Source organism: Enhydra lutris, unplaced genomic scaffold (genome assembly GCF_002288905.1).
Source record: "Enhydra lutris kenyoni isolate GAN:26980312 unplaced genomic scaffold, ASM228890v2 scaffoldscaffold21, whole genome shotgun sequence".
In the NCBI taxonomy this organism is placed as follows: Eukaryota; Metazoa; Chordata; class Mammalia; order Carnivora; family Mustelidae; genus Enhydra; species Enhydra lutris.
In genome coordinates, this window is record NW_019154105.1 from 12,211,540 (window position 1) to 12,344,529 (window position 132,990).

Consider the following 132,990-nt stretch of genomic DNA (forward strand, 5'->3'; position numbering starts at 1 on the left):
TTGCCTAGCTCTGCCCCAATTCCCTTTGGTGAAAACTTGACCCAGGACTCTCTGTTCCACTGTTGTCTTCCGGGTCTCAAGTTGTTCCCTGAGTCATCGCTTGTCTTATCACAGTGGCACTATTGGGATAACACAGCTCTTGTCCTAGATACTGGGGTTCAGGTTTTGGAAATGTTGTTCCTATACCTAATTTCTTAGCATCCAAATTTCAATTGCTGAGCATCTAATTTCAGGGTCTTCACAGATGAAAGGTCTATCTACATTGGTCTCCCTAAGTTTCTCTCATGGGAGCTGCCGCTCTGCTCTGAGAGCCTGGACTGAGGCTGCAACTTGCTTCCTGTGGAGTATCCTCCCTAATCTCAACAGCGTCTTCCAAAATGCTGAGAATTGACTATTGCCCTGGGATTGTCCCCATCTGGGAACTTCAGTTACCTCATTTTGTGAATTTTTTTGGTAGAATTTCCCAAACTGATACCTCAGAGGGAGTGTCTGGGCTGAATCTCCACTTTGCCCTTCAGACCCCATATCCCTTCTGTGTACCATCCCACACATATGGCTATCAACTCGGGCTCTTTGATAAATGCTTCCAGGGAACATCTGTTTCTCAGCTCCAGCTCTGCTTTAGATGTAGTTAACTATACCTCCATGTGCAGCAAGGTCTTTTGCCTGCAGGTACTTTCGACATGTGCCAACTTGTATGCCACACCCAAGCTCCCGGATTCAAGCTTGGTTTGAGCCCCCTGGGCCTAACTTGTTCTGGAGAAGAGTTCTGACACATGATAGACCCCCTGAGCCATAACCAAGAGAGGTATGATAAAATCAGGCGACAGTATTTTCCCTTCACAGGTGAATTTGCAGATAGAATAGTGCCTCAAGCATGTATCTTCTCTCTTCCCTAGCTCCAGCAGGGGATTCTTCTAATGCCAACTGCAAACCTCTGGGAGTGAGATACACAAATATACAAAAAAAAAAAAGTATATATATATATACATATGATTTTGGAGACAGTTTTTTGATAGGTTTATTATAATATGTATTATAAATTATTTCAGAGTATGAAATTTATTTTTAAGTTCCTTAGAAATATGTTTAGTGGTAGTTAATCTTGAATTCCTAAGAGTATTGTGAACTAGTTCCAGTTTTCTAGAATACTCTTGACAACAAGGAAGTAAAGCCAATCATGGATGTATTTGCCTTATTTATTTTGATTATTAAGTTAATGTGACACAAACTTTTGATTATATGGTTTACTTTTGAAAAATAAAAAAAGTGTCTGTCTGAACTAGTCTTTAATCTGGGTGATAGATTGGCTGCACTAACTGCCTTCCCTAGTAGGATAGGATAATTCCTATTTTCCCTAATTTTCCATTGTGGAAATAGTTTCTGTAACTGGACTTTATTCAAAAAAATTGGGTAAGTTTTAACTATGCCCCAGGTATTTTTCTAGGCATTGTAGATAGAGTAGAGAAACAAATAGAATTTAGATTTTCCTTTACGTTTCTTATAGGTTGTTGCATCTGATCCAAATGCCAACATACTGTTTACTCTCATCAACTCATGTTTCACACCACATGGTAGCACTCCTACTAGAATTCCAGTTTTAGAAGTACATGATATCCTTTAAAATCATTTTTAAAAACTGCCACCAAATTAATTTTCCTAAAATAATGTTTTTATCATTATTTTTCCGATTCAACAATCATCTATATAACTTTCAAACAAACAAATTGCAATAATCTCATTGTATTTTTCTCTTGCCAAAGCAATACTGTAAGGATAGTAATAGCAAATATCTATGATGAAATTACTCCCACATCCATGGCCCCTCACTAATTAATTCAAAAACTATTTTCCAAGAAATCAAAATGTGTCTTAAAAAACTGTTTCACATCAGGGCATTCGAAGCAAGTACTAAGCACTTGTTCAGAGTAGGTGCCATTATTGATAAAAGGAAAAGAGCCACAAAACTCCCAAGGGAAAGGCATTTTAAACATGGATTTTCCTTTCGTGAAATGCTTAAACTTTGGAAAACCAAGCAAATCAGATTTTAGTTTCTCATCTGTAAAATAATGTAATTGGTTCATGTTTCCTCCTTATTCTAAAACTCTATGGCTATACTTGCCTCCTTCTTCCATAACCAAACTGTTTTAATCAGCGCCTGAATGTTCTTTGTGTTTCCTGTACCAGCATTTCTGTTCACATCAGGACTTTTTCCTTCCAACCTCATTCTCACAAACACCCAGAATTCCATATTTCCACTTCTTTAGAGTAAAAGCCCAAATCCGATTTCACTTCAGCCAAGAGTTCTCTTACCACCCTTTCACAAAGAAACTTCTTCAATCCCAGTCTTTGGTATTTGTCCCCTGGATAGTTTATCTGAAAGTTACTAACTAAAGTGGTATTATCCTAAAGCACCATTATTTCTTTGGAGCGACGTACCTACCAACAAATTAAGCTTTGTTCATTGAAGAAAAGGACGGGCTTTTACCTAGAGTGCTTCCACAATGCTTGGCTCCATGTTCTGATGAAATGATGACATTTAGAGTCACTTGAATTCATCTAATAAAGTTCATTTGTAAACCTCTTTTTTGCAAATTCACAAACTATTTCAATACACATCAAATGACGTGAATTAAATAAACAGCATATATGTATTGCATTAAAGATCAAGGCACTTTTCGATGCTAGATTAAATTATAGCCTCAGACTCCTTCTTAACACAACACTATATTGATATATTAATTCACTGAGGTTGGTATATGTGATCATCAGTTTTATATGTCAAGTTGTCTAGGCTATGCTACCCAGCTATTTCACCAAACTTGGGTATAGGTGTTGTTGTACAGGCATTTTGTAGACATGGTTAATATCTACGATTAGTTGACTTTATATAGGAACTTATCGTTGATAATCTGTGTGGGCTTGATCCAATCAGTAGGAACTGAGATATCCTGAGGAAGAAGAAATTCAGAAATTCCATTTAAGGAATGCAGTATCAGCTCCTGTCTTAAGGTCTAAAGGTCTGCCTTACAGATTGCAGACTTGCCTAACTAGGTCCTACAATCATACAAACCAACTCTTTGCAATAAATCTCTTAATATATACATATATGTGTATGTGCAAGTATGTATATACACACCTATGTGTATAACATACATATGTAATGTATGTATGTTTTCTCTGTGTGTGTATATATATCCCAATTGGTCCTGATTTATGTGACAAAAATGAAACATCAAAAATCACTAAAAGAATAAAAAATGTTAACAATTTATTGGATGACAACTCTTTAGGTCTTCCTTCCTTGTTATTTGTTCCAAGCAAAGAACTGAAGTCCATCTGATGTTGAAAGAATTTTCTTCCAAAGAACTACAATACTTTGTCTTAATTTCTAAGAAGGATGAAAGATCTCTATGCTGAAAACCATAATATACTGATGAAAAAAAAGTCAAAGAGAACACAAATACATGGAAAGGCTTCCCATGTTCCTGGATTTTAAGAATTAATATTGTTAAAATGTAAATACTACCAAAAGCCATCTATAGATTCAATGCAATCTCTATCAAGATCTCTGTCATGATTCCAAAGGTATTTTTTACAGAAGTAGAAAAAAAATGCTCAAAGATTTATACGGAATGACAAAAAATCCCAAACAGCCAAAGCAACCCTGAGAAAGAAGAACAAAGCAGGGGATATCACTCTTTAATTTCAGGCTATACTATAAAGCCATAGTCATCAAAACAGTATGATACTGGCATAGAAACAGACAAATAGACCAAAGGAACAGAATTGCAAGCCCAGAAATAAACCCAAGCATATAACTTGGGTTATAAACCCAAGCATACAACTAATACTTGAGAAAGGAGCCAAGTACATTCACTGGAGAAAAGATGTCTTTTCAATAAGTGGTGCTGGGATAGATATTCATATGTGAAAGAATGAAACCAGACCTATGTTTTACAACACTCATGAAATTAACTTGAAGTGAATTAAATCTTAAATGTAAGACATGAGATCATGAAACTCTTAGAAGAGAACATAGGAACAATTCTCCTTGCCATGGGTCTTGGTAATGAATTTTTGGAGATGACACCTAAGGCACAAGCAATAAAATAAAAATAAATAAGTGGGAATACATAAAACTAAAAAGCTTCTGCACAACAAAAGAAACCATCAATAAAGTGAACAGACAACCTACAGAATAAGAAAAAATATTTGTTAGCCATATATCTGGTAAAGGATTAATATCCAAAATACATAAAAAACTCATACAACTCAACAGCAGAATAACAACAACAATAAAGAAATAAAAAAATAACCCAAATAACAGATGGGCAAAGCACCTGAATAGACATTTCTCCAAAGAAGGTATATGAAAGGCCAAGAAAATTTACTCAACATCATTAGTCCTTAAGGAAATGGAAATTAACTTAATGGAAATTAATATAAGAATGAGATATCACCTCATGTCTGTTAGCATAGCCATCATCAAAAAGATAAGAGATAACAAATGCTGTTGTAGATGTGGAGAAAAGGGAAACTCTGTGCACTCTTCGTGGGACTGTAAATTGGTACAGCCACTATGGAAAACAGTAAGGGAAATCCTCAAAAAATTAAAAACAGAAGTATTATATATGATCCAACAATTCCACTTCTGGTAATATATCCAAAGGTAACAAAAACACTTACTTGATAAGATACCTGTACTCCACATTCTAAGCAGCATTATTTACAATACCCAAAATATGGGGACAACCTAAGGGTCCATTGCTTATGTATATAAAGTAAACATTTTTTTACAATATTTACAATAGGCAAGACGTGGAAAAACCTAGGTGTCCATCAACAGATGACTGCATAATGAAAACGTGATACACACACACACACACACACACACACACACACACTGTATAGTCATAAAATATAAGGAAATTTTACCTTTTGCAAAAACATGGATAGAATTTGAAGGCATTATGCTCAGTGAAATAAGTCAGACAGAGGAAGGCAAATACTGTATGATCTCACTTATATGAGGAATCCAAGGGAAAAAAACAAACAAACTCATAGCAAAAGAAATGAAATTCAAGGTTACCAGAGGCAGAGGATGGTGGGAGAGGGAATTATAGAAAGGTGCTTATAGGTACAAACTTATAGTTATAAGATAACTAAGTACTAGAGATATAATGTGCAACATGATAACTATAGCTAACACTACTTATTATAAATAGGAAAGTATATCCTAAGAATTTTCATCAGAGGAGAATTTTTTTCCCTTTCTTCTTTTTATTTTCCTTTCTTCTTTCCTTTCTAATGTATATATATGAGAATATGGATCTTAGCTGGACCCACTGGGCTCATTTACATGATATGTAAATCAAACTAGCAAGCTGTATGCCTTAAACTTATGCAGGGATATATATCAATTATTGCTTAATAAAACTGGAAGAAGATAAAGTGAGAAAACTGAAACTTAAATTTAAGATTCAATCTAAGTCTGTTTTACCCCAAAATGTCATCCTTAGCAATTCTGAAAATACATAGAATTATATATAAATAAGCTCTTTTGGATATTAGATATAGATTGACTCTCAAAATACTATCATAAACATATTCATGTAAAGATGCTCAAGCTGACAATGTAAACATTCCAAGCTCTATCCCCTTTCAGACCTACTGTTGCAGAGACACTGCCTGCAAACCTGTGAAAGATTAGATTTGTGAGAATGTCTTCCCCTTATAAGCTATGGTATAATTGGTATTTGTTTATCATTTTTAAAAAGATGGCACAGTTCAAGCTCATCTAAATTAATGTATGTTTTGAGTGTTGATTTAAAAACTCGCTAATTAGAAAGGAATGTTTCTGGTACAATGCATAGTGTCCAAATACATGACTAATAACATACTTTTTGTAATGCAGCCTATTCATAAGATGAGGACTGACTGTACCCTGTCCTGTTCTCTCCTATTCAGGGAGGAAGAGAACATACTGTCATAAATCTTGTTGAGAAACTTCTAATGCAAATTTGAATAGGGGAGGAAAAGGACAAAATATTTCCTTGTAACTTGTATCCCTTATATCTCCTCTCTGTCTCTAGTCCTATGAACAGGAGTATCAAAATTCTTGAGTATATTGAAAACATTTATAAAGAAAGTAAAAATTCTTGTGGTTCTCTTTAGAGATTCTAAGATAACCTAGACAGTGAGCTCAGACTATGCATTTTATTTAAATACCAAAGGTAATTCAGGGGCTATATTACCTATTGCATTTTCCAAGTGATAAAGACAAGCTATTGTTTTCCAAGTAACTACCAGATGGATAGATGATAGAAAAGCAGAAGGATGATAAATGATAGATAGATAAATAGATAATAGATGATATAGATAGATAATAGATTAGGTTATAGATGGATAGATAGATAATAGATGGGTCATACATACAGATAGATGATAGAGATAGATAATGGTAGATGGATGATACATAGAAATACATAGATATAGATAGATGACAGATGATAGGAAGATAGATGATAGATAGATGACAGATAGATGATAGATAGATGTAACAGCTATCAAGACACTCTTGTACTGACTGGATTTATATTTGGAAATGTAAAAAAATTAAGTAAATAAAACTTAAAACTGGTGATTTAATATAATTTGAAAGGAACAAGTTTAGTGAATTTTTTTTGAAGTTTAGTGGATTATACAGCTCTACCACAGGCTTTTAGCCAAATGTATACTACATTTCAAAATAAAACAAATTAGTAATTTTTCCAGTACAATTTGCTCAATGTGTGACCTATACACTAGCTTAAAAAACTGGTGCAAATTCCATTTCATTAACATTTTTGTTTATTTCCTGTGTGTTATTCTTTCCATTGGATAAAAGCTAAATTTCTAAATAGATCGGTATATGTGCTTGAAGCACACTGGGCTTCTACAACAAAACCGAAACACAAGGAAAATAAACCAGTAAAAGGCAAGAATGCATAACAAAGTCAATAAAGTAAAATTCAATGCAACCTACTGGTGAAGGCATAATGTTCAGTGCTATAGATATTTTATGGCAATATGGGAATTTTTGAATGTCAGCACAGTATTACACTTTGTGAAGCATAATATACACTCAGAAGAGTGTGCAAAACTTAAGTATTCCAAGAAATATAACCAAATAAACACATCTGGGTAACCAGATCCATATCTCAAGAAACAGAACAGTATCAACACACCAGAGCCTTCCCCTCCATTGTGCCTCTTTGTGGTCAATATTCCCCACAATGAAAACCACAACCTTGACTTCCAATACCATAGGTTATGTTTGCTTTTTTTGAAATTTATGTTATTAGAATTATACAGATGGATTTTTTGTTTTCTAACTTTTCCCCTCAACACTTATAATTGTGTGATTTACTGATGTTGCTTATACTATTAGTTTTGTTTCATTTTCATTACTATACATATTTTTTGGTGGGAATATACAAATATTTATTTGCTCTTGAAGAGCATTGAGAGAATTTCCAGTTTGTTCTTTATGCATGCTACTACTATGAACGTTCTTGTATACATATTTTTGGTACATTTTCCTTGAGCTCAACCTAAAGGTTCAATTACTAGATATGATATGTATAGCTTTAAGACATACTACAAAAAGAGTTCTAAGTATACCCACCAATTCCTGGGCTTATCTATTTTGTTATTTATAAAAATAATTTCATTCAGACAGAATGTAGGCCAACCATGGCTAAAAATTAAGGTCTGTAGAAGTTCAGATGCATAAATTTTCAGCTCTGAAATGCTATATAAGAAAATAACTAAAATATGTAAACACCGATTCACATGACAATTATGACAATTTATGAATATGTTTTCATCTGCCAAAGATATGTGGAAATAATTAGTTCCTTAACTGATCTAACAGAGAATATATTGAGAGCATCTGAGGCCTGAATTATTTTCTTAACTAAAAGAAAACTTGGAGACTGCAGACAGAAGAGGAAAACAACTTATATACTGAGCAAACCTCTATCTACCTCACCTTCAATAAATTAATGACTCTCTTTTCTTCCTTCTATTTCTTTCTTTTATAATAATAGTTCATAATTAGTCTCAGGGCTCAGAATTAGAGGAAAGTCTGAAGATGTAGAAATACAATCTTCAAAGTAAATAATTCTTCTTCAAAGAAATCTAGTAAAAGATTTTTAAAATTGTCACCATCTATTTTAAACCTTGTCATCTGTCTCCAATAACTGACCACAGACTGTATCCAACATTTTCTCACTTTATTATTTTTGTTACTATTACTTTCAGTCTCTCAAATCTTAGACTCATTTTGTCTGTGCCCCTTTTAATTGATAATTAATCTAATGGACTCCAAGAATAACAACAAAAAAATAATTTGAGGAATGTCATATAGTACTTACACTTTATGTCTCAGGTCTATGGGAACTCTTTTGCTAGATGATCTCTAAAGACCTATTTGGCCCTTTATTTTATTTCAATAGAGTGCATTAACTATAGCCTTTTCTTTAGATACTTTTCTCTAACTATGTAGTTAGAATTAGATTTTAGGTTCAAAAAGTATCCTTTCAAGGATTTAACAGTACTAGGAACCAAGAAATAGTTGAACTGCCAAACTCCTCCCAACTGTGTGATTCCCAAACAATAGTGCTTCTCATGGTTTCCAGCTAAGCACCAGGAAACACCATCTCAGTCTGGGCCATGCCATCTTTAGGGATGGCCAAAATCTCAAAATGATAAAAAATTAGTTGCTGGGGCAGGTGAGTGAATGGATAAGCATTGCCTAGTGATAGTGAGCACACTTCTGAGATTTCCTCAAAGTGAGGGGAGCTTGATTGTTTTAATTTTGAGTTGCTATTTTCTCCTTTATTCACTCTGTTCCTGGAGAGGTGAAATATTTTATCTAACCGGGAAGTTTGAGAGAATGGCTGGCATGTTTTCTCATTGCTACTCTCTTCTCCTGGGAGTGAGCCTGTACTCTTTCTTAAGAGATAAATTCTGTCAAACTTTGTGGTTTAGTAATTCTCTTTGACTAAGACCTAACATCATATTTTCCAGCTTGGCCTCTGTCAATAATAATGGCAATAATTTAGCTTTGCCTTTAGTCATTTGTTTTATTTCTTAATATTGTACAGAAGCTGGGCCAAGAAGAGTAGTCTTAGCTGGTCTGTAAAGAACCCACTTGAGTTTGGACTGAGAACATTGAGAAATAAGATAACAAAATTTTAGATAAAGCGTACATGAGGAAAGGCTTTTGGAATGAAAAGGGCATTTGTTTCTGCTCCTTAATCTCTGGTATAAAGGGAGAGATTTTTGACTTGGTGCTTTAGTAAGGGTTGTATTGGGCCAGTTTTGACCCCTGCAGCTTTGGTGAGAAGCTTTGTATCAATCAGTACAAATGGCCTTAAAGATCAGTACAGTGGCCTTAGAGGTAATTTCAGCTTACATATGATTTAACCTTAAGTGAGTGGTTCTTTTTAAACAGGTCTTGGGCAATGGTGGTATAGTCAGTGAGAACAGTCTTGGTAAGAGCCGGAAGAAGACCCAAGCCAAAGGCAGCAACTGAGTGGCATGGAGGTCTGCGAGACAGAGTTTGCAGATGCCAGCAGAACTTTTTGCTGTGTCTTAGTAGAGTCAAAGACCCAGTTATAGGCACAGGTACACAAAAGCATCAAAGATAGGGCCTTAACAAAGTATGGCCCTGAGGTCCTTCAGCAGGCCCTGCTTTTCCTCGACTGGAACAGCTGAGACAAGCATGTCATACAGAGAAAAGATCCCTTTAGGCTTTTTAATCATTGGCTGGCAGAATGGTATTGGCTGCTTCTTAACTGCAAAGGAATTGAATTCCTTGTTATAGAAATCAGGTTCTAGAAAGAAGATATTCTAAAAATCAGGTTTTAGCAGGATCTAGACAATGGTAGAACCACTAAATCAAATTTATTCTGTGCTAGAGCCACAGAGGAGCAGTAGAAAAGCTAACTTTGGACCCATCTGGTGCTGAACACAAATTAAAAAGTCTACTCTTCTCCCATGACATGATTTTAAGTTGGCTATTGACTTATTTAACAAGGAGAAGCTTAGCTGGATTCTCTGATGTACTCACCACTCTCTAATCTTGTGTGAAAAATCAACATCTTTCTGGGAATTTGTTCACAGCTTAATTTAAATTTGCAGGGCATGGTGTGATGGTTAGTCTTATGTGTCAACTTGGCCAGAGGTTTGGTCAAACACTAGTCTAAATGGTGCTGTGAAGGTATTTTGTGATGTGATCAATGTTTCTAATCAGTTGACTTCATAATGGAGATTATGTTTACAATGTGGGTGGGCCTTTCCAATCAGTTAAAAACATTAAGAACAAAAGCCAGGTTTCCCCCCCAAATGATTTTTTTTTCTTTTGAGAGCGAGAGAGGGGGGAATGGGAGGGGCAGAGGGAGAGAGAGAATCTTAAGTAGGTTCCATGCTCACCATGGAGCCCTATGCAGGGCTCCATCTCACTATCCTGAGATCATGACCTGAGCCAAAATCAAGAGTCAGAAGTTTAACCTACTGAGCCATCCAGGGGTCCCTCTAAAAAAAAAAAAAAAAATTCAGCCTCAAAACTACACAGATACCTTGCCCTAGCATTCGACCTGCCACCTACAGATTTCAGACTCGGGACTATAACATGAACTCTTGCCTCATCTGCCAGCCTATGGATTTTGGACTAGCCATTCCCCAAAATCATGTGAATAAATTTCTTAAAATAAATTTCTTTAGGGGTGCCTGGATGGCTCAGTCAGAAGGTCATGTGACTTTTGATATCAGGGTCATGTGTTCAAGCTGCACATAAGGTGCAGAGATTACTAGAAAATAAATATATAAGCTTAAAAAATCTCTTTACATCCCACATACCCAGTCACCCATACTCCTATCCACATATATGGATATATAGGGATATATGTGTGTATATGTTGTAAGGGCCTATTTAGCCAGAGTGGCCCCACCTCGGTTGAACAGCCATTTTGTTGTTTATGCTGTAAAACTTAAATTGACCCTGCCCCCCACCACCGCCCCAGGGGAACTTACTTAAAAACAAGTCCGGAAAACCAGTCCCAGGTAACAAAGCCCAAATACAAGGGTGGGTCAGGTCAGGTGGAGATAACAGCCCGAATGTAGGGATGAGTTGGGTCAGATGGAGACATCCAATCAGTAGAGCATGCATACTGTCTCCCTAGCTACCAAGGAGTGTGGGGCCTGCCTTTTGGGTACCAATTCTGACTAAGATGATAGGCTAGTTCAAATGTCTACTATAGAGTAAATTGTAATTCAATTGGTCACTTATGTATGACCTAGCATGACTGTGCAGCTTTCTCTGTGTGTTACAATCTCATTGGCCACCTGTGTGTGGCCAGGCTCAACCACATGGTCTTTGCTCTATAAAAGTTAGTCTGTGAGGCAAGGAGGGGTCGCCCTCTCTGTAAGGAGTGGCCTCGACTGGTCTGTTTGATGGTCGGTTTGATTCTTGATGCTTGGCGCAAAATAAAGCTTTGCTTGACCTTTGTTTTGTATCAGTCTCGCTCCTTTGACCATGGACCCATTACTGGGGGACCCAACATTGGGGGCTTGTCCGCGATCAAATGTCAAGAACTGAGCCAGCATCAGAATTTCTGGGAAAAGCCTCTGGAGGTAAGATCTCCAGATTTTATTCTGTGAGATCTGGTCTGTCTGGTTGCAGAGCTCCAGGGTATGGCCCACCAGGAGAAGCTGGATGCAGCCATGCTCCCCAGGGCTGGAGTGGATGCAAGGACGCCCCATCCCTCTTCTGGTAGATCGTCTAGGGGGTTTGAGTCCCCCTAGGTGGTAAGGGGGCCGAGAAAACCCCACCAGCGGGTGGTTGCAGGAGACCGAGAAAATCTCCATCAGCCCCTGGGTCTGGTTGTCATTGTCTTGTCTTTTGTTGCCTGTTGTGTTGGTCATCCCTGGGGGAATGAGAAAATCCCCACGGGCAAGCGTCTCTAGGGAACTGAGAAAACCCCCACCAGAGGCAGGCTCTGGGTAAGGGCCACTGGGTCTGCGGTTGTTTTGTCCTGTCTTTTTGTTGTCTGTTGCATTGTTTGTTGTGTTTGAAGAAATGAGGTAAGCAGAGAGTAAGGGGACTCTGACTTTCATCTCTCTGTTCCTCCTAACAGATGTGGGGCTTCTCCCTTACTCATTTCTTGTGTTAATGGCTGGCTATAACTGGAGCCAACTGGGGTTAGTCTAACTGAGGCAGAGACTTTAAGGAATATTCCCAAGCAGCTGCCAAAACTCCCTTCATTTGGGGGAAATTCCTTGCTGTCTCTGGCCCGATGGGAACTGCTTAGCCCCCCCCCCCCGCCCCTTGCTGGCGGGAAAGCATGGCGTCTGCTCCTCTCTTGGAGCTGGTGAACTCTAGAACTGGGAACCCTTCCTCTGCCTTCTGGTGGCACTTTCTTCTGTTCTTCACTGTCAGGAAACAAGAAGAGCCGCCCCGGGACCTAACACCCCCCACTCCAGATCTTCCCACCCAGGGCTCCGGTAAACATTTGAAGTGGAGTGGGCCCAGGTGGAACGTAAATCAGTATTTGAACTAAGTAGGCTGTTGGGTTAATTAGGATGAACATGTCTTTTGAGTTAACAGCAGTAAATGTGAAACTTCAAAGTTTACTTAAGATCAAATAAGCTCGTGTTATGTTAAAATCTGTTAATAAAGAGATGACTAAACTGATGGTTAATTGTCTGTCTCAAAGTTTTAATGGGTAATTTTTTTTTAAATTTATTTGTTTGACAGAGACAGAGAGATCACAAGTAGGCAGAGAGGCAGGCAGAGAGAGGAGGAAGCAGGCTTACTGCTGAGCAGAGAGCCTGATGCGGGGCTTGATCCCAGGACCCTGAGATCATGACCTGAGCTGAAAGCAGAGGCCTGACCCACTGAGCCACCCAGGTGCCCCTAATGGGTAATTGTTAAAGTAGCTTTCAAAGTCTTTGGTGACCTGAAACTTCAAACCAAATGGGATAAAATGCTAGAGCGTTGGTTGCTGGAACCAGGTTTGTGCTTTTGAAATCTGTTGGTAAACATGTTTTGTGCTTAACTGATTAATAAATTTGCCTTCTAAGAATTCTGTTCCAACAGTTCACAATTGGTTAATATTTAGTCTTCACTAGAGGTTAAAGTATTTCTAAGAGTACAAAATTCTGCTAAGTGTAACTAAGACTGATGGAAATAAGGGAAGCAACTCTGTATGTAGGAAAGTAGAAGATATGTAGAAAAGAGATAAAGAATGGGAATACATTTTGTTAAAAGTAAGAAAAGGTAATTTTGCCCTAAATGAAATGGTTGTTTGGAAGAAAATGACTTGGGACAAAACCCACTATCTTAAAATTATAGAAGGTTTGTGAAGGAAAATCTTCAGGAAAAAAATTTAGGTATGGTCAGGACAAACTAAAAAAAAGAGAAAAAGACCAGATGCCTGAACCTGTTTGAATAAGAAAGAAAGAAAAACAGCCCCAAGGTGATTTAGCACTCTCCTGGGGTGGCTCTCTATATATTATACTTCCACATGAAAGGGCCATTTGGCCTTGAGAGACTGCGAAAGCACCCCGATACCATCCCCCATTGTACCACCGGTGTGGGACAGGAGATGGGTCTCGGAGGGCAAACGGAGCACCTGCCCTAGGGTTTAGGTTCACCTTGCTGATTTCAGCAGACCCACGGCTGGGCTCTCCTGGACAGCCATGGCTCACCTCCGCCCTGCTGGACCAATAATAGGAGGCCAGGGACAACTGACTGGATCCACCCATTGAACCAGGAAAGCCCTGGGGCCACTGTCTGAGCCAGACCCATTCGTGAAGAATGGAAGGGGAGACGGATCACTTCCATTAGCCAGGGATACCCAGAGTGGGGGTGGGTGACCAACCTGTTTAAATTTGAAGAGTGCCTGACTGTGAATCTGTCTGTATGGCTCCACCTCTTTGGCTACGGGAGTCTGAGTGGGCTGCACCCTGAGTCTCGACCAGTCACCTACTCCACAGAGTAGCCTGGTCTGGGGCTTATACGGATAGACCTTAGCTAAGACGCTCCTAAGTTCCCACAAGGGACGCAAGCAGGACAGCATCTGAAAGATCCCCCTCCTTTTTGTCTGTGACATCATTCACAATGGGAGGAAAACCCAGTAAACCCACTATCTTAAGACTGCATGCTTAAGAATAAAAAGGAAAGAGACTGCTATAAAAAAGCTGGTTTTCTCTCTGTTTAAAAGGGCAAAGTTTTCTTAGGTTAATTGATCTGCTGAAAAAACGTAAATGGTTTTCTCTTTGCCTGCCTAGAGTTGTAAATGAGATCTCTTTGACTCAAAAGGCTTTTCCCTGATATGCTAAGTTACTCAGGAAGTACTGCTAAACCAATGATAAACCTTGGGTTACATTTGGGTAAATGCTGTAACTACTCTAGAGGTTCTATACATTTCCTAAAGTTTTAATGTTTTGATAAGGATCATCATTTGACATTTAATCATATCTATTCTGAGTTTTTGTCATTTGTAATTGTTTTAATTCTCTTGTAACATGAATTCCGCCCTAAAGGAAATTCATATGGGAGACTTTCAGGACAAATACAGGTCTTTGACATGTTAAAATCCTGGAACTGAAATGGGTAAGAATTTACAGAAGTAAAGGCTGCATTCGGACTAAACCAGAATTAGCAATATGGGACTAGATGAACTGAAGGAAATTGTAATGTTGTGTCTCTTAATGTTTCATCTTATTTTAAGCAATTACTGGTTCTGTAATGTTTGCTCCTCTAGACTAGGGAAACTTTTTCTTAAGTTATCTGTAACTTACAGAGATTTAAAGTACTCATTTGTAAACGAATCAAGGCATTCAACTTTTCTCTCTATCTGAACCCTCTGAAACCAAAAGGTCTCAGCAAGTATCCTTTCCTCCATGGCAATCAGTCATTTGCATAAGTTCAATAAGAATCTGTTCTCTTTGTAACAAGACACCATTGGAAACTGGTATTTTACCAAGACTTTGACTGGAATGTCATATTTGAAAAGACTCAGATATGACCAGACAGCTTAAAGGAACTAAGGTTGACTTCATAAAACCTGGAGCCATAAAGCCCTTTGGAACTGTTGGCCTGATACCTTGCTTACAGAGTTCCCAGCAGCCTCCCCAGGTGAGTAAAGAATGTCACTTCCTGGCAGGATACTTTGGGAACCTCTGGAAGAGGAATTCGCCCAAATCGACAGGTATTCCAGGCATGTCTGATGGCAAATACGTGGCTTGGCTTCTGGCCAGGAGAGGCTACTAAAAGTTCAACCTAGAGATTTCTTATAAGAAGTTTTCCAGCAAAGCAGATTCTAAAAGATCTATATGATCACTTACTGTTCTTGCTGAGCTTATGTAAATAATTAGGCCAAGTTTGTTAAAACTGGACTTATTTTTCAAATAAATTAGTCCTGATTTGGCTATCTCTGGAAATGAGGGTTATTTCAGAGAGAAAAATTATGTTTTAATAACACACCTTTATGTATGTTAAATTCTAGATTTGGTTGTCTTTAAATGTTTGTTTACCTAAGCTAGATAACTTGAGGTAAACTTCAGAGAAGTTGCACAATAGCTCATTTAGACGATCGTGCTTTTGCCAGTCAGTCAGCCCCAGATATAAGGAGGAAACTTCAGAAAATTGAAGGATTTGAAGGGAAGAATCTAGCTGGGTTAGTGGGAATAGTGGAAATAGCCACTGAGGACTGAGTCATGCTTGCGGGGGACGAGAGCTCTCTTACAGACTCCGCAGGAGAAAGGGTAGTGGGTGTCAGAAAAGAAAACACAGCTTTGTCAGAGCCATGCCACTTATTTAGGCTTTGATCTCCGCAAGGGAATTTCTTGGGACAGTGGGCTACTGCAGGCTTTGGATACCGCGGTTCGAGAAGATGGCATGACCTCTCCATGAACTGGCTAAGTGAGGACTCACCATGATAGAATGGACAGCTGAGGCAGAAGGAGCATTTCAGGAATTACAAACAGGCTTACTGAGTGCCCCAGCATTGGCCATCCCAGATGTTACCAAGCCCTTCCACTTGTATGTGGATGAAGAGGCAGTGGTGGCTGAAGGAGTTTTGACTCAGACTCTGGGGCCCTGGCAAAGGCCAGTAGCCTATCTTAGCAAGAAACTATATCCAGCAGCGGCTGGGTTTCCCCCCTGCCTCCGCATAATTGCTGCCACGGCCCTCCTGGTCAAGGATGCAAGTAAATTGACTTTGGGTAAAAACCTCATCTTGACCGCCACTCACACTATCGAGGGCCTTCTCCGGACTCCACCCAACTGATGGATAACGAACACCCGACTGACAGGGTATCAGGCCCTTCTCCTCAATGAACTGAAAGTGACTTTCTGGCCCCTGGTGGTGCTAAATCCAGCCACGTTGCTACCAGAGTTGCTGGCTGACCATCCACATAACTGTGGGGAGGTCCTAACCCAGGTCACAGGAATAAGGCTGGATCTCAGAGACACTCCCCTCCCGGATGCGGAGATAACTCTGTTCAGAGACGGGAGTAGCTACATGGTCAATGGAAAGAGGTATACAGGGACTGCGGTGGTTTCTCCTGAGCAGGAACTCTAGGCGACAGCCCTGCCACATGGAACCTCAGCGCAAAAAGTGGAGTTGATTGCACTCACCAAGGCACTACAGATGGCCAAGGGTAAGACTGCCAACATCTATACAGATGGTAGGCTAGATAGAGGCTTTTTCTGCCAAACATGAGATGGCAGGAGTGGTAGCCAAAAAGCTACTAGAGGTTTGGGTTACCTCTAGTGATCAGGTCAGACAAGGGCCCTGCATTTGTGAGTTCAGTCTCGCAGGCATTGGCCAAGGCCGTGGACACTAGTTGGAAGCTACATAGTGCCTACCAGCCCCAGAGCTCCAGGCAAGTAGAGAGAATGAACCGGACTCTTAAAGGGACCTTGACAAAGCTAATTCTGGAGACTGGCTGTGTGTGGATGGATGGATCTCCTTCCCTTCGTTCTCCTCAGGGCACAATGTACACCATACTTAAACAAGGTGACCCCATTTGAAATAATGTTCGGGAACCCCCCCCCCACCCCCACAACCTCAGCTACAAGAGGTTGCCCTAGCAGGAATGACTGATCAGTCCTTACTTCAGTCACTGCAGGCATTACAGTCCGTCTTAAAAAGAACCCAGACAGGGATCCGAACTGCCCACACTGAGACCGAGATGGAGGTGGAACCACATCCTTACCAACCTGGAGACTTGGTCTGGATATGCCACCGCCAAGTGGGAGGCTTGGAGCCTCACTGGAAGGGACCATTTGCTGTCATCCTGACCACCCCCACAACAATAAAAGTAGAAGGCAATCAGTAGAAGGCATGAGCCAAGGATGAGGGTGCCCCCCAGAGATGGATGCCACTGTTGGTGGACCCTGCCAATCGTGGACTAAAGCTAAGACTCAAAACAATGAGTTCATTGAGTTCACTGTTGCTATTGTTAAAATATAGGTGGGAAACATAGACAATTAGGGCTTGACATACTATTTCTAGGAAAAGGGGGGCTCTGCGTAGTCCTAGGAGAGGAATGCTGTTTCTGGGTAAATCACACTGGAGTCATTAAAAACAGGCTGGCAGCCATGAAAGGACACTAGAAGAGTCAAGGATTTGACTAATCTCCAAAGAAAAGGGAGGAATGTAAGGGCCTATTTAGCCAGAGTGGCCCCACCTCGGTTGAACAGCCATTTTGTTGTTTATGCTGTAAAACTTAAATTGCCCCTGCCCCCACCAGGGGAACTTACTTAAAAACAAGTCTGGGGAACCAGTCCCAGGTAACAAAGCCCAAATACAAGGGTGGGTCAGGTCAGGTGGCGATAACAGCCCAAATGCAGGGATGAGTTGGGTCAGGTGGAGACATCCAATCAGTAGAGCACGCATACTGTCTCCCTAGCTACCAAGGAGTGTGGGCCCTGCCTTTTGGGCGCCAATTCTGATCAACGTGATAGGCTAGTTCAAATGTCTACTATGGTAAATTGTAATTCAATTGGTCGCTTATGTGTGACCTAGCATGACTGTGCAGCTTTCTCTGTGTGTTACAATCTCATTGGCCACCTGTGTGTGGCCAGGCTCAACCACTTGGTCTTTGCTCTATAAAAGTTAGTCTGTGAGGCAGGGAGGGGTTGCCCTCTCTGTAAGAAGCTGCCCCGACTGGTCTGTTTGACGGTCAGTTTGATTCTCAATGCTTGGCGTGAAATAAAGCTTTGCTTGACCTTTGCTTTGTATCAGTCTCGCTCCTTTGACCATGGTCCCATTATTGGGGGACCCAACAATGTGTATATGTATGAATATAAACACATACATACATACATATATTGGTTCTTGTTTCTCTGGAGAATCCTGAAAAATTCACATGGTATCTGGGTAACTATCAAAGTAATTGACACCCTGGAAAGGTTAAAACAAGGAATAATTTCTCCTTTCCTTGAATACCAACGAGTTTCTTTTATGATCTTGATGAATACTAAATATTAGTGTTCAGAAGCCCACTTTTGCCTGGAATAGTTGCTTTAGGGAATAGTTTTTTTTCTAAATGTAGTATAGGCAGTGATGGGATTCTGATATTATTTTGTGTGCTACTAACTCTTTGAACTTCTAAATGAAGTTCACATCAGAAACTTTCCTTAGATTTTCTGAGACCTTGAAGAAACTAGGTCATTCTAACAACAAAATTTAGGTTACAACTACTGAAAGAGCCCGAGGATCTACAAAATTACTAAGAATCCATCTGGATGTGACTCTTGAGAATTACAAATTGAGAGAAATTTGGACTTTGGATTATGGACTTCTATCAAAAGGCAAATAAAAAATTTAGTTAGTTTCTTTGGGCTTGGAGTTGCAATGGGATTTAATGTTTAGCCTTCAACTTCCCTTAGAAATTTGACAAAAGAATGAGAACATAGTCAAATTAGGGTTACCTTTATGCTATTAGCATTTTTAGCATTTTTTTTTTGCATTTTATCCTAATTATATCATTTAATTTTATTGCAGAATCTCTGATTGCCTGATGGTAATTGGTTGGACTGGACTGGGCTAGACTAATTCGGTTGAGAAATAGAATATAGGGTAAATTATAGAAAGGCTTTTCAGTTGACTTACTCAATGTGCTGTTTGGGTAATTTCATAGGTTTCTAAAGGTAAAATCTAACTTCCCATCAGCAGTTCCAAAGGATAGACTGGTATTGGAAGAATGGTTTTGCACAGGAGGCACCAGGGATAATTGTGATTTAAACTGCCAATCTCATTCAAGAGGAATGACCTTAACCTTAGTAGATCATAGTTTAATGATTAAGCAAAGGAAAAAAGAGAACAAATATTGAAAGAATGATTAATCCAAAGGAAAAAAAAGAGAACAAATACTGAAAGAGTCTGAGTAGGGAGTGATTCCTCTTCTTTGTGTTTTTTTCCTGTGGAAGGAATTCTGATAGTTAACTCAAAGTCTCTTTTTTCTACCTTACTAATTTGGAAGCTGGGGTTAAGTCATATATCTGTAGTAAATTGGGGGAAAGTAACTGGGCAGGTTCTGTTCAGGTGTACTCTTCTACCTTCTGACAGCTATTCTGGCCACCAAGATATTCTGTTCTGCTCTTCCAGGTATGTCATGGTACAATTATGCCAGGTACAACTATTAAACAATGGTCCTCACATTCTTTTTTTTTTTTTTTTTTAAAGATTTTATTATTTATTTGACAGAGAGAGAGATCACAAGTAGGCAGAGAGGCAGGCAGAGAGAGAGAGGGGGAAGCAGACTCCCCACCAAGCGGAGAGCCGGATGTGGGGCTTGATCCCAGGACCCTGGGATCATGATCTGAGCTGAAGGCAGAGGATTTAACCCACTGAGCCACCCAGGCGCCCCATGGTCCTCACATTCTTTACTGATTTTTTCCCTATATGGAACTTTAAGCCACATTTCAAATCCATGTGACTTTTCAGAGCAAATGAGCTAGCTAAATAGTTCTCTCAATACCACTTAATTGATCAGATCACCCTTCCCTCATTGATTTAACAATCTCATCTTTTTCACGTCACATATTGTACACATACACATTTCTGGATAGATAGAAGGAAATGTAAAGGAAAGTCACAGTCTTAAGTATGAAAGTTTCTATATACATGTATGTATCATATAATTATTATGTTGTCCTTTCTTGTTGAAACACAGAGCACATTTTTTAACCTCTTGTATTTCTTACCACTCTGAATTATGCATTGATACATAAGTAATTTGTTTTAATTGTCTATAAATGACTATCTCTTATCTATTTCTATTTTTTCCCCCAGTTCCTAGCACAGTAAAGTCACAAGCTAAGCATCCACTAAAGGGTTGTGGAATACATTTATTTAAACTGCAAAGTTTTTTACAAATATAAATTGGAAAAGTGATTATGGTACTATTCATATATTTTGTTGATTCTAGAATATAAGACAATTGTCTTGTTGTTTTGTTAAACATTGAGATAAATATATTTCCAAATTTTTGTTGATAAGAGTCATAAATGGGTTGGCTTATAACTTCTAAGTTGGAAGCTTTGTCTCCTGGGTTTTATTGGTAGAGGTTTTGAGAAAAGATGACATTGGCAAATACCCCCCCAAAATCTTTCTGCTATAATGAACCTCTAATACATGGTTATACAGATAGTGAGTTTAGACTTACCTGCAAGTTGCATAGTTATGTTTGTAGCGGCATTAAAGATTTAAATATGCTTACTCAATAGCAAAAGAAAGTCTAAGCCCAAGCTTTGGCTCATAGATGGTGCACCAGAGTATGAGGGGTGGAGTAATTCTTTGTGCTGCATGGGAACTATCATTTGGATTTCCCTGTATCCCTGTCATTCAGAATTTCACACCACAAAGTCAGATACAACTAAAAAACTTCTTCTTCTTAGTTTTACCCAAATACTGATCGTGTCAGGAATCATGGCCTTTAGATGGGCACTGTCAATAATTACAGTGATTACAATGACAATCAGAGGAGATGTGCCTCCATGACTGCGGAAGAAAGAGAGGAAATCAGAAACTACAACAGGAGCCTGGGACCAGAAAAATCCTGGAGGAGTGTAAGGGCAACTTGCAAAGCAGATGAATGAATAGAGAAGAAATAGTGTTCTCATAATGTGTTTAATACTTTCTTTACCCCTATGTTATTGTGGCATAAAATAGGCATAATCTGTATTTATAAGCATAATCTATATTTATATTTCATTGTGTGATTTTCACGTGAATCAAAATGCTTATCAACTTTTAATATATTGGGAAGCAGCAGACCCTCCCTAGTTCATAGGAGATATGTAGTTATTTAAACAAATTGGTGTTCCTCTCATTACATTGAAGAATTATATATAAAATGTTTAATTTTTAGGTATAAAAAGCCTTTTTGTCTAATTTTTGCATCCTTAATATAATAATTCACTTTTTAAAATGGGACTAATTATTGTCTGCAATGAAGAGGAAAACTTGACTTTCATGTCTGGAATTTTACTTTTGAAGTATTTTGTTTAGCCAGCAGAATTCTTGGTGTTGTCATTAGTGCTGGGGTTTTGTTTCTTTGATCTTTACTTTTTGAGGAATTTGAATATCTGTAGTTGGAGCATATAGTCTCCAGTTCAGCACAAGCCCCATTACTCCCTCTTGTTGCTTTACACATTTATGTGACTTGCCTAATCCCCAAAAATCATTTTGGCTTTTTGCTTGTCTAGAAATGTCTCATCTAGATTTTTCTCTAAGAAAACAAAATTAAATACGATTAATTTGGTATAAATGTACCTAAGAACACATTAAAAAAAATAAGAAGAAGAAGAAGAAGAAAAAGAAAGAAAGAAAGAAAACAAAAAAGAAAAAGAAAAGAAAGATGACAAACACAGGCATGCTTGGAACTGGGAGGCATTTCTGAATTGCCTTAGGCAAAATCTTGTTTTGTAGCTGGGTTGAATCTGCCCCATTCAATTACCAAGGTGTGTTTGGTTGAAAGCATTTCTCCTGTGAAATTTTCCAGATAGTGAGAACGTCCTGACATAAGTAATAATGAGATATTTTGTGATGTGATTGCCAAAAAACAATGGTAGAGCAGCCAACTTTTAATACTCCCCCATCCTCTGAAGAGTAAGTGAAACCTCTAAAATAAACACATGTCAGATTTTATGTTTTGTGACTTACTTTTAGAGACAAAAGAACCTGGGATTCTGAATGCCAATATGATGAGTTTCTGAAGTGAAAATATAATGAAACACTACAGAGGTATGAATGATTTTCAAACTGAATTAATGCATATTGTCTCTTTTTGACTTGATAATCAAATGCCATGTGAAATGATTAACAAAGTCATGATACAGATGAATAAGGGCTGTTTGTAAAAATTCTAAATGGAAGAAAATTTCTTCTTTTTTCTTTCCTTTTCAAATTTTTTTTGTCCCACAGTATTAGTGCTAGTTCCTTCCTGTCCCTTCCATCTCACTAAACATACATTTGACTCTATAATCTAGTTATAAATAGCTGAATTATTTATTACAATAGTTGACATATATTCATACATATTCAGAACACATACATACACTGAGGCAATTGTTGTCTATTACCTATTCTTATGTAACAAACTATTAAAAATGTACTGGTGGAAAACAGAACTATATTATCCTCAAAGTTGCTGTGGATCAGGGATGCAGACAAAAATAGAGAGAGTATGGCTTCTTTCTGCTCTGTGATGTTAGGGCATTAACTGGGAAGACTCAGATCTCAAGTAGCTGGGTGCTGAAATTTTCTTAGGGCATTTTTAATCTCAGGTTGGGAGCCTAGGTTGTGTTGACTTGAAGACTAAACTCAACTTGTAAGGGAAACCAGGGAGCTACATGTTCTTCCCTTGTAGCGTGGGCTTCCTCAACAGCATGGCAGCCTCATTGTAGCTTTGATGAAGTTCTAGAACACAGGTGAGGTTTTGTGGGGTGAGGTTCAGAGCCAATGACCAAGAAAGAATTCTTGAGACATCCTTGGTGCAAAATGGTGGTTTATTAAAGCACGGGGACAGGACCCATGAACAGGAAGAGCTGCTGCCCCAGGGATGTGAGGAGTGGTCTATTATATACTGGTAAGTTGGGGAGGGGGTTAGGGATGGCGTAAGTCTCTAAGGAATTTTGGAAGCAAGGTTTCTAGGACCTTGAGGGTCTAGCTATTGTCTGGGGAAAAGGCTATTCATTATCAGTAATAAAACCTTCTCATGGGGTGCCTGGGTGGCTCAGTGGTTTAAAGCCTCTGTCTTCAGCTCAGGTCATGATCTCAGGGTCCTGGGATCGAGCCCCGCATCGGGCTTTCTGCTCGGCGGTGAGCCTGCTTCCTCCTCTCTCCCTCTCTGCCTGCTTTTCTGCCTACTTGTGATCACTGTCAGTCAAATAAATAAATAAAATCTCTAAAAAAAAAAACCTTCTCATGAGACCCTTTATATGTATATCAGTGGGCCATATGCTTGGGAATGATTGTCGACACCATCTTGGAGGTTTAGAGATAAAGTTTCCAAAGGACTTGTTAAAGTAGACTTACAGGATCCTGAATGGGGGTAGGGGGTTGGTCAGGCTAAGATTGTCCTTTGCCCTTAGCAAAGCCTTAAGGTGGGGATAGTTGAGTCCCTAAAGGAGAGTCACTCTGCCTGTGTTAAGGGCTTGTCAGTAGGTAAGGAAGTTTAATAAATTTTCCTCTGCCTCTGTTTCCCATATCAGCTTGACTTCTTACATGATAGTGCAGAACTCTAAGAGCAAGTGTTCTGGCAAACAAGGTAGCAGTTATATAGCATTTTATGGTTTGGCATGAAAAGTAAAAGTGTCAGGTGCCTGGGTGGGTCAGTTGGTTAAATGTCTGCCTTCAGCTCAGGGCATGATCCTAGGGTCCTGGGATTGAGCTCCACATCTGGCTGTCTGCTGAGCAGGATGCCTGTTCTTCCCTCTCTTGGTACCCCTGCTTATGCACTCCCTCTCTCTCTCTCTATGTGTCAAATAAATAAATAAATAAATCTTTTTTAAAAAGTTAAATAGTCTAATTTCCAATGTCTCTTTTTGGTTAAATAGTCACAAGCCTACCCATACTCAAGGGGAGGTAAAGAATACCACTCTTACTGAAATGAATATTAAAAGTTTACATCTACGTTTTCTAAAACCACTACAATAGTGTTAAAGATAAATATTGAAACAAAATTTCCTATTATAGGTGAAATCTTGATCTCCCTTTATTTCATTCATTGGGAAAAAAATCCTTAGATTTTAAAAATTATGATGGTTTTTTTCTATTGATTTTAAGTAAAAGAAGAACAACTGACTCTTTAGGAAGGATTATTGATTATTCCCCTGTATTTTCTATTCAGTATTGAAATCACAGCAAACAGTGCTGTGAGCTCTCCTTATGAATAAAAATTTACAGGTAAGTGGTAAGGCAGATGATTTTTGCTGTGAGGGAAGGAAGAGCAAAGTTCTGCTCTATTAGACTGAGATTTCACGGCGCAACAGTTCTTTTCCTTTCATCTTCTCATATATTTCATCTTCTCATATATTTCATCCTCCAGAATCTTCATCCTTTTAGTCAGTCATACATTAGTTGGAAGAAATATATTCTTGGCCATTACTTGCTCACAAGCTTTATTTAGAGAGCCATACTCTTGGCCTTTCTCTGGTTGCACCTTTCTTTCTCTATGTAGCAAGGAGTCTGGGGAGACAAGAACTCCGTCCCGCCTTCCAGACCATGTCTTAGGAGTCTTAAATCCTGGAATTCCCTGACCATATAGTCCTCACTTACTCTCAGATCTATAAAAGTTCTTCCCAGGTCAGTCCTCCCCAGGGCAGACCTCTGTCGCAGGTATGTACACCCCAGGCTTAAAAGATGCCCAAGTGGTAACTTTTTGCTAAGAGGGAGTGTTGTGAACAGAGCTTGAACTTGTGGCTTAGTTGGTCCAAATACATTTATATGAGACCTTTTGGGTGGTAAATGGAGCTAGATGGAGCTGTGGGCCAGGGATACCACTTGTGCTCTTGTTCTGGCCTCACAAATGTTAGCAGTAGGCCAGTTTCAGGCTTTTATTTTATCTTTTTTTTTTTTTTTTGGTAAAAAATCAGAAATAGTAATTTATAAAATGGCTCTTCCTTCCTACTTTGTCTTCACATTGGTGTATTAATTTATTTTCCTGACTTATAAGTTGGTAGAGATGGAAATGTTAATATATTTCAGCCTGTGTTGTTGTTTGTCCAAATAAAAAGTACAGGGTATACAGTCACCAATAGAAACATCACCATGCTTGGCACTTCCAAGTTAGAACTCTGAGCACACATTCCAGAGAGTTACTGTTGCACAGTGATTAAGACATATAGAATCATTTGTTATGTACAGTATTTCATGAAGATAATCATTCCTAGGAAAAGTGTTTTGTTTAGTCTGGGTGAGAACTATAGAACAGAGAAGACCAGAAAATATGCTCTAAAATACATGATTTACAAATGAATTTCTTGGCTACAATTGATTTATACATGGTCACTTACACTGAAATAGATAGCAAAACAAGTTTACCACTTAAAATTTTTCTGATTAAAATAATACGATTTAACTTGAATTCATCTATATATACAAACTTTTCAGAAGTCTACAGTATAAAACTGGAGAAATGGTGGTATTCAGGTTAAGTCAGCCAGTTTAAGTCTGGTTCCAGATGCTTCTGAGCTCCATGGGGGTCTCTGAGTCAGAATCCTAAAGGCTGAATATTTAAGGCTTTCAACATTTTTGTTGTCAATGATTACTTGTTTTTATAAAATTGTTGACTTATATTTGTGTAATCCTAAATCATATACTTCTTCCAAAATGCTAAAGCTAAATTTGAGATTTAAAAGCTTAGTGATAAAATCCAGTGCCCCCTTGATTAAACGTGAAGAAAGAAGAATGGTATCTTCATACCTGGAAGTTTGCTGATCTGTTGGACACTTAGTTACTTTTCAGAACAATGTTCACTTGAAAAAAGAAAGGGCTTTCTCCTTATCTACACTGAAAGCAATGAAGAGAAGTATACATGTCCATTGTTGTTACATGGGGTATGATGTAAATTTTCACTTTTATAATGATTTTATTTTTTACTATTCTCTTCAGGAATCTGAAGCTTATTTGAGGGCATGGGGCTAGAGATCTAACTAAGGACTGCAAAAATAAGTTCTCCTCAACAGTCCTCTGAGGATCCTCAGTAAACTGGTGTGTCCCTAATGGATAAGAAGTCTTACTCAAAGTATTGACAAACAGCCCCAATATGTACGATCATTTTACATCAACATGAAGCCCTCACAAAATTGAACCTTGGTATACTTGCTATAAAATTCATGCAAATATAGTTGCCACATGTCCAAGTTGATTAAATATATTGCTTAAAGTACCTTTCCCACCTTGGTATACTTGCTATAAAATTCATGCAAATATAGTTGCCATATGTCCAAGTTGATTAAATATATTGCTTAATGTACCTTTCCCTCCATACTGAATAACATGAGTTAAAACATTTTAACAAAAAAGAATATGAGGAGTGGGGGCTTAAAAAATAAAATGGAGAGTAGAGCACAAGAAAACAGCAAAAGAGATGTAAAATGGTTTTCCAGAAGATTTTACCTGCCACAAGAGTGGCAGGTAGGGAAATAGAGGAAAACAGCTGCGGGCATGGTCAGGGCCTTAACTTAAAATAAGACCAGTTACCATGGTAGTGTGTTTTTTTCTTTAATCTTGTTTGGGCACAAAGTAGGTGGAATGTCAAATTTAATCAGTGTTGGAATTTTGCAAAACAAGTAAGATGAAGGGTGAGAGAAGCAACAAAGATGAATGAATAAAAGGAGAGGGGGTTGGGGGCACCTGGGTGGCTCAGTTGGTTAAGTGTCTGCCTTCATCTGCTTTCTGCTCAGGTCAAGATCCCAGGGTCCTGAGATGAGCCCTGCCTTGGGCTCTCAGCTCAGTAACAAATCTGCTTCTCCCTCTTCCTCTATGATCGCTCTCACTTTCTCAAATAAATAAATAAAATCTAAAAAAAAACCCCAACAAAACAAACAAGGGGGAGATTAGAATGAGCTATCAGGAAGTGCTTACTAACTGAAGTCTTTAGGATATGCTTATTAAAATCTTAAGTGTAACAATTATAACTAGCTTGGATTACTTTCTATATGCCAAGCACTGCACAGACCTTGTATCATTTCATTTAATCTTAAAAAAAAAAAAAAACCTTTTTAAATAGGTCCATTATTAGGTCCATTTTACAAATGGAGAGATAAGCAATTAAACACTAAATCAGATAGCTCATTCACTTAGTGATTAAATATAACATAGTCATAAAAACCTATAAGGAATTGAACTAGGATAAAATTAAAACTGTAAAATTTTAAAACAAGAAAAAAAACTAGTAACATTTTGGGGATTGGAAAAACAAATCTGTAAGAAATATAGAAAATAAGAAATACATGTAGTAGTTCTTAGAGTTCAAAACAAAAATAGAGCAAAACATTTTTGGAACCAGTTAGCCAGTGATTATTGAGAGTGATACAAGAAAATGGGCAGCCTGACCAGCATAAGTAAGTTGTCATGAAAGAACACTTTAAGGGATTTAGTCTCTGCAAGCAGGAAGGCCACATGAAAATACACCAACAAGAAGGTCTTCTCTTCCTTAAGTAATACTGAAAGAACCCACAGAACAAGATCCTACTTAAACAGATTTGATGGGGAAAACAAAACAAAATAGGAGATTTTAAAATATAACAAAAAAATTCTTAGAAATGTGACAAAGAACAATTAAAGAAATCATAGTTTCCTAATTTAAAAATTCAACAGCGGAACAGAAATAGACATCCATGAAAATCAAATTACCTTAAAAGTTAAATGAAAGAACTCTCCTGTAAATAAAAATACCAAAGGAAAATATAAGTTACAAGATAAGGTATTGGAGAGATGGAGAAGAGATAAAGAGCACTCTGTAAGGAAAAATAAGGGAGTCACAGAGGCATAAGAAACATATAAAACAAAATCAATAATCAAAAAATCATTTTAAAGATATTTTACTGTGTTGAAAATGAATTGAAATTTCAGATGAAATATTACAGTGAATTTAAGGTGGATTTAGGAAACAAAAACTCACACTGGAAAGATTTCAAAATTTGAAGAAAAAAACCTTACGTGCTGTCAGAATAAATTGGTTGCTTTGATTCCAAAGGGAGGAAAATGAAACCACTTATGGATTTTTCATCTGTAACACTGGAAACTATAATGTTTACAGTTCAAAAAAAAAAAAAAAAAGTATTTGTGCCCTAAGAATCTTAGCCCTTGCCAAAATACTATTCATGTAGTAAGATCAAAGTAAAATATTTGGGGAACATTTAATGGTTCAAATAGTGTTCCATTCATTTACATTTTGAGAAAATTATTAGAAGTAGGTATAATCAAAAATAACCCAACCAGTATAAAGATCTCAAAATAAGAGAGGATGAAATGAGCAGTGCTGAGCAGAAACTAATGAAATGAATGATAAAGCATGCGTGTTAATGTGCTTGGAAAGGATTCTTTTTTTTTTTTTTCATTTTTTTAAAACTTTCTTTTCAGCGTAACAGAATTCATTGTTTTTGCACCACACCCAGTGCTCCATGCAATATGTGCCCTCCTTAATACCCACCATCTGGCTCCCCCAACCTCCCATACCCCACCCCTTCAAAACCCTCAGATTGTTTTTCAGAGTCCATAGTCTCTCATGGTTCACCTCCCCTTCCAATTTCCCTCAACTCCCTTCTCCTCTCCATCTCCCTATGTCCTCCATGCTATTTGTTATGCTCCACAAATAAGTGAAACCATATGATAATTGACTCTCTCTGCTTGACTTATTTCACTCAGCATAATCTCTTCCAGTCCCGTCCATGTAGCTACAAAAGTTGGGTATTCATCCTTTCCGATGGAGGCATAATACTCCATAGTGTATATGGACCACATCTTCCTCATCCGCTGGTCCGTTGAAGGGCATCTTGGTTCTTTCCACAGTTTGGCGACCGTGGCCATTGCTGCTATAAACATTGGGGTACAGATGGCCCTTCTTTTCACTACATCTGTATCTTTGGGGTAAATACCCAGTAGTGCAATTGCAGGGTCATAGGGAAGCTCTATTTTTAATTTCTTGAGGAATCTCCACACTGTTCTCCAAAGTGGCTGCACCAACTTGCATTCCCACCAACAGTGTAAGAGGGTTCCCCTTTCTCCACATCCTCTCCAACACACGTTTTTTCCTGTCTTGCTAATTTTGGCCATTCATGTTCATCATGAAAATGTTCATCATCACTAGCCATCAGGGAGATTCAAATTAAAACCACATTGAGAAACCACCTTACACCAGTTAGAATGGAAAGGATTCTTAAAATAGAAAAGATAAATGTAATGTATTAATCAAAATATCTGTAACACATATAAATGTTAAAAGACTATTACTCAAAATATAAAAATTGACAAAACAAATCTTAAAAAGTATGAAAAATATGACTAGGAAATTTTGGGGAAGGAGATATCCAAATGTTTATTTAACTCACTTTAGTATAATTTCAGCGATCTTTGAACATGCTGGGATAAACAATCCATTGATTTTGCCTCTCATCACTGTTGATCAGGTCCTCTCACATCCTTATTATTTACCTAGCAGAGGTTTCATGGACCATTATATTAATCACTCTGTTGTTCTGATCATATACTCATTAGCTCATCTAACCTCTCCACATATTGCTCTGGCAAAACCCCAATCTTGGCAGCAGAAGGGGGCTGGAAAAATCCACACAATTACGGTGTATAATACAATTTATATTCATAATCATGATTAAAGAGTTGACACTTCTACAGTATTCTGGTTTCAATCACTTCTCCACTCTTCTAAAAACTATTTCATACTTCCTGTGGTATTCTCAGACGTCCAAAATCACCTCTCATTTCATGACAATCAGAAGAGAATGTCCACAAACTCCAGTCAACAAGTGTAGGCACAACTCTTCATGTTCTCCCTACTTTTCCCTGTGGATATATTGTCCCTGTGGTCATACGATGCCATCCCTTTCAGAATTTCATTAGTTCCCATGCTCACTTACTGTCTTGCCTCTTCAAAAGTGTCACTACACCAGTATTTCCCTCTTTCTTTCACAATCATTCCCTCATTCCATGAATGTTATTTCTTCCATGTTAAAACAAACAAACAAACAAAAATCTCTTTCCCCTATATTGGTCTCCAATAATCACTTCATTTCTCTTCTCCCTTTAGAACAGATCTTGGAAGGTGTTGACCACCATCACTAACTCTTTGAATATACTCAGTGAGGCTTTCACCTTCACCACTTCATTAGACTACTCCTGCCAAGTTCACCAAAAGCCTTCATATTGCTAAATTATGTGGCAAATCTTAATTGGCTAATTATCAGCATTGAACACAGTTAATTGTTATTTTCTTTTTGAAAGCTGCCATTTCACTTTTGGAACACAACAGTTACACCTCAGAGATATTGCAGGTTTGATTCCAGACCACTGCAATAAAGCCAATGTCCCAATAAAGCCAGTCAAATGAATTTTTTAGTTTTTCGGTGCATATTATATGTATACTATACATACATTATATTGTTGTCTATTAAGGTTTCAGTAGAATTATGTCTAAAAAACAATGTACGTATCTTAATTTAAAAATACTTTATTGCCAAGAAAATGCTAACTATCATCTGAGCATTCAGTGAGCGGTCTTTTTGCTGGTGGAAGGTCTTGCCTCAAGGTTGACTGCTGACTGATCAGTGTGGTGGCTGCTGAAGACTGAGGTGGCAGTGGTAATTTATTAAAATAAGATGGCAGTCAAGTTTTCCTCAGTGATTGACTCTTGCTTTCACTTGAACACGTAGAGGCCATTGTAGGATTTTTAATTGGCCTACTTTAAATATTGTTGTGTCTTAGGGAACACGGGGGCTTAAGAAGTTGGAGAGTCATGGTGGAAGAGCTGGTTGATGGAGTCCTCAGAACTCATATGAAATTTATCAGTTAAGTTCATTGTCTTGTGTGAGCGTGGTTTGTGGCACCCCAACACAGTTAGAATAGTAACATCATAGATCACTGATCACAGATCGCAATAGTAAATAAAACAATCATGAAAAAGTTTGAAATATTGCAAGAATGATCAAAATATGGCACAGAACAGATGCTACTGGAAAAGTGGTGTTAATAGACTTGAGGATACCACTATAAAATGGTACCCAACAAAGTCCTTTAATTTGTAAAAAGAAAAAAAAAAAAGCTGTATCTGCAAAGCACAATAAAGCAAAATACAATACAAGAAGGTATGCCTGTTTTCCCAGTTGGTTCTTTTACCTCACTGGTTGCTCCCTCTCCGTCTCCTTTGCTGATTTCCCCTCATCTCAACAACCTCTAAATACTGGAGTCTTCCAGAACTCAGTTTTAGGATTGCTTCTCTATCAACTCTTAACCCTGTAGATGAGCTCATCTGATTTCATTGCTTTAAAAATCATCTGCAAACTGATGACTTCTGAGTTTACATTTCATTCTGGACTTTTTCTTCGAACTTAAAACTTCTTTCTCCAAAAGTATATCTAGTATGTCTACCTGAGTGTTTAATAAGCATGTCAAATATAATGTGTCCCAAACTCAACTTTTGAGTTCAACCTCCAAACCTGCATCCACCTCATCCTGCCTCATTTCAGTAAATGTCAACTCTGTCATGAGAGTTGGTTCAAGTAAAATTACCTTAGAATCGTTCCCAGCTTTTCCCCAAGATTTGCAGCACTGCCTTCAAAATATATCCCAAATCTGATCTCTTCTCCCCACATCTCCCACTAATACTTTTCTCCAAACTTCTGGTACTAATGGCTTTCATTATAGCAACAATTCCCTAAGTGGTCTCTATGCTTCAACCCTGCACTCTACACTCAGCCCTCAGCCCTCCACCCAAAAGCTGAAAGCTCTCAGAAAGTCATGAATCCAATATTGCCACCCTCCAGCTTAAAATCTTCCTATAACCCTGCATGCATCACTCAGAGTAGAAACTAATGTTGTAATGGCCTTCAGCGATCCATGTATCTTTCCTTTGATCTCTCTGATCTCCTTGACTCTCCTCTCCAGTCTTGTCTGACCTCTTAAGATTCTCAGAGCATTTTAAGCATTATCCTGTTCAGGTTAGAGCTCTTCTCTGTAGTAGTAATCTGCTTGCCTCAGACGTCCTGATGACTCAGTCCCTCGGTTGTTCCAAATATTATTTTATTAGAGGGCCTCTCTGAACACCCTATAAATCTAAGAGCTCACTCTCCAGGCCTTTTTCCTTAACCAAGCTTAATTTTTCCCACACCACCTATCATCATCTAATGTATGTTAATTTCATTATTTGTTTAGAGTCTGTCTTTCCCCCAAACAATATAAATTCCAAGAGAGTAGGAACTTTATCTGCTTATATTCTACTACATGCTCAGCATGTAGAAAAATAAGTAGCAGGCACTAAAGAATATTAACTAAATAAACAAATGGACACAGAAAAAGATGCTCAAGCACACTAATAGAAAACTGCTCAGGAAGAGAGTACAAGATCGTTTCACCTAATATCTTTATAATGACAAATTATTGTGGCATCTATTTCTGAAGATAGAATACAACTATAACAGGCTTTTTTCAAAAAAGTTTATTATGATTAAAAATTTAAAATATGCCATATTTTTAACTCACCTATGTCATTATAGGGAAATCTCTTTGTAAGAAATAGAAGCAAGAGTAACATTTGCATTGTTTGCATTGGTAACAAAAATTGTATTTTTGTCCACCGGTATGGATTTGGTACAAAACTGTAGTAAGCCTAAACTATAGAATAGGTCAATTATATTGACTTTGAGAAAGCTCATGATGTATAGCAAATGAAAAAAGCAAATTGTAGAGCACTAAGAGCCACCTGTCAAAAAGGTGAGATCTGTTGGGGCGCCTGGCTTTCTCAGATGGTAGAGCATTGAATTCTTGATCTTGGCGTTGTGAATTTGAGCCCTACATTGTGTGTAGGCATTACTTTTCTAAAAAGTGAGGTTTGTTATTTACTGCATCGAGAAACTGGTTGGGTTTGTTTTAAGTGAATCGGGAAAGGGGTCAGGAAGCAGGGGTTTATCCTGCAGTGGGCCGGTTAGAAAATGGAAGTGATTCTGTGATGAATATTTTGACATTTAATTTAGGTGGTGGGAGGGGTGGAGTGAGGCTAGAGCTGTCATTGATAGAGAACTACCAGTCACCCATGTTAGCTGAGAGAGAAGGATATTTAATTTTTTCCTCCACGGTATTCTTGTTTTTGTCTGGGCTTAGATTACAGAGTGATCACAGTTTTGTCTCCCTTATCTAGTCACAGACAGACCCCATCTGATTTTGGTATTCTGTGAAATCTTGTGTGTTCAATAGGAAACATGGCCAAGGTGATAGTGGACAGACCAGCTGGCAGTTGTCCAAGCTACTTTCTCAAGATTAATGGGCATAATGTGATATCTTTTTAATAAAAACATGTCATAGACAGCAAAAGATCAACATATATATATATATATGATTTGTAACACTGCATGCATCACTCAGAGTAGAAACTAATGTTGTAATGGCCTTCAGCGATCCATGTATACATATATATATATATATATATATATATATATATATATATATATAGACAGCATCCGCACATATACATGTCCCTACACACATACATATTAGAGTTGTGTGGGTATGTAACTGTAGGAGTGTGTAAATAGTCAGGAAAAATACACGACAAATGATCAACATTAGCCATGGTGATGCAGGAGTACAGAAAGCTTGAGAAGAAGAAAAAGTTATCAAATTTTTCATTAAATAACTTTGAAATCCTTCACTGATTGCCATGATCACATCTGTGTGATAGGAGTAAATCTGCAACTGGAAAGCTAATAAAATTTGAAGACAAAGGGAAAGAACAATTCAGAGGCCTAGAGAATGAGAAATACGTAATTGGTGGTAATGAGCCATAATTCCAAAGCTTTCAGTTGCTAGGAAATTCTTAATTTCTCTGACCTTGATTTCTTCATCTACAAAATAAAGATCTCAGAAATTTGTGACAATTCAGCAAAAAACTGTAAAGCACCTTCGAAACTATAATCTACAATTGTGTATCACTTGGCAACTGCAACTATTAGGCCTTAGCTTAAACCTGGATCCCACTCGGGGCTTCTTTTCCTGTGTCTTGTCCTTCTAGCTTTAGGATCTGCTGCCACCACGTGGGCAGTAGTGGATAATGTTGACCAGGCGACCAGTCTGATTTATTCGAATTTTCCCAAGTTTGTTCATGGGATAAAAATAAAGTTCATTGAGATGTATTTGTGTATATACTAGATTTGTTGTGTTTATATAAACATAGAACACAAATATTCTTGTATATAACACAAATACATGATATCAAAAAATGTGTGTATGCCTGTATATGTTCATAGATACAAAAAACCAATATGAACATACACAACATATTTAATAGAAAATTTCACAGCTGTCCCCTCATTACTAGTTTCCTTGCTATCTAGCAAGAAAGGTCTTTTTAGATTAGGGGGCCACAGCAATTTATAAGTTAAAATAACAAGCATATTAAAAGCTTAAGCAGATTTCATTAGCAACATAAAGGACTAACTGACATGTTAGATAAAATAATTTAAAGCAGTAAAATGATATAAATTATTACTTATTATTAGCTATTAACATTTCTAAAGATGCCTTCATTACAATTTAATAAATACCTAAGATTGTCTAATGTAATTTTTGAGACTTTTGAAATAAAATTGAGTTTCAAAATACAGTTAGAAAATAGTTTCATTTCACCAATAGAATTTCACTCCCTAGTTCCATGAGATATCTAAAAGTCCAACAACAGTATTGAGAACAAAGCAATTATAAACAAGGTGTCATCGTCCTAACATTATTCTGTTTCAATATGCTTTTTGGAAATCATTCACATTTGCAATTTTATTTATTTATTTATTTATTTATTTATTTTTAAAGATTTTATTTACTTATTTATTTAACAGATAACAAGTAGGCGGAGAGAGAGAGTGGGGGGAAGCAGACTCCCTGCTGAGCAGAGAGCCCGATGAGGGGCTCGATCCAAGGACTCTGGGATCATGACCTGAGCCGAAGGCAGAGGCTTTAACCCACTGAGCCACCCAGGCGCCCCAACAAATTTGCAATTTTAGTAAAAGAGAACGTTTTCCAGGCCTTAGAAATTTGTTATTTCAAAACTGTTCAATTAGGAGTCTAAATAGATTCAAATTGCAGAAAAACTGGTTTGGATATTCTCATAAATAAATTTAATATACATCTTACCTAATCTTCACAATTCTATGACACTATACTATTTCACATGTAAGGGAACTAAAGCTCTCATGTTAAAACCTTGTCCAAGAATGTGTGTGTGTGTGTGTGTGTGTGTGTAGGAATAGTAGTAGTAGCAGTAAAGCTAAAATTTGAATATTTGTGAACTGACTACATATATTGTTCTTTCTATTACATTGTGGTATGGCCAGAATTAAATGCAAGATTCTGTATTCATACTGGACAGCTACGTAGATAGAAAAATGGGTCTGCGGGGTAGTGTGTTTGTATGGGTGTTTGAGGGACAGGGAATATGCATTGAATTTGACTGAAGTGATTATGGTTCTCTTGAAAATATTTTGGGGCAGGAAAATGAGAGCAGAAATTCAGGAAGTCAGATTAATCAATCTGCTAGCAGATTCCACTGTAAAGGGAAGCTCAAAGGACATTGTCACAGAACAGACTGATAAAGATCGATAATTTGCCCAACATTCTAAGTGGTAGTTCTGAAGTGTACACCAATGTAACCACCCTTCATTTCAGAACCAGAACACTTCTGGTAATTTAGAAAACCCTTTCATCACCAGTCACTTCCTCCTCTTTTTCTTTCAGAGGTTACTATTAGCCTCACTTTTGATAATAAATCTTTTTGTTTTCATAATTTTATGAGATAAAAATTAATCACTACACCTATATGGCTTAATTTTGCTTGTTTTAACATCTTTAAGAACTATTTAGAAGAGTCTGCTTTTTGTAGATATCCTTTATCAGGTTAAAGAAATTCCCTTGAATCTTAGTAGTCTACATTTTTTTTCAAATCATGAATAGATGATGAATTTTACTAATGGCTTTTTCTACATCTATAAAACTTCCCCTACTATTTCTCCTCCTTTAGCCTGTTAATGTTGTGGATTTTATTAATTGATTTTTAAGTGTTAAATTTGTGTTCTTGGAATAATCCTGACTTGTACTTGAAGATTTACACATAATTGAAAAAGTTTTGCTAATGTTTGTGTTCTTAATTGCCTTATCAATGTGATTTTCCTGTCATTTCTCTTTTTTGTACTATACGTAATGTTTTGGTATCATGATTACCTACCCTCAGAAGGGAAATTTAAAATGACCCGTTCTTTGAGTATTTGGTAACACTTGCTCAGAAATCTGGCCTGGAACTGGAATGTTTTTGGAATTTATTTAATTACTGATTGAATTTTTTATATGGTTCTCGGGACAAATTCATTTACTCTTCCTTATTATATCAGTTTTGATTAATTTATTTCTTCATTTTTAAACTTTCTTATTAAATTCATCAATGCATAAAATTAATCAGTATTTCCATTTTTCTCTGGAACAATAAATTATCCTATGGCACTTGAACTCCATTTGCCCTTCATGACTCACATGCCATTAGTTATTAAATATTTCATTTCTTTCTTTTTTATGTTTTTCAACTTCATGAGGGTTTTTCTAATATTTTATTCAATTAATGGTTAGTTCTAACCATATGTTAACAATTTTCTTTGCTCTACATATAAAACACATGTATGCATATATGTACACATATAACAAAAGTAACAATATTTATATAAAGATTTTAAAAATATAAAATAACACTATATGTTATTTAATAAGAAGAACAAAAATAATAGTAGTACAAAGAAATTCAAGAGAATGCAAAGAACTGAATTCATGGTTATATGGGACAAATAAGAAGAAATGAGATTTTGCTGTCTTCTTGATAAATTAACACTTTTAATTATAAAGTGAACCTCTTAATCCCTAATAATATTCTTTACTCTGAAAATTTACTTTATCTAATATTAAGATAGCCACTCCAGCTTTTACTATATTAACATAATCATGGTTCATGTATTCAACATTTTTCTTTGTAAAGTGGGTGTGTGTTGATAGCATACAGCTTAATCTTCCTTTTTAAAAAATCCAATCTGACAATATCTAATTTATAATTAGGAGGAGTGAATGATTCATGTTTAATGTCATTATAGATGATTAATTATATATTAGATTACAGATAATTGGTCACATTAAATGTGATTATCTATATGTTGAATTCAAATTTGCCATCTTGCTATTTATATTCTTTTTATTTTATCTCTTCTTTCTTTTTCCTTCTTATTTCATTTGGACTAATAGAGTATTCTTTATGATTCTGTGTTATCATTTTTATTGGCTTATTAGCTATTTCAATTTTGTTTTGAGTGGCCACTCTGAAGTGTATAAGAAGTATCATCTTTAGTATAATAACTTTAAGCAGTATACTTCCTGTACCCCTTCACAGAGTTTGTACTATTTTGTAATACAATTTATTTCTACATGCCAAATTTCACCATACTTTGTTATTATTTTAATTTTAAATAGTCATTTAACTTTTAGATATATTAAATAAAATAAGAAAAAAAGTCTTTCATATTCACCCATGTATTTACCATTTCTGGTATTCTTCATTCATTTGTATAGAAACAAATTTCCAGTGGGGATAATTTTCCCTATTGAACATTTCTTAATTCTTGTAGCTATGAAAAAAAGCCTTTAATTAGTCCTTATTTTAAAAAGTGAAAAAAATGTATTTGCTATAAAATATGTTTTTCTAGTTTTTATTTTTATTTCATTTATTATATATTATATAATTGATAGATAATATATCTATAATTAATATATAATTATATCATATAATTAATATATTAATAGAATTAATATATTAATAGAATTAATATTATACAATCAATAAATATATTTATATATCACATATATTATATAACATATAATTAATAATCATATATAATCATACATAAAATAAAATAGAATTGATATGATTGTATTATATTAATATAATACTAATATTTTATTATAACAATATAATTAACTCCTAATTAATTAATAATAAAATAATCAATTTTATGATAAAATAATTCACAAAATATTGATAGAGCATTAATTATATACCAATATATTATATAAAATTATTATATGATTGATTATTAATATAGTAATATATAAAACTCTTAAAATACAGAAGTTTTAATTTCTTTTACTTCTTTATAGACGTCACTCTACTGTTTTTTAACTTGTATTGCTTATAATAAGAAATGTGTTTTAATTCTTTTCTTTGTTCCTTTGTTAGATAATTTTTTTTAATCTTTCCTGATTTTGAGATTTTTTTTAGTCACTAATGGTCAACATATTAATTATGAGGCATTATAGGTGATTTTTTTTCTTTTTTTAAAAATTTGATTAATTGACCTCTTGGATCTATGTGTGTATGTGATTTTTCAAACTTGAAAAAAGTTGGCAATATTTATTTCTATATCCACTCCTTCCTTCAGGACCATAATTCCATAATTATCTGTATGGCAGGCTGCTGTGTTTTCTTTTTCTTTTTTTTTTTTTAATGGAGAATAGTTAATTTTATTTGCATTTCATTTTGTATACTTTCTATTACTATGTCTTCACATTCATTTTTTTTCTATACTGTGTCCAATCTTCTATTAATCCATTCAATTTATTTTTATTTTTCTTAAATATTTTATTTATTTATTTTAAAGAGAGATAATAGGGAGAGCACAAGTGGGAAGAAGGGTAGAGGGAGAGAGAGAATCTCAAGCTGACTCCACACCAAGCCATGGAGCCTGACAGGGAGCTGGATCCTACAACACTGAGATCATGACGAACCAAAGTCAAGAGTTGACTGCTCAACTGACTGAGCCACCCAGGTGCCCCCCATCCAATGCATTTTTCATTTTAGATGTTGTATTTTTCATCTCTAGAACTTTAATATGTGTCTCTTTAGCTTTTTTACTCTCTCTTCACTCGCTTATGTTTATATTTTTGGCCATGTGCTAGTTTTAGTAGTTGTTTTAAAGTCCTTGTCAACTAATTCTATCATCTGTCTGCACTATGACTTTATCTACAGAATGGGAGATTATACAGTATATGCTATAAGTCATATATTTATACTTGGTTAAATGTCTTATAACTTTTTATTGCGAATTTACCTTGTTAGGTGATGGAATTTTATTTTCATTATTTGGTATTTTTTTTAGATATACAGGGTTTTTGTTCTAGAAGAGAAGAGAGACATTGGGAATTTGAGCCATTAGAAGCTTGCTATGAAGTTAATTAATTCATCTTCAGAACATATTTATTTTAGAGTAAAATTTACCCCACCACTGAGGTAGCACACTTTTAAGGACTCTTCTTGAAGTGTTTGCAGGTCTTTCCAGTCTGGTGGAGGAAATAGGGACTACTGCCATACCACCCACTGTTTCTCCAGTTCTTCCCCAGTCTCAGGAGGCTTGTCACTTGCATGTGAAGATCGGTATTCAGCCAAAGACATGAGAGGACGCTGATTTTTATTATTATTTGAATTTTAAGAGGCTCTTCAGAGGCAATGTGTCTCATATTTATCATAAAAATAATTTCATTGAATGTTTAATTTGTTCCAGTAATTCTGTTTATTGTCCTTCATTTTGTCTTAATATCATGCTACACTATGTCATTGAAACTTCTGTCATATTTTATCATGACTCTCAAGTATCTTTTGCCTAAATTTTTAACAATTCAAATAAAATTAGTTTTTATGAAAAAAATCTTTCAATTCTAGAGAGAAATTGAGCTATTATAACTAATTGCTATGGTACTTTAGAACATTATTATACCTTATCAGAATGTAATGCCAAATAAATTGCATTGCCCTATCAAATTACATTGTTCTTCCTTGCTGAAACTTTTAATATAGATTTTTTAACTTCAAAAATTTTGTTTAAATTCAAATTAGTTAACATATGTGTAATATTAGTTTCAAGAGTAGCATTTGGTGATTCATCACTTATATAAAACAGAGCTCACCCCAATAAGTGTTCTCCTTAATGCCCATTACCCATTTAGCAGTCCCCAACCTCCCCTCCAACAACCCTCAGTTTGTTCTCTATACTTAAGAGTCTCTTATGGTTTGCTTCCCTCTCTGTTTTTATCATATTTTATTTTTCCTTCCCTTCCCCTAGGTTCAGCTGTTTTGTTTCTTAATTCCACATATGGGTGAAATCATATGGTGTTTATCTTTCTCTGACTCACTTATTTCACTTAACATAATACACTCTAGCTCCATCCACATCATTGCATATGGCACGATTTTATTCTTTTTGATGGCTGAGTAATATTCCATTATAGCTGTATATATACCACCTCTTCTTTATCCATTCATCATTTGATGGGCATTTGGGTTTTTTCCATAATTTGACTATTGTTGATAGGACTGCTATATACATTGGGGCACATGAGCCCCTTTAAATCAGTATTTTTGTATCCTTGTATAAATACCTAGTAGTGTAATTGCTGGGTTATGGGGTAGCTCTATTTTTAACTTTTTGAGGAACCTCCATACTGTTTTCAAGAATGGCTTCCCCAGTTTGCATTCTCACTAACAGTGTAAGAGGGTTCCACTTTCTCCACATCTTTGCCAGTATCTATTGTTTCCTGAGTCATTAATTTTAGTCATTCTGACAGGTGTGAGGCGGTATCTCATTGTGGTTTTGATTTGTATTTCCCTGATAATGAGTGATGTTGAGTATTTTTCATGAGTCAGTAGGCTATTTGTATGTCTACTTTGGAGAAATGTCTGTTCATGTCTTCTGCCCATTTCTTGACTGGATTATTTTTTTGGGGGTGTTGATTTTGTAAACTTATTTATATATTTTGGATACTAACCCTTTATCCAATGTGTCATTTGCAAATACCTTCCATTCTGTAGGTTGCCTTTTAGTTTTTTGATTGTTTCCTTCATTCTGCAGCTTTTTATCTTGATAAAGTCCCAGTTGTTCATTTTTGCTTTTGTTTCCCTTGCCCCTGGAGACATGTCTAGTAGGAAGTTGCTACAGAAGAGAACAAAGGTGTTGCTGTCTGTGTTCTCTCTTAGGATTTTTATGGTTTCCTGTTTCACTTTTAGTTCTTTCATCCATTTTTAATTTATTTTTGTGTATGATGGAAGAAAGTGGTTAGTTTCATTCATCTGCATGTTTCTGTCTAATTTTCCCAGCATCATTTATTGAAGAGACTGTCTTTTTTCCATTGGACATTCTTTCTTTCTTTGTTGACTATCAGTTGACCATACAGTTGTGGGTCCATTTCTGGGTTCGTTATTCTATTTCACTGATTTATGTGTCTGTTTTGTGCCAGAATCATAGTGTCTTGATAATTATAGCTTTGTAATGTAGCTTGAAGTCCAGAATTGTGATGGCTCCAGGTTTGGTTTTCTTTTTCAACATTCTTTTGGCTATTTAGTGTCTTTTCTGGTTCCTTACAAATTTTAGAATTGTTTGATCGAGCTCTGTAAAAAACACTGGTGTTATTTTACAATTTTTTTCCAGCTCTGTGAAAAACACTGATGAAAAACATTGGTGTTATTTTATTTGGTGTTATTTTGTTTACAGTGAATGTGCAGATTGCTTTAGGTGGCATAGACATTGCTTCCAATCATAAGCATGGAAATTTTTCCATTTCTTGTCATCTTCAATTTTTTCATAAGTGTCTATAGTTTTCAGAGTATAGATCTTTACCTCTTTGGTTATGTTATTCTTAGGTCTTTTATGGGTTTTGGCATAGTTGTAAATGGAATCAATTCCTTGATTTCTAATTCTTCTGCTTCATTTTTGGTGTATAGAAAAGCAACAGATTTCTGATGTTGATTTTATATCTTGAAATCTTGCTGAATTCATGCATCAGTTCTAACAGTTTTTGGTGGAGTCATTTGGGTTTTTAACATACAGTATCATGTCATCTGTGAATAGTGATAGTTTGACATCTTTCTTGCTTTTTTGGATGCCTTTTCTTTTTGTTGACCAATTGCTAAGGCTAGGACTTCCAGTACTATGTTGAACAAAAGTGGTGAGAGTGGGCATCCTTGTCATTTTCCTGATCTTAAGGGAAAAGCTCTCAGTGTTTCCCAGTTGAGGATGATATTCACTGGGTGTCTTGTATATGGCCTTTATGATATTGAGATATGTTCCTTCTATTCCTACTTTATTGAGGGTTTTCATCAAGAAAAGATGCTCTATTTGTGGAATATATAGGAATAAATCCCACTCATCAGGGAGAATAATCCTTTTAATGTACTGTTGGATTCAGTTAGGTTTGTGTCCATGTTCATCCAGGATCTTGGCCTATAATTCTCCTTTTTAGTGGGGCCTTTGTCTGATTATGGAACCAAGGTAATGCTAGCCTTATAGAATGAGTTTGGAAGTTTTCCTTCCCTTTATATTTTTTGCAACAGTTTCAGAAGAATATATACTAATTCTTTGAATGTTTGGTAGGATTCCCTTGGGAAGCCATCTGGCCCTGGACTCTCATTTGTTGGAAGATTTTTTTTAAAGATTTTATTTATTTATTTGACAGAGAGAGAGAAAGAGAACAAAAGTAGGCAGAGAGGCAGGCAGAGAGAGAGGGGGAAGCAGGCTCCCTGCTGAGCAGAGAGCCAGATGTGGGGGCTCAGTCCCAGGACCCTGAGATCATGACCTGAGCTGAAGGCAGAGGCTTAACCCACTGAACCACCCAGGTGCCCCTGTTGGGAGATTTTTGATAACTGATTCAATTTCTTTGTTTGTTATGGATCTGCTCAGATTTTCTATTTCTTCCTGTTTCAGTTTTGATGGCTTATATGCTTTTAGGAATTTATTTATTTCTTCTAGATTGCCTAATTTTTGGCATATAATTGCTCATAATATTCTTTTATAATTATTTGTATTTCTGGAGTGTTGGTTGTGATGTCTCCTCTTTCATTCATGATTTTATTTATTCAGGTACTTTCTCTTTTCTTTTTCATAAGTCTGGCTAGGGGGTTATCAATTTTGTTGGAACTTTCAGAGAATCAGCTCCTAGTTTCATTGATCTGTTCTACCATTGTTGTTGTTTTTTAATTTCTATATCATTAATTTCTGTTCTAATATTAATAATTTCCATTCTTCTGCTGGTTTTAGGCTTTATTTCCTGCTCTTTTCCCAGCTTCTTTAAGTGTAAGTCTAGGTTGTATATTTGAGACTTTTCTTGCTTCTTAAGGAAGGCCTGTGTTGCTATCTATTTCCCTCTTAGGACTGCTTTTGCTGCATCCCAAAGATTTTGGATTGTCATGTTTTCATTTTCTTTTGCTTCTATGTATTTTTTTTTAATTTATTAATTTTCTGGTTGACCCACTCATTCTTCAGTAGGATGTTCTTTAATCTCCATATATTTGTGGTCTTTCCAAATTTTTCTTGTTGTTGACTTCAAATTTCATAACTTTGTGGCCTGAAAATATGTATGGTATGATTTCAATCTTTTTTTTTTCCCCTTCAGATTTTCCTTATTAATTTTAGAGAGAGAGAGAGAGAGAGACAGAGAGAGAGAGCATGAGCAGGGGAGAGAGGCAGAGGGAGAAGCAGTGGGGCTCAATTCTAGGACCCAGAGACCATGATCTGAGCCAAAGACAGCCCTTAACCATCTGAGCCACACAGGCACACCAATCTCAATCTTTTTGTACCATTTGAAGCCTAACTGTGACCCAGTGTGTGGACTATTCTAGAGAATGTTCCATGTGCTCTCAAAAAGAATGTTTATTCTGCTGTCTTAGGATGAAATGCTCTGAATATGTCTATTAAGTCCATCTGCTCCAAAGTGTTATTGTTGGCTTGTTGATCTTCTGCTTAGATGATCTGTCCATCCATTGCTGGGAGTGGGGTTTTAAAGTTCCTTATTATTATTGTATTATTATCAATGAGTTCCTTTAAGTTTGTTATTAATTGATTTACATACATGGTTGCTCCAAAATTGGGGCATACATATTTACAATTGTTAGATTTTCTTGTGGTTAGACCTCTTTATTATGATATAGTGTGCTTCTTCATATCTTACTACAGTCTTTGGTTGAAAATCTCATTTGTCTGATGTAAGTGTACATATACCAGCTTTCTTTTAATGTCCAGTAGCAAGATAAATTGTCCTCCACCACCTCACTTTCAGTCTGGATGTGTCTTTGAATCTAAAATGAGTCTCTTATAAGCAGCATATCAGTAGGTCTTATTTTTTTTTTTATCTATTTTGATATGCTATGTCTTTTGATTGGAGCATTTAGTCCATTTACATTCAGAATAATTACTGATAGATATGAATTTAGTGCCACTGTATTAACTGTAAAGTCACTGTTCTTGTAGATTGTCTCTGTTCCTTTCTAGTCTTTGTTGCTTTTGGTCTCCCACTCAAAGACTTCCCTTTAATATTTCTTGCAGAGCTGGTTTATTGTTCACAAACTCCTTCAGGTTTTACTTGTCTTGGAAAATCTTTTATCTCTTCTTATATTCTGAATGACAGCCTTGCTGGATAAAGTATTCTTGGCTGCATATTTTTCCTATTTAGCATGTTGAATATATCATGCCATTCTCTCTGGCCTGCCAATTCTATGGATAAATCTGCTGTTAGCCTTATGTGTCTACCCTTGTGGGTTAAAGATCTTTTGTCTTTAGCTGCTGTCAGAATTCTCTCTTCATCTTTGTATTTTGCAAGTTTCACTATGATATGTCTTGGTGTTGACCTGTTTTTGTTGATTTTTCTGGAGAATTCTCTATGGCTTTTGGACTTGAATTCCTGTTCCCCAGATTAAGGAAGTTCTCAGCTGTAATTTGTTCTGCTTCCCTTTCCTGCTCTTCTTCTTCTGGGACTCTTATGATAGGGTTTATTGCACTTTATGGAATTACTGAGTTCCCTAAGTCTATATTTGTGATCTAACGGTTTTCTTTCCCTTTATTTTTCAGCTTCATTATTTTCCATAATTTTATCTTCTATTATCACTTCCTTCCTTTGCATCTTCCATCTTTGTTGTGATTACATCCAGTCAGTTTTGCATCTCAGTTATAACATTTTTTATTGCAGCCTGTCTAGTTTTTAGGTCTTTTTATTTATAGCAAGGGTTACTATGGTGTCTTATGCTTTTTTCAAACCCAGCTAGTATTCTTATGACTGTTCTAAACTCTTGTTCCGATATATTGCTTATATTTGTTTTAACTAAGTCTGTGATTTCTTCTTAATCTTCTTTTGGGGAGAACTCCTCCATCGTGTCATTTTGGCTAAGTTTCTGCCTTTTGCATGTTATGAAATCTTGTTATATTTCTTACTCCTGAGAGTAATGTGATATCAAAAAGGGGTCATACACTATCCAGGGACTGGTGCTTCAGGATGTGTTTCTGCTGTATGCTGTATACACTCTACTGCTGTGTTTTGGCTGCTCTTTTTCACAGGTTAGTCCCTTACAGAGTTCCTCCTTGCTTGCAGTGAATAGTGTTTGAGCCTTTATCTAGGTGTGTTTTGATATGTTTGTTAAGATAAGCCTGATTAAAACAAACAAATAAGCAAAATCAGAAATCTGGTCCAAAAAAAGAGAAAAAGGTCAATGAATAACAAAAAAAGCAAACAAATAGATAAACAAAAAACTATAAGCCTGATTCCAAAGGAAAATTAAGGGGAGGGGGGCTGGTCCTATTTCCATCAGAACTAAAGTTGACACTTTGGAGAAATCAGTGATCAGTAGACTTGGTATACATGGGGGCCTGTGTTGGTTCTCTGGGAAAGAGATCCACTGTGCAGGATCACAGTCAGACCTGCCCTAGTAAAGATACCCCTTCAGGGTGCAGGGAGGTAATGTCTGGTGTGAGCAGTTCTAGCCTCCACCGGAGGCGCTGTGTTTCCCTCTGAAGCCCCACCATGCTGGGGGAAGGGTGGCATTGGAAAATGGCACGATTCCACCCTCTCATCCACAGGGATAGGACCTAAAGGCTGCCACTGTTCAGGAGGCACTCACAGAAAAACGAAAAATCTCCCCTGCTGTGTCCCAGACCTCAGTAAGAACCCTGCCCTCAACCTGTCCATGCCCAGGCTGACTGCATGCTGGGAGTCATAGTCCTCTGTTTTATCTCTGGCTGGTGGCTGGGATTAAAAACTCCAAATCTTTAAGGACTCAGCAAGACATGGATCTGCTCCCCTCCCCTGCAGGAGAGCCGCACAGTGCAGCACTCAGCACTGTTCTATCTCAGAAAAGCAGTCACATGGCCACAAGGATGCCTGGAGTCTATGGTAAAGCACAGTGAAAAGCTGTGACCAGATTATCTGTCCTTTGCACATGTCTCTGTCCCTTGTTATTGAATGGCTGCTCAATGGTGCCTCCAAATCCCCGGGTGCCCTGTCCTAGAGAAGCAATATACCCTCTTCCAAATGTGCTCCAAGAAAGGGAATGTTCTCTCCCAGTGTGACCCAGGGGGCGCCATGCACTATGCTGTTCACCTTCCACTCCCAGGCTTCTGTCTTCCCTCTCCCCAGGAGCACTGCTTCCTATCTGGCTGGACTCTTCAAATCAATTTCCTAGTTGTTCAAAATGTTTCGATATTGAACAGCTTTGTTCAAAAATGAGGCAAGCCCAGGGCCTCCCATCTACTCTGCTATCTTACCTCCTCCCCCATAGGTTTGTTTTTATTTGAAGTTTCCAGTGTTCCCCCAAAGTTACCTTTATAGCCCCACCATGTGTCATGCGATGGTATTTGGGGACTTGTCTCTGTTCTTCTTCCCACATTAGTAAAAAGTGCCCATTATATTGATGTTATAATATCAACACATAAAGATTTGCCTCTGCTGCAAGACACACTGCAGGTTTTGCTGAAACATCTGTGAGGGAAAGGATGAGAAATGAATCCACAGAAAACTGGAGGCCCAGACACCACAGTAAGGTTTGGGTGTTGTCTGGTCTAGTAACACACATGTTATTCCAAAAGTTATGATTGATAATATGCAAGTTTATCCCAACACTTAAAATGTTAATGTGGTACAAGCCTTTGTAGAGATTTGGGTTTTGGAAGATTTTTATTCCTCACCTGGCACAATGCACCTCTGTCCCTTATACTGCCTGGTCAATAAAAAATACATGTAGGACTGGGAATCAAAGCAGCAAGCTGCTTTTGAGAAAGCAAAATACTGGTGAAACACATTGAAGCTCTGGCCATCTCCTAAGCAGGGTTACCATTTGAGTTAGATATGAATGTAACTTTTTAAGGTATGGATTGGACATTGTGGCAGAGACAACAGAAAAGGAGAATACACCTGTGACTTTGGCCCCAGCTCTGGAAGGGGGCAGAAACCTGATATACCCCCATAGAACTATAGCTCCTAGCAGTTCTCCTCCCCCTAGAGTCTCTCATAGAACAGCAGATGCAACAGCCAGTGGGCTGAGGTCAGGGCAGTCTGGCAGATGATTTGTTGTTAACTCTTTGCACTGACAGTTGGGCTTTTCTAAAAGGATTAGCCCTATAGCTTGGACAATGGAAAATTAAAGTGTGGATGATCATAAGCCAGGTATTTTGGGGGAAAAATGTGTGGAAAGACATTCGGGTCTGTCTGCAAGAGCCTGAGGCAGCCCTCATAGCTTTTCCCATCCCAGCTCATAAGGCACTGACAATCAAGAAACTGATGCTTTAGCTCAGGTACAAGTCTTAGCTACTGACCCTTCAGTAGATACAACAGATTGAGGTCATCAGAGTGCCTGAATAGGATGGTGTATTGCCAGGGAGGTCAGATTGTTCTTGCGGTACGATGACTTAGTTAATGCAGTAGAGCATGTCCTGTGTATTCTGAGCAGCCAAGGCAACTGCCAAAAGAATCTAGGCCCCCCGTTTTAGTTCCCAGGTGGTGAGGGTTTGGCAAATTCATCATATTGGCCCTCTCCTTCAGAGTGCAGGTTCTAAATTTGTCTTGGTTTGCATCTGGTCTAGCCCAAGATTTCCCTTACCACCATGCAAACCAGGCTGCCACCACTGGTTATAGGAGAAACTGACTACCATGTATGGTTAGTGATCTGTGGTTACATTTCAAAGGTCATGATTTGCAAGAATGGGCAATAGCACATGACATTAAGTGGAGGGTCCATCTTCCCTATAACTCACACTCAGCAGGGTTGATAGTAAAAGATAATGAAATATTAAAGCAGCAAATTAAATTGTTAGCAGGTAAAACCACCTCAGCTGGGTGGATTTAAATATTACTCCAGGCTTTAACACATTTGAATGATCAACTAGTAGGGCCTATTGCTCTATTTGCCAGATCAGGAACCCCTGCCAAAGTGCCCAATACTGTAAAGTTATAGAAATCATGGGAAACAGACACTGCCCCAGCTCTCACTGTGGATCAATGTGGTATGCTACTTGGAAAAGGTGTCATCTACTGGAATTTACAGTGGAACATCCCTCCAAATTGGGTGTTACTTCCCACTCCTGGGAGAGGGGGAAATACTCAATCTCCTCGAGATCTTAATGTCCTGTTTCAGGCTGCACCTGCTAAAATGCAGGATGCCCGGAATGGAACATGCACCATTAAAAGGAGATGTGGGCCCTGATCTGGCAGACCCAGCCAGAACCCATTTTCTCATGCCTGACGGTGCTGTATCCCCTGGCCAACATGTATTATATGTACAACCAGTTCAAGTTTCTAAAGCTGCCAACTTCCATGTCCTCAGGACCAGTAAGAAGCATTCTGTGTTTTCATTGTTATGATAGTTTCACTGCTTTCTTCTCTCCATTGGCCTGGAGGACATTTTTAAAAAAGATTTTATTCATTTATTTATTTGTCAGAGAGAGAGAGAGGGAGAGAGCATGCACAAGCAGGGGAGGGGCAAGTAGAGGGAGAAGCAGTCTCTCCAATGAGCAAGGAGTCTGATAGGATCATGACCTGAACTGAAGGCAGACACTTAACTGACTGAGCCACCCAGGCATCCCAGCATTTCAACACATGTAGGCATTTTAACACATATAGAAGCCCTTACAAAATTCATGCAGTAAACCTTAAATGACAGCCAACAAATCCTGTCCTTACTGAATACTGAAATGTCTCTGATGAGAAAATCTGTTTTCCAAAATGAAATGATTTTAAACATTATCACTGTCTCCCAAGGAGACACCTGTGCCAGTATCCAAACAGACTGTTGTCTGGTCATACTTGATGAATGAGCCTACTAATCTATCACATGAGGACACAAGTGAATGTCCTGAGTGATCTGACCTGCAGCTTACGGGAACTGACAAATCAGTAGTTCAGATCAACTTTTGTAGAAAAAGTTGTCACTGACTTTGGAACTTATTGTTCTAATCTGTGTTTTCTCTTAGATGTGCCTATATTGTTGCTATGGTGTTTGCTTCCACCGCAGCCAAACAGCTGTTAAACCAGTCACCCCCATGCTAGTGAAATCCTTAACTGCCTGTTCAGGGCCCATTCCAGAAGAGGGGCCTGTGATATTGTAAGATCTGGTCATGAGAGGTGGAATGTTTGGGGAAGATCAAGAAAAGACATGACCCTCAGGTGATCTATAAGCTGGACCCCAAAACTCAGAGGTTCCTCACCTTGTCCCCTATCTTTGGAATGTGGGTTCCACTTACTGTTCTAAAGATGTTGCTTTGAGATAATTATGTAGTCTTGGAAGATCCTACAGGATATATGTGATTGAACTCAGTTAAGACCTCTTTATAAACTTTTAAGATTTTGCAGGTGGGTGCCAGGATCCATTCATCTTGCTGCCACCCAAGAGAAGCCTCATGTGTAAATTCCTTTTGCTTATTAAAATTGCCACCTGCTAACCTGGCACGAACTGCCTCTTTCTTTGGTATCTCCTTGCCCTCTGAATACAGGGGCCAATTTCAGATTACGCAAGGGAAGCTCTTGAGAGGGTTATGAACCAACATAAAGTAGTAACTTTTTTAAAAAATAGATGCAAAGATCAATAAGAACACCAGAATTTTTCTGAGCTGTTTCTTCCTTATACAGAGAAATTCACTTCTGGTGTAGCTCCTACTGTGTGAATTAACATAATCCTCTCTGATCATTACACAAGTCAGGAAAAAAAGAACTCAATTAAAAAAATTATTTTCATAATTAGTAGTGACAATAATAATTTTATGTTGCATGGGTATGGGAGATATTTACCATATTTCTTATTAATAATCAATGATTATTAACTATTACCAGTCATTATTTCATATATATCCAGACATACTTGGTTGGGTGGGGGAGGGTGAAGGGCTGCAGAGACCATAATAGCAAAGGCAATATTTAATGCAAGTAGTTGCCAGAAAACCAATAGAAGGGAACACCTTTAACACAAGGTTAATCTACTTAGTAATGTAATGTGAGTGGAATGCCTTAGGAGTAAACAAATCTGTTCAATCCCTTCTTTAAGATCACATTTCTCTCCATATTATGTTTACCCAACTACCATCTATTTAAATTCAACTTTCAAATAGTGAATGAGTGTTATTAAGGTTCTGGCTGAAAACTTCAGGTAAGAAATTTAAAAACCTTATGACAAGTAATATAAAAGCAATGTATGATGTATATTTGGATTTATATTTTCTTCTAAAAGAAATATCAATCATTACAAGGTTGTGGGTTAACTTTTAGCTTGTTTCATTACTTTAAAAAAGTATCCATTTCTATTTTTAAATAATTTGGGTTCCCCCCCCCCAGGTGTTATACTTCAGAATAATTTGATATTGAGGGAACTGTTCTATTGAGCAGTAAGGTGAATGCTTTATCCCAGTGTGAGCTCATTGGCTTCTTTATTTTTTTATGTTTTAAAGATTTTACTTATTTATTTGAAAGAGAGAGCAGAAGCGGGGGCGGGGGCAGAGGGAGAACCAGACCCCCCTATGAGCAAGGAGCCCAATGCCAGGCTCAACCTCAGGACCCTGGGATCACGACCCAAGCAGAAGGCAAACACTTAACCAAGTGAGACACACAGGTGCTGGCTCACTGTCCTCTTTAAAGGTTTATCTATTACCTTTAGTTCCTACAGTGGAAAGTTTATTTGGTCCTTCACTAGCTAACACATAAAGTGAATACAGAGAGTATTCAAAAAAATACAAAAATGTTTCTCACAAGTGACTATTATAGTCTTTAAGAGAGCATGGCATAATAAGAATCAATATGTCATTCTTTGGTGGGTATTTTATTTTCTTAATGTTGTGTAATGGATTTTTTATGTCTATATATTTTATATTTATATATTCTAAATTTATATGTGTCAAATAAGTTTAATGCAAAGTCAAATTTATTTATTTAAAAAGGGATATTTAAAATTTCTGTAAAGAAAATCCTGATGCAAAAGCAATAACCAGTTTTGGTAATGTAAATACTATGTGTGCCCCCTTTTTGTTCAGTTAATTGAAGCATCTTTTATTATCATGACCTAGGATAAAAATATTTGTATATAGTAACTTCTTTTTAATTACATTACCTTTTTCTTTGAACTCATCAGATTTCATTAATATATTAGTCATATTGTTAGCTATAATCTCCAAAAATTTTTTGGAGAGAGTAGATTACCATTTCAGTGATCCTAGGGTCAGAATAATTAAAATCACATTTTTAGTTTTCAGAAAACAACCTGTTTAAGTCTTTATGGCCCATATAATTTCTTCATTTAGCTTTCTATTAAATTTAAGAACACAAATCAAAAATTAAACTTCAATAGTTTGAGAAGTTTCTTAATACTGTTCCATTATTGAGATCCTTTTTCAAAAGCCAAAGTTTATTTATGATATAACACTGGTTTCCATTATGCACATTGCTTATTACTCATGTCCAGTCACTTCAAACTCCAAGATGAGCATCAAATACCACATCTCTAATGAAAACTTCCCTATCTTTACCCCCCACCTTCAACTTCCAAACAACAGAAAGCAATCTCTATAAGAGCTGTGATGGGTTTTACCTGTGTCATTTCATCTGAAGGCACCTGTCATTTTCTCTAGTTAGGAGAAAGAATTAAATGAGGAAGACAATAGATTTTAAATATGTCTTTCATTCCGGCACTATGCTTGTAGATTAATCAATATTATTTTATTTATTTAAATATAATTTTTATCTTATATACTGCTTATATTATCACATAATTTATAGTAGTTATTGAATAGTTGTGCATTTTATATATTAATGAATGTTTTATTATTTATCTTGTATTATTTAATACTCATAAGAGCCTTTTGGATTGTTTCTAATTTCTATTTTATAGATGAGAAAAGTGGGTCTCATCAATATTAAGCAGCTTAATGCTAAATTAAAATTCTTTGTTTTTTATTCTAATATCTAAATTCTTATATTATCATGCTGACTTAATACTATGCTGATTTTTACTGTAGTTACACATGCAATTATCTCCACTGAGAGCATAAAATAGATGTAAGAATTATCTCTTTGATTGATCTTTCACTTAGCTGAGTTCTCTGTCTAGTAGGCACCCAATAAACCCAAATAAACTGAACAAAGACTACATTTTAATTGTTTAAAACTGAATCTATTCTCTTGTAGTGAATAAAATGAGTATAATAATAGTAAATTATAAAAATAGTAAATAGTAAAGAGTCACAACAACTGTTTTAAAGTATCCTGTCAAGTAACTCTGGATCAGGCTGACACGAGCAGCCAGAAATTTTGTGCATACTATAAAATTTTAGTATATGGAGCCTTGAATTGAAATCCATACCATGAATAGTATGATTACTCTGCCAAACTCTGAATAGTACTTTGTAAAAGTTAGTAATTATTTTAAAGAAGCAATCAGGGTTTCACTATAGATTACCTTTGGTGATAGGGGAGCTCAGAAAAAACATCACTAAAAAATATAAGATTTCTAATTTCAACAGGTCTATTAAAACAAAAAACTCCATGTATACATGGACATAAGCATACATATGCACAATTTTCAGAGATTATTTTGCTCCTGATTTGTCCTACATTACCCAGTGTGAGTTACACAAACTTATAGTGTGCATTTTATATTGTGTCAGCATTTTGGGGTACTTTATGGTTTATATGGGTAGACTCCTTACACCTGGTAAGGAGACATGATAGACTCTGATAGGACAATGTATCCTAGTGGTTAATACAGTAGACTCTGGAAGCCGAAGAACCTAAAGGCTACTACATCACTTTTTTTCTTATTCTACTATATGACTTCGGCAAATTACTAAACTTCTTTGAGCAATGGTTTCTTCTTTGATGTGAGAATATAGGATCTACTTCATTGAATCTTTTTTTTTTTTTTAGTGAGAAATAAATGAGCTTAACATGTAACACACTTTGCACAATGTCTGACACACAGTAAGGGCTTAATTAATACTAGAAATTATGAAAGGTTTGGTCTAAATATGTAGTAGTTGTTCCTCACACAGACCAGCTGACTTTTGAACGGCACTTTCCACAGAAGAAAGGTTGAATTAGCAATTCTCCTCAAAGACCTCCTATTGATTAGTAACATTACCCATCATCTCTTGCATACATACTTACACACAGTTTAGTCATTTACTTATAATTTTTTCTCAGTGATTATTAACACAAAATATTTTCCTAAACATGGGGTACCTGGATGACTCAGTAGGTTAAGTGTTTGCCTTCTGCTCAGGTCATGATCTCAGGGTCCTGGGATTGAGCCCCCACATTGGGCTCCCTGCTTCACAGGAAGCCTGCTTCTCCCTCTCCCACTCCCTCTGCTTGTGTTTCCTCTATTGCTATGACTCTCTGTCAGATAAATAAATAAATAAAATGTTTAAAAAAATAAAAATTAAAAAAAATGTTCCTAAACGTATTATTAAAGTAGTAATAAAAATTACACTTTCTCTATTTGCTTATACTTCACATTTTTATAAGTATTTTCTTTGCAACAATCTTATCTATTAAGAACCAGTTACTATAGGGATACCTGGTGGCTCAGTTTGTTAAGCATCTCCCTTCAGCTTGGGTCCTGATCCCAGGGTCCTGGGATCAAATCCTGCATCAGGGTCCCTGATCAGTAAGGAACATGCTTCTCCCTCTCCTCTCCATTCCCTCTCCTCCATGTACCTGCTTTCACTACCTCTGTCTGTCTCTCTTTCTTTCAAATAAGTAAATAAGTAAATAAATAAAATCTCTTAAAAAAAGAACCAATTACCACTCTAATAATATTTAATTGTTGCTAATGACATTGTATTAAATGTATTAAATATTGGAAAATCTATAGCCTTGGTATGTCTACATTTCTGAGCAAGTTCTGACCTAATCTAATATTTCAGTACCCAGGCCTGAGTGCAGAGTTAAGATATAGAGTGACTTCAAGGAATTTAAGAGTAAGAATTTCACAATTATGAGATGCAATGAAAGGTTTGAAGGATCATGTTTAAGAAAATGATCGGAGAGTGAGAATCATAACCGAAGCTAAAGCAACAGGTAGAGAAGTAAGACACATGTTACCCCAAGCCTGTAATTATCATAAAATAGGTGATACCATGAGTAATATTATTTGGTCAAGAGAAGGCTCTTAAGGGTGTCAATTGTTCTGAATCAAAACTGAAAAATAATTTGCCTTTTCTTTTTGCTTGAAAAGCAGAGAGATTCGTTTATGTCACATTTCATCGAGTCTTCTACATCAAGATACATCATGTTAAACAAGAACATTCTGCTGTTTTCTCTTAAGATTAGTCTCTTAGGAATCACTCTTGGTGGCAATGTTCTGATTTGGCCAATGGAAGGGAGTCATTGGTTGAACATTAAGATAATTATAGATGAATTGATTAAAAAAGAGCATAACGTGACTGTCTTAGTTGCCTCTGGTGCACTTTTCATCTCGCCGGCCTCTAAACCATCTCTAATGTTTGAAATATATAAGGTGCCCTTTGGCAAAGAAAGAATAGAAGGAATCATCAAGGACTTTGTCTTGACATGGATGGAAAATAGGCCATCTCCTTCAACCATTTGGAGATTCTATCAGGAGATAGCTAGAGTCCTCAAGGACTTTCACATACTGTCTAGAGAAATCTGTGATGGTGTTCTCAAAAACCAAAACCTGATGGACAAGCTGAAGAAAAGCAAATTTGAGGTCCTAATATCAGATCCAGTATTTCCTTGTGGTGATATAGTAGCTTTAAAACTGGGAATTCCATTTATGTTCTCCTTGAGGTTTTCTCCAGCTTCAACAGTGGAAAAGCATTGTGGGAAGGTACCATTCCCTCCTTCCTATGTACCTGCTATATTATCAGAACTCACCGACCAGATGTCTTTCACTGATAGAATAAGAAATTTCATCTCCTACCATCTGCAGGACTACATGTTTGACACTCTTTGGAAATCATGGGATTCCTACTATAGTGAAGCTTTGGGTATGTAATTTTTTAAATTAATACCTGAATTTGAACAGAGTTTTGTATCACCTCTTAATTTCCCTGTAGTTTTTTTTTTTCAATCCTACATATTGCTAACTATCTATTAGTATCATTTGAGAACAGGGAGGAAGACAAAAACAATATGCTTTGTAACTATAGTGTGTTGTTTTCCAATTTTATGGACTCAAAGATACCAGCTAAGTACTTTTATGGATGACATAGAGCAAGTTTTAAAACAGGACTGAATTCTCATTCAGATATTGCATTGATGTTAGAAATTGCCTAGAAATTTCAGTGGTGAGTAGAGAAAGTTGGAAGAGATTAGACTTCCTATAAGTCCATTACTAATATAGACGTGTATGTGTGTGTGTGTGTGTTTAAAAACTTACATGAGTATGGATAATCTCTGATCATTGTTTCATTGTTCATGTATTTCCTACTGTTTACTAGGTGCCCCCTAGGTAGGGAAGTTACAAAAAGGACTAAGATGAAGATCCTGACTTCAAGAATTTCAGTCAAGCAGAGAAGTCATACAAGAGAGGGGATATTTACAGTATGAACAATGTGGGTAATGAAAATATGTATAAAGAACAGAGAGTATAAAAGAGTTGGGCAGAATGTAATAGGAGAGAGTGACATTCTAGAGTTGAGGTGATACACAAGAAAAAATTTAAATAGTTAATATGAATCTTTCTGCAAAACCAGGGTGGAGAAAGAAACTGTCCAATGTGGAATCTGAAAGTAGCATTATGTGTGCTGGGTATTACTGATGATTCTTTATTTATGATGGTCAAAGTGCAAGGTGGGGAGGCATGAGAAAGAACAATGAAGATGTCAGGCTTGCAAAAATTAGTTAATTCAAATAAGTATTTTCAAAGTCTCTTGTATGTCATGCTAAGCATTTTGGTTTTTGTCTACAAACAACTGAGAACAGTTTAAAGGGATGTATTATGACTAGATTGCATCTAACATAAAATATCTGGATAGATGTGGACCTGGTGTGAAAAGATGTTAGCTTATAAGCTTCTGCATAACTCCAGGAAAGATGTGGTAAGAGCATGTACTAGTGAAGTAGCTTATAAGTGGAGAAAAATAATGCAGATGAGACTCCCATAGTAAGGCAATCAGGAGTGCAGGCTGTTGATAAACAATTTCCACTTACAAGTGTATGACCATGGAGAAGCAATTAATTCTCTTTACATCTGCATTTATTCACCCCATCTCTAACAGAGCTACTGTAAGGACTAAATTAGTTAACATATAAAAAGATCTTACAATACTGTCTAGGAGCTAGATACCATTCAATTTGCTTTAGCTGTTTATCATGAAAAATTAATAAAAGCTGATGGCTAATTGGTTAGGACATGTTAAAAGGCCTGAAGAAGAGATTAAGATGGTTTCTTTGAGGGGGTTATAATTGGTATATAATATATTATTTTCTGGTGTAAAACATAATGATTCTATGTATGTATATATAAACAAACGATCACCACAGTAAGTCTAGTTAACACTTGTGACCGTACATAATTACATTATCTTTTCTTGTGGTGAGAACTTTTATGAGGTACTCTTTTAGCAACTTTTGAATATACAATACAGTATTAACTATAGTCACCAAGCTATATATTACATCCCCAGGATTTATTTATTTTGTAACTGGAAGTTGTGCCTTTTGACCCTCTTCATCCATTTCCTCCACCCCTACCCTCCACCTTTAGCAACCACCAATCTGTTCTCTGTATCAGAGTTGGGGTGCTTTTTTTTTTTTTGCATATTCCACATATAAATGAAATTATACATTGTTTGTCTTTCTCTGACTTATTTCACTTAGCATAATGCCCTCAGGGTCCACCCACATTACCATAAATGGCAGGATTCTCTTCTTTTTTATGCTTGAATAAATAATTTATAATTTTAATCTCCATTGTAGATAAAAATAATGCTGTAGTGAACATGGGGGTGTAGCTATCTCTTAGAAATAGTGGTTTTGTTTCCTTTGGGTATAATCTAGAAGTAGAATTACTGGATCATATGGTGGTCCTATTTAAGTTTTTTAGGAATCTCTATACTGTTTTCCATAGTGACTGTGCTAGTTTATACTCCTATCAATAGTGCACAAGGGTTCCCCTGTTTCCATATCCTTGCCAATACTTGTTGTACCTTGTCTTTTTGATAATAACCATTCTAATAGGTGTGAGGTCATTAACAACACAAGAAACAACAGATGGGGATGAAGGGAAAGGGGAACTTTCTTACACTGTTGATGGGAATGGAAAATGATACAGCCACTCTGGAAAACAGTATGGAGGTTTCTCAAAATGTTAAAAATAGAGCTACCCTATGACCCAGCAAATGCACTACTAAGTATTTATCCAAAGGGTACAAAAATACTGATTCAAAGGGTCACATGTACCCTGATGTTTTTAGCAGTATTATCAACAATAGCCAATAGCCAAATTATGGAAAGAGCCCAAATGTGTGTGTGTGTGTGTGTGTGTATAACTGAGCCATCAAAAGGAATAAAATATTGCCACTCGCAGCAACATGGATGGAGTTAGAGTGTATTATGGCAAATGAAGTGAGTCAGTCAGAGAAACAAATGCCATATGATTTCACTCATATGTGGAATTTAAGAAACAAAACAGATGAACATAGGGTAAAGGAAAAAAAGAGAAGGAAACAACCCGTAAGAGACTCTTAACTACAGAGTAAAAACTGAGGGTTGCTGGAGAAGAAATGGGCAGGGGATGGGCTAAATGGGTGATGGGTATTAAGGAGGGCACTTGTGATGAGCACTGGGTGTTATATGTAAGTGATGAGTCACTGAATTCAACTCCTGAGACCAATATTACATTATATGTTAAATAACTAGAATTTAAATAAAAACTTAAAAAAAACAATCAATAAATAACAATCAATCAATAAATTTGCATTTCCCCAATGATGAGTGATATTGACCCCTATTCATGTACCTGTTGGCCATTTGTTTGTTCTTTGGAAAAATCTCTATTCATGTCCTCTAGCCTTTTTTTTTTTTTTCTGCTATTGAGTTAAATGAGTTTTTGTATACTTTGGATATTAATCTCTTATAAGATGTATGATTTGTAAATATTTTCTCCCATTGGGCAGGTTGCCTTTCCATTTGTTGATGGTTTTCTTTGCTATGTAGAAGCTTTTCAGTTTGATGTAGTTGCCCTTGCTTATTTTTCTTTTGTTATCTTTGGTGTCAAATCCAAAAAATCATCGCCAAGACTGATGTCAAGGAGCTGACCACGTATATTTTATTCTAGGAGTCTTACACTTTCAGTTCTTATTGATCAAGTCTTTAAATCATTTTCAGTTTGTCTTTATGTGTGGTATAAGGAAGTGATCCAGTTTCATTCTTCTGCATTTAGCTGTCCAGTTTTCCACTTATTAAAGAGGCTGTCCTTTACCCATTGTGTGTTCTTGGCTTTTTCATAATGACTTAATTGACCATATAAGTGTGGTTTCTTTGGCAAGGATTATTAAAAGAAGTGTTAATTGTGGGGCACCTGGGTGGCTCAGTGGGTTAAGCCTCTGCCTTCGGCTCAGGTCATGATCTCAGGGTCCTGGCATCCAGCCCCATGTCGGGCTCTCTGCTCAGTAGGGAGCCTGCTTCCCCTGATCTCTCTGCCTGCCTCTCTGCCTGCCTGTGATCTCTCTGTCAAATAAATAAATAAAATATTTTTTAAAAAGAAGCGTTAATTATAATTGGCTCATCATCTTTTCTGGGTATGCTAAATACTTGTCCCCAAATTCAAAAATATATGTTTATCGCCTGGGATATAAATGAAAACTGAGCTGTTCTGTTACTCAGAGAAAATAAGCATAGCTACTACCTTGATTATAAACTAGCTTACAAAGATAGAAGTGAATGGTCAATATTGTAGGGCTAAAACTGGATCTTTAAAAATGAAGAAAAAGGATGACGAAATGGCAATTTTATGAAGCTGTCAGGACCTGCAGAAACTCTCTAATCTGCTCCTAGGTGTAGTAAACAGAGATATCTGAATATGTGCAGCATCTCTGTTAATGAAATAGAGGAGTGTGTATGTAACACCTTAGTCACAATATAGGTTTATGTTTATCTCATTACTTATGTTTTTATCATCGACTTGTCCTCAATCTTGGAATAATAATTATCAAGATCATAATGCTTCTTATTCATATTAGTGACATTATTCCCCAGATAAACCTTCCTCATGCTGGCAGTCTCAGAATCACATGTTCCATTGTATTGTGCTTGTAAGTGAATACTGGTAATGAAACCACATGATTTTTCCCAATCATGACATGAGACTAATCTTTCTTAACAATTTGTTCATGGGAATGTCATGAAGTTTCTAAAAATCTTCTTATCCTCCGATTTTGATAATATCATGTTTCTAATCAAATTACACTCTTTGACTTAAAATGACTATTTAAGTTTGTTTTATGAACGATATTCTTATTGATGTCAGGGACATGAACACACTCATATTCAAAAGACCAGGTAAGAAACAAAAGTACTGAAGTGACAGAGTGATTCATTTTCGTGCAAGCCTTTGTACATGTAGGATGATAAATGAGAATGATAAATGGAACCGACTTTTAAAAATCACTTCTTTCCAATGTATAACTTGATGTTTTTTTTAATGCTTTAAACAAAGCCATTGCAATGAACCCATATCCACTCAGGTCTCAAATTGTCACACCTGAGTAAATAAGTTGGACAACTTTCTTTAAGATTACTTTTCTGCAGTGGAATGCAATAATCTGAGAATGAGTCTTTAATCTCTGCTAATTGCTAGAATCAGATATTATAATGTCTAAATTATTTCTTTTATTTCAGCATTTGGGTATTGGTTCAAACTCATATTTCAAAATCATGATAGCAATAACAGTATTTGTTGATTTCTTCCTGTGCACTAGACACTGTAATAAGTCCATCACATGTTATATCTCTTAATTTTTGCAATGAATTTGTGAAGAGAAAACTATCACAGATGAGATTATTGAGGTTGTGAAATATCAATTGCTAAAATAAAATTATATAGTGACTAGTAGGAGAAAATATTTTCAGATGAAATCCAGATACCAAAACTGCTGGAAAAATTTTCTCTCTTTTTTAAAATTACGGGCGTAAATCCATTATTCAGAATATTTTAGGTTTAAACATTCTCAGTTACTTTTCCTATTTCTAGATTTAGCTTTTGAAGTCTGCTGTTTTATTTCTTATTTATATTAAATTTGCTAACTGGAGTTTAATTGGTTTGTGTTATCACTAGGTAACTTGCTATTTCTTTAGGCAAAAGTTTCCATTTGACTGTTGCCTGGGGCGAGTTGCCTGAGGATAGGTATCTGGTCCTAATAGAACTTAAAACGCTGTACTTAACTGAAAGTAAGAAAAGGCTTCTGCAGATTTCAAATATATTTATTTAAAGCTGAACCAGGTAAATTTTGTTTTCATATACATATTAACAACAAAAAAACCCACCAAAATTGGAGAAACATTTAAGAAAAAAAAATGTAGCATTTTAATGCCAGTAAAAATATTTATAATCCATAAACATTACCTATTGCTATCAACAGTTTTATCCTTCAGCCAGTATAGAAACAAATAGCTTTTTTGTGTGAATGATCTTTATATGCTAGATTTATTTGAATACATAATGTATTATTATACATGAGTAATCAGATGATTACTCTCTAAGAATTAACGCTGTCTATAATAACAACAGACTTTCCTATAAATATATTAAATAGAAAAAACAACACATCTTCAAAAAAATTATGACTATAATATTCAGATCTTTACATGAACTAAACACTGATCAAAGGTAATTAACATAAAATAAAGTGCTAGAAATGAAACAAATGTGAATGTGTATATCCCCAAAGTGCTTGATTTCCAGTAGTCATTTTAAAGGAGAGAAAAATGTATTGGGGTTCTTTACCTGAAGAGTACTACATGTTAGTTTTGGACTTTTTTTCCCCCTCTTTCTTCCCAGTCTTTTTCTTGCTCCCTCTATCTTCTCTTCCTTCCTTTCTTCCTCTATTTTTTGATGTAAATTAATTTTGTTTGGTTAGAATCTTTCAAATGACCTCTGGTAGCATCCCCTTTTTCATAATGACCCATGAGTGGGATGACAGCCATAAGCATGCCATCCAAGAAGGAATTTGCTATGAGACATGCACAATTTCAAGGGCACTGTCACTCTTTGCTGTCACTCAATGAAAGGGAATGGAGGTGATCATTTTTATGGAAATAATTTTGAATTTTCTATGTGTGTATTTCTTAAAATAAGTCACTTGTGAACCTTGGTACTGAATACATTGTTAGTAAATATCATTTTTTTTTAAAGATTTTACTTATTTATTTATTTAAGAGAGAGAGAGAGAGAGAGAGAGAGAGAGCACAAGCAGGGGGAAAAGCAGGCAGAGCAGGCAGAGGGAGAAGCAGGATCCCTGCAGAGTGAGAAGCCGGACGCGGGACTCGATCCTTGGACCCTAGGATCATGACCTGAGCTGAAGGAACCAACTGAGCCACCCAGACATCCCATAACATATCATTCTTGATGTGCCTCAAGATTGAGCATGACTGACACCTGTAGAGGAACTTGTGGTGTTTAGGAATACCTGCACCAAAACTCGGGCACCGCAGAGGACCATTATCTGAGAAGCAGAAGAAAGGAAGTGCATCTAAGTGATAAGATCTGTTTAAACTGGTAGTTTTTAAAGTATGAGTCTCTCCTTACTTTATCATATATAGCTAACGTTTATTGAGCACGGATGATGTTCCAAATAATGTACACAATTTTTTTTTTCATTCAGTCCTCACATCTACAAGAAACAGGCACCAGCATTCTCTACCATTTTGTAATGAGGAGGGTGAGAAACTTGCCTGAGGTTACAATGAAGAAAGTGGTGAAGCATTTGATGTGAGACTCAGAGCTAAAAGAAAATTCTAAAAAGATACTCAGTTAATATACAATAAAACAAAGGGGAAGAAAAAGTACATCGACTTTTAAGCTTTCAAGAATGCATTAACTAGATGCATTCAAGGAACTAAAAAAAAGTTGAAGTTCTAATGTGAAGCTAAAACTCTAAGCTTACTAAGGAGTTGATTATAAATTTTCAAAAATAGTATGAAAGATGGTTTCCAAGCCATCTTTGGGACATCTTTATGGCCTTTGGGACGACCTCCCAGTCCAAGAGACAATGAGAAATGAATTAGCATAGCTAAATTCTAGCTATTCATTGAAATGCTTACAGGAAGAGGAGACATTTAACTCCTGGTTTCTATCCTTTTAATTACATTATTTGTTCTTATTTTCTCCTTTTAATGGCAACTCTTAGCTTCTTTGATTTCCTTAACTTTTAAAATAGCATCAGTACATGGTTGCCCTTATAGAGTTTGGCATTTACTAAAAATCTCAACAGACAGATATCATTATATCTAGGTCTAGCTGGTCATTCTGTAGCTAACCTGTTGGTTCACTGATCAATCTTCAGGCAAATTTATTAAACTACATTACTAAACTTTTGCTTTGAACTAAGCAGTTTACAAAGCAACTTTGCAGATATTATTGCTAATCCACAAAGTAATATAACATCACTATCTCTCATTTTTGCATGAAAAATCCAAGGCTGAAAGGGTCCAGGTATTATTCCAGGGTCACAAGGCTTGTAAAAGAATAGTTTTTGAATCTGGGGCAATTGAACTCTAGTGTCCACCCAATTTAAGCTACTACACAGCTCTGAATGAAAAAGCGTGTGACTTCTTGTGGTGCTAGATCCTATCTTCTTGATTTGCATATGAAAATATCGTATGAAAGAAAATGAAAAATTCCCCGCAAAGAGAAGATGATTATCAATATGCTTTATCAGAAAATTCTCCTCTGACAAATGTGTAAAATTTGTCCTATAATCCAATTAATTGAAAATATCTTGTAATCTTTGAGAAAATCTCTTTTAAGTGAAGGTTGTTTTTAGTTTTTCTTCCTAAATATGAGCCATGGAGAAGTAATAATAATGCTTGTCATTGTGCATTGCCAAAACTTCTAAAACTTACAAAGATGAGGCATAAGACCGTGGAAATCTAGCAATTCTCAAATGATGTTATGATAATAGTCTCAGTTGCCCTACGTTGTAATATGTTTTTGGATATGCAACTCAATATTAATTTCATTATCTATGAAATATAGCAAGTAATGTATGATGCACAAGACTCTGGAAAGGACTGAATTAGACAATGTACATAAAAATGCCTTGAGGGGTTCCTGGGTGGCTCAGTGGGTTAAGCCTCTGCCTTCAGCTCAGGTCATGATCTCAGAGTCCTGGGATCGAGCCCCACGTCGGGCTCTCTGCTCAGCAGGGAGCCTGCTTCTCCCTCTCTCTCTGCCTGTCTCTCTGCCTGCTTGTGGTCTGTCTCTCTCTATGTCAAATAAATAAATAAAATCTTTTAAAAAAATGCCTTGTAATAAGATACCTAACTTAAAGTTACTCTAAGTTTTGAGACAGAAGTTTTAGCAGTAACAACTGCTATTATTTTTTGTTTAACTTAATTTTAGGAAAGACAAATTAAAGACACATTTTATAATTATTTATAATTTATATATATTATATATATAATTGTACTTATATAATTATATATAATTTATAATTATTATCACAGAGTACATAGACACCAGGCTTATAACTTGACTTCTTCTTTTGCTTTCAAATAAGATTTGATTTACTTCTGTTGTTAGAATAATAATATTATTGCATATAATGGTTTGAATTATATCAGTTTCCTTTTAATCTATAGATCAAGTGACTTATGAATGAGTATACCCATCACATTAAACATCATTTATTTGAAAAAGAATCTACCTAAATAAACTTTGAAAATTTCTTTTTATCTTAAAAGATCTACAGTAGGATGGTTTTCATAATGGATATCACCATGCCTAAGAAGTTTGTCCAGCTGCTGGTTTTCAATTTGACTTTGACTCAAATTGTTCTAAGTGGAAATGTGCTAATTTGGCCAACGGATGGTAGTCATTGGTTAAATATTGAGATCATTCTAGAAGAGCTGATTCAAAGAAATCACAATGTGACTGTACTGGCTTCATCAACAACTCTATTAATCAACTCTAATCCTGATTCTCCCGTGAATTTTGAGGTGATACCTGTCTCCTATACGGACAGCAATGTAGATTCCTTAGTTGAACATATGATAATGCTGTGGATGGACCACAGACCAACTCCTCTCACACTCTGGACTTTCTATAAGGAGCTAGGAAATCTTCTAGATACTTTTTTTCGAATCAATATACAAATCTGTGATGGAGTATTAAACAATCCCAAGTTAATGGCAAGACTTCAGAAAGGTAGTTTTGATGTGTTAGTAGCAGATCCAGTAACTATCTGTGGGGACCTGGTTGCTCTGAAATTAGGAATTCCATTTGTATACACATTGAGGTTCTCTCCAGCCTCCACAGTTGAGAGACATTGTGGGAAAATCCCAGCACCTGCCTCCTATGTACCTGCAGCTTTGTCAGAGCTCACTGACCAGATGACCTTTGGTGAGAGGGTTAAAAATACTCTCTCTTATCCTCTGCAAGACTACATATTTCAGTCCTACTGGGGAGAATGGAATTCATACTACAGCAAAGTTCTAGGTAAGTCTCTAAAATATTCCCTTATTAATGTCTCCAGATACCCCATTTATTCTTGTTAGTAAAACAGTAAATGGTTTCTGTCCCACCGCACATGCCAGGCTGAGGTAAATATATTTACTATATATAATACTCTCATACAAGATGATTCATTTTGGATAAATTTCTTAAAAATGTAATGGTGGTATTAATATGAATGCTAGTGCTTCACTGCAAATAAACTTGTCTAAATAGATTTAGAGAATGGCTTTTCAATGAGTAAATCAGTCTTCAAATATAAACGAAAGTGCCTTTACTTGGATGAATTACGGTACTGCTAAAAAATACCTGGCAAACATTTTGAAGTGATGCATGACTTCCTTTCCCTCCTTCATTCCTCATTCTTTTCTTTGTCTGCAGAAAACTTCAAAAAGCCTAGGATTAAGCATTAGAAACCTGAGTTTATAACCTCCCCCATTTCTCACTATTTCTCTGTCCTGAGGCTCCTCGGGTGTTAGACTGGCTTCTCATCTCCAGCTTAATTTCTCTGTAACCTTGGGTAATCCTCAAGTTTCCTTGCCTCGCACATTCCTATGAGGATCAAGTAAATTATGCAAACAGCTCCGGATGGTTGTTTATCTTTCTGATTCTCATGAACCCTCCTTTATTTTTCTATTTTCTTCTCTCCTGAAGTTTTTTTTTTTTTCTCTAGATTTATTAGTGGTAAGCACCAGGTATATTAATTAACAGCAGAAATTAACCGTTGATACTACCAATGGTAACTTTCTCACAAAGATAATACACAAAATATTGTCCTTTACATACCTTTCAGCCTGCCTCCCTCCCACTCTTTATTTTCCTTTTTTTCTCCTTCCCTTCTTCTCTCCCTTCCTCCCTTCCTCTCTCCCCTCTTCCCTTTCTTCTACCATGCTTTTTTTGTATAAAAATAAAAGTACTTATTGAACACCAACTCGTTACCTGTCACTTTTCTGGGTACAGTTGACAAAACAGATCAAAATCTCTTTGATTTTTTTACTACATAGTGTATATCACAATAGTGTATATGCTATGCATATATGCTATGTAGAAGAAAAAGAGGAGGAGGGTTACACTTTTAAATACAGTGGCTAGGGAAGGTCTCAAATGGTGACATTCAAATGAAGACCTGAGGGCAGTGAGTGTGAGAGCCATTGGGATCCCTGGAGGAAAAGCATTATAGACATCCATTAGAGCAAGTGGAAGGATCTGTGGCAAGTCATAGAAGCAGGAATAGTCTCACTGTATCGTGACCTTAATCTTACATTTCACAAGCAGAATTTGTGTATATATTTTTTCTTTCCTGGATTTTGGAATATACTTCATCCAATTTTTCATTACTTAAACTTTTAAATTTCTTCATGGAGTTGTCTAGAGGGAAGATGTTAAACATACCACACATATGTAAATAAAACATATGCAAGATAATTAAAATTTGTATATACATTTAAAGATATGGTAATTAGAATTTTGGAAGTAAAATGTGTTTTTATACTCATTACAATGTCACTTAACTATATTTTATTTTTCTTCGGACTCCAAATTTCATAAGCCTCAATGAGATATTTTGACTTAAATTTAGGGTTTTTTTCCCAAGACATTTGAAATGTGTCCTATAATAGTTGTGTCTGCCCATAGATGCCCACATACCAACTACTGCAGGTATTGAGTGAGATAACAGTCTCTATTCCTTAAGTAAGAGAATTACAAAAAGTAAGATAGTGGAGGTTCTTGGAAAGTACATGAGGTTCTGGGTTCAAGGTCCATTTGCTGTGTAATTTCAGGCAAGTGATTTAAACTCTGAGTCACGATATTTCTACATTTTTAAATGGGTGCAATTATTCCACTGTACTGTTTGGGATGATCATATCGTATATGGGTATGCTATGTCAGTTATAAGGAATTGTACTTATGTTAAATGTTGTTTACAGCAAACTACATAAGAACTCTGAAATGACAAAAGCCCAGGGTTTGAGGCTTACTAAGTAGTCAGTACAGATAAGCAAAGAATAAAGGGCCTCTGGAATGTACTAACTCCAGATTATATAATGTACCGAAAGCCTTTGTAAAACAGAATGTTCTTGTCTTCTCATTTTCACAGGGTCATGACCTAGTTTCAGAAATCCTATGTCCTGAGAAATTAGATATCATATTTACTTCAATCCTTTATACTCCTCATGTTACTAAACATACTTGAACAACAAATAATTGTCTTGCATATTTTATTTCAAATTGAAGCTTTGGGAATAGACTAATCCAATTTGTCTTTGATTGTAATTACATTCTTAAAGTATTAGGAACACCTGGTAGCTGTAAACTGAGAGTGAAGTAGGTCAGGTACTTTCCATTTGATATTATTATCAAACAGAGGAGAACACAGGAAATTTAATAACATCAGATTTCAGGAGAGTTTCCATCTCCATATTTATTCTTTATTTCTCTGGGAAAAATCAACCAGAAAAATAGCATGTTTAAGTGTGGTTAAGAAAAATCCCAAATATCTATATTGAAGGAAACAAATAAGTTAGAAGGAAATAATCTAACTGTACTGTTTAAAAATCCTGTTTTGCTTGCCATGGAGATCTTAAATTTTATGGATGAAGCAAATAAAATTCATCAATTCAATTTTAAATGTGCTTCTCACACCTAATGGAGCAGGCCTATCTGGAAATATGACAATCATTGCTATTCATATAAGGGAGTGAATCTCTAATTAATCTTGCTCAAGCCCAGTGTTCTGCAAGGTACCTTCAAACTGTACTGAGCTCGATCTCTCCAGCCTCTGAGCGATCTGCTGACTGGCACATAGCTCACTCTAATGTGGATAGGATTTGGGACTTGCCTTCACTACAGCTATAGGACATGCCTTCACATAAGGCTTCTAATTCCTTCTCACATGCAGTTTTCCTGGGGTCAGTGCTGTAAGGTTTTTAAAATTCTGTGTAACCTATCTTTTGAAGTAAGACCTAAATCCTAATTTTACAGCTTACTGAAGTTTCACAGCGTGAACCTACCCATGCAACCAGCACCCAAATCAAGAAACAAAAAATTATTCCCATAGTGCCTCTTTCTCCTCACACCAGTCCCTACAATTCCTAAAAATAATCACTTGACTTCTAGCACTACAGATTAATTTTGCCTGATTTTAAACTTTGTATAAATGAACCACACGTTGTGTACTCTTTTGTATTTTGTTTCTTTTGCGAATGTTTTTTATATTCACCCAAGTTGTTGCATAGAGGTATATATAGAGGTATATAGAGGTTCATTCTCAGAGTTATGTAGATTCTATTGAATTAACATACTACATTTTATTTATCCATTTTGCTGTTGATAAACGTGTAGACTATCCTGGTCTTGGCTATTTATGATAAGCATTGCTGTGAACATTCTTGTACATGTCTTTTGGTAAATATGCTTGTGTCATACTAGGTGATAGAGTATGCATTTGTTTAGTTTTAGTACATACTGCTAACATCCAGTTTCTCAAGTTGCTTGTGCCAATCAATAATCCCATCAGCCATTTACAAGGATTCCCATTGTTCTTCATTCTCACTAACACTTAGTATTTATTATCTTTTTGCGTTTTGAAAAAATTCTAACCATGCTATTGATGTATAGGGTCATCTCATTTTTAGAAAAAGATTAGGAGCTAATTTATACATGGTAAAAGGAAGTGCACTAAGTATACAGTGTGATTTGCTTTGTCAAATGTATATATTTCTTTAACCAGCACATCAAACAATTTCTGGGATCCCTTCTCTAAAAAAGCTGCTCTCCAGATCTTTTCCGAGTCAGTAATTCCTACCACTTAGTTTTCGCTCTTCATTCTGACTCTTTCCATTTTCCTTTTGTGGGCTTTTAAAATTCATTCTCTAATAAATTTAACTCTAAAAGTAACATGATTACATTGTCACTCGTGTCCAGTTTGTGCTCCATCAAGCAGCTCTGATCTAGCTCTATTCAGTGATTCTGCAGCTAATGCCCTTGCTAATTGTACCATTTTTGCTATTAACTTAATAAATAGCTGCTCTTAACTATACACCTATCAAGAGCTTTCATTGGTACAATGCATACATTATTACTAATCCAATACACAAGCCGAGAATGATCCTTATCTCTTACCTTGGAGCCGTCAAAATTCAGGAAGATTAAGCGACTTTGCTAAAATCACCAAATATGTAACTGAACCAGAGAAGACCCTATGTCTATTGAATCCACTACATAAAGAAATTCACATTCCCAGCAATAATGACCAGTCCATAATTTCCAGGATTTTAATTTGAGAAGTCACAGATAGGGAAAAGAAAAAAAACAAGTCTGCTCAGCTCCCATTGTTTGCTTGGTAAGCTGGTGTTTCCTGTGAGCATTCTCTCACCCAACTTTCTTGAGGGCACTGCTGTGACATTATTTCAACTTTATAGACTTTATTTTTTGTTTTTCAAGTTAAAAATCTTTAAATATTTTGGTGCAAACTCTCTTTTTTGTCACAGAGAATTGTGTGGTCCTGAGTTTTGTCTTTAGGCAATGACATACAAGTCCTGAGTACCCTTGGCCTCTCCTGCTTGCTTATGGTATTATAGAAATAATCTTAACTAGCTCTTGAGGAGGAAAAAACTAGTGTTATTTGCATTGGCATACAGTTAAGTGCAGCTATTTGGTTTAAACTGACCAAATTTAAATTTTAAAGTTAAAATTTGGTTTAAACTGACCAATTTTAAATTTAAATTTTAAATTTTAATTGTCACCATTCCAAGGATATATTACTATTTTAAAAAATCATCTGTGTGTCTTTTGGAGTGTTTACCAATGTTTCTTATATAAATATGTTTTACATATTTGTTGTTAAATTTCAGCCAACTGATTTGTTTTGTTGTTGGCCTTATAAATGTGTTCCCTCTTCCTTTTCTTTTCCATTAGTCATAGCTTGTATACATAAATTCTAGTTACCATTCAATTTCAATTTCATATCCTGGTATTTGTCCATATTATCCTATGCTTTACAGTAGTTATCCAGACACATGTTCTTTAAACTGATACTAGAAATAAGTTACATCTCCCTTTATAATTCTTATGTCACTGGTCACCTTTTCTTCTCTAATTTTACTTCTGATAAAATCAGACTTATTTAATAATAATGAAGATAGTTGCCTTCATCTTTTATTTTCAAATTTAGTTGAAATGACTAAATTTTATTCATTAATTAACTTGCTTGTTTATGAGCCATGTGAAGAAAATATCAATTACTTAATTACTATTACACTTAGCATTTTCTTTTGTAAATCAGAACTGTGTCAAGTTTTGTCAACTTCTTTTTCCACCTATGGCAAGAATTATTTGATTTTCCAGGCAAGTTAATAGATGAATTATATGAATAGATTTCCTATTACTGAATTATTTCTGGAATGATTTTACAATCATTTTCGCATAAATCATTAATATTTTGCTGGATACATTTTTATTCATAGATGAAAGGCTGGATAGAAGTAGAATAAAAAATATCATACTTTTGTACAATCTCTTGAAGATTTTAGACCCATATTATAGACAGTTCATGAAAATAACCTTTGTTTCCCTTCTTTTTTGTGCTTGTAGCACTTCTAAAACTTTTTTATTTTTGATATTTTAAGGTTTAGTACAATTTTCTGTTCTTTGTTCTCCAGATTTACTTAGCTATAATTGACATATAATACTGTGCAAATTTGTGTACAAAGTAATCATTTGATAGATGAATATATTGTGAAATGACTACAACAATAAAGTTAGTTAGCACTTCTATCACCTCATATAGCTACAGTTTTGTGTGTGTGTGTGTGTGTGTGTGTGTGTGTTGTGTGTGTGGTAGAATTTACTGTTTTAGCAACTTTCAGATATAGAGTTCTGTTAACTATAGCCATGATGTTGTACAGTATATCTCCAGAACTTATTTATCTTGTAACTGGAATTTTTTACACTTTGATCACCTTCACCCATTTCCTCCACCTCTCAACTTCCACCCCTGGCAACTACCATTTTACTCTCTGATAAGTTCAGCATTTTTTAGTTTCCATATACAGGTGAGATCAGACAGAATTTGTCTTTCTCTGTTTGACTTGCTTCACTTAGCATAACACTCCCAAGGTTCATCCATGTTGTTGAAAATGGGAAGTTTCCCTTATTTCTCATAGCTAATTTCTGTCCCATTGTGTGATACATATATCACAACTTTTTCATTCATCTGTCAATGGACACTTCAGTTGTTTCCATTCTGTTGTAAGAATGCTGCAATAACCATATGAGTGTAAATGTCTTTCCAAGACAGTATCATTTCCTTTGGATATATTCCCAGAAGTGAAATTGCTGGATCATACAGTATCATACCTTTAATTTTCTGAGGAACCTCTATACTGTTTCCCACAATGGCTGCACCAGTTTACATTCCCATCAACAGTGCATAGCTTTACCAACACTTTCCTCCACAGCTTTGCCAACACTTATCACTTGTCTTTTTTATAACAACCATTTTAACAAGTGTGAGATGATAACTCATTGTGGTTTTGATTTGCATTTCCTGGTGATTAGTGATGTTGAGCACCTTTTTATGTACTTGGCCATTTTTATGTTTCCTTTGGAAAAACATCTCTTTGGGTCCTCTTCCCATTTTTAATTAGATTATTTGGGGTCTTCTGCTGTGAGTCTCATACTTATTTTGAATATTAACCTTATCAGATATGTGGTTTGCAAATATCTTCTCCCATTCTGTAGGTTAAATTTTCACTTTGTTTCTTTTTCTGTGCAGGAGCTTTTGAGTTTGATATGGTAACACTTGTTTATTTTTGCCCTTGTGTTTTGTGGTTGGGGTGTCACATTCATAAAATCATTGTCAAACCAATGGGTTATTAAGACACTTTGATTCTATGTTTTCTTCTAGGAATTTTATGGTTTCAGGTCGTATATTTGTCTTTACCATTTTTTGAGTGGTGTAAGATAGAGATCCAATTTCATTCTTTGGCATAAGAATATCCAGTTTTCCTAACTTCATTTATTGAAGAGACTATCTTTTCTCTATTGAGTATTCTTCATTTCCTTGCCAAATATTAGTTAACCATATATGTGCATGGGTTTATTTCTGAGTTCTCAATTCTGATCTATTGATCTATGTGTCTGTTTTATGTCAGTGTCATATTATTTTAATTACTGTACCTTTTAAATACAGTTTAAAATCAGGAAGTGTGCGGCCTCCAGCTTTGATCTTTTTTCTTGGGATTATTTTGATTATTCAGGATTTTTTGTGGTTCCATAAAAATTTTAGGGAATTTTTTTTTCTATTTCTGTAAAAAATGCCATTGGAAACTTAATAAGGATTACACTGAATCTATAGATTGTTTTGGGTATTATGGACATTTTAACAATATCAATTTGTATGATCCTGGACACAAGATATCTTTCCCTTTATTTGTGTCTACTTTAATTTCTTTCATCAGTGTATTAAAGTTTTCCATGTACAATTAAAGGTCCAAATGTGAGACCTGAAACCATAACAATCCTAGAGGAGAGCACAGGTAGTAATTTCTCTGACATTGGTCATAGCAACATTTTTCTAGATATGTCTCCTAAGACAATGGAAACAAAAGCAAAAATAAACTATTGGGACTACATCAAAATAAAAAGCTTCTGAACAGTGAAGGAAGCAATCAACAAAACTAAAAGACAACTTATTGAACAGGAGAAGGCATTTGCAAGTGATATATCCAGTAAAGGGTTAGTATCCAAAATATAGGAAGCCCTTATACAACTCAACACCCCTGAAACAAATCATCCAATTAAAAAATGGGCAGAAGACATGAATAGACATATTCATGAATATGAATATGAATATGTCTTTTTTGACTTCTGTCAATTTTGGCTAATGTTAAATAAGAAGACATACAGATGGTCAACAGACATATAAAAAGATGTTCAACATCACTCATCATCAAAGAAATGAAAATCAAAACCAGGTGAGGTGACATATCATTTCATAGGTGTCAGAATTGCTAAAATCAAAACCACAAGAAAAAATTGTTGATAAGGATGTAGACAAAAAAGGAAGTCTTGTGCATTGTTAATAAGAAAGCAAACTGGCGTAACCACTGTGGAAAACAGAATGGAAGTCTCCCAAAAAATTAAAAGTAGAATTACCATATGATCCCATAATTCCACTACTGGGTATTTACTCAAAAAATATGAAAACACTAATTCAAAAAAATATATGCACCCCTATGTTTATTGAAGCATTATTTATAATAGTAAATTATGTAAGCAATCCAGGTGTTCATTAATAAATGAATGGATAAAAAAGATGTGGCATACATGTGTGGGCACGTGCACATGCATGTGCAAGTGCACACACACACACACACACACACACTAGAATGTTATGCAGCCATGAAAAAGAATGAAATCTTGCCATTTGCAAAAATCTGGATGGGTCTAGAAGGTATAATTCTAAGTGAAATAAGTTTTTTTTTGTTTGTTTTTGCTAAGTGAAATAAGTTAATCAGAGGACAAATATGATATGATTTCACTTGCATGTAGAATTTTAAAAAAACAAAACAAAGTAAGAAAGAAAAAGGAGGGACGCCTGGGTGGCTCAGTTGGTTAAGCAGCTGCCTTCAGCTCAGGTCATGATCCCAGCGTCCTGGGATCGAGTCCCACATCGGGCTCCTTGCTCGTCAGGGAGCCTGCTTCTCCCTCTGCCTCTGCCTGCCATTCTGTCTGCCTGTATTCCCTCTCTTGCTGTGTCTCCCTCTGTCAAATAAATAAATAAAAGCTTTTTAAAAAAAAATTAAGTCTTCAAAAAAAGAATCCTGAGATATTAATATGTATTATCAAACATTGATAATTAAAACAGCCTGTTAGGGACGCCTGGGTGGCTCAGTTGGTTGGGCAGCTGCCTTCGGCTCAGGTCATGATCCCAGCGTCCTGGGATCGAGTCCCACATCGGGCTCCTTGCTCGTCAGGGAGCCTGCTTCTCCCTCTGCCTCTGCCTGCCATTCTGTCTGCCTGTGCTCGCTCTCTCTCCCTCTCTCTCGCTGACAAATAAATAAATAAAATCTTTAAAAAAAAAAAAAAAAAAAAAGAAAGAAAAAGGAGAAAAAAGAAAAAAGAGATTTTTAACTATAGAGAACAAACTGATGGTTACTAGGGAGGATTAATGGGAGGATGGATGTAATACGTGAAGGGAATTAAAAGTACATTTATCATGATGAGCACTAAGTAATATATAGAATTGTTCAATAACTATATTGTACACCTAAAACTAATACAACATTGTATGTTAACTATACTGGAATTAAAATTAAACAATAATAAAGTTATCTATGTACAAATCTTTCATTTTATTAGTTAAATTTATTCCTAAGTATTTTATTATCTTTGGCGCTGTTTTGTAAATAGGATAAAAATAATTTTTAAAATTAATTTTACTACTATTTTGTTGTTAGTGTATGAGAACAACTTATTTTTGTAAGTTGATTTTGTATCCTGCATCTTTACTAAATTCATTTATTAGTTCTAACAGATTTTTGGTGGAGTCTTTAAAATTTTCTATGTATAAAATGTCATCTTCAACCAGAGAAAATTTTACTACTTCTTTTCTAATGCAGGTGTCTTTTATTTCTTTTTCTTCTCTGATTGCTTTTACTAGGTCTTCCAATACTATGTTGAACAGGAATGCTAAAAAAGATGAGAGTTGGTATCCTTGTGCTTTCTAGTCTTAGAGGAAAAACTTTCAATCTTTCACCATTGTGGATGATGTTAGATATGGGCTTGTTATACTTTTCTGTAAAATATCTTGAGTTGAGGGATTTATTTCAGGAGAGTGTTTGGCAATATATATATACTTCTTAAAATTTAGACGCTTTCTTTTTTGACTTCTGTCAATTTTGGCTAATGTTAAATAGATGATAGATAGATAGATAGATAGAAATAGATGATAGATAGATAGATAGATAATATAATTTTATCCACCCTTAAGTTGTCAAATGTATTTACTTACAGTTCTGGTAAATGACTTTTTAAGTGTCTTTTTTTTTTTTTAGATTTATTTATTTATTTGAGAGAGAGAGAGAAAGAGAGATCACACGAGCCAGGGGAGGGGTAGAGGGAGAGGATGCGGGAGAGGGAAGGAATCTCAAGCAGACTCCCTTCAGAGACCTATGCAAGGTTCCATCTCATGACCATGAGACCATGCCTGAGGTGAAATCAAGAGATGGTTGCTCAACTGGCTGAACCACAAGATGCCCCTTAAGTATCTTCTTTATAGCTACTCTTTTTCATTTTTAAAGGTCCTTTTTATTACGATTTTTCTGCTTTCCATGTAATGCATTCCCATATGAAGTCATCTCTCATGCTGACTCTGGTCTTGGCTATTTGTCTTGCTTTGGCCAATGTGACTTTAGTGAATGTAATACAAGTGGCCTCTTCCAAGCAACTTACTCTCACTGCTCTGTGACATTTTAAAAATCTATATATTAATGGAAATACTTACTTAGAATAAGAAACCATTACAAGATATTGATTTTATAAAAACTGACAAATACCATAAGCATCACAAAATCCAAAACAATCATATTTTAAATCTACTTCCTGGCATTTCTTTATGACCTTTTCTCATAACTTATTTGGCTGAATATTTTTTGATTGCCTTATTCACATGACATTTTATATAATTCTATATTCTATAGAGAATAAGGATAATTCAACTTGCTCTCTAGCATTTTTGATCAAAATTTATTTTTTACTGTTGATAATTAAAGAAAAAAAATTTTCTGCTTTATAACTTGCTTTTGGGTCATGTCAGGTAAACTTTCAAGATTATTGCCAAATTTGAGAAAATCTCTGTCAAGTTTCCTTTAAAAGAGTTATAAGGTTTGAAAGAACATTCCATAGACCAAATTCTGGCCCTGTATAATTTTTAAATTTTTAAAAATTTTTATTTTTATTTTTTTAATTGAGGTATAATTAGCATACAACATTATGGTATTTTCAGGTATACAACATAATGATCTAATATTTGCATATATTACAAAATAATCACCACAGTAAGTCTAATTAACATCTATCACTATACATAGTTACAGAATTTCTTTGTGTGATGAAAACTTTTAAGATTTACTTTCCTAGCAAGTTTCAAATATGCAATACAGTATTATTAATTATAGTTACCATGCTGTACATTACAGCATGCATGGGGCATGCAGCATGGTGACTATAATTAATTATACTGTATTGCATATTACATAGCTGGAAGTTTGGAGCTTTTGACTCCTTTTACCTCTATCACCTACCTCTATCTCCAGCAACCAGCAACTGTACTCTGTATACATAAGCTTGTTTTTTTTTTCTTTCTTGTTGTTGTTAGATTCTACATATAAGTGAGATCATATGGTATTTATTTTTCCCTAACCTGTTTTACTTAGCACGATGTCCTCAAAGTCAACACATTTTGCTGTGAACTTTTTGTCCTGTGATTTAACCTTCTAGCATGCTGAATGGCGAGGGATTCACAACTCAGGATATTTACCCACAAAAACAACTGCAAAACACTCATGTGATGACCTCAAGTATCAGCTAGCCCTTTGATGACTCAGATTCACATGTGCATGAAAGAGGTCAGCCTATAACAGCTCTACGTAGACTAGAATTGTGAGCAGAATCAGAGGTAAATAGAAAGTTGTTGTTTTAAGATGATAAGGCTTTGGATAGTTAGTCATTTGATAATAGATAACTAATAAAAAGACTTCTAGTTTTGAGGTAATCCATTTGTTAAATCTTGGATCTCTACTTTGCTTCTACCTCTACATATGCACTTTCTTTTTTGCATGTTTGTATCCAGTGATGGGCCATAAATGTTTAACAATTGGCTTTCTGTGGTATAAAAAGAAAAAAACAACACTTTTGTATAGCATTTATTAATATCTGTGGTGTAATTCCTTCCACCTTGACTAATTTCAAGCTATTGGTAATATAATAACCAGCTTGGAAAGATACATAGAAATTAACAATTAACTTTCATGAGCCTGTAATAGTTAGGTCCTCTGGCAGATCTGCTTATGACATCAGCTTTGATTGATTAACATGTCCAAAGTTCATGGACACAAGTTTTATTATGCGGAAAATATTATATACTCCAACACATGCTGCAAAGTAGTATCTAGGCCTGTAAATATTATACCCAGATACAAATATAAACATAAACAAATTCTTTGCTTAGTAAAGCAGAAACTTCTCTCTCTTGGAGAAATCTATTGCCCAAGAGAAATCTTGAGCAATAAATTCATTCCCTCCTCTGTAGTTCATTTTTATAGCTACAACATTCCTGTCTCCACTTATATATATAATCTATATATGCATTTCCAACATACATGATTTTTTACTCTTCAGGAAAATTGTTACCTTTTAAATATTTCTGAAAAGTCAAATGAATAGACTAGCTCTCCTTTCCAACATCTTCCAAGATACTACTAAAAAGTTTACTTTCTAGAAAAGATCATTCTCTAGGAAAATAATATTCCATCTAATAATCTTAAATACTGCAACAAGATGCTTGAAATTTCAATAAAATGCCTCTTCTGCACTGGATACCTATATAAAAGAGAAAAAAAGAAAATGAAAATTAATAATTGAGTATCTCATATAGTATTCATGAATTTCTTTAAAAATTAGTAATTGGTTTTAGAATTTAGTATTTTTAGATAAGGCCAACTATTCTGTATGGCTCAGGCCTTTTACTGCTTATATATTTCACTGATAAAATAAATGTGCACTAAATATGAAATTTCAGACCATTTGGACACTATTAAAAATGGAAAACACAAAGGCCATCTGTTTTTGTTTTGAGGGAGAAAGATGGGGGAATAAAGGCAGAGGGAGTGGGACATAATCATGACAATTAACCAACTGGGCCACCGAGGTACCCCATTGGCATGCTTTTTATTAACTTTTGACATTGGGGCATCCAAAGAAATACTGGATCCCTAGTTTTCTAGCCCTTAGTAAAGATAATAGACATTAGATACCTGCCCATGCTATATGTTTCATGAAAATAATATTTCAAACAGAAATTTGAAAAAAATTTTTGATCCACTTGTCAATTTAATGGTGCAATGTTAGAATGATGCTACTTATAGATTAGGAAAGAATTCCTCTATATGAGGAAAAAAATTCTACACTTTACATGTGCCTCATTAACCTGACAAATGTAGTTCTTTTTAACTTTGTAATATGCTGTCTTCCCTTCTGACAAAATCCATGAAAGAAATAATTTTTAAGCTGGACTTCATTAAAATTAAAAATCCCCATTGTGATGGACAATGTCAAGAAAACAAGAAAACAATCTGTAGACTAGGAGAAAATATTTGCAAAGGACAATTTGATAAAGAACAGTTATAAGTGTAAAAAGAACTACTAAAACTCCACATATGAAAACATATAGCCCAATGAAAATATGGGCCAAAGACATTAACAGACACCTTATCAAAGAAGATAGACAGATGCAAATAAATGCATAAAATGATGCTCCACATTGTTTGTCATTAGAGAAGTGTAAATTAAAACAATAATAAGCTACAACTACACACTGATTAGAATGGCCAAAATCTGGAACACAGACTACAGCAAATGCTGGTGAGAATGTGGAATAACAGGAACTCTCATTCATTGTTAGTAGGAGTGCAATATGGTACAGTCACTTTGGAGGATGTTTGGCATTTTCTTACAAAACTAAACAATCTTACTATATGATCTAGGAATTATGATCCTTGGCATTTCCCCCAGGAGGGTTTAAAGCTAATGTTCACAGGAAACCCTGCATACTGATGTGTTAACATATTTATGCATAATTGCCCAAACTGGAAGCAACCACCATGTCCTTCAGTAGGTAAGTGCATAGATACACTGTGGTAGATCCAGGAAAAAATGAAATATTATTCAATACCAAAAAGAAATGAGATATCAAGCTGTGAAAATACATGAAGGAACTGTAAAGGTATATGAGTAAGTGAAAGAAGCCAACCTGGAAAGACTACATATGGTATGATTCCAACTATATGATATCAAGGTAAAGGTAAAGAATAGAGACAGTAAAGTTTTAGTGGCTGTCAATGATTGGGGGAGGAGAGGATGAATAGATAGAGCACAGGGGATTTTTAAAGCAATGAAATGATTCTGTATGATACAATGGTAGATCAATACAGCATGGCACTGACACAAAAATAGACACATAGATCAATGGAACAGAATAGAAAACCCATAAATGAACCCACAACTATATAGTCAATTAATCTGTGGCAAAGCAGGAAAGAATATCCAATGGGAAAAAGAAGGTCTCTTCAACAAAAGGTGTAAGGAAAACAGGACAGCAACCTGCAAAAGAATGAAACTGGGCCACTTTCTTACATCAAACACAAAAATAAGTTCAGAGTGGATTAAAGACCCAAATACGAGACAGAAAACCATAAAAATCCTAGAGGAGAACATAGGCAGTAACCTCTTTGACATTGGCCATACCAACTTCTTATTAGATATATCTTTTGAAGCAAGGGAGACAAAAGCAAAAATAAACTATTAGCATTCATCAAAATAAAAAGCTTCTTCAAAGTGAAGGAAATGATGCATAAAACTAAAAGACAACCTATGGAATGAGAAAAGATATTTGCAAAGGATGTATCTGATAAAAGGTTAGTATTCAAAATACATGAAGAACTTTAAAACTCAGTACCCAAAAAATGACTAATCCAGTTAAAAAATGGGCAGAAGACATGAATAGATATTTTCCCAAAGACATCTAGATGGGCAACAGACATAATGAAAAGATGCTCAACATCACTGATGATCAGGGAAATACAAATCAGAACTCAATGAGATACCACCCCACACCTGTCAGAAAGGCTAACATCAACACAACGAACAACAGGAGTTGGCAAGGATAGAGAGAAGGGAACACTCTTGCACTTTTGGTGGGAATCCAAACTGGTGCAGCCAATCTGGAAAACGGTATGGATGTTCCTCAAAAAGTTAAAAATAGAACTACCCTATGATCCAGCAATTACACTTCTAGGTTTTTACCCAAAGAACAACAACAAAATCCTAATTCAAAAGGATACATGCACCCTGATGTTCATAGCAGCATTGTTTATAATAGCCAAATCAAATGTCTATCAACTGATGAATAGATAAAGAAGATATGGTATATCTATACAATAGGATATTACTCAGTCATAAAAAGGAATGAGATTTTGCCATTTGCAAAGACATGGATGGAGCTAGAGAGTACTATGCTAAGTGAAATAAGTTAGAGAAAGACAAATGCTATATGATTTCACTCATATGTTGAATTTAAGAAACAAAACAAATGAGCAAGAAGGAAAAAAAAAAGAGACAAACCAAGAAACAGACTCTTGACTATAGAGAACAAACTGGGTGTTACTAAAGGAGAGGTGGCTGGGGGAACGGGTAAAATAGGTGCTGGGGATTAAGGAGGGCACTTGTGATGAGCTCAGTGTGTTGCATTGAAGTGTTGAGTCACTATATTGTACAGGTGAAATTAATATTACACTGTTAACTAACTAGAATTGAATAAAAACTTAATTTTTAAAAAAAATTTAAAAATCATCTTATATGTACTGTCCCTTTTAAACTCTAAGTTTTGCATTTTTCTAGATATTTTCTCCACATCTTTCCAAACTCAGCCAGCTAAATAAAAATCAACATCTAGCTTTCAGTCTTAATTTCTTTTTTCCATACTAAGCATATTTTTCTTACCCATCAATTTTTATTGATTTTATGATTATGTTACTAATACTATTGTTTGAAATAATATTATGAATTCTGTTATACTTTGGAATGTGTAAATGTCATTCATGTATTTCTCAAAATCAATGTCCAAGTGGTTAATCTGTGGATGGGTTTCTTGTGGCACAACCTTCAGTTTAGTATTTAAATCTATGATGATTTATTTAACCTTCCACTGAAGCACCTTTCTAAACATTTGTTATTATTATGATTTTCGCAGTACTCTAACAAAATATTATCATTAACTCCATTTTATGGATAATGAAATACAAGCTGAAAAATTAAGTGTCTTATTCATAAACATCATTTTGCACAATACATAAACATAGGTCTATTTATTCCCAAAGTCCACACAACTAATTTCACTAAATATCTTATAGAAATCCTTGTGGTTCTAGGATTAACTCAAGCCTTAATTCCCTGTTTTTAAAAAAGGAAGTCAATGGGAAGACCAAAAAAAAAAAAAAAAAATCATTTGATATTGAATCAGGTAACACTGATTTTCTTTTCCTGAGTGGAAAATGATAATAAATTCCTTCAAAAGCAAACAGTAGAGAAAGTTATATTGTTTTTCTATAACTGTGGAGTGAGGGATCCCAAACAGAAAGCCCATGCCAGTTATTAATAGTGTTTAGGTAGTATTCTGTCACTTAGTCATGGATTCTTTGGTAAACACCACAATGTGGTAATTTTGCACATAGATATATGCCTAATTGGTGTGTGTTTTAATTGTGTGTGCTGGTGTGTGTGCATTGCAGTACTGGTTCTTGAGTGATTTCTCCCAGCTATAGGATTGCATTCATGGTTTTGTCCTAAGTAATACCATGCTACTAACCAAATAAAATATTTGAGGTGTAGATTTTTAATATGTCCTTGACAACTCAGCTATAACCACTGGTTTTAATTTTTTAATCAGTTTAACTATTGAAAATCTATCATTTTATTAGCACTTCTCTTGGAGTTTTTTTAGATGCTTATTCCATAATTAACTGTTTATAAATTTTTCTACTTAGAGTGAGGGAGATCAATACTTGATTTGTAGGAACTCCAAATGGAAAAAGCAAATATCATAAAATCTGCAGAACTCTAATGAAGATTGTAAAAAGTAGGAGATGGCATAGTAGTGGTGCAAGAAAAGGATGGCTTATGGTCCTGGAGAAATGACAAAGGTAGCTTAATATTGTTAGCATGACTGTAATGGAAGGAAGTGGGAGTGGAAAATCATGGGGAGTAAAGACGACCCAAAACACCCCTGGGAAAAAGGAAACTTTGTAAGGATCTGGATGCATGTGGTTCCATTCCAGCTGCCTCAGAAGTATAGGAGAAAAAAATGCAAGCGGAATGTCCATGTGTAGATCAAGCTGTTATTATTGGTAAATCCTCTTTAAAACAAAGAGAAAGTTTAGCCTCTACTAGAATAAAGTCTCATAAAAGTTCCAACTTATTAGGTACTATTTGAGCTCATTATTTCTATATAATCCTCAATATCTACTTAAAATCACATTTAAATCTGGGAAAGAAATTAAAATACAATAGTTCCATCTATATTTGGAATATTTGCTCTACTTACATATTTAAGATTATGGAGTATAGAGGAAACATTTACAAAGAAATTGACATTACAATCATGAATTGCATTGTTTTACTAAATTATTCATAATGGCTTACTTGTTATTCTTATGACTTTCTGATTCCCAAATCATCAGTATTATATATGTGTGTATATCTATATTCATAATGGTGTTGTTGATAGTTTTTTAAAAATTTTTATTTTATTTTATTTTGGGGAAGTGCAGAGGGAGAGAGAGAGAGCAAGCATCCTAAGCAAGCCCTGCACTCAAAACAGAACCTGACATGGAGCTCCATCTCATGACCCTGAGATCATGACCTGAGCAGAAATCAAGAGTAGAACATTTAAGGAACACCTGGGTGGCTCAATCAGTTAAGCAGTTAAGTGTCTGCTTTTGGCTCAAGTCATGATCCCAGGGTCCTGGGATTGAGCTCCATGTTGGAGTTCTCTGTGTTCTCCCTCTGCCCATTCCTGCTTGTGTGTGTGTTCTCTCTCTCTCTGTCAAATGACTAAATAAAATACTAAATAAAAATACTAAATAAAATACTAAAAAAAAAACTAAAAAAAAAACAAGGAGTAGGACATTTAACTGACTGAGCCACTCAGGTGCCCCAACAGTGTTTTTTTTTTTTTAAACTGGAACATACCTATCTATATAAAGTGGTATTATATAATATATATAGTTAAATATACATATGTTCAACTTAAAAAACAGTACGTAGGTATAACATCTTAAATCATAATACATGTAACATCATTTATATCAAACATGGTATTATAAATTTATAGCATTAATGTTTAACGTTTCTATATATATTATATATAATATTTATAATTCATAATACTTTGTATATATAAATTGAAAGCTTGTTTCTCTCTGTGCAGAGTTGTAAACTGGCAGTGGCTGTATGTTTCTTTGAATTTCAATATAGGCTATTAGAGCATTTGAAAGTTATGACAGTCATAATCTTTTTAGTTCTTAGGTATTTAGTATATTACTCTTGGGATGACTGAGACTTTCCACTTAATATTAAATAGAAGTGGGCATTCTAGGGCAATGTCATATTTGATTTTAAAGGGAATACTTTTCATTTTTTCCTTTCATTTAAAGCAAAGTTAAATATATAACCATTCATATTAGTTCAAAGAACTAATTTATAAGAAAAGTTTTTCATTGAAAATTTAAGGTTTTACCAAATTTTTTTTATTAATGAAATGTTAATGTCTTTCTCTTTTTCTTTTAATATTTTGCATAACACTGAAGAGTTTTCTTCATTGAATTAATCCCAATGCAATACTGATATTTTATATTTCTTCCTCATCATTGAATCCATTTTGCTCATGTTTTGAAAGCTATAGAAATACTCACCTTTGTTTTCATGAGTGATTATAGGTCCTTGTCGGGTTTGGCCAGCAAACCCTGAAACAGAATAAAAAGATTACTCCAGACATCTTAGTAGGAGACAGGAGAGGGCCTCAGGACCAGATGCTCTGGTGGTAAAAAGTTCTAAGCCAGACTCTGCCTCCACCTTTATTGTGAATGTTATCAATACAACAAGGGAATAAGAAAAACAGGAAAGAATATGAAGCTGTAATAATCAGGACAGTGGCAATAGGGAGTATTGTGTGAATAGAACAAGCTGTGCTTTTGATGGGCATGCAGACAAGGAGTGTGTGGAGAGCTTGACCTCCAAATATAAATGTTTCTCCTAAGTCAAATTTTTACTCTCTAGATGAGTGCATTGAGCCCCAATTAGAATCTGGCTGTTTTCAGCCCAGAAACCTCAAGGGGCCCTGTTTTCCAGACACTCCACTCCCCCTTGTCCAGGAAGGCATGTGTTTATTAAATCCTCTAACCAGGCACTGAGAATTCTCACAGATCCTGTATGTTTCTCTTTCATTCCTTTTCTGATAAGACTGTGTTGCCTTTATGGAATGAATGAAGTGAATATTTCAAACCCCCCCTCCCCACCAGCCTATAGAATAAGATTTATTACTTGTAATTTTGCTAGAGTGTACCTGTAAAAACATATGAGTGTAGCATTTATTTTGTGCAAAGGAATTTGACTGTTGTCTCAATTCTATTAAAAGATAAATGTAGGGGTACCTGGGAGACTCAGTCAGTTAAGCAGCCCACTCTTGATTTCAGCTCAGGTCATGATCTTGGGGTCATGGGATTGAGCCCTGCATCAGGCTCCAAGCTCAATGTGGAGTCTGCTTGTCTCTTTCTCTTTGCTCCTCCCCACACTCTCTCCCTCTCATTAATTAATTAATTAATTAATTCTAAGAAAAGATTAATTTATAAGGCAAATATTATTGTCTGGTTATGAAAAATTTTTTAATAGGTCTATGAGCTAGAAATTCTGAAACTATTTTATGTGTTTACTAAAACTGAACAAATAAGTGAGTGCGCAGTGATGCTGGGAGACAGGTTTCTCACTGTTGAAAGGACTTGGGAATAAACAGAGAATGCTAGATATAGAAGTAACTACGACAGTATTTACTAGTGCAATTATATTTACTAGTTTCATCTGGTGAATGAAGCTAACATATCAGTAGCAATGAACACATTTAGCAGACTCATCCTGATCTTTTAAAACAAATTTTTCTCACTTTTATTTATTTTTATTTTTAAGATTTTATTTAAATTCTAGTTAGTTAACATATATGATAAAGTTGGTTTTAGGCATAGAACTTAGTGAGTCATCACTTACCTATAACACCCCATGCTCATCACAACAAGTGCCCTCCTTCAACCCATCACCTATTTAGCCCATCCCCCACCTACCTCCTGCCATCAACCCTCAGTTTGTGCTCTATAGTTCAGAGTTTCTTTGAGTGCCTGGGTGGTGAAGTCAGTTAGGCTTCCAACTCTTGGTTTGGGCTCAGATTGTGATCTACAGTTGTGAGATGGAGCCCTGAGTTGGGCTCCAGGATCAGTAGGGAGTCTACTTGAGGATTTTCTCCCTCTCTCTCTTTGCTCGGATCCCTGCTAGCATATGCTGTCTCTCTAAAATAAATAAATAAATCTTAAAAACCCAAAAACAAAAAATGAGAAGGAGTTTGTTTCCCTCTTTTATTTTCTTCCCCCTATGTTCATCTGTTTTGTTCTTAAATTCCACATATGAGTAAAATCATAAATGCCATTCTCTAAGAAAATGAAATAGTGCTCTTTGGAGACATGGTTGGTTTTAAGGCTGAGGCAGTGAAAATAGTAGAACTTGTGTGGTAACAGAAAGTTTAAAAAATGCTTTAAAAGTATGGAGTCTGGCGTGCCTAAATGGCTCAGTCTGTTAAACATCTGATTTCTGCTTAAGTCATGATCTTAGGGTCCTGGGATTGAGGCCCAAGTCAGGCTCCCCTCTCAGCAGGGAGTATGCTTGTCCCTCTGCCCCTCCCACTACTCATGTTCTCTCTCTCTCTCTGAAATAAATAAAACCTTTAAAAAATAAAAATAAAAGAATGGGGTCATATCAAAAGGACATAGGAATCAATATATAAAAAAGTTTCCAAAATCTGGGACACTTTAAGCAAAAAAATAAATAATGATAATAGCTGAATAAAATATATAAAATAAAATAAATTTATATGAATTAAGCTGATATAAGTAAATAACTATAATAAACAAGCAACTTCTTAAATTCCAATTAATAAAGATAGAATGAATGATTTTTTTACTATATTTTAATATTAACCTTTATTAACCTAATATTTTAATATTAACTTTTTACATTACATTATCATAATAAAATGATCAAAGCTAGGAATTTTTATTAAAACATTGTCAATCATCCTACTATGTTCTTTTTTTCTTTCTGATACACAATCCAGACTCCCTCTTGATTTTATTTGTTCAGTGTCCTTACTTTTTCAAACTTGTGACAGTTGCCACAGTGTTTCTTTGTCTCTTGCTTATGAAGAATAGTGACTAGTTATTTTTTCTAGAATATCCTTTAATTTGGCTTTTTCTGATATTTTCTCATGATTAGAGTGAGGTTATACATTTTTGGTAAGAATACCACAGAAGCAATCTTGTGTCCTTTACAGTGTGGCATATCAGGAGGCTCATAATATAGATAGATTAGTCCTAGTGACAATAATTCTGATCACTTAGTTAAGATGGTGTTTCTTATAAACTTTCCTATGTGATTAATAAATATCTTGTAGGGAGTTACCGTGAGACTATGCAAATCATACAAATCATATATTTACACATATTTTTGCCAAACTTTATGGTAAAATTCCAATTAACAACTACAGAAGGAATAATGAAAATAGTAAATCATCATTTGGCAAACACCATAGTAATAATTACTGCGGGATATATGGAAGTCTCTATACTTCATTTGTAACTTTTTTGTGCCTAAAATGATTATAAGAAAATAAAAGAAACTGGGAGATTTTGTTGAAAGAACGTAAATATGGACTTAGTTGTGTAGGCTGGTTGCCTGAAAAGGGACCAGCTTTACTACTATATACAGTAGAAAGGGAGTTGAGAAAGGAGACACCAGGTAGGTCAAACCAACAACTGGATTTGGGTATTAGTCTATTCTCCATGTCTCTTAACTGTTCTATCATATTTCCTATTCTATGTTTTTTATTCAGAACTTAATTCTGAATAATATCTTTAGATTTATCTTCAGGGTTACTGTTTATTTCTATAGTTGTGTCTAATTTACTCTTTAAATTTCATTTGTTGAATTTGTAATTTCTAGAAATTCTCTTTGGCTCTTTAGCAAATTTTCACAATTATTCTTTTTAAACTCTTGTTCCTTGCTTATGTTTTCAGGTTTTGCTTTCATACTCAAACGTATTGAACAAAATAATTTTATATTTTATTTCAAATAGTAATATTTCAAATCACTGTGTTAATATCTGTGGTTGCTGTTGGTTTTGTTAGTTCGTAGTCATAAGGACTTGTTTCCTTATAAACAAATTCTAATTGTTCAGGGCTGATTGGAGATTTGACCCTGGATTTATCTTTGCATCTTCTAAACAATTCTACTTTGGATCTTCTCTTTAGCACATAGAAAAACTTTCAAGGGATTTAAAATTTCAATATGTCCCTGTCAAGTATTTTGATATAATTATGTAATTGAACATAATATTGATATAACTCTGTCATACTTTTTAGAACACAGATACATTAGTGTTCTTTTTTACTTCTTAGTGATATTTTTCAACTTGCTAAATACCGCTCTTAAAGATTTAGCTAAAGCATCAATTCATCATTTTCTTCCTCCACCAAGCAACCTCCTTCCTGTGCTTGCCCTCCTTGATTCATCCTGACCATCTAAGATCCATCTCCCTCATGTTTGTAGAATATGTACTAGTTTAACTGATGTTTTCTGCAGTAATCTGTGAAGTCATTTTGAACTGGAAGTGATCTTTCTTGTTTATGTCCTGTGTACGGTACAGAAACTGGCATAAACTGTGTGTTAAAAATTGTTTTTTGTTTGTTTCTTTTTGTTTGTTGTTTGTTTTTAATTAACATTTAATGTATTATTTGTTTCAGCGGTACAGGTCTGTGATTCATCAGTCTCACACAACACATAGTGCTCACCACAACATATACCACCCTCAATGTCCATCACCCACCACCTCTCCTCCTCTCCCTCCTCCCCTCCAATAACTCTCAGTTTGTTTTCCCAGATTAAGAGTCTCTTATGGTTTGTCTCCCTCTCTGGTTTCATCTTGTTTCATTTTTTCCTCTCTTCCCCTACGATCCTCTCTGCCTTGTTTCTTAAATTCCACATATCAGATCATTTCATAAAAATTGCTTCTTGAAAGTATGAAGTATTAAAGGATTTGTAGAGGAATTGAGACTGGGTTAAATATAGATGGATGACTGCACGCAAAATCTGTATTTCTAAATTTTATCCTCCCCTTCAGATTTTAGTGTTCACAGAAAAAAAATTAGTATTTCCACAGACATGTCCAATCAAACTCATACACTGCAGGTCAAAAGTCATTCCGTAGCTACTATTCATTTAGAACACCATGGTTTTGCTTAGTCATTATCATACTCGGGTTGCTCAAACTATAAACTGAGCACTTCCTTATTGTTTAATTACCAGTCATCTCTCACTTCTCATCAATCATAAGGCCATCATTCTATGCTTTCCATTCACAAACCAATATTATAGTCTCCCTGATACTCTCATCAGACCTTGCTTTCTTAATATTTACTTTTAGCCCCTTACACATTGTTTTTTCTCTACCACTCAAATCCCATTTAGAAGCTAGAATAGTTTGCTTAGAGGACACATATGATCATTTTTCAAACCTGATTTGTAAATCTTATTATACCTCTTTGTGAAAATTAAAATTGAACCCAAAATATAGCATTCAAGACTCTCCAAACTGTTCTGTTTTAACTAGTATTTTCCTTATCTGTATTATTCTGTGTAAGCCTTCACTCTAAAAATACTGAACTGATAACTGTATATGTAAATGGCCATTATTTCCATATCAGCATTCATTTTCTCCTTTTCTTCCATTCTCTTTCAAAATGCTTCTTCTGTCACCTTTGTTTCTGGTCTCAGGTAAAATACATCCTACACCCTGAAGTTTTGTGTGATTTTTTTTTTTTTCACGTTGGAGTGACAACATCTTCTGGGGCCCTGAAATGCTGTACCTTAATATATTTATCATATTCTTCCTGTTATTATGTGATGCATGCATCTTATCTATATACTGGTATGTGACCAACTTTATGTCAAGACCTACATTTTTGTTTCCCCAAATTATCAGTCATCATGTTCCACAAGATATACCATATTATATACTAGACTTAATTAAATGGGTTCTTCTATTATATTTAAAAATTATCAATTAAAATATATCATTTTTATTTTAATATATTTAAAACTAACTCCTACAATGCTGCAGTCACTTCCTCCAAAATATTTAAATATTTCATATCTTCTCCTGAACAAATATTCTATAGTGCTCTGCCCTGTCAACAACATTGACAAAGTCCTCTATGCATAGTCATTTCCTAACTCTAGAAATTAATTTTTTTTATCATTTTTTAATTTATTTTCAGCATAACAGTATTCATTGTTTTTGTACCACACCCAGTGCTCCATGCAATCCGTGCCCTCTCTAATACCCACCACCTGGTTCCCCCAACCTCCCACCCCGCCACCTCTTCAAAACCTTCAGATTGTTTTTCAGAGTCCATAGAAATTAATTTTTAACTTGATCTCTATCTAAACTGCCTCTTCCTTTCCATGCCCAGCAAACATTTAACCTCCCTTAGAGCAGTGTGTGACAGAACTGCTGTTATGGTGTCTAAGAAATGGATTTCAGCAATTGTACTGCTGCAGCTCTGCTGTGCTAGCTGTGGATTTTGTGGGAAGGTCCTGGTGTGGCCCTGTGACATGAGCCATTGGCTCAATATGAGGATTACTCTGGAGAAGCTCACGGAAAGGGGCCACAAGGTGACTGTGTTGGTTTCTCCAAGGAGTATCATCATTGACTACAGCAAGCCTTCCACATTGAAATTTGAGGTAATCCCTATACCACATAACAAAGAGGAGGCTGAAGAAACATTGAATGCTTTTTTAGACATGGCTGCTAATGTTATGCCAACATTGTCACGATGGCAGTCAGCCATAAAACTGCAAGAATTCTTTGTTCAGGTAACTGGAATATTAAAACTTCAGTGTGAGAGTGTAGTCTACAACAAGTCATTCATGAAGAAACTCCAGGAAACCAACTACGATGTAATGGTCATAGATCCTGCATTACCCTGTGGAGAGCTGATTGCTGAGTTACTGAAAGTCCCTTTTGTGTACACACTAAGGTTTTCTATAGGTGACACTGTGGAGAAATACTGTGGGAAACTTCCAGCTCCACTTTCCTATGTGCCTGTTTCCATGGCAGGACTAACAGACAGAATGACCTTTCTGCAAAGGGTAAAAAATGTAATGTTTTCCATCTTCATTAACTTCTGGATCCACCAACTGGACACTCAGGTTTGGGACCAGTTTTACAGTGAAGCATTAGGTAAGAGACAGCTTTTCATTAAAAGTAGTTTTGTAAAGAAACTTAAGCAGTTTAAGAAAAGTCTAGGAAAATGTAAAGTCTTAAAAATTTCAGGCCCACGTAAAACTTTGTAGGTGATGGCAATGAACTATTATTATCAATAACTAATTGGGAGGGAGAGGCAAGAAAGATATTGTCATGTTCACCCTTTTTTTTACAGTCATCTAACCATTTTGTAAGATACCTCAATACATAAGACTTATCAAAGCAAAACAAAATATAAAATACATTAATAAATGCCAGTCTAATGGAAGATTATTTTTTTAAATCAGATATAGGATATCACAAATAAGTCTTGTATACTGAGTTTTCATAGCGGAGGAGATTTGACTTTTTATTAATCAAAAAAAGTGTAATGTTTGTTGTAAGGGTAAGATAATATCCTTGTCTGATTCCAGTAATAAGCTGAAACCTGAACTACATTAGTTATGGGATTAGCTTTGGCATATGGTTTACTTGGAATTTTGACCCATGAATTTTGAGATTCATGGATTATTATTCAAAATGTATATTATTCTTCTGTTGGACCAGAGTCCCTGCCATTCTTATCTCTTTCATAAATGTGGGATGAAACTTCACTAAGTCTTATGTGAACTGTTTCATCATAGCTGGTCATACTGAAAAGCTTTCTAGATGTTTTATACTTCCTAAGGGAGTACTACACAGACACCTGAAAAATTAAATAGAAAACTAAAAAAGTTTATAGCTTGAGTTGTTGAAAGACAGCATTTTTTTCTTTTCTTTTTTTTTTCTAAAGTTACACCCAAGTACCATGCTTGCTTTTTTTTTTTTTTTTTTTTTTTTTAATTTATTTGACAGAGAGAAATCACAAGTAAGCAGAGACACAGGCAGAGAGAGAGGAGGAAGCAGGCTCCCTGCCGAGCAGAAAGCCCAACGTGGGGCTCGAACCCAGGACCTGGGATCATGACCTGAGCCGAAGGCAGTGGCCTAACCCACTGAGCCACTCAGGCGCCCCGAAAGACAGCATTTTTTTACTTCACTAATTATACAATACATATTCTATTTTTAATTGCTTGCTTTTTCTAATAAAGAATGGTTTTGCTTTGCAAGTTATATATATATAACTCTCATTTGATTCCATCAACTGAGGCTGGCTTCTACTCCAACTGTTTTTGAGAATAATGAAGAAACAAGCAAAAGTTGGGTATTAGAAATATTGACTAACTTAACTCCCTGATTATATTATTTTGTTGTCTGCCACAACTAAATACCACAGACTAAGTGTTATGAACAACAAAAATTTGTTTTTTCATAGTTCTGGATGCTAGAAATCTAAGACCAAAGAATGTGTTGCCAGAGGTAGTGGTTTCTCTGGAGGCCCGTGCTCCTAGCTTGTACATGGTCTGCCTTTCTTTCTCTCTCTCTCTCTCTCTCTTTTTTTTTTTTTTTTTTTTTTGCTATATCTTTTCATGGTCTTCCCTCTGTGCATGCATAAACCCAGTGTCTCTTCCTCTTCTTATGAGGAGACCAGTGATATTGGATTAGGGCCTACTCTTAGGACCTCATTTGAATTTAAGAGTTTATTCTGACTTTAAAGGACCTATCTCAAAATATAATCAGATTTCAACATATGAATGTTAGAGGAGCACAAGTCAGTCCATAACACTGACTTTCCAATAGATGCTTTATTTCACAAGCTAATATTCAAAAGAATCCATTTTTAAAATCCTTAGCTTTATACATGATTTAAATTTATACTATTCTGATTTCACCATAAATAATTTAAGAACCAGGAAGCACTACCTGAGTGTAAGCAGTGTGTAGTGCTGAATGGATTTAAAATAAAGAAGACAGGGTTTTGGCATCACTTCTATTCTCAGAAATAAATGCAAGACATAGAAAGATAAATATATCCTAATAATTTGAGATGTTTCCCAGTTCTAATCAATAAATTTTCAGGCCATTTGTCATGGTATGCATAAATAGGGGAAAGGTATAAGATTCTGTATTTAAATATTATGAAATAAATGTAGTCCTTAGGATCTATGGCAAATTTTTAATTTTATCATCATTAACAGGTTTGTTTGTTTATTTGCTGTATGTACTTTTCTTGATTTTCAATCCTGCATTCCCACCTGTTCTTCATCAGAGAATTCTGAATCATCATGAGTATAACTTCATTCTCAATTTCATAATAAAAATAACTAGCACAAATGGCTAAAAAATGGAAACAGAACAAAACTATATATAATGAATGATAATGGGCTTCATATTTCTCCTATGTAAGTAATATTAACTATGCTTGTATTTACATCAAGACATTATCTATGCATTACTAAATAAAAGTATTTATATACAACTTTTTTCTTTGTCAATAGGAGGGATTACTAAATATTCATTTTTATTAATAATTTTTTTAACGTATAATGTATTATTTGCCCCAGAGATACAGGTCTGTGAATTGCCAGGCTGACACACTTCACAGCACTCACCATATCACATACTCTCCCCAGTGTCCATAACCCAACCACCCTCTCCATTCTCCCCCTTGCCCCAGCAACCTTCAGTTTGTTTTGTGAGATTAGGAGTCTCTTATGGTTTGTCTCCCTCCTGATCCCATCTTGTTTCATTTTATATTCCCTACCCTCCTAACCCCCACTCTGTCTCTCTAATCCTCATATCAGGGAGATCATATGAAAACTGACTTTCTCTGATTGACTTATTGCGCTCAGCATAATATCCTCTCGTTCCACCCACGTTGTTGCAAGAGCCAAGATTTCATTTCTTTTGATGGCTGTATAGTATTCATATATATATATATATATATATATATCACATCTTCTTTATCCACTCATCTGTTGATGGACTTCTAGGTTCTTTCCATAGTTTCGCTATTGTGGACATTGCTGCTATAAACATTCAGGTGCACGTGCCCCTTCAGATCACTACGTTTGCATCTGTAGGGTAAATACCCAGTAGTGCAATTGCTGGGTCATAGGGTAGCTCTATTTTCAACTTTTTGAGGAACCTTTATACTGTTTTCCTGAGTGGCTGCACCGGATTGCATTCCCACCAGCAGTGTAGGAGGGTTTCCCTTTCACTGCATCCTCTCCAACATCTGTCATTTCCTGACTTGTTAATTTTAGCCATTCTGACTGGTGTGAGGTGGTATCTCCTTGTGGTTTTGATTTGTATTTCCCTGATGCCAAGGGATGTGGAGCACTTTTTCATGTGTCTGTTGGTCAGCTAGATGTCTTCTTTGCAGAAATATCTGTTCATGTCTTCTGCCATTTCTTGATTGGGTTATTTGTTCTTTGGGTGCTGAGTTTGATAAGTTCTTTATAGATTTTAGATACTAACCCTTTATCTGATATGTCATTTGCAAATATCATTTCCCATTCCGTCAGTTGTCTTTTGGTTTTGTTGACTATTTCCTTTGCTCTGCAAAAGCTTTTGATCTGGATGAAGTCCCAATAGTTCACTTTTGCCCTTGCTTCTCTTGCCTTTGGCTATGTTTCTAGGAAAAAATTGCTGTGGCTGAGGTCAAAGAGGTTGCTGCCTCTGTTCTCCTCAAGGATTTTGATGGATTCCTTTCTCACATTGATGTCTTTCATCCATTTGGAGTCTATTTTTGTGTGTGGTGTAAGGAAATGACCCATTTTCATTCTTCTGCATGTGGCTGTCCAATTTTCCCAACACCATATATTGAAGAGACTCTCTTTTTTTCCATTGGACATTATTTCCTGCTTGTCAAAGATTAGTTGAGCATAGAGGTGAGGGTCCATTTCTGGGCTCCTTATTCTGTTCAGTTGGTCTATGTGTCTGTTTTTGTGCCAGAACCATACTCTCTTGATGATGACAGCTTTGAAATACAGCTCGAAGTCTGAAATTGTTATGCCACCAACTTTGGCATTCTTTTTCAACATTCCTCTGGCTATTTGGGCTCTTTTATGATTCCATGTAAATTTTAGGGTTATTTGTTCCAGTTCTTTGAAAAAAAATTATGGTATTTTGATAGGGATTGCATTAAATGTGTAGATTACTTTAGGTAGCATAGACATTTTCACAATATTTCTTCTTACAATCCATGAGCATGGGACGTTTTTCCATTTCTTTGTATCTTCCTCAATTTCTTTCATGAGTATTTAGTACTTTTCTGAGTACAGATTCTTTGCCTCTTTGGTTAGGTTTATTTCTAAGTATCTTATTGTTTTGGGTGCAATTGTAAATGGGATTGACTCCTTAATTTCTCTTTCTCTGTCTTGCTGTTGGTATATAGAAATGCAACTGATTTCTGTGCATTGATTTTATATCCTGGCACTTGACTGAATTCCTGTATGAGTTCTAGCAGTTCTGGAGTGGAGTCTTTTGGGTTTTCCACATAAAGTATCATATCATCTCCAAAGAGGGAGAGTTTGACTTCTTTTTTGCTGATTTGGCTGTCTTTAATTTCTTTTTCTTGTCTGATTGCTGATGCTAGGCCTTCTAGTACTATGTTGAATAACAGTGGTGATAGTGGGCCTCTCTGCTGTGTTCCTGACCTTAGCGGAAAAGCTCTCAGTTTTTCCCCATTGAGAATGATATTTGCTGTGGGTTTTTCATAGATGGCTTTGGTGATATTGAGGTATGTACACTGTATCCCTACACATTGAAGAGTTTTGATCAAGAAAGGATGCCCCACTTTGTCAAATGTTTTTTTCAGCATCTATTGAGAAGATCATATGGTTCTTGTTCTTTCTTTTATTAATGTATTGCATCATATTGACTGATTTGCAGATGTTGAACCAACCTTGCAGCCCTGGAATAAATCCCACTTGGTCGTGGTGAATAATCCTTTTAATGTACTGTTGGATCCTATTGGCTAGTATTTTGGTGAGAATTTACACATCTGTATTCCTCAAGGATATTGGTCTGTAATTCTCCTTTTTGTTGGGGTCTTTGTCTGGTTTTGGGGATCAAGATAATGCTGACCAAATAGAATGAGTTTGGAAGTTTTCTTTCCATTTCTATTTTTTGGAAGAGTTTCAGGAGAATAGGCATTGATTCTTCTTTAAATGTTTAGTCGAATTCCCCTGGGAAGCTGTCTGGCCCTGGGCTCTTGTTTGCTGGGAGATTTTTGATGACTGCTTCAATCTCCTTACAGGTTATGGGTCTGTTAGAGTTTTCTATTTCTTCCTGGCTCAGTTTTGGTAGTTTATATGTCTCTAGGAAGGCATCCATTTCTTCCAGACTGTCAAATTTGCTGGCGTATAGTTAGTTGCTCATAATATGCTCTTACAATTGCTTGTATTTCTTTGATGTTGGTTGTGATCTCTCCTCTTTCATTCATGATTTTACTTATTTGGGTCCTTTCTCTTTTCTTTTGGATAAGTCTGGCCAGGGTTATCAATCTTATTGATTCTTTCAAAGAACCAGCTCCTAGTTTCATTGATTTGTTCTACTGTTCTTCTGCTTTCTATTTCATTGATTTCTATTCTGGTCTTTACTATTTCTTTTCCCCCACTGGGCTTAGGCTTTCTTTACTGTTTTTTCACCTGCTCCTTTAGGTGTAGTGTTAAGTTCTATACTTGAGACCTTCCTTGTTTCTTGAGAAATCTTGTATCGCTATATACTTTCCTCTAAGGGATGCCTTTGCTGTGACTCAAAGATGTGGAACAGTTTTGTTTTCATTTTCATTTGTTTCCATGAATTTTTTCAATTCTTCTTTAATTTCCTGGTTGACCCATTCATTCTTTAGTAGGATGCTCTTTAGCCTCCATGTATTTGAGGTTTTTTCCAGAATTCCCCTTGTGATTGAGTTCTAATTTTGAGCATAATGGTTTGAAAATATGCAGGGAATGATCCCAATCTTTTAGTACTGGTTGAAACCTGATTTGTGACCCAGGATGTGATCTGTTCTGGAGGATGTTCCATGTGCACTAAGGAAGAATGTGTATTCTGTTGCTTTGGGATGCAATGTTCTGAATATATCTGTGATGTCCATCTGGTCTAGTGTGTCATTGAAGGCCTTTATTTCCTTGTTGATCTTTTGCTTGGATGATCTGTCCATATCAGTAAGGGAGGTGCTAAAGTCCCCTACTATTATTGCATTATTGTTGGTGTGTTTTCTTTGATTTTGTTATTAATGGGTTTATATATTGGCTGCTCCCATGTTAGGGGCATAGATATTTAAAATTGTTAGATCTTCTTGTTGGACAAACACTTTCAGTAAAATATAGTGCCCTTCCTCATCTCTTAATATAGTCTTTGGCTTAAAATTTAATTTATCTGATGTAAGGATTGCTGTCCCATCTTTCTTTTGATGTCCGTTAGTATAGTAAATGGTTTTCCACCCCTCTCACTTTAAATCTGGAGGTGTCTTTGGGTCTAAAATGAGTTTCTTGTAAATAGCATATTGATGGGTCTTGCTTTTTTATCCATTCTGATACCCCGTGTCTTGGGCATTTAGCCCATTCACATTCAGGGTAACTATTGAAAGACATGAATTTAGTGCCACTGTATTGCCTATAAGGTGATTATTACTGTATATTGTCCCTGTTTCTTTCTGGTCTACTACTTTTAGGCTCTCTTTTTGCTTCAGGACCCCTTTCAATATTTCCTGTAGAGCTGGTTTGGTGTTTATAATTTTTTAAAATTTTTGTTTGTCCTGGAAGCTTTTTCTCTCTCCTTCTATTTTCAATGATAGCCTAGCTGGATATGGTATTCTTGGCTGCATGTTTTTCTCATTTAGTGCTGGGAATATATCATGCCAGTCCTTTCTGGCCTGCCAGGTCTCTGTGGATAGGTCTGCTGCCAATCTCATATTTCTACCATTGTAAGTTACATACTTCTTGTCCCAAGCTTCTTTCAGGATTTTCTCTTTGTCACTAATACTTGTAAATTTTAGTATTAAATGATAGAGTATGGACCTATTTTTGTTGATTTTGAGGTTGGGCTCTCAGTGTCTTCTGGTTTTTGATGCTTGTTCCCTTTGCCATATTAGGGAAATTCTCTACTATAATTTTCTCCAATATACCTTCTGCCCCCGTCTCTCTTTCTTTTTCTTCTAGAATCCCAATTATTCTAATATTGTTTCATCTTATGGTATCATTTATCTCTCAAATTCTCCCCTCATGGTCTAGTAGTTTTTTGTCTCTCTTTTGCTCAGTTTCTTTATTCTCTGTCATTTGTCTTCTATATCACTAATTCTCTCTTCTGCCTCATTTATCCTAGCAGTAAGAGCCTCCATTTTTTATTGCACCTCATTAATAGCTTTTTTTATTTCAACTTGGTTTGATTTTAGGTCTTTTATTTATCAAGCAGGGGATTTTATTTCCCCAGACAGGATTTCACTAATATATTCCATGCCTTTTTTGAGTCCAGCTAGCACCTTAAGAATCATCATTCTAAATTCTAGATCTGACATATTACCAATGTCTATATTGATTAGGTACCTAGCTGTCGGTACTGCCTCTTGTTCTTCTTCTTCTTTTTTTTTTTGTGATGAGTTTTTCTACCCTGTCATTTTATCCAGATAAGAATATATGAATGAGAGAATAAAATACTAAAAGGGTGGCAAAGACCCTGAAAAATGTATGCTAACCAAATAGAAGAGATTCCAAGTGGGGGGAGGAGAAATTTTAAAAAGAAATAAAAAAAAATTAAAAATATATATGTGTTAGACTAGTGAAGCCAACAGAGCCACCCACTTGATTTTGGGTGTACTCTGATCTCTTAGAGGAAACTACCTCCCAAAATTTAAAAAGAAAAACTTATGTATATACAAAAATAAGGATAAACATGATGAAGGGATGGAATATGACTGTAAAGATGAAAACTAAAAAAAAAATTCTAAAAAAACTAATTGATATGTTAAGTTGCTTGGAAAAAGAAAGAAAAAATAAAAAGAGAGGAGAGAATGTGCTCAGGCTGGAGACTAGAACAAAACCCTGTGCTAGATTTAGGGTATACTTTGATCTATTAGAAGAAATTATATTCCAAAAATTTTAAGAAAAAAAAAACCTGTATGTATACAAAAAAATAAGGTTATATACAATGAAGGATAAAATATGACTATAATAAGAAAGGTTTAAAAAGGTTTTTTTTTTTAAATTAAGGTATTGTTAAGATGAACTAGTTAAAAAACATTAAAGGAGGAAAGAAGAAAAGTTAAAAAAAAGAATAAGAAAAAAATAAAGTGGAAAAAATTCAATTTAACTTTGCAAGACTAAAGGATCTTGGGGAGAAAGCCATGAATTCCATGAATTGCTTTCCTCTAGCTCTGGAGTTCTGCTGTTCTCCTTGATCAGTGAGCTTGGTCTTGGCTGGATGCTCTTGCTGATCTTCTGGGGGAGGGTTCTGGTGCAGTAATTCTCAAGTGTCTTTGCCTGAGGTGGAATTGCATCACGCTTGCCAGGGTCCAGGCTAAGAAATCTGCTCGGATTCGCTCTTGGGAGCTTTTGTTACCTGAATTTTTTCTGTGAAGCTCTGGAGGACAGGAATGAAAATGGTGGCTCCCAATCTCTGGCCCAGAGGAGCCAAAAGCTCAGGGCCCCACTCCTCCATGTGACCTCAGAGAAAAGCAGTCAATCACTCCTGTCTCCCTGTTCTCCGGCTGCGCTCTGAGCTCACCTGGCCTGTTACTGAGTGTTTCTATCTTTGGTGCACAACCCCATTTGGAGTCTCCAAACACAACAGATTCCTGCTATGCTGCTCCTCCAGAGGAGGAAGGTGAGTCTCCCCAGATCTACCACTTGTGGAGTCCCTGCTCAAAGAGCAGTGGCCCGAGTATGCAGCAGATCACAGTTTAAGGTAACCCTGAGCTGAGAGTTCACTCCTTGGCTCTATCTCTGTAGTTGGCTTCCCTGCTCTTATACCTGGGAGCTCTATCACACTCAGACACCCCCGATCTTTCTGTGACCCTGTGGGACCTGAGACCACACTGTCCCCATGAAGGCTCCATCCCTGCTTAGCCTCTCAAGTGATGTCCCTCTTGAGTGAAACAGATTTCTAAAGGTTCTGATTTTGTGCTCCACTTCTCCACTGCTTGCTGGGAGCCGGCTCATCCCCCTGTGGTCTATCTTCCCATTGCTTCGGATTCACTTCTCTGCAGGCCCTACCTTTCAGAAAGAGGTCAATTTTCTGTTCCTAGAATTGCTGCTCTTCTTCTCTTTGATATCCTGTTAAGTTTGTAGGTGTTCAGAGTGATTTGATATCTATCTAGCTGAACTCCTGTGACCTGATGTCATTTCAGTCTGCTACTTCTCTGCCATTTTGCCTCTTCCCCCTAAATATTCATTTTTGCCTTTCTTTTCACCAAATCTAGATTTTACATCTGTCTATAAAATACTTTGAAATTTACATTGTTCTTTACATTCATATAGTAGTATTCATTTTAATGGATGTAACAAATCTTTGAACTGGTCTAGTCATTAGAGCTACTTGGGTTGTTCCAACTTTGGTATTACAAAACATGTTGTCCTAAATTTTTTGCACTTATATCCTTGCCATAATGTTCTCTAAAACTGATGAATCATTTAGCCTTTATCCTCAGACCTTTTCTGAGGTGAATAGCAATTCCATTTTCTTTAGGTCTGCTTATCTTACTGACCTGTAACTAACACTTGAATATGTATTACAAATCAATGCAAATACAAATTCCTTGAAAAATTTAATTCCTTAAAATACATAATCTGCCAAATCTCATACAAGAAGTAGACAATCTATAAAGGCTTATATCTACTAAACTGAATTAATAATTACCCTTTCAAAACAGAAAGCATTGGGCTCAGTTATGTTTGTTGGTGAACTCTACCAAATATTTAATAACAAATTATACTAATTTTCTACAATCATTTTTAGAAGATAGAAGCAGAAAGAATACTTCTTAACTCATTCTATGGGGCCAACATTACTCAAATATCAAAACCAGATGAATACATTACAATAAAAGAAAAGTATAGACCAATATTTCTCATAAGCATAAATCTAAAAATCCTTAACAAAATGTTAACAAATTGAATCCAACAATGTGTATAAAAAATTATATACCACCATCAAGTAGGATTTATCCTGGGTATACGAGACTGGTTCAACATTCAGTAATCTTCATTTTTACTTGACTTTACTGCTTAGATTCCCCCTCAGATGGGTCATTTTTATGTAAATACCTTGATGCCAGTGGAAGGAGGCCGATGGTCTATTAACCAACCTAAAACTGCAAGAAAACCCCTGTTTGCCTCTGCCAGCAGTAAATCCTAAACACAGAATTGAGAGGTCATAGCTGTCCTGAGCTTTAACTAATGTTTCAGAATGTTGCTGATGAATAAATTTGACATTATTTGACAAAATCCAAAAACCACTCATGTTTAAAACTTTCAGTAAATTAGGCATAGAAAGGACCTTCTTCAACTTGATAAATTATATCCACAACAAGAAAAACAAAACAAAACAAAACAAAAACCTATAGCTAGAAATACACAACAGAACGAAACAAAAAACCTACAGCTAAAATCATCTTTAATAATGGGGCATGGAAAGCTTTTCTTCCAAGATTAGATAAAGGCAAGATGTCATCTCTCTCTACACCTTGTCAACATAATACTGAATGTTCTAGCTAAGGGAATAAGACAAGAAAAGGAAATAATACAGAGGTCAAAAATAGACCCAAACAAAGTAGTCAATTGATTATTGACAAAGAAACAAAAGTAGTACAATGGATAGTCTTTTCAAGAAATGATGGTGGAACAACTGGACATTCACATGCAAAAAAAGAATGTAGGTACAGACTTTGCACCTTTCACAAAATTTAACTAAAAATGAATCATAGATCTAAAGGTAAAATGCAAAACTATAAAACTCCTAGAAGATAACCTAGGGAAAACTCTAGATGATCTTGGGTATAATAATGATTTTTTTATACACAACACCAAAGGCACACAATAGAAATAATGAATATGGCTGGACTTCACTAAAATTAAAAACTTCCACTGTATAAAGGACAATGTTAAGAAAATTTAAAGATAAGACATTGATTGACAGAACATATTTGCAAAAGGTGCATCTGATAAAAGACTGTTATCTAAAATATTTTTAAGGGTGCCTGAGTGGCTCAGTCAGTTAAGCAACCAACTCTTGGTTGCTTCAGCTCAAGTGACTTCAGCTCAAGTCATAATCTCAGGGTTGTAAGACTGAGTCCTGTGTCAGGCTCCACACTGGGCATAGAACCTGCTTAAGATTTTCTTTCTCTCTCTCTTTCTCTCTCCCTCTGATGTGTATGTGTGTGTGTGTGTGTGTGTGTGTGTGTGTGTGTGTATGATCTTAAAACTCTGTAAGAAAACATATATCACCATCAAAAATGGGGCAAAGCCAGGCATCTCATCAAGGAAAATATATAGTTGGCAATCAAGCATACAAAAAGATGCTCTATATCATGTGTCATGAGGGAAATGTAAATTAAAATAATGAGTAACACTACACATCTGTTAGAATGGCCAAAATGCAGAATAGTGACAAATACTAAATGCTAGCAAGTTGTGGAAAAAGAACTCATTTACTGCTAATGAGAATGCAAAATGGTACAGCCACTTTGGAAGACACTTTGTTGGTTTCTTACAAAACTAAGCATACTCTTACCATACTATCATAGTTGTTGGTATTTACCCAAATGAGCTGAAAACTTATGTCCACAGAAAAATGAGCACATGGATATTTATAGCAGTTTTACTCATATTTGCCCAAACTTGGAAGCAAATCAAGATGTCTTTTGGTAGGTGAAGGGATAAACTGGTAGATCTACACAATGAAACATCACTTGATGCTGAGAATAAATGAGCTATCACACCATAAAAAGACATTGAAAAACCTTAAATGCATATTACTAAGTGAAAGAATGCCATCTGAAAAGACTACTACTATATAAATCCAACTATATGACATTCTGGAAAAGGCAAAACTATGAAGACAACAAAAAAAATTAATGATTTTCAGGAGTAGGGTGGGAAGAAAAATGAATAGGCAGAACAGAGAGGACTTCTAGGGCAGTGAAAATATCATTATATATTATACATTTGTACAAACTCATAAAATTAACAACACCAGGAGTTAACTATAATGTAAACTATGGACTTCAGATGATACAATGTGCCAGTGTAAGTTCATTAATTATAACAAATGAATCACTATGTTTGGGGATTTTAATAATGGAGAGTATGCATGTGTGAAGACAAGGAGATATGAAACATCTCCACCTTTCCTTTAATTTTACTCTGATCCAAAAACTGTTCTGAAAAAGTAAAGTATTAATTTTTAAACAATGATCCAGAAATTATACATGTTAGTTTCCTCACACATCTTCAAAAAGAAATTAATAACTTTAGCCTTGAAAGGTTTTCTCTAGATATTTACCCAGCTAACATGACTTATCTCTGAGAAACTGGTAAATGTCCTCTACTGAAATTCACTCCTATCTATCTGGCTTACTGTAAAGCATTTTGCTATAAAGTCAGGTTACCTCTAAGAACTCTTTGAAATTAAAAATCACCTTAGTAGACTCATCATGTAGGTTTATAACACTATATTAAAACATTAATAATATTTACATGGTAACTCAAATTTAATACCTCATTTATATAATTCTCCACTGTATTCATAATATGGCTTGTGTGAATCATTTAATTATAGGAAAAGCTTAGTGGTAAAATTTAATTCTATATTTTGTTTTATAATCCCTCAATATAACATTTAAATTGTCTTATGAAATTATTTGCCAATATTTGTATACTTTTGTTAAATTTTATTCTTTTTACTTTTCATTGACCTTATATTTGTAACCATGCATCACTGCTTCAAATATAGAATTTTAGTAAATACTTTAAGTATTTCTCAAAATGTGGTCTATAAGTTATATACAATAATTTCATCTAAGGCATTGGTAATCAAGAAAGGACATCACACACATGGGACAAACCTCTAAAGTACTTAAATATATTGATGTAGAAGCTGTGAAGTGGTGTTTTTATCCAGTCTCTGGCAATTTCAACTTGAGTGTCCTTGAGAAATTCTTCCTCATCATCAAATTAAGACATTTGCATTTATAACCTCAGATGTAAATTCAAACACTACAAAGCAATGACTCTAAAAAGAAGCTATCCAGTCTGAGTTGTATATGATCACCAATTTTGGTTGTAATCTTTAAGAAAGGAGAATTCTTATATGAGTTTTTATTTATTTAGATGCAAAACATGTTTTCTGTGTCCAAATATTGTTGACTTGGTCACTTGCAAATATTCATTCTTCCCCTCTGTAAATCTTCTAAAGTTAATACTTAGAATCTCCCTTTCAAAAATCATCATTTAAAGGTAACACTGAAATAACTATGACATTGATGGTATGTATATGTATATTTCACATTCCAAAGGGGGTTGTATTGGGTATGAATTATTCAGGGAATTTCAACTAAGAAACTAGTGGCAAATCAATTGTGGTAGAAAGGGATGGGACTTGATTCAGGAAGATGAAGCAAACAAATGCTGGTGGGGTTCTTTAACATTATGAGTGAACCAGAGACTATAACAAGCCAGAAGGTGGAGATACATTCCTAATTAGAAGTTAGAAACCATTGAGAGGGAATTTGATGTTGATACAGTGGGGCTAACCTATTATCTGTCATTTAATTGGAGAGAAACAATGAGTATTAAGTTCATCAGTAAATGGAGTTCTGGTTAAAATTTTATTGAATTTGTTCTTGTCAAACTACACTTGCACATTACTTTCTCTACCCAAAAATCCTCTCAACCTTCCTCTTTGTCACTTTTCATCCTTCTTCTCTTCCTTTTTCTTCCCTCCCTCCCTCTCTCCCTCCTTCCCTCTATTCTTCCCTCTCTCTCTTCCTTTTTTTCTTTCTTTTTTTACTTCCCTCCCTCCCTCCCTCTCTTCCTTTCTTCATTCATTCTCTTTCTTTTTCCCTCCTTAGCATGTTAATTTTCCCTTCCTTTTAACAGCTAGATGTGATAAATAATCTAGAAGACTTAGATTTATTTTGTTCTTAATAGCTTGTCAGTAAATTAGTGTAAATTGTATCCCAAAAAGCATATACACTAATAACCTCCACACAATTTTTTTCATTTTCTCCAGGAAGACCCACTACATTATGTGAGATTATGGGAAAAGCAGAAATTTGGCTAATTAGGACATACTGGGATTTTGAATTTCCTCGTCCATACTTACCTAACTTTGAGTTTGTAGGAGGGCTGCATTGTAAACCTGCCAAACCATTACCTAAGGTAGGTCTATTACGTGGAGGATTTCTTTTGTGCCTTATGATATAATGTTGATTTTTCTTTAAAGTGTACTGCCTCAGTAACAGAGAAATGCTATTTATTACTCCAACTCTACAAATCATAGGGGTCTCTTATGACTGATATTACCTTTTTTGGACTTCACTTTGATATTTTGGCTAAAGGAAGAAGTGATTCAAGGGGCAAGTTAAAATATCAGAGTGTCTACAGTTTGGGTACTAGACTGAAGCAACAGGAAGCCAAAGTCTTTGAAATTACTTAGGAGATTCCTATAGTTTTCCTAACAAGAATGATGGAGTTATGAATTGGGAAAGTTACTATGATTGCTTAAGTGATAAAGATGCTTTTCATGAGAACGCTCACATAGATTCCAGAGTTTCGTCAGTAAGAAGTAAGTGTTGACAGAAGACATGAAATCAGGTAGCACTTCTTGGAAATAGTAATTGTTACCAAGATAAAAATTAATTTAAGGAAAAACTTTTTTGAGATGAGAATGATGAATTCAGTTTTGGACCTATTCACTTTAAGGAGCCAAAGAAATTTTCAAGTGAATATTTCTAGTAATCATTTGGGTAATACAAGGTCTAGGTTTTAGCAAAGAGCATTAGAAACAGATTAGGAGTCATAAAAATAAAGAAGTCATAGGACTTAGAGACCTGAACACTGAATTCTTTCTTTAAGATCATGATGTCTGGTTTTTCTGAAATGAAAATGGTACCACATTCCAAAGTCACCAACAAATAAATATGGACAGCCAAAAATGTTGGAAGAGGCCATATTGAGAAGTAGAAGAAAATAGATAAACATGGCAAAAAATATTGGAATATTGTATTTAACTATCTTTATCATTAACTACTGTTATCAACGGATTGAGGAGGCGGACACTCATTTGCTTGGGTTGTAGATAAGTGAACATAACCTCTGTAGAAGTCTGTAGGTTAAATAGTGTTCTCAGGATAGTTTTTGATTTCTATTTAGGGTAAGATGCATATTTAAGTTTAAATTTTATTTTATGATTCTGAATATGCTTTTCTTACCAGTGAAGTTATAGCTGCAGGTCAGCTCTGTTGAGTGTTATTATGGCAAAAAATAAACCAATATCTAAACAAAGGTATAGAAAGAGGGCATATTCTTTGGTTCAGTGGATAATACCCCATGCCACACTATTATATTCATCTTCCCATCTTCACTTTTCATCTACACAATTTCACAAAACAATTCAAACATGTTTTACAAGAGGGGGAAATTATTCCATTCCAAACCCTGTTACTAATACAAACATTTGGGCAATATGAACATCAATCACAGCTTATCCCTCTGATGAAAAAATTATGCCAGTCACTGCACACACAGAAAAAAAAGCAATGAAAGACATCCAAAACAAGGATCCAACTTTTAGATGTGTAAGTCTTCATATACGTACGTGTGTGTGTGTGTGTGTGTGTGTGTGTGTGTGTGTGTTTATTAAATCACTCTCTTAGGGAGAGGAATCAAAATGGTAAAATACCAGTTCCTGGGACTTCAAAGATAGTCTCCTAACATTATCTAAACTAAAAGAGCAGTCAGCTTTTATTTATGACATCATCCTTCTCCTAGTAATTTTATTAGCCTTAAATTGAGAAATACATTGATAAATAAATAAATATAATTGAGAAATGAATAAATATATTGAGAAATATTGCAGGGAAGCCACAAATAATTGCATAGGAAATGCATGACACATCTCTAGAAGTTGATATTCACATAAATGAGAATGCAAAAGACCTCAGACCAGACTTTGCAGTGCCCAACTTGCACAACTATAACTGGAGACCCAGGGGATTTTATTTGTAGAGAAGTTTATTTGTAGAGAAGTTTCAAATTAAGGTGCTTCAGCTACTTGTGGGAAGGTAGAGAAGCACTGTTTCATAAATGTTATCATGATTTAAAAAATAGAAGTTTACTTTTAACATGTATTACTATATATCTCAATTCTTTAAAAAAATCATTTTTAGGGGGCACCTGGGTGGCTCAGTGGGTTAAAGCCTCTGCCTTCGGCTAAGGTCATGATCCTAGGGTCCTGGGATTGAGCCCCGCATCGGGCTCTCTGCTCTGCAGGGAGCCTGCTTCCTCCTCTCTCTCTGCCTGCCTCTCTGCCTACTTGTGATCTCTGTCTGTCAAATAAATAAATAAGATCTTTAAAAAAAAATCATTTTTAGCCTCATTAATCAGGAAAGAATAAACACGAGAAAAATATCCTGAATGCCTAACAGGGAGTTAGATTGATTTATTCATAATTTATTGGCTATAAACTGACATGATACACATTTTAAAAGCCTAGTTAGGACCCTTTTTTGGGCTTCCTTACAAGGAATATTTTTGAGTTTGCAAACATCTCTGTGGTTCATAAAATTAAGCCTTGAGGGCAAGATTTCCATGAACCATGAGAAGAGCTGTCTCTTATTGCTTATTCACTTTGTATAATGGTTTGTCTCTATGCCTTTATTTGTGATCGCTTATTATATATTTAAGCCACAGTTTTCCAGAAACATATTTCCTCTTAAAGATACTAGATGGTTCTCTGTGGCAGAAAACAGAACCAGTCTTACATTTCTGACACTTCTCTTGACTCTGCTATTTAGAAGAATAGGTGAACTCTCCCCCGCCCCCGCCGTGATCCTACATGTTTGTGATAAAGAGAATTTTATCGTTGTAGGAAATGGAAGAATTTGTCCAAAGTTCAGGTGAAGATGGTGTTGTGGTGTTTTCTCTGGGATCAATGGTCAAAAACCTCACAGATGAAAAAGCCAATCTCATTGCCTCAGCCCTTGCCCAGATTCCACAGAAGGTCAGTACAACTTTGGGTCCTGGTGAATAGCTGCTTTGCCAATTGGAGTGAAAATGTGACTAACAGTACTTTTTCTAGATCAGAGCTGAAGCACTGAGCATAACTGGTACCACCTTCAAATACAAATTCCTTAAAACATTAAAATGGTCTATTGAGGCACATGTAATCATTTGCTTAGTAAGCCTTTGCATTATTATGGAAATACATCTCCTTATATGATCATTTATTTTCAGTGAAATATAGATGAAAATGTTAGGATCCCGATAACTTTTTGCTATTTGAAATCTTATGACCTGCATTGAGTACTCCCCCAAATTCTCAAGTGTGTTAGCTCCAAGGTCCAGGAAAAGAGAGATGTTATACACAGAGTAGATAGGAATTATGTTCAAGGGTATATTTTCTATTTTTAAGTTTTATTGCCAATATATCAAGATCTAGTTGATTTAGAAGTAGAAGCCTAGACTTTCTAAATTGGAATTTCTACAGTTAAAAACAGTTAAAAATCCTAATATTATTATTATCAAATAATATATATTTTCTGATTTATGATATTCAATTTACTTTAACTTTGCTGTCATTATAGTTCTAGATTTCTACTCTTTATATACACCTATTTATGGAATACTCCAGAACTTTTCATGTTGGTATATTAGTTCAAATATATAAAACTCCATAAAGATAAGCATACTAATTAGGTCTGTTAAACCTTTGAATTTTCATTTCTAAACTTTTTTTTTTTTTAAAGTTTGCCACCTGAGAATATGGAGAAAAGGGAACTCTCTTGCACTGTTGGGAATGCAAACTGGTGCAGCCCCTGTGGAAAAGAGTACAGAGATTCCTCAAAAAGTTAAAAACAGAACTACTCTATGATTCAGTAATTGTGCTACTGGGTATTTACCCAAAGGATGCAAAAATACTAATGCAAAGGGAAACATGCACCCCAATGTTGATAGCAGCTTTACAATAGCCAAATTATGGAAACATTATATTTATCCATGGACAGATGAATGGATAAAGAAGATATGGTATTATGTAAGTGATGAACCACTAAATTCTACTGAAACCAATATTACACTACACTATATGTTAACTAATGAAAATGTAAATAAAAATTTGAAAAAAAAAAGGTGTGGTAAATATACACAATAGAATATTTTTTCAACCATAAAAAAGAATGAAATCTTGCCATTTGCCAAGACATGAATGGAGCTAAAGAGTATAATGCTAAGCAAAATAAGTCAAAGAAAGACGGATTCCATATGATTTCACTCATATGTAGAATTTAAGAAACAAAACAAATGAGCACTAGGGAAAAAGAGAGAAAAAAAAAAACAAGAAACATACTCAATTATAGAGAACAAAATGATGGTTATTAGAGGCGAGGTGGGTGGGGGGAAGGGTTAAACAGGTGATGGGGATTAAGGAGTGCATTGTCATGATGATCAGTGGGTGAGGTATGGAATTGTTGAATAAAATAAACACTTAAAAATAAGTTTGCCATCTATTAATATTTAATCTGAACTTAGTATTACAGAGGTCCCCCCACCTGCAAAAAGTATATAACAAAAGGCTAACATCCTAACATGATACTTCATTAAAAAATGAAATAAAGCAAATTTATTTCCTCCCTCGAAAACTATAGAAAGTGCTAGAGAAAGAAAGAGGTAGGAAGGAAGGGGGGAAGGGAGGGAGGAAGGAGAGGGAAGTAGAGGGAAGGAGAGAGGAAAGAAAGAAGGAAAGACAATCATTCAACAACCAGACAACAAAAATTTAAAACTAATTATAGTTTTGGAAAGCATTATAATTGAAACATGAAAGTTAGGATAGCCTTATGACATTAGTAAATTCACACAATATTCATGTTTATTTTAATGCCTTTTAAACCCCCATGCTCTGATTGATGAAACTAGTCTTTCTATTTTATATACCTTCACTTATAATCTCATACCTCAAAACTTGTAAGTGATAAATATAAAAATGATAAAACTATACATAATAGATTAGTTCAAACCCTTTTTGACAGGGTTGATATAAACAGACCTACTATATCTCCGTGTTTGCAAACTAACCCTTATGTCCATTTCTCTCACTATCACATAAAGTAGTAGCAGGCCACATGATTTATAAACTCTACAGCATTAAGATGACCTCACTATGTGTTTTTACTTGCAAAATTAAAGCACTGTCTTTGACAGGTTTTATGGAGATACAAAGGAAAGAAACCAGCCACATTAGGACACAACACTCGTCTCTATGATTGGATACCCCAAAATGATCTTCTTGGTAAGACTGAGGGAAAGAAAACTGTACTTTTGGATAATGGACAAGTAAAGCAACTGTTCAACAGCAAATAATTCAATAAATATTTAATAGTTTAAAATGTCACATTTTAAGTTAAAATTAAAAACACAAAAAACAACAAATGTTGTAGAGGATATGAAAAAAAGAACTCTCTTGCATTGTTGGTGGGAATGAAAACTGGTGCAACCACTGTGGAAAACAGTATGGAGTTTCCTCAAAAAGTTAAAAAAAAAAAAAAAAAGAACTACCCCACAATCCAGTAATCACACTGCTGGGTATTTATCCAAAGAATACAAAAACACTAATTCAAAGGTATATAGGCACCCCTATATAATAGCAGCATTATTTGCAATAGCCAAGATACGGAAACAGCTCATGTCCATTGACTGATGAATGAATAAAGAGGTGATATAGATAGATAGATGATAGATTAGATAGATGGATAGATAGATAGATAATAGATATATAAATCTATTGATTGATCTGTATATGTAAATAATATTATTCAGCCATCAAAATTTTGCATATGCAAGGAAATGTATGAAGCTAGAGTATAATGGTAAGAGAAATAAGTCAGAAAGATAAATACTACATGATTTCACTAATATGAATTTAAGGAATAACAACAAAAGACAGAGCAAAAGAAAAATAAAAGAGAGAAAGATAAATCAGGAAACATACTCTTAACTTTAGAGAACAAAATGATGGTCATCAGAGGGGATGTGCGTGGGGGGATGGATAAAATAGGCAATGGGGATTAAGAAGTGCACTTGTGATGAGCACTGGGTGATGTGTGGAAGTGTTGAATCACTATAGTGTACGCCTGAAACTAATATAACACTGTATGTTAACTATACTGGAATTTAAAATAAAATTAAAAAATAAATAAATAAAGCTAGAAAAAATTAAAATATCACATTTTACTTGCAGTTTTAAAGCAGAAATAATTTGAGAATTGACAGTTAATTTTATAGACTCAATGCTTTCTTTGATTCACAAAAGAGCATTTCAGTTAAGACCCTCATTACTCTTCAAGTTTCAGTCTCAGTTCAGATATTTCCTCCTCAGTAAAGTTCTTCCAGACAAGGCAGAGGAAGCTAATTCCTCCCTACTTTCCTGGGGTCATAGTTTTCTGAGATAGCCAAGAGTCCATGTGCTCTCAGAAGAAAATGCTTTCTTTGTTGAGTTAATCTGTAATTTCCCCCTATCTCTCCCTAAAATTCTGTTACCTTATTATAATGAAATCCTCACCCAATTCCTAAACTAGGTCATCCCAAAACAAAAGCTTTTATCACTCACGGTGGAACCAATGGGATCTATGAAGCTATTTACCATGGGATTCCTATGGTGGGACTTCCTATGTTTGCTGATCAACCTGATAACATCGCTCACATGAAGGCCAAAGGAGCGGCTGTGGAGGTGGACATAAACACAATGACCAGTGAAGATCTGCTCAATGCCTTGAGAACAGTCATTAATGAACCTTCGTAAGTATTACTGTTTTTAAAGCCTTACCATTGATTATGCTACCCATCATACTTGGAAGTGTTCAATGTCTCATGATTTTGTTAACAGATTTAATTTCAAGTAACAACTATAACATGACCAATATGAAAACCACTTTATTATTTCATTTTCCAAACATTGAAGTAATTTGCTGAAATTGGGGAAAAAATACTATTACTTCAAATATTTTATCAACCCTTTTTTTTCAAAATCAATCATTTTAATGATCACATAAATTCTTAGACATTTTTTGAACAATCTGCTTATTCATATAGACACAAATATATATACCTATTTAAATATTATAACCATTCAGTAAGTACAAAATTGGAAGTGACAATTCACTTTGATAATGATAATTCATTTATCATTCAAAAATGGCCATCATTAGCATTGGCTATATATCATTCATCACTATATGCATATACAGAGGGAGGAGAGATACTGAGTAGGTAATAACTTTATAAATACTGGTTATTACTATGTATGAATTCTTAAACAAAATTTTGAATTTTGTCTTAGTTAAAGATTAATTGAAATGAATCTATAAACTATATTTAACGTTAGGTACATATCATTATATCTTTTTTTTTCTCTGAAAAATCTCATTAAGATTAATAATTAATACATGAATCCAGTTTTAAGTTTTCATTTTTATGCATTTTTGATTTTAGCAACAGTTGAACTGCCATAGAAATAATCTCATTTCCAAAAAATAGAAATAATCTCATCTCTAATATGTACTACTTAAGATTTTAATTTGTCAATATTTAGCTGCTTATTTTCCTCAAATTTAGCCTTTTTGCTTTATCTTAAAGGAATCGACATTTGCCATTAATTCTGAGATTCTTTATTCTAAAATATTTTAGAATCATTCTTAACTGAATATATTATATGAAATTTCCTTTCAATAAAGACTCATGGATATCAAATTTCCTGAGATCAAGTTTAACAATATTTTCTGATTGCCTTAATATAAGAATGATATCTCGGGGCACCTAGGTGGCTCAGTCATTAAGCATCTGCCTTTAGCTCAGGACCAAGCCCTGTGTTGGGCTCCCTGCTCCATGAGCCTGCTTCTCCAGTCTCCCTCTGCCTGCTGCTCTCCCTGCTTTTGTTCGCTCTCTCTCTGTCAAATAAATAAATAAAATCTTAAAAAAATGAAAAGGAAGATATCTCACCTCTCTGAATCTAAGATATTTAGCTCTCTTTTCTTCAGAATTGTGTAAATATGACTCATGGTCTTCTGGCTTTAAATCCTTCTATAGGAATTTGAAGCCTGTCTGATCATTTATGTTTGTTTTTTTTTCAGTCTGGAAAAAATAATTTTTTTTTAAAGTGTAGAAACCTAATTAATGATGTATATTGATAAGTTATTTTCTATATTTCCCTTGGGTTATAGTATGTTTTTTCAATACTGTTAATTTGGAATAAAAATTATTTTTCTTCTCAGAAAATTTTTTTGTTATTTATCAAAATGTTTGTTGGTTTCACTTTTTATGTCTATTTCAGAGACACCAAATTTCAGCATTCTATATGTTAAAATATTTTGGTTCTTGTTCTCTATCATTTTCTAAGTGTCCTAATCATTTTCTACTTTTCTTAATTCGCTGGAATTTCCTCAATCCATTAATTAGTAAATTTATTCTTTGACATTAGAAAATTACAATTTCTAATTTTATTATTAATCCTTTAAGAGGTATTTTTGTCAATTTATTTCAACAGCTCACCTGTACCCTTTATCATCAGTTTTTGTTTTATAACCTAATTTTTAAATCTTTTATTCATAACCCCTGCATTCTTTTTTTTAAAGATTTTATTTATTTATTTGACAGACAGAGATCACAAGTAGGCAGAGAGGCTGGCAGAGAGAGAGGAGGAAGCAGACTCCCTGCTGAGCAGGGAGCCCTACGGGGAGCTGGATCCTAAGATGTGGGGCTGGATCCCAGGACCCTGGGATCATGACCTGAGCTGAAGGCAGAGGCTTTAACCCACTGAGTCACCCAGGCACCCCAAACCCCTGCATTGTTATTTTACTTCAACTCTCCTCTTTTTTGAACTATGTATTATGCCTAATTACATTCTAAGCCAAACATTTTTATGGTTCTTTCCTAATATCATATGTTATCAAGGCATATTTTTCATCTAGATTTCCCAGTATTTACTCCGAATGTGTATAAGTGCCTTATATTTAAATTTGTTTCCACGTTATCTCAGACTCAATTATTTTCATTGAGAGGTTCAAACATCCCATTTGTATGGCCTAATGCTGAAATTCAGGAGGTAGATAAGAAGGTCAACTCAAATGCAATTTGTGTAGCTTTTTTTGGTGAAACTAATCTATGTAAAACCATCTATTCTAAGCCCTACTTGCAGAGTATTTTAGACAAAAGGGTCAATGTATTGCTCTCCAAAAGGGAATCTTTGCCTTGATTCCAAACTAAAAATTCAATGCTAGTAGTCTGTTGCTGCCTCTCACACACATTCCAATCAAGTGACTTTTATTAAGATGAATGTTTAAGGGGCACCTGTGTGGCTCAGTGGGTTAAAGCCTCTTCCTTCAGCTCAGGTCATGATCCCAGGGGGCTGGGATGGAGGCCCACATCTGGCTCTCTGCTCAGCAGGGAGCCTGCTTCCCTTCCTCTCTCTCTGCCTGCCTCTCTGCCTACTTGTCAAATAAATAAATATCTCTCTGTGTCAAATAAATAAATATCTTAAAAAAATGAATGTTTAAGTCATAATTTTCAAAATATTATAGATACCATTATTTCAGGAGCTGGAACTAGTGTTAAGAGCTTCAATTAGGCTGACTATGATTTTCTGTTTCTCGTAAATGATGATCTTGATAGCTAATGCATTAGACTATTGTTGGGTTGTTACTGCTGATAATTTGGTTCATTTTACTAAATAAGATTAAGTTCTGTAATTTTTCAGAACTCTACCTTATTTCATGGTATGCCATTAAATTTTATTGTTGATTTGAAAACTATTGATGCAAAAGACAGAACCATAAAGACTCTTAGGATTTTCCAAGAAAATACCTAAAATTATTTATTTTAAAAAATCTTGGGACACCTGGGTGGCTCAGTTGGTTAAGCGGCTGCCTTCAGCTCAGGTCATGATCCCAGCGTCCTGGGATCGAGTCCACATCGGGCTCCTTGCTCAGCAGGGAGCCTGCTTCTCCCTCTGCCTCTGGCTGCCACTCTGTCTGCCTGTGCTCGCTCGCTCTCTCTCTCTGACAAATAAATAAATAAAATCTTAAAAAAAATCTTAACATTAACTGTAAAACTAATTCTAACTCAGAAATCATCTGGGAACAATAGAGTTTAGTATAGAGTGTGTTCCATTTATTACTCCTTAATGGAATTCAGAAACATAAAAGATTACACTTAAAAACATAAACCATAGTAATTTTAATTACTTATAATATTTTAAGATAAAAGGCATATAACATTAGTGTACAATAAAATGTTAAATAGTCATTTTAAATATAAGCATAGGCCTTTCTTATTTATAGGAAAGCATACTTTATTTTTATTTAGATTCACAAATAAAAGTTTATCTAGCTAATATATATGTATTTCAGATTTTAAATCTCTAACTATAAAAGGAGAAAAACTTGAACAAAAATATGATTTGGAAAGACAGGCTTTTACTGCTACTATAGTTTGCCTGGAATGTTTTAGGGTGAATCAGGTGAAATTACTGCTTTAACCCTACCTATATTTCAATCCAATTAAAAGAGTATGACTATTATTCCTCACTGTATGCATAAAAGAACACAAATAAATTAGTCCCTCCTACTGGATCTAGCATACCATGTTCACTGGTGAATGATGACCACACTTCTTCTCCAGTCCCAAAAATGGCTAACTCACACCAGGACATCTCTTCACAAATCACTTACATTCCATCATCTTCATGTCCCCAAGCTGGAAGGCTTATTTATAACAAAACCAAAAGGAAATACACTAATTCTGGCTCATTAACTAGGAAATGTCAAGTGAAGATAAAACCTGCCTTTCAAAACATACCATAACCATTATTGTTTGAGAGATTAGAATTAACTCCATACAACCACTGCTACTTTGATGCCTCATTGACTGGGGACTCTAATTCTAGTAAAATATTTCTACTCATCTTAAAAATTCAAAGTTCCATATCCTTGCCATTTCCAAAATTACCCTAGTATCTTTACCAATCTTGATATTACCAATATAGACACTGTCCTTTGGATTACAAAGACACAATATGTGCAATGGGGGAATTATCACAGTGCCAAGATATTAGACCCTGCAGAAATGGTTTACTAATGTCAATTATCAGCTTCTTGTCTGTCATCATGAAGTAGCCAGAGCTTAAAAACCATGTTTATGGAAATTCCTATGGATATTTCTGTACAATATTGGGTTATTCAGTCTTGATTTTGGAACGATCCTGGAAACTACACACAATATCAAAAGTTCTCCTTGGAAAAATTACACCATACATGTGCAACACACCCGTTTCATTTTTTATGTCTGCATTTCACCACATTCAGTTAAGAATGTATTTCTTCTACATCCTCCTTTCACAATTCTTAAGATGCTATGCAACCAACAAATTTCATGTCTCAGCAAGAGTGAATTTTTTCTCAATTATTATCTATGGTCTTTGGCTTATATAACATATAACATGTATCAGGTGTTACCCATAATGAAAACAAAAACTCTCTAATTTCTCTATTTTTGCCTACCAGTTATAAAGAGAATGCAACAAGGTTATCAAGAATTCACCATGATCAACCTGTAAAGCCCCTGGATCGAGCAGTCTTCTGGATTGAGTTTGTCATGCGCCACAAAGGAGCCAAGCACCTGCGGCCAGCGGCTCACAACCTCACCTGGTTCCAGTACCACTCTTTGGATGTGATAGGGTTCCTATTGGCCTGTGTGGCAACTGCTATCTTCTTGGTCACAAAATGTTTTTTATTTTCTTATCGAAAATTTGGTAAAACAGGAAAGAAGAAAAAGAGGGAATAGATCTTTCTAAGTGTGGCAAAGGCCTTGATGGGCAATCCTGTTCATTCTAGCCACAGTGACCTTAATGAAAACAGATTATCTCCATCCCATTTTCAAAATTCCCATTCCTCTACCTTAGCCTAGAGATAAAGCCTAGAATTCAGCACAATCATCAACTAGTGAACATGTCCCAGTGTTCCTTTGTCTTTTCCAGATGCCTATACCCTCTTATTTTTCTGACACAGGGACACTAATGATTTCATGAATCTTCTATTTCTTTATGCTTAACCTTAAGAATATGCTGACTAACAATATGCTGAATCCTGAGGAGTGCACGAAATGTTAGTTGAATGTGATGGATGTAGGGAATATAGAAGAATAAAATTCACAACTTCCTCAAGAATATACAAATCAAGGAACCACCGTAGAAGATTAGTATGCTATAAGAAGAGTGATTATTTCTTTTTTCATAGAAAACAAGCCCTTCTGCTTGTCCAAAGTTATTGGGGTTAGAGCCTAAATTGATAATAACTGTTATAGTGCATCAAAGTAGGGAAGGTCTACAAATTCCATTCAGTACATAAATAATTATGGCCTGTGTACCTGCCTGCAATCAACTAACACTCTTGTGTGTCTTTTAATGCAAGGGTCTGGGGACTGCCCTCAAACAAAAGAGATTAATTGAGTATTATTTTTTCTCAGGGACAGAGAATGTCAGCAATATCTTAAAGGTGATCAGATCATTTATAGAGGAAATAATTAAGAAATAAGGAAAAAATTACATGAAATTTTTAATTAACATTGATAACATTAAAGTGAAATGTCAATTTATTATATTGAAAAATCACTAATGTCTATAATCTATAATCACTCTTTATAATCAAAGATTTAGTTTTCTAACAAAAACAAATAATTACTTGGAATATAAGATCATTGTATTATTTTTCAGTCTGTATCATTTACAAATTTAAATTTATCAATTAAATATTATGCCAAGGATGTAAGATATTAGCAGATTTGCTTGACTAATGGCATGCTTTACTAAATATTTATCACGGAAAACACTAATTAAAATTCATATTTAAATCAGCTCTGCATTAATTTAACAAATGAAGGCTGTGCTTACTTTACCCCTTATAAACTTAATGACATATTGTAATAGAAGTTTTAATTTCAGTATTTCTTGTATAATTGAGGTGATAAATGACATCTATTGGCCTACAGAAAATTTTGAAATTCATATTCATGTTAGTATGGCATATTGAAAATTACTTTCAATTTAAAAATAACTGCATGACATATAGGAATATGTATTTGTTTTTGAATATGTACATTACCAAAAATGCAAATAAATTCTTAAATTTTTTTGTGAAGGTTAAAAATGTATTTGTTAAATGTTAACATTTTTAAAAGGTGATTCATGTTGATGTGTTTTGACTTTTACGATTTGATTATGTCCTTAGAAGAGTTGTTTATCTTTGCTTTATCCCTAGTATATTTTCTTTTTTTTTTTAAGATTTTATTTACTTATTTGACAGACAGAGATCACAAGCAGGCAGAGAGGCAGGCAGAGAGAGAGAGAGGAGGAAGCAGGCTCCCTGTGGAGCAGAGAGCCTGATGCAGGGCTCCATCCCAGGATCCTGGGATCATGACCTGAGCCGAAGGCAGAGGCTTTAACCCACTGAGCCACCAATGTGCCCCCCTAGTATATTTTGTACTGGAACACAGCAAAAGGCTTAAGATCCAGTGAGAGGAGGACTAGCCATTCATGGTGTTGAGCACCACCCAAGTTCATGCACCCATTTGGTTTCTGAGACTGGCTACCCACAACACAGAGATTTGTTTCTGCACAGATATAGTCCCTGCTCACCTGCTTTCTTCCCTCCTGCTGATTATCTACAGTTTTCTTCCTTTGCCTGAATAACACCAGAAGGCAGCTGGCAAAAATTCCTGGGTGATACCAACTGCATTAGTCAGTCTAACTGCAGCATATATTTGGATAATAAGCAAAGAAATAAATAAAAATAATATACACATATATATATACACAGTGAGAATGGACTTTCATTAGCAGTCATTTGCAAAACTGTTCAGATGAAGAAACTCTCATCCTTAATAAGCAGAAACCAAGTCTCATAAACCGGAGGACTGTTACATAGCTCTCACATTCTCAGGTCTTGGAGCTATTCAGGAGGCTGCACTTAATACTTTTACTTATTTTGTTCATAAACATTCCTTGTTCCCCTTATCTTCTGGCAGCATCTCCTCTGGTTAGGATTCTTTACCTGACAGAATGATCCAAAACTTCAAGCACTCCAAATTAATGTCAGCAGCCAAATTTATCTTTGGTATTTTGAACCCGTGACCACAGACAAGAGAGTAAATCCTTCTTTGACTGAATTCTGAAGCAGAGGAACTTAAAATAATCAAGCTCAAAATAATTCACAGTTAGTAATCTAAGTAAATCATGGATCTGTCCCTGGGGGGAATCATTCCTCCCTTGGAAATGCAACTTCCAAACCACCTGTCTCCAGGTTGTAATAATGGAAAACAAACTTGTCTAAGGGAAACAGTGAGGCATACTTGTTAAGGGACTCTTTCCCACTTTCAACCCCTTGAGATCTGAACCCATGTATTCAAAATAAAATACAAAAGGCCTATATATTAGGTTAATGATTTGAAGCATACACTGCATCCTTTAATACAAGACCTAAAATATATAGGATATTGTCTTCCAGCTAAAACCCTGAAAAGCTCTCATTAGCTAAGGGGGAATTTGGTAAAAATCAGCAAATTCTATGAATATTAGACTGTTGCATTTCCTTCATTGTAAATATGTTCCCTGGTCATGCACAATGTTAATATCAACACCAACATTTTTACTAAGGTTTCATGTGCACAGTTTGTGATCTGGCAAAAATACTGCAGAGAAGGTGAGAGGGAAATCTGTTATTTGGAAATTCTAACTACTTCTATGAAGAAAAAAATGGTGTGTCATCTAGGATGGAAGGTAACCAAAACAATTTTTCTACTTTTTGGCTAGCTAGAACCCTTGGGAGTTTACTATATTGGGAAGGAAGTGGGGGTGATCCCTGTTATTAACAAATTAAGGTGGAGTAACCAAAAGAGCTCTGGTGAGGTGAAGTCCGTGCCGTGTATTCATATGTAGTTTCCACCCCAGTCTCCACTACTCCTTTGTGCTTGAGCTTTAAGATCAAATTCTGAAGGGTCTGGAAAAAGACCAACATTTGCAGGACTGCTTATCCAAACCATCTTATTATTATTTTTTTTTAAAGAGATTGTGTTTATTTATTTGAAAGAGAGTGTACAAGGATGGTAGAGAGAGAAGTAGAGGGAGAAGCAGACTCCCCACTGAGCAGGAAGCCTGAAACAGGGCTCTACCACAGGACCCTGACACCATGACCCAAGCCTAAGGCAGATGCTTAACTGACTGAGCCACCCAAGCACCCCCAAGTCACATTATTATTGAGACAGTTTGTCTGTAGCACATGGATTCTGGAGGGAATTTCCAAAGAATATGAATATATTCATAATCTATGCAACCTCCAAAAGGTTTATTCACCTACTTCTACATCAAACCTTCTTACATTTAAACTTCCCTCTAATTATTTCCAAATCTTTGACAAACCAGTCAATCCATTAGTCTTTGCCTATGAATCTATAGATCTGTAAAGTAGACCACCCTTTTTCTCCATAAAAATGGAAACATATTGATATTCTACCGATTGTAAAGATTATGTTCCACCACTAACATTCAGAGACCACCTTGAGGGGAGCTGTAACAATGGCTACTTTCTGCTGCTGTGAGAATATGTGTACTCACACATAAATTGGGATGTATGAGAATGTTTTCCCTATTTTCATTTTGGAATCCTCTTGTGAGTCTGAAAGTGGGGATTGACAGGTTTATTTAAAAATACTGGTAGGTTACATGGAAGTCTAAGCCACCTGCAGAGACAATTTATGTGTATTTCTGGAATTGCTCTGACCTATTCTCACTATATTATATCTGTTTAATTGTAGAATGTTGCTGCTAATGTTCTGTCATATTTTGTTGTTACCACAGCATAGACCATCACAAGTAGCATGGTTATTTGGTGCCTATGGTTAGGTATTCAGTCTCAGCCAGGGCTCAATTAACAAGCCAGGGGCTGTTTTTTCTGTGGATGAGAGATACCAAGAAAATAGGTCATAGTTTTGTTTCAAAATCTTAGGATTCTCTTTTTGGAGTTTGTCAAAAGTATATTTAACATTGCTATCTGCTATAGCATGGAAGCTACCCTTGGATTTTCTTTTCTTTTTTTTTTTTTGTGGTAATTTGAAAACAACACATGAGATCTACCTTCTTAACAAAATTTTAAGTATACAGTACAGTGTTATTAACTAGAAGCACAATGTTGTACAACAGATCTCTAGAATTTGTTCATCTTGTATAAGCAAAATATTATACTTCTTGAACAGCAAATCCCATCGACCTATCCTTCCAGCCTCTGGCATCTACCACTCTGCCTTTTATTTCATTGAGTTTGATTACTTTAGATGTCTCATTGTAAGTGGAATCATGCAGTATTTTCCCTTCTATGTCTGACTTATTTCACTTAGCATAATGTCCTTAAGTTTCTTCCATGTTGTACTATATGACAGGATTTCTGTCTTTTTTAATGCTGAATAATATTCATATACCACATTTTCTTTATCCGTTCATCTATCAATAGACATTTAGGTTTCTTCCACATCTGGTTTATTGTGAATAATCCTACAATGAACATGGGAATACAGATACCTCTTTGAGATAGTGATTTCAATACTTTTGGATAAACATCCAGAAAAGGAATTGCTGTATTATATTTAAAAATTAATTTTTAATTTTTTTAAGAAGGTCCATACTATTTTCAATAGTGGGTGCACCATTTTCCTTTTCCTATGTATTATATTACATACATTTACATTACAACAGTGCTCAAGGATTTCAATGTCTCCACATCTTTGCCAGTGCTGCTGCTGCTGCTTTTTTTTTTTTTTTTTTTAATAATGGCCATTCTAACAAGTGTGAGGTGATGTCTCATTGTGGTTTTGATTTGCATTTCCCTGATGATTAATTATGCTGAGAATCTTTTCATATACATGTTGGCCATCTTCTTTGGAGAAATGTTTATTCAGATCTTCTGCCCATTTTTAAATCAGATTCAATCACTCAGTTTCCATATGGATAACAAAAGTCACCTAAAGTGTTTCAACAGGGACATTTTATTTTTTAAATTTTTTAAACTTAAATTCAATTAATTAACATATAATGTATTACTTGTTTCATGGGTACATGTCTGTGATTCATCAGTCTTATATAATACACAGTGCTCATTACAACATATACACTCTTGAATATCCATTATCCATTGCCCCATTCCCCCACCCCATCCCCTCCAGCAACTTTCAGTTTATTTCCTATGATTAAGAGTCTCTTATGGTTTGTTTCCCCCTCTGACTTCACCTTGTTTCATTTTTACCCTCTCTTTCCCAATGATACTCTGCCTTGTTTCTTGAATTCCACATATTAGTGAGATCATATGATAATTGTCTTTGTTTGACTTATTTCACTTAGCATAATATCCTCTAGTTACATCCACATCATTGCAAATGGCAAAGTTTCATTTTTTGATAGCTGACTATACCACATCTTCTTTATCCATCCATCTGTTGATGGACATCTAGGTTCTTTCCATAGTTTGGCTATTGTGGACATTGCTGCTGTAAACATTTGGGTGCCTGTGCCCCTTTAGATCACTACATTTGTATCTTTGGGGTAAATACCCAGTAGTACAATTGCTGGGTCATAGGATAGCTCTATTTTCAACTTTTTGGGGAGCCTTCATACTGTTTTCCAGAGTGACTGCACCAGCTTGCCTTCCTACCAACAGTATAAGAGGGTTCCTCTTTCTCCACATCCTCACCAATATCTGTTGTTTCCTGAATGGTTAATTTTAGCCATTTTGACTGGTGTGAGGTGGTATTTCATTGCAAACAAAGACATTTTAATGAAAAGAATACTTAGCAAGTATCTGGACAGTATGAAGGGAATTAAATGGAATGGTGAAACCCCCAGACCAAGAACAGTGTAGGTCATTACTAACCTATTAGGCTATGATATAAAGGAAAGCAGTAATGTTCTCAGAGACTGGTAAAAATAGTAACTGTGGAGTAAGAAACCAATGGCAAGAGATGTAGTAATGGAAGGACAAAGCAGTTGCTTAAAACAAGGTCCCAAGCCAGGAAGGGAACTGCAAAAACTATAATTGCTCTCTTCCACCACTACCTGAATCCAACCAGATGCCACACAGCAGAGTAATTCACATGATATAGTCCACAGAGATTAGCCTCCTGAGACCCATAACTAGAAAAGAAAGTTGAAGATAATAAGTCTTGGAAGATAAAGGAAGAATAGTCGCACCATTTCAAGGCTACCATTGAGAACAGAGACAGAGAAATAGAAGATATAAAGTGAGAATAAGAAAGACTAGGTATAAGGAGTAAAACTGGGGATTTTATTGTTAGGGAAACTAGAAGATGATGTTTCAAGAAGAAGAGAAAGAATAATTATGAAATTATTGAAGTATTCTCAATGATATGTGATGTAAAACCAAGAAACCTTCTACAACACACTAACTTAAATTGCACATGAGTTATCACTGAGGAGATTGCATCTGTACAGATACAATTGTTTACCTGAAAACCTAAACTTATTTAATTGAATAATTATAGGAATTAATAGCAGCTAAATAAAATAAGCAGATACTGAACACTCTATGAGTGCTTGAACTTCCTGAATATAAACTTTTGCCAGGTATTTTGCTGGGTGATTTATACATTTCTCTAGTACTTAACTCCACTATACAGACATGTTCATCTTAGAATGAGTAAGAAAGCCATATGCACTGAAGGTTATTTTGTGGGGACATATAATATTATAAGCAAAAAACAAATGTTTATATAAAATTGGACACATATAATTACATTTATATAAATGTAATTACACTTGTATAAATTATATGTGCTAGTGAACAATAACTAGAATAACTAGAATAACTAGAAATATGAAACTTAATTCAGTATTTATTTCATTCACTCACTCAACAAATATTTTTAGAAAAAACATGGAGGGATTTTGGAGAATCATTGTGTTATTACAGAGGATATGATAGTTAATAAGTTAAACACCCTACTTGTCTATATGAAAAATGACTAATTATCCAGACAAAGGAATTACAAGGATGGATATGAAAATAATATTGAGAAGTTTGTGATCATTATGTCATTCTGTATTTGTCTATCATAAACATGGCTATTCTTATTCACTTATCAACAGCATAAATTAATAGATATGCCTTGTAAGAGCTCCTACTAGATTTTAAGTTTTCATAGAGAAAAGTTCAGTGAAAGGAATATATCCAGGGAAGAAAAGGAATTAAGGTGGATTCTGGGATTTCTACCTTGTGAATGTATTTGAACACAGTTGGCTTTTACAGAAACAGATAACAAAGGGGAGGAACAACTTCTTTGAGATTAATATGCTGTGTTCTTTTTTGAATTTATTCATCTTAAAGAGACAAAGTGATATTTAGGTGGAGATTTTTAGAAGTCATTTAGATAACACAAAGTATCAATCTCAGAAATAGTAAAAGAAATAGGTTGAGGGTCAACAGCATAAGGGAGACTTTATAGAAATGAGAGACCTAAACATTGGTTGGTTATCAGTGTGATGGTAGATTTTTTTTGTTTTGTTTTGTTTTGTTTTTTAAGGAAAAAAGAAAATTGTGCAATACATTCAAAGCCTTCAAAAGAGATATGTAGGGTGCTAGGGACTTTGGAAGGAAACAGTAACAGTATTGAGAAAGAAAAGATAGTAATGATAAATAGGGTAACAATACTGTATTTAACTAATAATAGAAAACATGGAGAGAGGCCATCTTTTCTTGGGTTGTAGAATATGAGTAAAACCTCCTTGAGAAGGATGTAAGGTAAATAGTGTTCCTAAGAGGGCCCTTGGATTTTTTAAATGACGAAATGTGTACTGATGTTTGAAATTTTATTTCAAGATTCTAAATATCTTCTTTTTACCTCCAGTCAAATTATAATTGCAATCCAACCTCCACTGAGAGTTGTTATTATAGGAATAATGAATCAATACTTCTTAGACATAAAAAATGCGATATAACATTTTTCATGTCTCTCTAATCTCTCATTCTAAAATATTTTATTTTTCCTTCTACCTCCATTTTCACACATAAATAAACACACATGTTCACATGCACATACACATACTACACAGTGATTCACAATTCTTCACACAGTCATCTCCATCATGCAAGATAGGAAAAATTATACTCTTCCTCTCTTCCCAAATTCATCTGCTAATACAAAAGCTTGTGCAGTTTGAATACCTTATAATAACTTCTGGAAAAACTTTCATTTAATAGGGGTAGAAATCTGTCAAATAAATAAATAAATAAACCCTTAAAAAATTTCCATAGTATTGTCTAATCAAATTGATCACCATAGGGAAAAAAATTCTCAAATAGATCATATTGAGTCCTAGACCTGCTCTGAGTTTTGTGTATTACACTTTACCTAATGATATTATCAGCCTTTTGGTTATTGAAGCAGAAATCACATTCCTTCATATCGTTGTATAAAACCATACATCTTTGCTCTAATACATTTTTTAACCACAGATCTAATCAGTAAATATAAATTTCAACTGTGTTTCTAACATTTACTATTATCAGCCCATGTTGAAGGCTATTATGATCCCATGTTTAAGTTATTAATCCACATTTTTAATCATTTCTCCATCTTTTAAACTCTTACATTTGTATGGCAATTTATGCTTAGCTGCCAGAACTGTTTCCTAAAGAAAATATTTGATCTTGTGACTGACTTTCTTTAAAACCTGAGTAAATAATTTTTGCCTAAAAATTAAAATATAAAGTCATTGTATATCATTCAAGACTAACTTAATGTCTCCTATTTCAATCCAACTTTCTTCTATAATGTACTTCCCATGACTTTGTCTGAGCTCCATATCTACTGGAATGCTTTCCAATATTCATGAACTGTTTCCATCCTTCTATTTATTGCGAAATCTGACTTTTTGCCACACTCTGCCTACATCCTACCAGAGCTTTCATCTCACCCCATGTGTTATCTGCCTTACTAAAGTTGTTCCTACTCGTTCCAAACAGGAACAATTGTGTTCTTCCTCTGGAATTCTGAACACCCTGGACTATTTATATGACTCTTGTCAAAATATTCCCCTAGGTATTCAAACATATTTAAGCAAACTAGTTGCTATTCCACATTAGGAAAAAGATGTAGAATATATATGGTTAAAGCCCCTAGCACCTTTGAACATAGGATGGAATGGGTGTTAGTGTGTGTGTGATTCTGTGTGAAATATTAATTTTAGAGTGTCTTTATTTGTTGTTTCTCTCATTGCCAATCCAGAGAATAAATGTGTCTCTATTTCATGTATTTTAAGTTCTAGAAGTTTGGAATAATTTTTCTCAAATATTTTTGTCTGTCTGTTTTATTCTCTCAATAAACATAAAACTTGCATGAAATGATAAACTTTTTCTTTTGAAATTAATTTTTAACTTGTTCTGTGTCTAAACTGCCCTTTAATCTCTGCATTCAGCAGCAACGCAGTGTGACCAGTGCAGAGCAGTGTGTGAAGGTGCTGCTGATATGTCTGAGAAATGGACCATGGCAGTTCTGCTGCTGCAGTTCTGCTCTGGTTGTGAATTCTGTGGGAAGCTTCTGGTGGTAGTCTTGCGACATGAGACACTTAATGTAAAGATCATTCTGGACAGACTCACAGAGAGAGGCCATGAGGTAACAGTGTTGATTCCTTTATATACTCACTTCATCGAATACAAGAAGCCTTCCCTCTTGAACTTCAAGGTTCACCAGACATCAAAACATTATTTGAGAATTCAAATAATAAATTTATAGACTTAGCCCTTAAAGTCTTGCCAAAGTAAACATCCTGGCAGTCAACAATAAAACTGACAGATTACTTTGTTGAAATGATTGAGACAATAAAAGTCCTATGTGAGAGTATAATCTACAATCACACCTTAGGAAACCAACTACAATGCAATGTTTATGGATCCTCTGATGCCCTGTGGAGAGCTGGTGACTGAAATGCTTGCAGTCCCTTTTGTGATCACTTTAAGAGTGATCAGTAGGATCACTTCACCCGTAGGAAGCATGAACGAGAAAGATTGTGGGAAACTTCCACCTCTACCTTGCTATGTGCCTGTTTACATGACAGGACTAACAGACAGAATGACCTTTCTAGAAAGAGTGAAAAATACAATGCTTTCTGTTTTGTTTGACTTCTGGATCCAGGATTATGGCATTCATTTTTGGGAACAGTTTAAGGTGAGGCACTAGATAAAAAAGACTCTGCTTTTTATTTTAAACTTGTTATCAGAAGAAATTTAGAAAGAATTCAGTGAAGTCTAGGTCAATGAAGGGAATACACTATAAAACATGTGTCTTCCATTTTAACTCTACAAGTAATAACAATAAATTGGTTATCAAAAACTAAGTGGGAATGGAGACAAGAAATCTCGTGCCATAGTTACTCTTTACAGTCATCAAATATTTCCCATAAGATACCTTCATACTTGTTAAATTCACACCCAAAGCAAAACAGAACACACAAAATTTATCAATCCTCTGAAAGATGGATGGTTTTTCATATTTGGATGACATATAAGTCCAGTACTAGGAGTTTTCATATTCAAGGAAATTGTAGATATCCTTGGTAAAAAGAAATAGTATAATATTGATTCAAACAGTAAGATAACCTACTTATTGACACAAGTAGTAAACTGAAATATGTCAACATTAACAACAAGATTAACAAAGAGATTTAATTTACCCCAATATGTTCCAGAAATTGCTGATAATTGGGGATGATTATACCCAATCTTGTACCATTTGAATTGGAACAGAATGCTCACAATTTTTGTCACTCTCATAAATTTTAAAGATTTATTTTATTTATTTATTTGACAGAGAGAGATCACAGTAGACAGAGAGGCAGATAGAGAGAGAGAGAGAGGGAAGCAGGCTCCCTGCTGAGCAGGGAGCCCGATGCGGGACTCGATCCCAGGACCCCGAGATCACGACCCGAGCCGAAGGTAGAGTCTTAACCCACTGAGCCACCCAGGTGCCCCTCATAAATTTTAGATAAAATTTCAGAAAGTCCTATTTGGAAAGTTTTACCATGGCTGGCAATTGAAAAGTTTCCTAGAATACTTTATACTTATTGGAGGGAGTCCCACACAGAAAAACCTGAAAAGTATTTAGAAAACTAAAAACCTTTGTTTCTTAGCAGTAAAAGAGAGTAGATTTTTTCTTTACTTCACTGAAATACATTTATTCTACCTGTTTTCATTTCCTTGCCTTTCCTGCTAAAAATGATTTTTCTCTGCAATTTTTCTAAACTCAAGTATGATCTGAATCATTCAACTCAGACAGGCTTTCACTTCAACTATCTTTGAGTAGTATGCACAGATATGAACGAACAAAGTTTCATATTAGAAAATATTATCTAATTCACTGAATATCTAATTGTTTCACAGAACTAATGCCAACGGAGTGCTCTTTGAAAATCCTTAGATTTAGACATGATTTGAATTAAAATGCAGTGATTTGTTATAACTAATTAATTTAATAATCAATACGCATTGCAGGTGCATACTACATGCTAGGCTCTATATAGATTTAGGTTAAAAAGAAAATGCAAGAATCTTGATGTCAAGTCTACCTCCAGAGGTAAATTACAGAGAGAAATATATATAGGTCACTGCCACACTTTGGTAAAATAGGATTGTGAGTAGAGATGTCTGGAAGGACTCAAGTTAATAATGAGAGGACAGAAGCATTATCAAAGAAGAAGAGGAGAAGGGCATTACTTATTAAACAAAATTGTACACTGGCCATACTTCAGGCAATCTCCAAGAATTCTTTAAAATTAAAAACTATCTTACTTGACTCACTGGGTAACTTAAAATAATAGATTCATTTGGTAATAATATATATTGGTAGCTAAAATTTAATAAAAAGTTAATTATATGTTTTATAGAATTATCTATCATGATTATAACCCAACTATATCTGAATAATATAACTAAAGGAAAAGGAATGTAGGTCAACTTCATTTCACTGTTTCATGTCATATTTCATTATGTTTAATATTTTGAATGAGAGTTACAAAATCATTTACAGGCTTTTTTAATACTTAAATTCACTTTCATTCTTTCCTTTCATCCTCGCTCTACTAGTTATTGTGAACCATTGCTTCAAATATAGAATTTTCCTAACTGCTGTGAGTACTACCTTTCTAAATGAAGCCTAAAGTCATATAAACTCACTCACCTGGTGGGGGGTCGGGAGGAATTAAGTGAAACAAGAGAATGATTAATAGAAAATAATTACACAGGGGTTCATAATTAAGGATTTAAGTCACAAGGAAGTAGGCACCTAAAGGGCAAAATCCTATTAACTTAGAAGCTAAGAGATGGAATTTTAGTGTAATTTCTGTCAACTCCAAACAAAGTGTACTTGGGCAAAACTTTATTATCAAATTATAGGCATTGTACTGTCAACCTTGGACAAAATTTCAAGCATTAAAAAGGGATGACTCTAAAATGAGGCTTCTCTCCCTGGCTGTTCTATCACTATCAACTGTGATTAGAGTCCTGAAATGAAAACTATTCTTGTTTCAGGCTCTTTCTCTCAGGTACAAAACACAAATTTTTGATAAATAGAAATGATTGACTGGGTTATTTGCAATTAGTCATTCTTCTGCATAAAAATCTTAAAAATCGTACCCAAAATGTGTTCCCTTCAAAACACATCAGCAAAAGGCATCAGCAAAGTGTGTGATAATTGCACATGTACTTGTGTACCTCACATTCTAAAAAGAGGGCTATCATGAATTGGAATTACTCAGGAAGTTCTTACTAATAAAATAGTGACCCATCAACTGAAGTGATGAGCTATAACTCAGAAGGATAAGTTGGGCTGATATTGATGGTGATCTTACGAGAGGAGTGATCCTGAAATTATAACAGGCAGTTGGGCATGAACAAAATACCTGAGTAGGAAACTAGAAACCATTGACAACTGACATTATTGGATATTACGGAGTGAATCTATTCTCCACTGTTCTCTTGATATTATGGAGTTAATCTATTCTCCACTGTTCAGTTAGAAAGAAAAATAAAAATAAGAGGTAAATTATTTAGTTTGGAGCTCTGGTTTAATCTTTAGTTTAATTCCTTTTTTAAAAAATTAAAATATAATGTATTATTAGTTGCAGAGGTAGAGTTCAGTGATTTTCAGTTGTATATAACACCCACTGTTCATTACATCTTGTGCCATCTTTAAGGCCTGTGACCCAGTAACCCATCCCCCTCACCCCTCTCCCCTCCAGGAACCCCCAGTTTGTTTCCTGGGGTTAAGAATCTCTTATGGTGTGTCTCCTCTGAATTGATCTTGTTTTATTTTCCTCTCCCTTCCTCTACGCTCCTCTGTTTTGTTTGGTAAATTCCACTTATGAGTGAGATCATATGACAATTGTCTTTCTCTGATTGACTTATTTCACTTTGCCTAATACCGTCTAGTTCCACCCATGTCAAGGCAAATGGCAAGATTTCATTTTTTGGTGGATGAGTAATATTCCATTACACACACACACACACACACACACACACACACACACACACACACCACTTCTTCTTTATTTGTCTGTCGATGTACCTCTGGGTTCTTTCCATAGTTTGTTTATTGTGGACATTGCTGACATAAACTTTGGGGTACCCCCTCAGGTCTCTACATTTGTATCCTTGGGGTAAAAACTTAGTAGTGCAATTGCTGGGTATTAGGGTAGCTCTATTTTTCATTTCTTGAGGAAACTCCATGCTGTTTTCCAGAGTGGCTGCATCAGCGTGCATTCCCACCAACAGTTTAAGAGGATTCACCTTTCTCTGCATCCTCACCAACTTCTGTTTTTTCCTGACCTGTTAATTTTAACCATTCTGACTGGTGTGAGGTGGTATCCCATTCTGGTTTTGATTTATATTTCCCTAATGCCAAAGATGTCGAGCATTTTGTTTTTTTCCATGTTGTCTGTTGGCCCTTTGTATGTCTTCTTTGAGAAATGTCTGTTCATGTCTTCTGCCCATTTCTTGACTGGATTATTTGTTTTTTGGGTGTTGAGTTTGATAAATTCCTTATAGATTTGGGGTACTAGACCTCTATCCAATAAAACATTTGCATATATCTTCTCCCATTCTGTTGATTGTCTTTTGGTTTTATCGATTCTTTCCCTTGCTGTGCAAAAGATTTTTATCTTGATGAAATCCCCATAGTTCATTTTTGCCTTTGTTTCCCTTGCCTTTAGAAACATGTATATCAAGAAATTTTTGCAGCTGAAGCCGCAGAGGTTGCTGCTTGTGTTTTTCTCTTTGAGATTGATGGATTACTGACACATGTAGGCTCTTCATCCATCTTGAATTTATTTTGTGTAGGAAAGTGGTCCAGTTTCAGTCTTCTGAATATCAATGTCCAATTTTCACAACATCATTTGTTGAAGAGACTGTCCCTTTTCCATTGGATATTCTTTCCTGCTATGTCAAAGATTAGTGGACCATAGAGTTGACGGTCCATTTCTGGGTTCTCTATTCTATTCCATTGGTTCTATGTGTCTGTTTTTGTGTCAGTACTATATGGTCTTCATGATTATATCTTTGTAATAGAGCATGAAGTCTAGAAATGTGAGGCCTCCACCTTTGGTTTTCCCTTTCAACATTCCTTTGGCTATTCAAGGTCTTTTCTGGTTCCATACAAATTTTAGGATTGTTTGTTCCAGCTCTATGAATAAAATTGATGGTATTTTGATAGGGATTGCATTAAATGTGTAGAGTGGTCTGGGAAGCATAGACATTTTACCAATATTGGTTCTTCCAATCCATGAGCATGGCATGTTTTTCCACTTCTTTGTGTCTTCCTCAATTTCTTTCAGAGTGTTCTATAGTTTTCAGAGTACAGACACTTTCCCCTTTTGGTTAGATTCATTCCTGGGTATCTTATGGTTTCAGGTGCACTCATAAATGGGATCGATTCCTTAATTGCTTTTTCTTCTCTCTTATGGTCTGAATATAGAAATCCAACTGATTTCTGTACATTGATTTTATATCCTGCCACTTTAACCTCTATGAGTTCTAACACTCTTGGGGTGAAGTCTTTGGGGTTTTCCATATAAAGTATCATGTCATCCAGAAAGATGATTTCGTTGATGAGTTCTTCTTTGCCAATTTGAATGCATTTTATTTCTTTTTATTGTCTGATTGCTGAGGGTAGAACTTCTAGTACTATGTTGAACAACAGTGGCGAGAGTGGACATCCCCATAGTTTCCTTTCTTAAGGGGAAAAGCTCTCAGTTTTTTCCCATTGAGAATGATAATCTCTGTGGATTTTTTGTATTTGGCTTTTATGATATTGAAGTATGCTCTTTCTATCCCTATGGTAAGGAGGGTTTTAATCAAGAAAGAATGCTGCACTTTGTCAAATAATTCTTCTGTTTTTTTTTTTTTTTTTTTTTTTTTTTTGGTGGGTGTTGAACCACACTTGTTTCCCCAGGAATAAATCCTACGTGGTTGTGGTGAATAATCCTTTTAAGGTCCTGGTGGATCCTATTGGCTAGTATCTTGGTGAACATTTCGGCAACCATGTTCATCAGGGTTATTGGTCTACAATTGCCTTTTTGGTGGAGTCTTGTCCGGTTTGGGGATCAGGGTAATGCTGGCCTCATAAGAAGAATTGGAAAGTTTTCTTCCATTTCTATTTTTTGAGACATTTTCAGAATAAGAGATATGAATTCTTCTTTAAATGTTTGGTAGATTTCTCTTGGGAAGCCATCTGTCCCTGGACTCTTGTTTCTTGGGAGATTTTTGATTACTGCTTCAATTTCCTTGCTGGTTATGGCTCTGTTCAGATTTTCTATATGTTCCTCTTTCTGTTTTGGTAGTTTATATGTTTCTAGGAATGCATCTGTTTCTTCTACATTGCCTAGTTTGTTGGCATATAGTTGCTCATAGTATGTTCTTATAATTGTCTGCATTTCCTTGGTGTTGGTTGTGATCTCTCCTCTTTTATTCATGATTTTATTAATTTGGGTCATTTTTCTTCTTTTTGATAAGTCTGGATAGGGTTTTATTGATCTTACTAGTTCTCTTAAAAAAACAGCTCTTAGTTTAGTTGATCTGTTCTACTGTTCTTTTGTTTCTATGTCTATTTCCT

The 132,990-nt window shown here is 35.4% G+C and overlaps 1 protein-coding gene and 1 pseudogene across 5 annotated transcripts; both read left to right on the forward strand.

Moving 5' to 3' along the window:
* Positions 1-54,894: 54,894 nt before the first annotated feature.
* On the forward strand, positions 54,895-117,009 carry LOC111149084 (UDP-glucuronosyltransferase 2A1). 5 transcript variants are annotated; one of them, XM_022505995.1, is made up of 6 exons: positions 54,895-55,612; positions 104,804-104,952; positions 107,663-107,794; positions 109,990-110,077; positions 111,363-111,582; positions 116,340-117,009. In XM_022505995.1, exons 1-6 carry the CDS (start codon positions 54,895-54,897, stop codon positions 116,617-116,619), a joined length of 1,587 nt encoding a protein of 528 aa, XP_022361703.1. In that variant the 3' UTR covers positions 116,620-117,009. The 5 variants fall into 5 exon arrangements, with proteins under 5 accessions (XP_022361703.1, XP_022361699.1, XP_022361704.1 ...); XM_022505991.1 differs by lacking the exon at positions 107,663-107,794 and adding an exon at positions 64,652-65,283 and having other exon boundaries at positions 54,895-55,610; XM_022505992.1 differs by lacking the exon at positions 54,895-55,612 and adding an exon at positions 64,542-65,283.
* A 9,366-nt stretch (positions 117,010-126,375) lies between these two features.
* Positions 126,376-132,990, forward strand: part of LOC111148824 — a 20,141-nt pseudogene continuing 13,526 nt past the window's right edge.

Coding starts and splice junctions, on each gene's coding strand:
- LOC111149084 (XM_022505991.1), top strand. CDS start 54,895: ATGTTAAACAAGAACATTCTGCTGTTTTCTCTTAAGATTAGTCTCTTA. Junction 55,611..64,651: donor TCCTACTATAGTGAAGCTTT/GGGTATGTAATT, acceptor AATTTGGCCAAC/GGATGGTAGTCATTGGTTAA. Junction 110,078..111,362: donor ACCCCAAAATGATCTTCTTG/GTAAGACTGAGG, acceptor TTCCTAAACTAG/GTCATCCCAAAACAAAAGCT.